Source organism: Brassica napus, chromosome A1, assembly GCF_020379485.1.
Source record: "Brassica napus cultivar Da-Ae chromosome A1, Da-Ae, whole genome shotgun sequence".
Taxonomy (NCBI): domain Eukaryota; kingdom Viridiplantae; phylum Streptophyta; class Magnoliopsida; order Brassicales; family Brassicaceae; genus Brassica; species Brassica napus.
Window position 1 is genome coordinate 9,243,115 of NC_063434.1, and position 122,849 is coordinate 9,365,963.

The window sequence follows — 122,849 nt, forward strand, 5'->3', positions numbered from 1 at the left end:
TACAAAAGAAAATTAAGTTTTGCGGCTCACACAAATCACCAAAACCATATAAGCAACATCGATTGTAAAATGACGAAAAGAGTAGGTTTCTGCTCTCAATTTGTTTACTATTGACTCTTCATAAGCGATTTCATTTATATAATACTTAAGAGTTTACCGATAAAAAATTATATAATACTTTACCATTTTAGTATATGTAAACTATGTACAAACTATGAATTGCTTGATTTATTAAATGATAAACCAGAAAACTTATAACAAATAGTTCAAATATCTTATTTTTATAATTATAATAGCTAGATATGATATTAGAGAGAAACAAATATTAGATAGTGATCAAATCTCTCATTCTTCGAACAAACTCAAAAGTAGGTAATTGAAGTCTTATCATGATATTTCACTAAAATAGTTTTTAGGAATATAAATCCAAACTAAATTATTTAATCTGAATGAATATATATATATACTTCCAATATTAAAATTCACTTCGATTTGAAGAAGTTTATTTATGTGATTGTCAGGATTAAATAACATATTAGAAATCACCTATTTAAAAAATAATTTATATTCATAAAAGTATATACATTAGAATAAGCACATAACTCAATATCAATACTTTTTGTTTATTTACAGTCATGTTTTTGGTAAATAAATCAAAACAATAATTTTTCAACTTTATATGGTAGATAATTAAACTTTAGTGATATTGTCATAGATATATACAATATATTTTAATATAAATATTTATTATTCAAATTTCCTACTCATATGATTTTATTAACATTTGTGTTGTAACAAAAATTTAAACCGTTAATCACAAAAGTTTTAATGTGAAATGTTTTCAATACAAATTTCAAAATTAAAATATTAAGATCTCAGTAATTTTTCAATGCAAATTTTGAAATTAACATATTTATATATTTGTATACAGTATATAATTTAGTTTAAATGAAATATATATATATATATATATGAATAATTATTAACGAGAGTTCATATTTATACATTTTATGATTATTTGTATCTTGCTTGAACAAAAAAAAAGTTAAACCAATGATCACAAAATTTTCAATGTGGGATTTTTACTATTTTTAGTAATTTATAATCATTTTAAAAAATTCAAAAATACAACATATAAGAAAAATCTAAATTTTTTATTATATGCTTAATGTGATTATTAAATTTGTTTTGATAATATAAAATTAAAAAAGAGAAATGATACAAAAAATTATTATCAAATATGTATTTTTCATAATCATTAATTTTCATATATATATATATATTAATTATATTAGATAATTCCTTAGCTTTTATTTAAAGAAATAATTGATAATATTCTTTGGTACACTACTAATCAATTTGATATTTAATTTAATAAAAAGTGTAATATATACTTAATACGGATCAACTTATTTTTATGAAGATTCTAAGGATTATCATAGTGATGACACATGTTTACGAAAACATGTTGTAATGCTCAAAGATTAATATATACTAGATATTGACCCACGCTTTGCAAACGCAGAATATTTTATGACAAAAATTTTTACTAATAATTTAACAAATATTTTGTTAATTTATAGGAATTTTGTGTATTTAAAATATTTGTATTTAAATCAATGCTTTTAAATTCGAACCCTAAAACCCTAGACTAACCGATTGAACCAATGGATGATAGATATGTAGTCAAATTTATTTAAATTGTTATATTTCTTAATTTGTCACATTTTAATCTAAATTTTATAATTATTTTGTAATTTTATGAAATTATGACGTTTCTACAAAATTTTGATACAGAAAATGATAGATATAAAATAATTAAGAACTATAAATATTTCTTGGTCATATTACTCATTTTATATAGCTTAATTAATTTTATTATAATTGTTTTGTGTAATTTATTTTGTTAATAATTTGGTTTATATTATAATCAGTTTAAATTTGTTGTTAAAAATTATTTTTAGGCATTTTTCAGATAGCATATATTTTGGAATTTTTTATAATTATTTTTGTTATTATATTTATTGTACAATGTATAACATATATATATATATATATATTTATGTAATGGCTATTTTTGAATTATTGTGTTACTTAAATAAATTATATAAACATTATTTAAGAAATATAAATAAAATAATTCATTAATTTAATTGATTTATTATTAATTGAAATGTTTTTCTAGTATTTAAACGTGTAAAAAAATAAGTGCTTTTTTATTTTTTTCTTGTCTTATAAATTATTTAAATTTTCAATTATTTAATTTATCTATTTTTTTAAAAGAAAATTGTTAGAGATTACTAAAAAATGAGATCTATATTTTATATCGCTTGGACACAAAATTAATTATAATGTTGTTTGAAAACATGGATAATAATATAATGAAATGAGTACGTAGTTTCGAAACATGGATAATAATATAATAAAATGAGTATATAGTTTGAAAATATGAATAATAGTATAAAGAAATTAATATTGGTAATTTAATGTAGATTTAACTATAAAGTAAAAATGTGTATTTAATTTAAAACCTTACAAAATAAATGCTAGGTCTAACATAATATTTTTATTTTAATAAGATAGATGAGATTACGGTATATTAGCAAATCAACAAAAACCAAATGCAACTACAACATGGTTGTTTCTTACAACTGACATGTGTATTATTAGTGGGAAAATAAATTAATGAGATCAATATCTGTGTGGGAAAAAACAAATTTAAAAACGAAAGGATATCATCTGCCTTCTCTAAAAGATGATTCTTACATTTACATACCAAAAGAGAGATGCAAATCTTAAATCTTCCCCGCTATTATAATATGTGACTGTTGTTTCCTCTATCTTTTACCATCTTTGGCCTGAAGAATTCGAAGTAAATAAAATTAAGAAAGCATTACAGAAAATTAAAGAAATCTTTTTTAATAAAATAAACTTGAGAGAGAGAGAGGGAGGCCATCTTGATAAGAGAAGGAAGCCATTAGACAGAAAGAGTGGGATGTCTTGTAGAATGAACAAAACATCCTCTGTTTCTCTTGTCCTTGTCCCCTTTTCCAGATCTTAAGGTTTTCCACATTTTTTGCTATCATCATCTGGGTCCTCTCCAAAATGGTGAATTTCAACACCCACAAGTTTGATTTTGAATATTTCTTTTCTTATCTGTCATTGTCCATTTGCCGTTTTTTTTCATCCTATTGAATGTCTGTTTCATTCCTTTGTAGTTATTTATTTTTTCTTTTGTCTCAAGATTATATAATCTTTGTTTTCATTGGATGCGTTGTTGATCCATTTGTCAGATTTGAAAAATACTCAATTCCGATTTGATCGGGGACTTGGATTCTGTTTTCAGATCAAAAAAAAGAAGTAGATTTTCATGTTTCTCTTACCGTTTGTATTTCAGTTTTCCATATGTCTCAATCTCTGTAGATGATTATCTTACGATTAAATGAAATGAAACTCATCATAAATCTTGAGCTCTTTAAAAAATAAAAAAACGTCATTAAGATTTGCACAACATCTTCTACTGATCCCTGTTTTTATATTGCAGGAGCAAAAGATGGAATCTGTATCGGATCTGGGGAAGCTCTTCATTGGCGGCATCTCATGGGACACAGACGAAGAACGGCTCCGAGAGTATTTTAGCAAGTATGGAGATTTAGTCGAATCCGTGATCATGAGAGACCGTACGACAGGACGTGCACGTGGGTTTGGTTTCATCGTATTCGCAGATCCTTCTGTCGCAGAGAGAGTCATCATGGAGAAACACATCATCGATGGCCGTACGGTTAGTCATCTCAAAAGATCCTTCATTGATGTGCCTTGACCAATGGCCCAATGGGCTTGCTCTAATATTTCTATGTTGATGCAGGTCGAGGCGAAGAAAGCTGTACCACGGGATGATCATCAGCAAGTGCTGAAACGGCACGCTAGTCCAATGCACCTTATCTCATCACCTAACCATGGTGGTAATGGTGGGAGAACAAAGAAGATCTTTGTAGGTGGTTTACCATCGAGTATCACCGAGGCCGAGTTCAAAAACTACTTTGATCAGTTTGGTAAAGTTTCTGACGTTGTGGTGATGTATGATCACAACACACAGAGGCGACGTGGATTTGGCTTCATCACTTTTGATTCAGAAGAGTCTGTGGATATAGTTCTTCACAAGACCTTCCACGAGCTTAACGGCAAAATGGTTGAGGTTAAAAGAGCAGTGCCAAAGGAGCCTTCCCAAGCGTCTATTAACCGAAGCAGCCCGGTTCTTGGGTTCGGTAATAACTATGGAGTAGTCTCTAATAATAGCTACTTCAATAGTTTTGCTCCTGGTTATATTAGTAACAACCCTGGTGGACGGTTTAGTCCCATTGGTAGCGGTAGAAATGCTTTCTCTAACTTTGGTCTTGGCTTGAATCAAGAACTGAGTTTGAATGGAAACACACTTGGCTTTAACCGGGTCCCTGGGGACCAATACTTCAACAATGCTTCACCAAACCGGTTCAACAGAGGCGACTCTGCTTACAATCCCAGCAATAGAGATTTGTGGGGAAACAGTCCAGGCTTGAACTTGGGTGTCTCTGTTGGTAACAACAGAGGAAACTGGGGCCTTTCTGATACTAATGGCTATGGGAGAAGCGTTGGGACAGGTTCTGGACTTTCTGCGTTATCATTCTCTGGTAACAACAACAACACAAACGGTTTTGATGGCTCTATAGGGGAGTTGTACAGAGGGAGCTCGGTTTATAGCGACTCAACGTGGCAGCAGATGTTGCCTCATCAGTCTTCTAATGAGTTAGAGGGTTTGTCTCGCTCTTATGGGTTTGGTATTGGCAATGTAGGCTCAGACCCATCTGCTAATGCCTCTGAAGGTTACCCTCGAAGCTACAGTGTTGGAGGATATAGACAAACAAATAGAGGTACGTATCTTAAAGGCTTTACCGTTGTTTATCTCTTATGATATTTTTGGTTCTCTAATTGAGTATAATTGAGTTTAACGTTTTTAGGTATTGAAGCATAGAGAAAAAGACAGATGAAGAAAGTGATACTTGTAGATCAAGAAAGAACAATGTCCCTTGCAGAGTTGTAATTTAATATCGTGAAAAGTAGAGAAAGAGATACCTTCTTCACAGTGAGTTTATGTGTTTTTTTTTTTTTGCTTCTGTATCTAATTCTTACATAAAGATAAGATCAGATGAGTAGCTGCAAAGATGCAAGTTTGGGATGATCAAAGATTTGGTTTCTGCGTTTGTCTCCATATCAATAACTAGAGATCGTTGATTCTCGATCACTATTCTTTAGGTTTTCACTTCTTCCTTCAAGATTCTTCATGTTGTGTGCTGTGTTTGTAACTCTAATTGTTAACTTATGTTTCTTACATATTTTTTATTTGGTTTAAACATTCGATTTGAATTGTTAGTTTGAGAGAAAACATTGGTCCAAAATCATTATATTTGTTGCATTTGATATTATCTTTTTTATTTTATTTTTGTTGATTGAATTTGTTATTTCCAGGTACCACGCATATCAATACTATTAAATGGGAAGGAGTCCCACAAAAATCTACCTATAAAAATTATTTGGACTTTTTTTATTTATTATATTTGGGTCTTCCCCTATATATTATAATAACACTAGGGGAGGTCCGCGCTACGCGCGGAATTGGATCGATTTTTTATAAGAGATATAATTTTGTGAAAATTTTCTTTTATGTTAAGTTGAGTGTGAAGATGATTATGTTGTCTACACTATATTTCAATTATATAACTAAAAATGATCAGATTCTTAGTATTTTTGTGTTTTAATCATGAATTGTAATTTTTTAGTGTTTTAAGTTTTATAACACTATAAAATACATAAATCAATCGAATTCAATCTCTACATAAATCAATCGGATTCAATCAAAAGAGAGTTATTTGGTTGATTATGTTAAGTTGGGTGTGAGTGATTGTTGATTAAGTTTCGTGTTTTAATTCAATATTTGTTCTTTGGTTCTCATCTCATATATTTTTAAATTATATTTTTGCATTTGTTTGTTTCAAGATTATTATTTTTTACATTTTATGTAATTTTATGCAAGTTATTTTAAAATTCAAGAGGTATTTTAAATACCAAAATATCTCAATGCATATTTTTTTTCCTTTTAACATGTTCTTTTTATTACTACATAATATAATTTCATAATCTATAACCACTTTAAGATTTTTTAAAATGTTAAGATATGAATTTTATCCCTTTTTTCTCTCTTAAAAAATCATCTTTGTTTTGGAATATGAAAAAATTCTATAAATATTAAATTAATTATTATATTTATATGCAATAAATCTAAACAGCCTAATTTTATTTGTTTTCAGCAAAACTTGTCCAATTTGCTTTTGAAAATATATATTTTTTGTTTCCACATTTTTATTCAGTTTTCTGATTTTTTGTAGTTTATTTATTAATTAAGTTGTATATTCAACATCTAGTCTTTCACCATTATGTTTGTGTCTAGTCGCTATTTTCTAATCATAATCAACAAACTATACCATGTGTTCATCTTCCGAGATCCACAATCTATCCTATATATCATTTAATCACAATTGGCCTTTGTATACACCAAACTGTATGTGCAACTATCTAGCCATTTATCTCTTTAACAACACAATTGTTTATCTGACTTCAATTTTATCTCGTTCCATTCGTTGCTCACTCAAATCCAAACAACTTAGACCTACTCGATCCTTTATATGTTATATTAGTCTGTGGAATACATTACAAACTATGTAGACATTAACCATCCACTCGTGTCTTTCATGTTTTCTCTTCCAAACATTTGCTTAATGTTTGGTTCTTTTTTTTGTTCCGTTTAAAAATAAGTAATTTAAACTTTAAATTTGAGATATTTCATATGACAAAACTGTTTTATTAGAATAATGGTTAGTTCTATCGACAGGAAAATATTATCAAGTTTTCTATTTTCTTTTCTTCTTGATTAAATTAATTTGGAAAATAATCAAGCTTTCCTACATCAATTTTATATTTTAAACTTATTTTATTTAAGATATTTATTTATAAGTCAAAGATGACGATAACTGACATATCATCAGTTTAGTGTCCCTTGTTTTGTGTTTGGTCTAAGCATGATTTTTTTCAAACAAATCCCCTTCATTTTGTTAAATTCTAAATGGTTTTCTTATTAATTTGTCAGAGAACAAACTACTAAACTTACAAAAACATAATCACTGATCTGATATGTACGATTAGTTTTCGTCACTATGGCCAGTGATTAATCCAAAAACTTTGTAAGATCCTACTGATCGAATTCTTCAAAAAAAAAAAGTATATGATTTCTAGTAATGTAAAAGCTTATGTAGGCTACATGTTTTTCATATACTGGAAAGTTGGAACTTGTCGAAGCTTTATTCTTCTAGTAAAGTAAACCATGGATCACCTCAAACCTAATAATAATTGTGTCTCCCGTGAACAGATTCTTTTTGTTGGTTGAGTGATATAGAAAATTTATACATGAGCAAAATTTGCAGCTGCTCATTCACATTTTACACCGTTGAACAAAATGATCCAAAATCATTGATTCTACACTTTGGTCCTCCGTGTATTGTCAAAAGCTTCTTTCATCAACTCTCCAATACCACATAAATTTGGTGACCAGAACAATTATTTGCAATGGTGTACATAGAATTGGAAAACCATAACTTCCAACCAAATCAACCACTTCCCATTATTCCTCTTCCACCTTATTCTAGTCGCCACACAATTCCACTGATGGTGTTCTTCTGTTATCTTTCACATATTATATCCTCACTGATACTCTCACTGTAATATGCAACTGGAATTATCATGATGAAACACCATGTTTGTGGACATGTGTCACGTGTATAGAGTTTGGGAAGCCCAACAGCCCCATACATGATCAGAGTCAGAAGATTGGTACTTCGCAACAAACATCTTGGTTATGTTACTTCGGACTTGTTCTTGAGTCCACATCTAAGGATTTTGGATTTGTCAAGTAAATTCTTCAACGGGGTACTCCCGCACTCTGTTTTCAACGCCACTGAGCTTCAGACAATCTCGTTTGGAATCAAGAATCTCTCTGGTCAATTGCCTCAGATTATCAACATTTTCATTAGTCCAGGTTCTGAATCTGCTAACGCTTTTACAGGAGAATCATCCATTCTCAACGGAGCCAGCTTACACAAATCATTTATTCTTGTCATTCTTTCTCTGCAGAGACTGCTAGAAAATTAGCAACCAAAAGACCATTGCTTATCAGAAAGATAATATTTGTATTATGAGCTGCCATGATGACGCTTTGTTAAAAAAGAAACGAATCAAAGATATCACCAGAACAAATAACTGCCAGAAACATTGATCTTCTTCGTAAATAATCTAAGGGTAAACACAATTGTATATCTTGAGTTGCCAGTTACAACACAAAACATAAAATATAAAATTTATATAAACAGAATCCCGCAGGCTGATCATAGGGAAGCTAACGCAAGTATGGAAAGATCATATACAGATTTTCATTCTTCACAAATAGTTACGTTCCGTATATATGCTAACATTCTAACGCAGCGAAGGTCACATTAATAAAGAAAAAGAACACATAAGAGAGACTCTTGCAGCGGTTGAAGTGAGAACATATCTGTAATTATAGCATCATTAACAGGTTGTATTTTGAAATCATGGACACCAATAGGCTTGCATATTCCAAACTTTAATGAGTTTGAATCCCTTTGATATCTGGTACGGACGACAATTTCCGGATTAGAAACTATCTCCAAAAGAGGTTAAATAAGATATTGAAACTAAAGATTGATAAATCTGAGTTTATAGGCCGTCATATGTTACAAAACTACAATGATCATGAGTTTAAAGAACAGAATAAACCCAGTGTCGAGGAGAAGCACGTCTACACACATCAACTTGCCACCGCGTAAGCTTCTTGCTTCCCAGAACCTGAGAAGACACACCTCCAGCCTTCAAATCAGAGAGCAAGACAGATGAGGCAGCCATTATACTCATAAAATAATTTTCTTTCAATATTAGGAACTGTTAAGAGGATGATCATAGGGATGAATACTAACCTTTTTATAGGTGAGAATCACCGCCTGATAGATGGGTAAGATTCATTGAATTTGAAATGGTAGTGGCCTAGTGGGCAGGGGAGTTAGGTTCTAGTTAATGCTCAATGAATGCGGCTTGTAACGTTTCAGAAGGTGACTAATCGAATCTGAAACGACTTGAACAGACTATGACGGGGAGATTACTGACGAAACGTCGAGTCACATGCCATCTCAGATCCACCATTTTTGGTATACAGAATCAGAACTTTGAAGACCCGATGAACCCTAAAAATGTTAATTAGGAAGAAGACTAAGGCGAGACAGGCTTGCTTCTTGTCGGGATTTCGGTCCAAAAATCAGTATCTATATAATAAGATTCGCCAAGCCCATTAACGATACGTAAAGCAATTAGTTTTTAAATGACCATGCCACGTGTCACCTCCATATTTCTCTATTTGATGACGTGTTTCTCTGAGAAGAGAGTCACCCTCTTCTTTATAGTATTAGATGTGACCAGCATTAAAATTTTAAAATAAAAAATAAACACATGTCCATAGAAAATATACGGAGAATATGCTAATGACTTATCTTACCAAATAAAGGAGAATTTAGATGTTTAAAATTTTAATGGTCTTTAGCATATAACCAAAGGGAATAAAAGTCCATTAAAGTTTATTTATCCATTAACTGTATTTGTAGCTCTCAAACCAATTTAACCAATAAAACACGTTTCATCTTTCGGCAACATTACCAATCTCTGCATAATTTGGTCTATATAAAAATGTCAACCAAGAGTGTAAAATCAAGTGCCAAAATTTCCACTATCTATTTTACAATTATTAACATTAGAAATTCACTGCCAAATAACTGTAATAGTGTAATCGAGAAGAACACCACTAAACCGGATTATATGTGTAATGTGACACATACAATTTTGAAATTTTAACCGGTTTAGTTGTATATGATTTTGAAATTTATTATTATAAAAATAGAAAAACCATTTGTAATACAAAATAAGAATTTCAGATTTACTTAAATCATTTTGAAGCTGTTAATAGATCCATTAAATATTCCAAAAAACTTTGAATAACTAGCCCCTAAATTAAAGCTATCACATTAATAACAAAAATATCTACTTGCAAATCACGAATTGACAAGTCTAATAGGTTATTTAATTTTATTTATTGTTATAAAATACAGGAGAAGTTTATCAATTTTATAAAAAGTGTTATCAGAGTTTTCTGGATTTTACCGAGACAAATTAAATAGTTTATTTAGTTTTTTGTATTATTATAAAATACATGAAAACTCTAAACAATTTTTTTTTAAGTGTTATCATGTTTTACTGGGTTTTTACTGGGGTAACCAGTACCAATTCAAATGTTAATGGTGGATTTGTGGATTTTATCCAGGTCCAATTATGTTTCAGTTCAATTCTGGGGTTTTCGGTTAATTTCATAATGATAGATAAAACATATTGGATAATTTTGGGTTTTCAATTTAAATATCAAAAAATTAAATTTGTTCGAATAAAAATATTAAATTATTTGGATAATTTAAAATAAAAAATATCTGATATTTTGGGTATTTCAATGGTGGGTAATATCGAATAAAAATATCTGATATTTTGAATAAAAATATTAGGGTAACTCAATTTTGGGTAATTTGGTTTATAAACAGTAGTTTTTAGATATTTGGTTATTTAGAAATCAAATATAATTATTATTTATTGGTATATAATTTGTATTTTAAAACTCAGGTACCCATTTGGTTCTACGTTCGGTTTCAATTTTCGGCTTCAGAGATATCATATCTGATGGGTTATTTATGAAATTAATTTCAATTTTGGTTTTGTGTTTTTTCTGTTTGATATGGTTCGGTTCACGGTTCCATGTAAATGTACGTAGACCTATACACTATTTTATATTGAAATTCATTAAAAAAATTATTTAACTTCAAAAACAAATCCGCGCTTTCTAAGCGCGGGTCAAAATCTAGTAAATCATATTATATGTGAAAAATGTAAAGCTGGTCAGTGTAAGAAAACGCATTTTTTCACATCTGGTATTATATGAATGAAATACTATAGTTTGCCGGCCAAACTTGTCAAACACGTAAGGTCTAAGAAAGGTTCATTCCCATATGTTTAGTAGTGATATCTTTTACCTTGTGCCATGTTTCTATCATGTTGTAAAGGTTGGAAACATTCTTTTCATGTATTGATTGATTACTTTGTTTTGTGCCTTAAAATGCGGATTAACGACCAGCATAGAACAATTTGGACTAAGTTACCAACAGAAAATAGTTTAGGGTCACATTTAGAAATTCAGAAAAATATAGTTCTTTTTTGTCACTTAATTAGTGGGCTTTACTTGACCTTTAAACATGACAGCCCAAGCCCAATTCTCAGTTCTCAGTCACTGAGAAACAAAACGCAGTCGTTTACTGTGCAAGCAAAGCAGTTGTCGTCTTCTGTGTAAGAAATATCTTATCTTAGGTGTGCAGACCGAAGTCTAGAGTATCTTCAAGCTTCAACTTCTTAGCTATGTCGGCCGATGATTCTTCAAATGCTACAGATATCGACGCGAAGCTCGGCTCCGATTCAAACCTTAAATCTGACGGCGACGATGCGGCGGATAATGATTCATCAAAGGCATTGACTATTCCTGCTCCCGCCGTTTGTCTTGTCCGGTTCGCCGGAGATGCAGCTGGTGGTGCCGTCATGGGCTCTATCTTTGGATATGGTGATGTTCTTCTTTACTCTTCGTGTCTTGTATGACTGGTTTTATCTGCTGTTGCTTTACTCAGTGTGGCAATCTCTCGTTTTCTCTGATAGGGAACTGAGATTTTACTCTGCTCTTCGTAAGTTTTATTCAAAACATGACTCTTGTAGAGCAGAGTTAGTTTGGTTTTAGTTTTAAGAGTGTGTTAATGTATTAAGATTGGCTGTTGAGATTATTGAACTATCAATCATTTGTCTCAATATAGAAGTTTTGGTTCAGGTTCAGGATTGTTCAAGAAGAAAGGCTTTAAAGGATCATTTGCAGACGCAGGGCAGTCTGCAAAGGTAGTACCTTATCTTATAAATGAATGTTGCATATATGCTTTATTGTTGCAGTGAAACTGAGTCATTTGCAACTTTCTTGTTTCAAGACTTTTGCTGTTTTATCCGGAGTACACAGTTTGGTTGTTTGCCTTCTGAAACAACTCAGAGGGAAAGATGATGGTGCGACTCATTCAAATCTCTTCCTCCTTTATAAGCATGCCTAGTTTTACATCAACTTGTAATGTCTCTCTTACTTTTCAGCCATTAATGTTGGAGTTGCTGGATGCTGCACCGGTCTTGCTCTTAGTTTCCCTGGTAATTCGAACCCATTATCGTGTTTCTCCTTTGGTTAGCATTATAAAGACAGATTAGTCAAATATAAGAGCTAGCTAACCAGATATCCTTATATGGTCAGGTGCTCCACAGGCTCTTCTACAGAGTTGCCTCACTTTTGGGGCTTTCTCTTTTATCCTTGAGGGACTAAACAAAAGACAAACAGCCTTGGCTCACTCTGTCTCCTTAAGACACCAAACCGGAAACTTTGGAGATCATCACCGTCCTTTACAACTCTCCCTGGCTCTCCCAATCCATGAAGAAATCAAAGGAGCCTTCTCTTCTTTCTGCAAGTCCTTAACTAAACCCAAGAAGATCTAAATTGCCCATGATTCTACTTTTCTCGTTCCTTAGGTTCTCTCTGTAGATTCTTAATGATTCCCTGCTTTTGCTGTACTTTGTGAGAGAATATTTTATGAAAGATCTTTTGATATACTTTTTGTACCGTTTGCTCTAATAATACGATCTTTTGTTCTAAAGTTGGAGATGGTGAAAGTAAGAAGACAACAAAAGCTACTCAAAAAGAAATGGCTCTGTTGTTATGCTGACATAATCTGAATCTTGAAAGTCACTTGCCTTGTTTCTGCCTGAGGCGTTCTTTGACGAAATCATTACGGGCTTTAGTACGAGCTTGCTGAGGAGCAACGTTGAGATACGAAAGATGGATGCCAACGGCGAAAGAGCTGCCCCTGAGGCAAAAAACGCCACCGTCATAGCCAGTTTTCTTGGTGATGATGGATAGCAAAACGACATTCTCAAATGCAGCTAATCCAGATTAGATGGAGTAATCAACTCTTCGTTTTTTTTTACTACAAATGGGTCAAAGTTTATGCGTTAAGAGTCAAGGAATATATAATATGAATTGAGATGGAAAATGATCGTGAAGGGAACATTCAAAACAATTGAGAAACTTTCTAAGAGACATTTGATCGAGCAGTTTGTGTGCAATGTCTATGTTTCGCTAAAGCACAAATAATGAAACATGATAGGTATTGGTGTATTACTGACCGAACTAATATCACAGATATAACTTAAACTGGTGGTACCTGTTTCTGATTTTTACCATATGGAAGTGGGTACACCTTGAGCTTCTGCAATACAAAGATCGGAAAATCTTCAGAGAGAGCGATGGTCATATTTGACCATATCACGATTAATTCTGGGAAAAATACATTACGATATACATAAAGATAAATTTTAATAATAATCAATAAAGGGGATGTAGCTCAGATGGTAGAGCGCTCGCTTAGCATGCGAGAGGCACGGGGATCGATACCCCGCATCTCCAACTTTTTTTATTTTTTCTCTCGCTCATGGGCTACATGAAAAGGCTTCCTCTAAATTTTTGTCAGGGTCCAATGGGCTTTAATAGAAAGGCACCTTCAGTTTTACTAAGTTTAGACTTCCTTCGTCACCTCCTTCTCCGGCGCCGTCTCCGATCAAAAGTGAAACCTGCTTTTCCTGCTACTTAATTCTCCAGAAGCTTACCGTGGGATGATGATCCGAATAAGCACCGGTGTTCATCGCCGTCTGTGTTTTCGATTCTCAACTCTCGCTACCTACGTTGAGCTAGATCGAGCATCTGCAAACCCTACCGTCTCCAAACCTCTCGTCTCGAGAAACAGGAACACAATCCCGATCCCCCACAGGAGCAACCCCGAACCCAAGGGCCAAGATCTTGACTTCGTCAACGTAGCTCATAGCCACCTGATTCAATCCGACTGGGACAAGCTCGAGAAGCTATCGCACCACTTGGATTCATTCAGAGTCAAGAACGTACTACTCAAGATCCAGAAAGATTACGTTCTCTCTCTCGAGTTCTTCACCTGGGTGAAACACCAGAGCCCAGGCTCCCACTCTCTCGAGACCAACGCCATCGTCCTCCACACTCTCACCAAGAACCGCAAGTTCAAATCAGCAGAGTCCATCTTGAGAGAGATACTCTCAACCGGTGGAATAGATTTGCCTGCGAAGCTGTTCGATGCGTTGCTGTATTCGTACAGGGAGTGTGACTCCACGCCTCGAGTGTTTGATTCGCTCTTCAAAGCTTTCGCTCATTTGAATAAGTTCAGAAACGCTACGGATGCGTTTGTGAAGATGAAGGAGTACGGTTTCTTTCCGAATGTAGAGTCTTGCAATGCGTACATGAGCTCGCTGATTGGTCAAGGGAGGGTTGACATCGCTCTGAGGTTTTACCGAGAGATGAGGCGGTGTAAGATATCTCCCAACACCTACACTCTCAACATGGTTATCTCCTGTTACTGCAGGTCTGGGAAATTGGACAAGGGTGTTGAGTTGTTGCAAGACATGGAGAGGTTGGGTTTTAAGGCTAATAGCGTGTCGTATAATACGTTGATAGCTGGTCATTGTGAGAAGGGTCTTTTGAGTTCGGCTTGGAAGCTTAAGAACGCGATGGGGAAGAGCGGGTTGCAGCCTGATGTGGTTACTTTCAACACTCTTATTCACGGGTTTTGTAGAGATGTGAAGTTGAAAGAAGCTAGTAAGGTTTTCGGGGAGATGAAGGCGGTGAACGTGGCTCCAAACACTGTTACTTATAACACTTTGATTAATGGGTACGGTCAGCAGGGTGATCACGAGATGGCGTACCGGTTTTATGAAGATATGGTCTTCAAAGGGATTAAGCGTGATATTTTGACGTATAACGGGTTGATTTTGGGACTGTGCAAGCAAGCTAAGACGAAGAAAGCTGCACATTTTGTTAAGGAGTTGGATAAAGAGAGTTTGGTGCCAAACTCGTCGACCTTCTCTGCGTTGATAATGGGACAGTGCGTGAGGAGAAACGCAGACCGTGGTTTTGAACTGTACAGAAGCATGATTAGGAGCGGTTGCCATCCGAATGAACAAACATTTGATGTCTTGATGTCCGCCTTCTGTAAAAATGAGGATTATGATGGAGCAGCTCAGGTGTTGAGGGAAATGGTCAGAAGATCAGTTCCTCTTGATTCAAGGACTGTTCATCAGGTCTGCAATGGACTAGAGCATCAAGGGAAAGACCAACTTGCGCAAGAGTTGGTAAAGGAGCTGGAAGCCAAAAAGAGTCTTCAAGAACCTTTATGTAACTGAAAAGTAGAATGTATTTATTGTTAACCAAAAAAACTTTGTATGTTCAGTGGAATTAGAAGTTGATTACGTTTTTAGAATGGATACAATCTCATAAATATTACAAAACAGAATGCAAGAGTATATGTTATAACAACAAATGAATATCTCAAATGAATTTGAGGGAAAATTACACTCCAAGAATTTCCTGTTCTTTTTGACAGAACTAGAATATAAACAGGAAAAGAATTTACGGTTCCGGCAGTTAAGATTTGACTTGAGTAACGCAGGAAAGACACTATCAACAGCAAGGAGATGTGATCACATAAGTAGAAGAGAGGTGCACTGGTTGATGGGGTTCCAAGGGTTGAGGTTGGGGCTTTTTCTGTAACCGGAGGTAGTGGTGGCTCAGTGACATCATCAGCATCTGTGAATACCGGGTTTGGAGCAGGTGGATTGGGGTCTTAAGATTTGACTTGAGTCACGCAGGAAAGACATTATCAACAGCAAGAAGACAAGGAATGAACATCCAAAAAGAAGAAAGGAGGTGATCATGTAGAGGCTAATAGCTTGAATTGGGCGCAGAGGTTGAATATTGCGGTCGGTGCAGCTCAAGGACTTTGCTATATGCATCATGATTGTACTCCTGCGATCATACATAGAGATGTGAAATCAAGCAACATCTTGCTTGATTATGAATTCAACGCCAAGATTGCTGATTTCGGGTTGGCTAAATTGTTGGTTAAGCAAAATCAACAACCTCATACCATGTCAGCTGTTGCTGGATCCTTCGGTTACATTGCTCCAGGTAATTGGCTCTATCTGAAGTACGTTCAGGTGCTCAAGCCTTAGTCTATAGGTCTATGCTGATATTTTTTGAGAAACTATGAATAAAAATCGAGAAGCTTAACATTTGTCAAAAAAAACTTTTTTAAAAAATTTAACTATATGTCAGTTACTTTTAAATATTAATCACAAAAACATATTTTGGAAAACTTATGGTTGGTGTTTCAAAAAAAAAAAAGGAAAACTTATGGTTGATGATGCTCTAAGAGTAACTTGATTGGCAAGTTTCTCAAATATATGTTTTTCCTTGCTTTTTTTTTTGTAAAAATTACGTATAAAAACCCTAAGAGCAGGTCTTTGGGTTAATAAGCTTTGCTAAGAAGATGGAAGAGATCAAACTCACTTTCCCAGCCGACTCTCCACCGCTTTCGGTCATCGTTGCTCTCTCCCTCTCATCCTCTCCGGTAACCATCGACTCCTCCTCCTCCTCCTCCTCCGCCGTCCCTTCATTCGTCTTCTCCGACGGGTACTCTCTCACTTTTCTTCAGTCTGATTCCTTCCTCTCCCTCTGAAACTAAAACCCCTTTTGTCTGAATCTAGGCGAAAGCTGACTGGGACATCAGTTCTTCTCCGATACGTCGGTCGATCAGCTAAGTCTCTTCCTGGTTTCTACGGCCACGATGCTTTCGAATATTCCCAGGTCTCAAACAAGATTCTCCTCACTGTAGATTTTGTTAATAGTGGACAAAGTCTCAACCTTTACTCTGTTTCTTCTTCTTATTGTTTTTAAAGTCTCAACCTTTGACTTTGTTTCTTCTTGATTTTGTTTTTAAAGTCTCAACCTTTTTACTTTGGCTTCTTCTTGATTTTGTGTTTAAAGTCTTTAACCTTTTTACTTTGGTTTCTTCTTGATTTTGTGTTCAAAGTCTTAACCTTTGTTTTGTTTCTTCTTGCAGATTGATGAGTGGATAGACTACGCACCTGTCTTCTCCTCCTCTGGCTCAGAGTTTAAGAATGCTTGTACAAGTGTCGATAACTACCTTCAAAGTGGCACCTTCCTTGTTGGTCATTCTCTTTCCATCGCCGATGTTGCTGTTTGGTCAGCTCTTGCTGGTATGTATCCATCATCTTGCTGTTGCAATGTTGCGCCTGTCTAGCAAATTTGTATATCGGTTATAGTCTCTTACACACTGTTATCATCATCATCAGGATCCGGTCCGAGGTGGGAGAGTTTGAGGAAATCGAAAAAGTATCAGAACTTGGTTAGATGGTTCAACTCGATATTGCTTGAGTACGCCGAGCCACTCAACAAGGTGGCTGCGTATACTGCGGCGAAGAAGGGCTCAGGGAAGCCTGCATCTGTTGCACCAAGATCCAAAGACCAACAAGCATCAGACAAAGGGAAGCCTGAAGTGGACTTGCCCGGTGCTGAAGTTGGAAAAGTCAAGCTCCGGTTCGCTCCAGAGCCAAGCGGTTACCTCCACATCGGACACGCCAAAGCCGCCTTGCTGAACAAGTACTTCGCCGAGCGTTACCAAGGGGAAGTGATCATCCGTTTCGACGACACCAACCCCGCCAAAGAGAGCAACGAGTTTGTTGAGAATCTAGTCAAAGACATCGGTACCTTGGGTATCAAGTATGAGCGTGTGACCTACACTTCCGATTACTTCCCCGACCTGATGAGCATGGCGGAGAAGCTGATGCGCGAGGGAAAGGCTTACGTGGACGACACGCCGAGGGAGCAGATGCACAAGGAGAGGAAGGGTGGGATTGATTCGAAATGCAGGAACCATACCGTCGAGGAGAATCTGAATCTGTGGCGAGAGATGATCGCTGGAAGCAAGAGAGGGTTACAGTGCTGTGTCCGAGGGAAGCTAGACATGCAAGATCCTAACAAAGCTATGCGTGACCCGGTTTATTACCGTTGCAACCCTATGTCTCATCACCGTATAGGGGATAAGTACAAGATCTATCCAACGTATGACTTCGCTTGCCCGTTTGTGGACTCCATTCAAGGCATTACGCATGCTCTTCGGTCTAGTGAGTATCACGACAGGAATGCTCAGTACTACAAAGTTCTGGAGGACATGGGATTGCGGAGAGTTGAGATTTATGAGTTTAGTAGGTTGAATCTAGTGTACACTCTTCTCAGCAAGAGGAAGCTTCTCTGGTTTGTTCAGCAAGGGAAGGTTGGTGGGTGGGATGATCCACGCTTCCCTACGGTGCAAGGCATTGTCCGTAGAGGTTTGAAAATCGAGGCACTGATTCAGTTCATTCTTGAGCAAGTAAGCCTTTTTTTACTTACTTCTCGTTGTTGTTCTGTTATAACAATTATGTGTTGAATCAATGTTCAAAAAAATAGTTAGGCGGTGATTAGTAGAGGACTAGAAATCGGATTATTAGGAGATAGATGAGCTTACTGGTTAACAAATTATTGATTTATTTTTCATATATTTTACATTTATAGTTTTATAAAATTATTTTGATGAATTATAAAAATTAGATATACAAAAAAAGAAAGAATTGAACAAATTTGTGGATTTGAACTAACTGTATTGCTTGGTTTATGATACTTAGACCGATTTAGATTGTTTTAAACCAATTTAGAACGGTTTTAAAATCTGCCAATGCGTCTAGACCGATGGTTTTGATTAACATTTCCAGGGTGCTTCCAAGAATCTAAACTTGATGGAATGGGACAAGCTGTGGACTATCAACAAGAAGATAGTTGATCCTGTGTGTCCTAGACATACGGCTGTGGTTGAAGAGTGGCGTGTACTGTTGACATTAACCGATGGTCCTGACGAGCCGTTTGTCCGCTTGATACCAAAGCACAAGAAGTATGAAGGTGCTGGAGAGAAGGAGACCACTTTCACCAAGAGGATATGGATCGAGGGAGCTGATGCGAGTGCCATCTCTGTTAACGAGGAAGTGACTCTGATGGATTGGGGAAACGCCATTGTGAAGGAAGTTACAAAGGACGAGGAGGGTCGTGTCACTGCGTTATCAGGCCTTCTGAATCTCAAAGGGTCTGTGAAGACTACAAAGCTGAAGCTCACGTGGCTTCCGGAGACTAATGAGTTGGTTAAGCTCACGTTAACAGACTTTGGTTACTTAATCACCAAGAAGAAGGTAAGAATGCTTATTTCTACTTTGTTTCCTCTCTCAGAATCTTTGATTATCGTTTTTTTTCTTTTACACAGCTGGAGGAAAATGATGAGTTGGTTTTTGCTAAGTTTGTGAATATGGACACGAAGAAGGAAACATCAGCACTTGGTGATTCGAATATGAGGAAGGTAAGAATGCTTATTTCTACTTTGTTTCCTCTCTCAGAATCTTTGATTATCGTTTTTTTCTTTTACACAGCTGGAGGATTTTCCTGAGTTTGTGAATCCTGACACGAAGAAGGAAACATCAGCACTTGGTGATTCGAATATGAGGAACCTGCAGCGTGGTGATGTGATTCAGCTGGAGAGGAAAGGCTACTACAGATGTGATGTGCCTTTTGTCAAGTCTTCAAAACCCATTGTCTTGTTCTCAATCCCAGATGGAAGGCAACACCAGCCATTGTCTGCTAATTGAAGAGAGAACTCTTATTGTTCTTTTCTTCCTATTTTATGAAAGCTGTATTAATAAATTACTAAAAAGAATCTCTGTTAAGACAAGAATCTATTTTGCTTTTTTTGTTTAAAAGTTGCAAACTTAATCTTATCTTCTTTGATTAGTGTATTATAAGGGAACAACAAAACAAGAAGAAAAAGATTGTGTTGTTAGTTTGCTGTTCTTGTCTCATTTCTTGGGTTGGTATCTGGACTTGATATTCTTAACCTGTTTGGGTTTGAACTGGAAAGACTTAACAAGAATGTCTTCAGGAAGAGCACTAAAGAGGGAAGACTGTGTTCATCTGCTCCCTCGGCCACATTTGAGATTGTATCAGTCTTCAAGAACCTTTAGGTAACTGAAAAGTAGAATGTATGATTATTAACCAAAAAAACTTCTGTTTGTTCAATGGAATAAGAAGTTGATTACGTCTTTAAGAATGGATACAATCTCATAAATATTACAAGACACAGTGCAAGAGTATATGTTATAACAACAAATGAATATCTCAAATGAATTTGAGGGAAAATTACACTCCAAGAATAATTTCCTGATCTTTTTGACAGAACTAGAATATAAACAGGAAAAGAATTTACGGTTCCGGCTGTTAAGATTTGACTCGAGTCACGCAGGGAAAGACATTATCAACAGCAAGGAGATGTGATCACATAAGTAGAAGAGAGGCAAGAACCATTGCAAAAACAGAAAGGAGAAGAGATAGAGTGAGTTGGGTTTGTCCACTAGGTGCTGGTGCAGTGGTTGACGGGGTTCCAGGGGTTGGGGTTGGGGCTTTTGCTGTAACCGGAGGTAGTGGTGGCTCAGTGACATCAGCATCTGTGAAAACCGGGTTCGGAGCTTCAGCTGGAGGTAAGGACCCGGGACTCACAACTTCTAAGAGGCCACCGGGTTGCACAGGGGCCATGTAAGATAGAGTTTCTTTGCTGGCCAAACATCGATTTCCTGCAGAAGATTATAAACAAAGTTAGGCATTGATGTTAACAATTTTGTGTTGCGAAACCTTTGGTAGGGACACTTACTTCTGTATCTTGCAGCTGTGAATGGGAACTCGGTGATGGTTCCATTTATACCAGGTCCAGTAACATACGAGTTAATCTCAACAGTTGCGTCAGAGAAGAAGTCAAATGGTTGAGATACAAACTCGTTCTGAAACAGCTCCACGTATACTGGGAGCTGAGACTTCTGCAGCCTCTCCACAACATTGGTTTGCCCAGTGACGAACCCATCAACGACCGGAAAGACTGATGATTTGCCGATGACAACAGCGCTAGCGAACGTCTTTATGTCTTCGATAGCAGAGTCGAGAATATCACGGATGGTTTCTTCAACTTTGTACACAGTCTCGTACTGGCTCTGCTTCTTGAAGTCAACTAGAACTGAGCTGTTTGTTGACTGAATCATGACCTTTGTGGTTGTTCTATTGCTGTATCCAGTCTCTGTGAGTGCATCAAGAACCGCTTTGACCACGTCGAGCCCTTGCTTCTCTCTCAGGTATGCTGCATTCTGAGGGAGGCCAAAAAAGACATAGCCATGAGAAGATTGTCATGGTCCTATCGGTGAAATGTAAAGACATAAAGAGAAACACGAGAGAACTCACTTCAACACTGATCAAAACACCGGAGAGAGTGGTGGAGTTCTTTGCCAAGTTTAGGAACTCAGAGAGCGAAAGAAGCTTCCCAGAATTTCTCTCGTTTGGATTCCTAAACATATTGAATCGTCTGCTGTAGGGGTTTGAAATAGCAGCTGCACAAGACGTTTGGAGAATAGTTATTGTAACTTCTAGAGTAGCTAGGAGCAGAGAGAAAATATCCCAAACTAGTTACTATAAATAGTAAGAAGAAGAGTGTACAAAACAAGAACAGCATATAACTGAAAATTAGTAGAGAGACATACGAGTCAAGGTCTGGATCTCAGGCCATGTGAGAGTAAAGGTGTAGATTCCATTAACTGAGCTAATCTCAGGAACACTTGTTGAACGGTTTCTCAAAGGAGATTGGGCGACCATTGTGGTGTTCCCGAGATCGATCGAACTTGAGCAAAAAGGTTTACCGTCGCTGGACATTTGGACCGAGCAGTCGATAACATCAGCACCATCATTGATTGCCTTCTCATATGCCAAATTTGTGCATCCTGGATAGTCTCCACTCGCACCGTTTTTGGATATCACAAGAAAATCCACTGAAACATTGAACCATTTAGTCAACTACTGAAAGTCATAACAAGAAACAAAGACAAGTTGTTACTCTCATACCTTGTTTTGTTGCGTTTCTGGCCACGTGGGAGAAGCACTCTGAGGAAAAATATGAAAAAGAATGTTTTAATTTCGAGTATTTTCATCAACATATCAATGACAAAGTGCTTGTATGTCTTAAGAGTCTTTAGCTTACCAACGGATGCAGATGCAGTAATGGGAAAATCAGAGAGCACACCATCGACAGAGAAGTTGCCATTATCCATAAAAGACAGATACTCAGACACTGGATCGAAACTATAGTCATGTGCAATATCAACATCATTTGCAAACCCCGACACAAACACTTCCAACCCTGCCTTGTGAGCATCTTGAACCAAGGAAGTGGAGGGAAGCAAGTACTGCTTGTCATCGAGTGGCAACACGTAAGACTTGGGAACAAGAATCCCTGAAGCAAACGTCTTGACAAAAGTCAAGTTACTCAAGATAGAACCGTATGTTCTGTTCGTCGTCGGCTCGAACTGTTCTTTCTCGAGGAACCTGAACACAAAGCTCGGTCCTTCACGCCCGAAACGTCCAGCGATCTTCCTGAAGAAGTTGACTTCAGGGGAAGAGATGAAGTCAACGATAACAGTTTTCGTAACTGAGACCAGAAAGTTGCTCATGCTCAGATTATGCTGAGCGTAGAAGGCGTCGTGCTGAACGTTAAGCCAAAAGCCTTGAGGTTTCATCTCCTTGTTTACAGTTTGAACGGTTGAGATCGTGTATCCATTACCATCGAACTTGTCTGAACGAGATAATATACCTCTGATGACTGCAAAACAAAGACGAATGAGAAGTTGCACGAAGCAAGTCACTAGTTGGGTTGGGGCGATGAAGAAGACTTACGAGAAACATTAGTGAGAGCTCTCAAGGAGAGATCAATGGTGAACCAACCGGGAGTAGGGACACCATTAACCGGGTAAGTGGATTGACCCTTTGGGTAAACAGATTCAACGTTTGAAGCATTGCTCATGGTTAGATCAGGGAAGCAAATCCCAGCTCCGTCTTTGGTGAGCTGAAGATCACACCATAGAACAGCATCTAATACACTTGTCTGCATTGCGAAGTTGTAAGCATCGAGGCTCGAATCTGGGAACAGTCCAGAGAACCCTCCACGAGCAATCACGCGAGGTGAAAAGCCTACCAAAGCAAAAAAAGGTTTGATTTTTATGAAACATATGTCCTCAAATAGTGTTCTTGTGGAATCAAAGTAAACGAGAAAGTGAGGGGACTTACCAGAGAGCGTCTTCCATTGAGTTTTAGGTCTTTGAGCATCGATTTGAACAGCAAGAAGCTGAATCAGAACAACACCACAGAGTAACAGCGAAGAAGCTCGTAACCCTCGCATTGTCGGGATTATTCTCTTTACGCCGGCGACTTCACCGGCTTCTTTTTACAGAGAGGTTGAGGTGGAGAGAGAGGGAGAGAGAGAGTCTTGTTTAGTTTCTAGCTGTTTCGTTGTGTGGGATTCTTGTTTATATGAACGTTTTATTAAATTAAATCAACGAAAAAGTCTGATGATTTGATTTATTCTTACAAGTTCACCAAAGTGTATCCATCATTGAAATGATTTTTCTAATAAAATAGTTGTAGCCTACCACAATTACGCGTAATCACGTATTTGTTTTTGTTTTTTTTGGGACAGTCAAGGAGCCGAGATTTTGGTTGGTCGGCTTAAGCTGATGTTGCTGCGGTCTTTGTTTCTCGGACTCTTTCAAGTTTCGACAGACCTTTACCAATATCCACGAAGCCATCCACGCCACCAATTACAAGCCATCCACGCCACCAATTACGACATCCGAATTAAAAAGTCATATTTTTGTAAAAAGATTTGTTAGTATTTATAAACATGCAGATTTTTTTTAGATAAATAGTATTATTTATTGGGTAATAATAGTTAAAAAATGTTTATTGGACTTTTCCAATAATTTCTAAATTTATTAAAGTTAAATATATTATTAATAAATGAAGTCTCATATATATATATATATATATATATATATATATATATTAATATCGTTTAAATTAAATTATATACTACATAAAATATAAAAATATTTTAATTTCAAAATTTTCATTGAAAAATTATTGAGATTTTAATATTTTAATTTTAAAATTTGTATAGAAAAATCTCACACGATTTTTCCATAGAGCTTCTGGTCTTTATTTACAAGAAATTTTTTTTCTATCCATGAGGATCTCACCAAAGCGCATTGCACTTCTAATAGGCTATTCAATTGACGAGATAAAATATAACCAAAGTATATTTTTTTGATTAGAGGTTAATTCGATCATCATTAGAGGTTAATTTAACGGTTTAAATTTTTGTTACAATAAATATACAAATGTTAATAAAATCTTATGAGTAGAAAGTGTCAATAATAGTATGATTTATATTAAAATATATATATATATGTAAATATCACTAAATTTTAATTATATATCATATAAATTAAAAAAAAAAATTATTTTGATTTATGTACCAAAAATATAATTGTAAATAACAAAAAATATTGGTTTTGATTTATGTGTTTACTCTAATGTATACATATTATTTTTTAAATATGTGGTTTCTAATAAGTTATTTGATTTTGACAATCCCAGAAATACACTTCTTTAAATCGAAGTAATTTTTAATATTGGAAGCACTATATATATTATTTCATTCAGATTAAATAATATAGTCTTGATTTTTATTCCTAAAAGCTTTAATGAAATATCATGACAAGATTCCAATCACCTTTTTTTAAATTTGTTTAAAAAATGAAATATTTGATCATTCGTCTAATGTTTGTTTCTCCCTAATATCATATCTAGCTATTATAATTGTAAGAATGATATATTTGAACTATTTATAATAAGTTTTCTGGTTTTCATTTAATAAATCAAACAGTTTTTAGTTTATATATAACTTACATATACTAGAATGATAAATTATTATATATTTTTTCATTGGTATACTTCTTAAGTAACTAAACTGTAGGTTAATAAAATAAATAATTTATTTTGTTGTTCTAGGATTAGATGATATTTAGACCAAACTTGTGAATATATACTAGATATATATTTATATTTCGAGTCTGCACTTATATTCTATAATAGCTTGATATAGTAAATTTGAACACTAACTTGTGAATAGAGTTTGCGAGTGATTTTCTTCAAAGATTTAATTTTTAGATATGTATCTGAAATGAAACTAATTTTTACAGATGCTCATTTTTTTAAATTGATACTTATGCAATTTACCAAATTCACATAAGAAGTTAAAAAAGAAACAAAACTAATATTATTGAAAAGGAAACGAGAACGAAAGAGGACTAATTTATAGAGGTAGAAAATGAAATCACTTATGGAGAGCCATAGTAAACAAATCGAGAGCAAACCCAACTCTCTTTCGTTATTTTACAATCGATGTTGCATATCTAGTTTTGGTGATTTGTGTCAGCCACAAAACTTAATTTATTGTATGCATATAAAGTATTAAAAATAATTAAAATGAATTATAACATGTTAACTCTTTAATAACGATGATACATTTAATAGATTAACATTTGTATTCATCTTCTCACAGTTGATAAAGATTGTTGTATTGCAAAATGTTAAAATCATTTAATAAATAAATATTAATACAAAAAATTTACTCTGCGCAAAAGCAGATTATCGTCTGGTCCACGTAATAATTCGGCCAATGTAAGGAAAGAAAATAATAATATACTTCTCCATTTTTTAATATAAGTCGTTTTAGAGAAATTTTTATGTTTCAAATTATATGATGTTTTCGGTTTTCTATGTAAAATTTAATAACACTTAATGTTATATGACCAATGATAATATACTTTCTATTTTATTATTGGTTGATTTATGGTTAGATAAATAATTAATGATGTTTTTGTTTTGAAAATATAAAAATTTTATAATTTTTTAATTTATGTGTAAAAGTCTAAAGCAATTTATATTAAAAAAAACCGAAGGAGTACTATAATGTTGTAGTTATTTATTTGGTTTACATCAAAACATCATTGGTCGGCGGCTCAGCGCGAGCCAAAATGAACCAAGTGGTGAATGAGTAATCAACAGCTAATGCGGGTCCCGTTAACGTGGCCGTCATGACTTATCTGTATTTGTACACGTGGCGAATATCTATTGGTAGTTACTCATGAAATCAGCAAAGACGCGCAAACCTGTACGATATACGTGAGGCCGATGTTTGCTGTATTAAACCACCACTTTTGAAAATCTTGTAACACATCTTTTATTTGTTGTCGCAAATAAAATAAATTTCGAAGGAAAGTTTCTAACCAGGATGTTGATGTTGTTGTGTATACATTGGAATTTATCTTTTATCGGATTAAAATATATATTTATTTACGCCGTCAACCTGCAATACTTAATTATTTCAGGCTCATAAATTAATTAAATAAAGCTCTCATGTGATGTTGACCTCAATCTTGTGCTTACTATGGTGTAGGGCGGTTTAATCGACGACCAACATACAGAGCCGGGCTTGTACAGAGTCCTACGAAACATCGGTATGGGGCCCCCACTCTATGGGGCCCCCATTTTCAGTTTATTTTTATATGTACGTATAGGAATGTAAATATTGTGTAGGTTATTGTCTACAGCTCAAAAGTAACTTTGGTAATTAACTTATTTGACTATTTGTATTTCATTTTTTTTATATAATAAAACTAAAGAAAGTGAAAGGCATTTCTCTTTAAAATTGCAAGACAAAACTTGATACAATGTCTTTTCAGCTTCTTCTCCTCAGAATCAATTGTTTTGTTTATAATTATTTTAGATGTTGTTTAAACAATTAAACTACGATTATTAAAATTTTATTTTTGAATAGGGCCCCTAGATTCACAGGTCCGGCTCTGCCAACATACCTGGCAGTCTACAGTATTACGAGAATTAATTTGTTTTTCCCTTCAAATGATTGGACCCGTTAGGCCGTTACATGGACTCTTAACGGAACACACATTTATTAGTATTTTGTAAAAATTTACAGATATTTTGTTATTAGAATAGTTGTTTAATTTTACGAAATTTTATTTTTCCAAACAAAAATCCTAATATACAACTGGTTTTGACATTGAACTGTCACACTTTGCGAATATGTTTGAGCATGGAGCTTGAGATCCGTACACTACGCCTCGAGTAACCCAAGTTAATCCAAGACCGCCTCTCTTTGTTACTAGAATGCCGATCAAGATATCAGTCTGTTGATCATTCCAATAACTTTTGAAGTTTCAGAGCGAAAAATGACACGCTTCAGTTCAAGGCTGATCATGTTCTCGTATCAAACCTATATTGGCTGCGTTTAGCTTAAGCCTCATCAAGATTGTCAATGAAAGTGAACGTGCTTATCAGCTTATGCTGTGAGATAAAACATGCACATTGTGATCTAGTAGGACTCAAACAACCTCTCCCAAACTCTTTTTCTTTGACCATGATGACTGATGATGAGACCCAATGTTACATTTATTGTTTTAACCCAATGCATCAGAGACTCTCATATCTAAATTTTCATTACAATTATCTTTCACTTACCTTTGTACCTTTGTATCTTTTCTTATTGTCAAACTTTAAAGTAGCTAAGATATTTACTTTCTGTTAAAAGTGCTCAACATATCCTGTACTGTACTGACTCATGACTACTCTTCATTAGCTAGTACACATTAATACTTCGCTACTTTTAGATAATTATAAAAAAAACAAACAACAAATGACACACACTGGTCATTTAATTCATCTTTTCTTATAACAATAGCGAACAAATCAGTTTCTAAATTATATAGTTTGGAAGTTTGCTTCGAAACAAACACAAGTTGGGAAATAACCACCAAACAAAAAGACGTTAAAGAAACACCAAACGAATAAAAAAAACATCATAGACAAGTTGGCATGTGAATGTAGTGCTTACATGTGAATGATGTTAATCCTTTTATAGATATTTTGGTCTATCATTTATAATAATAGCTAGATACTATTACAGAGTGAGATTTGCCAACATGTTTACATATACATTTTGGTCGTCAATATACTTGTTAAAAATCTTTGATGATATAAAAATATTTAGATACTTGTTCCCATCAAATTACACTTATAAAATTACATATCTTAATTAGTACTTTTCGTAATAAAGATCCCCGTAAAGAAAGTTTCTATACTAAATAATGCTGCTTGAAAACTTGTGACCATTGTATACCTATTAGGCTATTACCTCTCTGCACACAGCATCCTATTACAGTAATAGGATGGAACCAAGGGCGGATCCAGAAATTTATTTAGACTGGGGCACATAACTATATTTATTATAATTAATATGATAATTTATTCAAAATATAACATAGTCATATAAAATCTCAAAATTAAACTGAAAGTTTACAATAAACTAAAAACATTAAAAAAAGAAATAAGAAACTTATATTATACTATAGACATTGGTTTCAATGTAAATTGACAATGTTTCTAAAAGTATTGTTCTATAAGCACCTAATAAAACCAACTATAGTAGTATTTCATATACATAAACAATGAAATGAAGTGAATAATTTAGCTGAAATCAAATATATGATAAATTATTAGAAATGATAAATAATTTTACTTACTAGAGACTCTAAAGAAGTAATCTTGATGGATTCAACAATGTTCAATTTTTAAATTAATACCTAAAATTAATGTCAACAACATATTCCGTGTACAAAGGTTTGTGCTATTTAGTAAAATTAGGAAATCTTCTTTTGTCTTTTATAAAGAAAATAGACATAGGACTTGTAACATTCAACTTCAACAAAAAATATTAGGATTTTTAACATTTTGATTAATAATTATATGGGCTGGAACACATTAATTTTATTTGTAATTGGACTGAAACATTTTTGTTTTGTTTTGATTGGGTGGGACACTTTTTTGTTTAATTTGGGTGGGGCAATTTTGTTATTTTTCTCCCTGATTTAACTAAAACCAAATTTTATTTTACTATTAAGAAAAGAAAAAAAGAAGAGTGTGGGGGCAAGTGCCACACCCATTCTTCTCCTCCGTCCGCCCCTGGATGGAACTAAGTAACGAACTCAGTGATGGGAATTAAGTAACGAACTCTTGACATAACTAAGATTATTACAGTTAAAAAAAAGATTATTACAGTAACTATTTGTAAATAGCTTGGCCACAAAAGGTGGAGTGTGAAATCACTCTTTAAAATGGGCTTAAGACCAGTGTTGACGTCAGCAGACCCATTAAGCCGTATTGTAATTTTGTTAAGTAGAGATCTGATGGATGATTTATGTTTTACCTTTAAGTATATTTTGCACCCATTTTTGAACATCTACCAGTTTCGGACATGAACACCATTGCGAAGTTTCGAAGCTAGTAAAAAAATGGTTAGGCAGACATTAATTGAAACCCATTTAATCTAGTAAATGGTGTAAATGCAGACAAATATGAGATGTCAAGAGAAGTGACACGTAGACAAGTCGTTACATTGTGAGGTCAGCGTCCCTTGTCGAGCTGGACGCACATCCCATCCACATGTCTCCCTCACCGAGCGAGTTTCGTAATCCAATAATATACTCGCGCGCGTAAGAAATAGTAACAAGCATTCGCATTAACAGCACCTCGCACGAAACATAAAACTCGTTTTATTTTCCCTCCTCTATTCACGCACGGCTTAGTTAATTGCTCACACGTATAGTAGCAAAAAAAGATCGTACCTTTTCTCTATGTTCCTTCATCTTCTTGAGGTTGCTTCACGTGACAAAAGTTTGCACATTGCGGTTTAGTTCCTCCCTCTCGGTTCATTCGCCACATCGATATCGATGTCATCGTAGTGATGAATTCAACGCCGAATGTTCCTTCACCCGAGGTAAGATAATTAGGACAATATCTTCCATCTCTCGAGATTTAGTCGATTTTGTAGGTTGCGTGATGGAGTCGTCTTTGTTCTTATCTTTACCAAAAGAATGGTCGGTTAACACAGTTTTGTTTTGTCTTTGCTATATTAAGGACAAATTTTCGAATTGTTTCTTTTTTTTTTCTTAGCCACAAAGATCAATCCCTTCAATTACTCCAGCGAAGCTTACGATGATCTGTTTCCAGGGAGATTCGAAAAAGAGGATTCTATCGTGATCAAGTGTTTTCAGGGAGATGTCAGGGTTCGTGGGTGTTGTGGTTTCGGATCCATGGTTACAGAGCCAGTTCACACAAGTCGAACTTCGTACTCTCAACTCCAAGGTTTCTTTTCTCTCTCTCTCTTTCATTGTTCCTCTTTTTTACCTTTACATGGATGAAACTAATCAATCTTGATTTCTTGTGTTAGTTTGTGTCGTTGAAGAACTCAAGTGGAAACATCGCAATAGAAGATCTCCCTCCTCTATTGTCAAAGTTCAAGGCCATTAGTGCAACATTTAAGGAAGACGAGATCAAAGAGATACTTCAAGAGTTAGCTTCTGATACAAGCAGTGATGTGGAGTTTGAAGAGTTTCTCAAGGTACTGTGGTGTTTCTTGTTGGTGAACCACTATGAATGTGATATTGATTGATCCTATGATGTGCAGATATATCTCAACTTACAAGGCAAAGCAGCTGAGAAATCTGGTGGACACTCATCCTCATTCCTGAAAGCCAGCACCACCACACTTCTCCACACTATAAACCAGTCGGAGAAAGGCTCTTTTGTTCAACACATCAACAGATACCTTGGTGATGACCCCTTTTTGAAGCAGTTCCTTCCTCTTGATCCTGATTCTAATCAGTTGTATGAACTTGTGAAAGATGGTGTACTTTTATGGTAAGCTGCACGTTTCCACATGTTTAGAGTTATTCATCTCGAGCATCTGAGGTTTCTAACTTTTGACTTGTTTCTCTCCTAGTGCAGTAAGCTCATAAATGTAGCAGTTCCAGGGACAATAGACGAACGAGCCATCAACACGAAGAGGGTGCTTAATCCCTGGGAGAGGAATGAGAATCACACGCTTTGTCTCAACTCTGCCAAAGCTGTGGGATGCACTGTTGTTAATATTGGGACACAGGACCTGGCCGAAGGACGGGTATGTTTTGTCTCCTCAGTGACCTATTAGCTAAGAAGTGTTCTGACCATGGAGGTTGTATGATGTTTTGCAGCCTCACCTAGTGCTAGGATTGATTTCACAACTCATAAAGGTATACACTCATCCACATATATTACTTTTGCTTCTAAAACATTCAAACTTTACTAGATCACAGTTGCATTAGTTTGTACAAAGGTCTTTTTTAATCGAATAAATTTAACATTCTTTCAGAAAAAAATATATATATATGTATATTACTTTTGCTTTCTGTTCTCAGTTATTTAACTAAACAATGTTGGTAAGTGCAGATTCAACTGCTGGCTGATCTCAACATAAAGAAGACACCTCAGCTTGTTGAGTTGCTTGAGGACAGCGATGTAAAATGAGCTACCAATCACGTTATCTCACCAGGTGTTGTGAGTTATAAGTGTGTAACAAGTTTCTTATCTGTTGCAGGATGTTGAGGAGTTGCTGAGATTGCCCCCTGAGAAAGTCTTACAGAAATGGATGAACTTCCATCTTAAGAAAGGTGGTTACAAGAAAACCGTCTCAAACTTTTCTTCTGATCTAAAGGTATTACTATTTGGCTTCTCAAAGTATAACTTGAAAAGGCAACCTCTCTCTTTTGCTTATCCAACCAAACTCTTTACATTCAAGATTGTACTTATGTGCTACTGTTCCTTAACTTTTTGGATGAGAGAAATAATATGAATTATAAATGTCATAATATAAACATACACTCTTTTTCACTTAAGTTTTGGTACTTTCATTTCATGGATGCAATTTGTTGAATCATAAAAAGCAATTTTATGAATGAAATTTCTTGAACCTCATCAAACTAATCTTTAGGATGCACAAGCCTATGCTTACCTACTCAATGTTCTTGCGCCTGAACACTGTGACCCGGCTACACTAGATGCAAAGGATCCACTTGAAAGGGCTGAACTAGTTCTCTGTCATGCGGAGAGAATGAACTGCAAGCGCTACTTGACGGCTGAAGAGATTGTTGAAGGATCTCCAAATTTGAATCTCGCATTTGTGGCACAAATATTCCATGAAAGGTTTGTATTCTCTTAAACTTTCATCTGTCAAGCAAACTTTTAAGTTTAATTGTTTTGTTCTCTATACACTTAGCTTCACTCTTAACTCTATGTACCTGTTGCAGGAATGGTCTAAGTACGGATGGTAAGTATTCATTTGCGGAGATGATGACCGAAGATGTACAGACTTGTAGAGATGAAAGATGCTATCGGCTATGGATCAACAGCCTGGGGATTGAAAGTTATGTCAACAATGTGTTTGAAGATGTTAGAAATGGGTAAAGCTTTTATTTATATTTCCTTTTAGTAACGCAACCAATCTTTAGAAGTTGTACTAAAACGGGTTTGGTGCCAGATGGATTCTTCTGGAAGTTCTTGACAAGATCTCTCCTGGATCAGTCAACTGGAAACACGCTTCAAAACCTCCCATTAAGATGCCATTTAGAAAAGTGGAAAACTGCAATCAAGTGGTAAAGATTGGGAAAGAGCTAAACTTCTCACTCGTAAATGTAGCTGGAAACGACATAGTCCAAGGGAATAAGAAGCTCATTCTTGGTAATCATCATTACCCTAGAGAGAGCCCATGTTTTGAGTTTCTTCTTCTAGCTTTATGCAAGAAGGTTATGTTTGTCTGTCTCTCTCAGGTCTCTTATGGCAGTTGATGAGGTTCCATATGCTACAACTTCTCAAGAGTCTGAGGTCGAGGACACGTGGTAAAGATATGACTGATGCAGATATCCTCAGCTGGGCTAACCGGAAAGTAAGAACCATGGGGAGAAAATCTCAGATAGAGAGCTTCAAGGTAACCTTTCTTTAATATCAACTTCAAAAACATTTATCTTAGTACTATTGTCTCAAATAAATAAAAAAATGCTTCAGGACAAGAGTCTATCGAACGGGTTATTCTTCCTAGACCTTCTATGGGCGGTTGAGCCAAGAGTTGTTAACTGGAATCTTGTCACCAAGGGTGAAACAGGTTCACTATTTTCCCACTCTATTCATTCTTACTAGATTCTACTTTCTATTTCTATGTATCATTTTAAATGGTGTTTAAGGTTTCTTCACAAAGATTAAAAAAATACAGAATTTTATGCAACTTATCTCGGTTACATCAAATGAAAGAATTTCAACCAATAAAAAAAATATGCAGTATTTTTTTTGTAATTGGTTGCAAATTTCAAATGACATTGAACAGTAAGAAGATCACTTATTGTGAAACAAAATCAAAATCCTTAAACACCCCTTAAAATGATACGGAGGGAGTATCTACTTTCTCTGTTTAACCAGAATCAAAGCTTATTTGGTTATCTTGATTGTTGAAATATTACAGATGAGGAGAAGAGGTTGAATGCTACGTACATAGTCAGCGTTGCAAGAAAGCTTGGATGTTCTGTTTTCTTGTTGCCTGAAGATATCGTTGAGGTAAAGAACCACGATCTATAATGTATTCTCTGGTACTTGGTTAGTAGAGTTAATGATGGACAGATGGTGTCGTGTCTGGGATGATGTTGTGACAGGTGAATCAGAAGATGATCTTAATCTTAACGGCGAGTATAATGTACTGGAGTCTTCAGAAACGCTCAACGGAGAGTTCGGATTCGTCGTCGAGTCAGAGCACCACCACAACGTGCACCACCACCAGCACAGACGCGTCTCCTGCTCCGTCTGTCACGGGAGAGGACGAAGTTTCCTCGTTGAGCGGCGAAGTCTCAAGCTTGGCTGTTGATGACAACGAGGCTGATGCGGTTTCAGACATTACCATTGTCTCCGAGGAGACACCCAACGAATAGAAAGAGAGAGAGTGTGTGAGAGAGACAACAATATCTCTTGCGAGAGCAAATTAGCCTTTGTAATAACATCATCTACTCTGTAATCTGTATGTGTTTTGTATATTTGTTGTCTTTACAAATAAATGAGAAACGATGTCTATAATAATGTTAGGTTCCGGCTACGTGATATGTGGCATGAGGAGCTCTAGCCGGCGGATAAGTTCCCAAGGAAAGCAAGTCGTGTTGTAACAATTGAAGACGTATATACCAAAAAGATAAAAAGGTTCTGACCAACGAAGCAACCAAAAGGTTCAAAATATGGTTAAGAGCGGTTGTATACATCTACATCATTTTGGGTAATTATACGGTTTAATTGTTTCTTTCCTGGTTTAACATAACTCTGGTTTATTATGTGAACGCATCTCGATTAGGGCGGTATGGTAAAAATACTAAAAAAACGCGCCGCTCGATACGACGTCGTGGGGAGTGAAACTGCCAAAACTAAACCCTCTTGACGAAATAGAGTCTCTCTATGCCTTAGGCTCTCCAGCCTCCTCGGCATAGGAAGCGTAACATATATAAGAAGAAAGAAAACTTACAGAGAGACAAAGGTTAGGCTTCATCCAGAATTTCAACGCTGCTTCTTAAATAAGGTTGATTATTTTGTTTGATTTGATTTGATTCAGCAGCACAAATCTTTTCATTGTAACACAAGTTAGGGTTTCAGGTACGAGTTTGTGGGATTTTCTCTATCTCAGTTGCACACTATTATTCTTCTTCTTATCAAGATTCTAGTAAATTATGTATATCCCTAAGATTGGGTTGATATGTTTTTTTCCAGTGGAGGGGACACGTAAGTTGAATAAGACGTAAACTAGGTACTCTTATAGAGATTGCTCAAAAAAAAAAAAGGGTACTCTTATAGAGAACTACTAAAAGCTATCTTTGTGCTTCCTTGATGCGTACGTTTGCGTAAAGCATTGTGATACATGAGCACATAGACCAGAAGTATGATGATGTCTTCTCTCTATTTCTTGATTTCATGAATTTTTCTAGGATTTTCCTTTTTCCTTATTGCCTTTTTCCTAGAGAGTTCTCACATATAAATAAGGTTTAGGTCTCTGTAGATAAATTTTTACTCAGTTTCAGTTTCGATTATTATATCTCAGAGAATACTTGTTAACATATATTTTCATCAGGTATGGACTCTGAGGCTGTTTCAAAACCAGTGATGCACAACGATGTTGATGATAATAAGCCTTTAGTGTTCAAGAAAAGTGTTGTTATACCCTCAACTGTTAAGGATGGAGATTCTGAGGATGATACACCTTTACGTTCCATAATCTCCATTGCGCCAGAACAAAAGATCAACGGAAACAAAGGTTTGGATAGGTCAAGTAGAATCATTAGACATGAAGAGTCAGATGATGATGAAGCTCCAATATCGTCAAGGTTACAAAAGAAGAATGGAAATAAACTTCTGGTTAATAAGTTACAGAATGATTCCAAGCTTCAAAGTAAAGGGACAAAGGTGTCTGGCAAGAGACTTCTGGAGAAGGACAGTTCTACACATCAATCTTCCATGAAAAAGCACAAGGCATCATCTTCATCTGCAAAACAAGATTCTGCGAAAACCGAAAATTTAGATAGAAAGAGAAAGGCTGTGGTATCACCTAATGAAACTGATGATGATGATGATGATGTTCCAATTGCCAAGAGAATCAAGTCAGATTCCTCTAACAGTAAAACACCATCTGCAAAGCTTAACGTAACAAAACAGAGTTCTACTTCATCATCTAAGAAGCCGGAAGTGACAAGAGGAGCTTCTCCTCCGCCCAAGAAAAGGAGCAAAAGATCCAAGAAAAACTCTGATTATGCAAAGTCTTCAAAATCTTTACGTTCTGGAGATGGGAAAAAGAAATGGACTACATTGGTGCACAATGGTGTCACCTTTCCACCACCTTATCAACCTCATGGGACTAAGATTTTATACAAGGGAAAGCCAGTCAACTTATCTCCTGAGCAAGAAGAGGTCATCCCTCTCTCCCTTTCCCTCAGTGTCATATATATTCTTAAATATCCTCCAATGAATCAGCTTCATTAATCATTCTGCTGATGATTTGCTACTTTTGTAGGTTGCAACCATGTTTGCTGTGATGAGGGAGACAGACTATTATAACAACCCTTTATTTAGAAAGAATTTCTGGAGTGACTGGAGAAAACTACTTGGAAAGAAACATGTGATACAGACGCTAGATGATTGTGACTTTACCCCAATATATGAGTGGCATTTGGAAAAGAAGCAGGTAACAAGTCAACAAGACTCTCTAATTTTTCAGTTTATACGACTGCATTGATGTTAATTACAGCTATATTTTCTTTCATTTGATAATGTGCAGAAGAATAAAGAGAAAAAAGAGAAAAAACAGGAGCAGGAAGAGAAGTATATGTGGGCTATTATAGACGGTGTCAAAGAGAAAGTAAGTTCATGTAAATGCTCTCCATCTTTTGGGTTAAGGCTTACTTACTGTGATGGTTGTCTCTCTCTTTCAGATTGGGAACTATAAGGTTGAACCTCCTGGGTTATTCAGAGGCCGGGGAGAACATCCTAAGGTTCTTTTCTTCATGAATGTTTCATAAATAACATGCATTTTTGGGTTTAGGTGGCCTTTGATAAAACCAGTTTATGACCTGATTTTTTGCAGATGGGAAAGTTTAAGAGGCGTATACATCCTCATGACATCACTCTAAACATAGGGAAAGATGCTCCTATCCCTGAATGCCCCATACCTGGTGAAAGGTGGTATTTTAACTTTAGTCTCTGGAAATGCTGTAGTCTGTGTAATAACAATGTGACTTGGTTTTGCAGATGGAAAGAAATAAAGCATGATAACACAGTCTCATGGCTAGCAATGTGGAATGATCCTGTTATCTTAAGAAAGGAAAAGTATGTTGGTCTGTCAGCTAGCAGTTCTCAGAAAGGACAAAGCGACAAGGATAAGTACGAGAATGCCAGGAAGCTTAAGGTATATATGTAGTCCAGATTTATTCTACAGAGACATAACCTATTCTTAGCTACTTAAATTTTTTTGTTCAGGACCACATAGAAAGTATAAGAGAAGCTTACACCAAGAACTTTACTTCTAAAGATGTTCTAAAGCGTCAGATAGCTGTGGCTACCTATCTCATTGATAAATTGGCACTTAGAGCTGGTACTGATAAGGTAATACGTAAATGATATGCGAGTAATGACTAACTAGTATGCAGAACAACTCTCATTATTAAAAAAAAAAAAATTCTCATTATTTGTTCACTTGTTCTGGACAGGATGATGATGAGGCAGACACTGTTGGTTGCTGTACGCTAAAAGTAGACCATGTGGTGTGCATTCATCCAAATCAGTTAAAGGTATTAATTGGATCTTGAAAGTGTTGACGCTAACTTCATATGGCTTGATCTTGACAGACTTTTTTTCTCTTTCTAATGTGTGTTTTAGTTTGATTTCCTTGGTAAAGATTCAATAAGATATGAGAATACTGTTGAAGTTGAGCCTCCTGTTTACAAAGCCATTGGACAGTTCAAAGCTGGTGAGTTATACATGGATTTGAGTTTGTGTTACAACATTTAAATCGTTTCACATGAGTTTTATTAATAAATTGGTTTAACTTTTCTATAATCATCCATCCAGGTAAATCCAATTCAGACGATCTTTTTGATGAGATAGACGCAAACAAACTAAACGCTCATCTTAAGGAGCTTATGCCTGGACTCACAGCTAAAGTATTCCGTACATACAATGCATCCATCACCCTGGATAAAACGGTATGATTGAAACCTTGGCCCTCTCAGTTTTGTTGCTGTTTAACTTCCAAAAAAGTATGAATCTGATTGTTCTATAACAATATATGTTCGGATGCTGTGACAGTTGCGTCGAGAAACCAAAGATGGTGTTGATGTCAACCAGAAAAAAATAGTTTATGATCAAGCCAACAAGGAGGTGAGATTGCCCAAGTTATAGTGGTTTTCTTTACTTCCTTGAAAGCAAAAGAATGATGAGTATATCTTTTTTAATTCTTGCAGGTGGCCATAATTTGTAATCACCAGCGTGCTGTTACAAAGTCTCACGGTGCACAAGTCAAGAAACTGAAAGATAAGATAGATGAACTCAAGGTAAAATCTCCTTATACAAGATTCTGAATAACCAATAATATGTTAACTTTAGGAAGTTGTCTTAATCTTCCAATGGATTTTTATAATTTGCATTGTGTTATTTATATTGTCACAGGAGGGTCTAAAACAACTTAAAACCAACCTAAAGAGGGCTAAAAAGGGAGAAGCTCCATTAGAGAGTTCAGATGGAAAGAAAACGAGAAACATAACTCCAGAAGCGTAAATATAACAAAACCTTCCTATCACTTACACAAGAGACTTTTAAAACTAGAATATCTATCTGAAATTGTGATGTTAAAATGGCAGGTGGGAGAAGAAGATAACTCAACAGAAGATGAAGGCTGAGAAGATGGAACGGGACATGCAGACAAAGGAGGATTTGAAAACTGTGGCCTTGGGAACGTCTAAAATTAATTACATGGATCCTAGGATCACAGTAGCGTGGTGCAAACGTAATGAAGTACCCATTGAAAAGGTAAAAATAAAAATATTGGTGTTACTTGTGGGGGGTAAAGTGAAAAAGAAACGACTGAGTGGTCTAAATAGCGTTAATGGAAATATGCAGATGTTCACCAAGACTCTCCAGGAGAAATTTACGTGGGCAATGGACGTGGAACCTGACTTCAGATTCTAGCATGCAGTAGCCGCAGCTTTGAAAATTTCTGATACTCTACGCTGTATTCATTACGAATGTTAATTAAATAGTTGAGTAAGAATGTTTTATGTTTCTATATATAACTTAGAGCATCCACATTAGTGAACCCCATGAAAGGGGTTCACAAAACATTTTTTTATTATTTTTTTTTTTGGATTGATTTTTGTTTTTTAAAAAAAAAAAAAAAAAATTATTTTTTCGGACCAGTCGCGGGCCGCCACGTGCCGTGGGGCCCGCGCTACAGTGATGAACCAGGTTCATGGGGAAGGGGTGGAGAGAGACAGGTTCATCACTATTCCTTATTTTAATATTTTTTTTTTTGGGAATGTGTGTGAACCCCCCATAAGTTCACTAATGGGGGTGCTCTTAACCAAGAAAATTCTCTATATTAAATGAGAACTCACTGAAGTGACTTTTGCTTAGATGTCAACGGGAGTTTAAAAAAAATTGTTATAACTTGATTGTTTGAATGATATTTAATTTTTAATTATTTTAAGTAGATCTAAAATAAATGGTTAGTCTAAATCTAATTAATATCACTTACCAAATAGTTTAAATGATAATATAAATAATAATTTATGGTAACTGATTGTCAAAATTATAGAAAGTGTTATAATGTTTGATTATTTATTTTATATTTATATACTACTCAAAATAATTAGTAGAACACAATTTATAGAAATCGATATAATGATTTTATATTTTTATATTAAACATTATATATGTATATAATCTAAACTATACTAAAAGCCAAATATAAAGCCCTCTGAGGGGGTCCACATCAGCATGTAAATTCATCCAGTAATAATGCAGCAAATCGCCACGTCATCGTGGTTTGGGTTTCTGATGTTTTCTGCCTGTTTTTATCTTGATCTTACGGCCCACAGTCTGCAGATGCTGGCCCGACCCGATGTGTTATGCGTTGTCTTCGTAACCCTAATTCGATCTTCACTCACCTTTCGACTTCCATCTCTTCCTTCGATCTTCTCTCGCCTTTCGACCTCCATCTCTTCCATCTCTATTTTCTCCAAAACCGTTTTGCCGAGTAATATCTCCATTAACTCCTCTAACCAAAACTATACTAAAATCATTCAATGGATCCTTTCCACCTTCCTCACCAATTTTCTGTTTATAAATATGTTTTCCTATCTTATGCGTCCTTCAAAGTTGATAATGTTCTCTCTAAAATTCATTGCGATGGAACCCACCGGCAAATCTTTGATCTCCACCGACCGCAAGATCAGCGATAAGACCGCCGTCTCCTCCGCGTATGTGAAACCAAACGGATCTTCGATCTCCACCGACTGCAAGATCAGCGAGAAGACCGTCGTCTCCTCCGCGTCTGTGAAACCAAACGGATCTTCGATCTCCACCGACCGCAAAGGAAGCTCTGGAGATACTGCAGGTGATAAGGCTAGAAAAGCCACTGAGATCCTTGAGGCAGATGAGGAAAAACGTCCTAAGAGTGGCTAATGGGTTTTCTACTTATCTTCTTATGCAGTGATTGTTTTTTTTTTTTGCTGCATTCCAAGTCTTTTTTTTTATGTTTCTCTTTTGGCTTTGTGTTCTTTTCCTTTCAGACTTCTGGCTTTTTACTTTTATGTTTAAGTTTTTTTAATACAATTTCGATATATGGTTTCTTCTTATCCTTCTGAGCAATTTACATATTGTATTATGATCTTTTATGTATTGTATTTACCTATGCTGCAATTTGGTGTGATGAGGACAGAGTGCTACGAGTCTTTAAGTTTGTGAATATTCATAGACATAAAGGGGGACAGCTCTATCTTCTCAGGTTCGTTTCTTGGAGCAGAAGGTAGTAGTAGTAAAGATAAAACTCCACTTTTGATATTTTTTGTTTACGATACTTCTAAAATTTAGGAAAATTTTGATTTGATTGTTCCAATTGTCTCAAATGATGCAGTGTGCAGATGCTTGAAGAGGAGGTGAGAATCAGAAGAAACTAAACGCTCACAGGATTGACTTTGCGCTCCATCTATATGCACCACTCTCTTTGCATTATTTTTTTTCTTTGTTGTTGATGTTTTTGGATTGAAGTTTCCTTTAGTCATAAAGAATGACTCCCTCTTTTGAAACAAAGTGGAAGAAGAAATGATTTTCATCATTCATTTTTTTTTGCTTGAATTGCCTACGTTAATGATTTGAAACTGTGATTTACTATTACGCAATCAAAGCAAACATATTAATACCTCTCAATGTCTACTCTACAAACGTATTTTTTTTTTGAAATCATTACAGAATACCATATTTATATCAATCTGCGTATGAAAAGGAAAGTTAATATTCTTAACAATGCTTCTTTGAACTGAATAGTGGAACTCTTGCCTAATACCCTGTTGTAAACGATTCTCTCATAAACCTACCTCTTTCTTGCCTAAACCAACAGCTCCTCTCTCCCACCTTCTCACGACTATTCTCCAGAAGCTCTGTAAGCTAAATAGAATCAATATTAACTCAACATATTAGTAAGCAGGTATCTGTATTGACATATCTGATCTGCAGCGAGTTGGTTGCAACAGTCGCTGTTCAAGACTAGAATGGATAACACACCCTCCAACCAAGCCACATCGCTTGCAGATAAACAAGTCATCTCCTGCTTCATTCTCTGCAGTGTTTAATCGGAAATAAGCCATGGCTAAATCTCAGAACTGATTCGAATTGTTCAGCGTAGAAGCTTTTATACTTTTCGTTGCTTTTAAGCTAGGCTCTACCCTTAAGGTTTATAATTGTTTGAGGCCATTTGTTGCGTTTATTATCCTTGCTCCAACACGTTATCCAACCCCTTTATTTATCAAAGATTGGATTGACAATTACATAGAGAAGAATTATAGACTAAATATAAAAAAATTCTGAGAAAGACTTGCAAAAACAGACTCCAAACCAATGTTCTAAATGTATAATTTATATTTTAGTGTTATATATTGTGTAACTCTATGATATTATCGTTTATATTTTTTATTCCATATTATTAATATATAGTGATTTTTATTTATTTATTTTTTGTTACTGGATAGTGATTTTTTAATACATTTAACTTTTTATTAGTTTTTTACTTACTGCTATATTTCAAGTTAAGTACAATAAAATATATTATTATTTGATTTATATATTTTGTATATAACACATTTTAAATTAATTTATATTATACTTTTGACATCTATCCTTGTAGTATTTTACAGAATTTAGAAATAAAAATTCTGTTCTGTTTAAATAATGCAGCTCTATTATTTTAGTAAATTTTTATGCATAGTAGCATATATCATATTATTTAAGAAAATTTATAATTTAAATTTGATTTTTCTTTAATATTCTAAATTAATTACCAAAACTTCAAAGTTTACTAATAACATGTTTTTAAATAGTATATGAACTAAAGTTTATTATATACTATTATATTTTTTATATAAACATTTTTAAACAATATACTGTTGATAGTTTTAAAACAATTTTACGTCAATCCATTCGATCTGGTGATTAGAAAATATATTACATAGTTTACGAATAAATTTATTTTTAGATAATATATAGTTATAGATATAAGAGTTTAGCCTATGTTAATAAATTTATTTTTGTAAACAATATTATATACTTTACAAATTATAACCCATTTTAATGATGAGTGCTAATTTATTAAAATTAAACATTTAAAAAAAATATATATATTTTACTTATTTATTACAATTTGTAGACCAAAAAGACAAGCCAAATTACATATTAGAAGACGCCGAAAATATATTAATTATAATGTTCATACTACAAAATACAACTCTATTATATCGTATTGGACATTCTTGTGTAATTCCAATAGCAATTACAATTTTGCAGGAAGTTATGTATTTCAGATAAAAACGTGGTAAGCAATGTAAGAATATCTATCTATATAGTCAATGATATAAAATTTGTATTAAGAAGTTAGCTAACTATACTATTAGAAGTTTTGTAGGTAAGACAACTGTAATTTCGGATGAATTTCTTATGCTTTGTATGAATGATATTGTTTTGGTTGCACTCGCAGACCTAATAATTTTACAAAAAAGTATGTACATATATTATCAATTCAAACAACATTAGAATAAATTATTTTTATTTTTATGAAATATTTAATAATTAACAGAATATTAATTTAAATATATTATAACTTTGTAATACTGGAGAATGTATATTCTTGCTTAAAATCGCATGTTTTACATTGATATCTCACATGCAACACATTCCTCAAAGAATCCACCAACTTCAGGAAGGAATCTCAGTGCGCCCTATCACGGTTTATATAAGAAGTGTTTGGAACATCAGAAAACACCAAGCGGATAATACTAAAGTTTGCATCGGCTTCATGTGCTACGACCACCACGTAAGCCTTTTATTAAAACTTTAACATATACATATATATGTATTTTCCAATTCAACATATTTGGTTTAAAATACTCACTATTTACTCAATTGGTTCGGCACATCAAAATTTGTTCACATTCAGGGACAACTATTTAGAAGGTCGGTTCACCGGAAACATTCAGCCAAATAATCCAAAAAATATTTGAATTTTCAGGATTTTCTGTCATACATAATTCACGACATCGAAAACTCACCCAACTGCCGTATTACATTCAGATCGATCAAAAGACAATAACATCGAAAGTTACAGACATTGGTCCAATATTTCCAGTTCACAATTTCTCTCCCCAGAATTACAAAAATCTATTGTGCTTAGCCACTACACCCACCTACTTACCAGGTAAGTAAGTCAGCCCAATATCAATTAAACAAATATGGATGTTTATTCTAACTCATAATCATTGTGCAGATGTCGTCGGGCAGATACTCATAATACAAAAAATAAATCCGTACCACCCAGAATTCAATATTGATGCCCCAATTGGTCTACGACTAAACATGTAAGTCTAACACAGTAGGTAAAACGAAATCATAATTCTCTTCATACATATACCTCTATCTCAGGTCGACAATTGTTAAATTCATACTGCGCGACAAGTAAACGGCAGATTTTAGCATCCTACAAAACAAGAAGAATACGAAATTTAAAGTTGTCATCATCACAAGCATAATTCCTAAACTTTTCCAAGGTAAATAATTTTGTTAAACACATCAAAACATAATACATATCTATTTTTTTTTATCAACAGAACAATAATATTCAATATTTTCCATGCAAACTACTACTCAGTTCATCACCAGCAACAAAATTTCTACTTCAACAAATCAATTGATTACATAAAGCATTTCAAAAGGCGAATAAAAAATCATGCACAAGCATGCAGCAAAGAGTGACTTTAATTCATGCATCATCCGGATTATTATTCTCTTTCCCACATAGCTTGATACCTTGATTTATTTGCATTTTAAACAATTTTTTCATTGCTTTTTTTTTTAAAATCTTACTTCTTTATAAAATCTTAAACTCAACTTATGTCTTTCAAACTTTACTAAGCAATTTAAATATATAGAGAATAAGAGTTTACATGAGATTGTTCGCAGACTTATGCTAAAAGACATGATTTATATCTATCGTCTAAATTTTCAATCTCAAACTTATTAAAACTCAACATTTTCCGCGCGTAGCGCGGCCGAAGTCTCTAGTAATTATAATAATTATTAATGTCTTATGATGTCCATATATGTCTTATAAGTCATTTATAAAAAAATATAACATTTATTAAACTATCTATCATGGCTTACAAAATTATTTCATCTTTATTTTAAATTATTTATATGAGTTTATAAAATATTTATAAAAATAAAAATTCTCCTATATATTAAAAGAAAAGTCACTTAAGTGATTTTCGCTTACATGTCAATCATTTGTGAAGTCTTAAGAAAATTGTTATGATTTGCTTGGTCGATAAATTTCAAATTTTTTTTAAGATTTAAATAAAACAATAAATCTAGAACCAATTAATATCACTTGCCAAATAATCTGAATTATATTATAAATAATGATTTATGGAACTAATTGTTAAAATTATATAAAGAATAATAATGTTTGATAACTCTCTTTTATATTTATAAACTAAATAATATAATGAAAGAAACTTTTTAAAATTTTAAATTATTTTAATTAGATCTAAGATAAAAGATAAGTCTAAAACTAATTGCTATCACTTGCCAAATAACCTAAATGATATTACAAATAATAATTAGTGGTAGCTAATTTTCAAAGTTATAGAAAATGTAATAATGTTTGATCAATTCTTTTTATATTTATATATCTAATAACTTAAAAAAGAAACTCTCTTCTTTTATAGTGAGCCACGTCACTAAATGGGTTCGTCATGAGTTGACACGTGTCTAAACGCATCTTCTATCCGCGTTTCATTTATATGTTGTTTCGTGGGTTTTAATAACTGTGTTTTGTTGGTGGACCGTTTTATTGTGAAGCTCATGGCTTGCTGGTATCAACATCTGTTTATTATTTGTGGGTCCCATGCTGATAAGTCTCCGCAAAGACTTCACGTTTGGTTTGATATATTTAATTTAATTTTAATACATTTTAGTTCAAGTCTCATTGTTTGGTTATATGATCCACTAAAAAATTTGGGTAGATGGCCCGGTAAAAAATGGTCCGATAAAAAACAAGCTCTATCGTTTTATGACAATTAGGTTTTCATTGTTTTCCTTCGTCGACCCTTCAACCTCACCATCACTGCCTGTTTTTCGTAAGTCTGCAGAAACACGATTTCTTTTTCTCTACTCTCCACCTCTCCTATCTCTTCATATTCATCTCTTCCTTTTGGTTCAATTCAATGTATTCCTCTTAGCTTAGACAATAAATACTATTATTCTCATTAAACTCATTGACAATTTCGAACTCTCTGTCTCCCTTCCCATACAATGAGAACCGAATCACCTCAGACCCTATAAATTGTAGGGGGTTGAGAGTAGGATGAATCTTCACAGCCAGTCTCAGTTTTTTTTTCCCCGTGATTACATGTTTGAATGTTGTGGACTTGTATATATCATGCTTCTTAGATAGAAAAACATGATCGTTATATGTTATCCTGAGGTTTTGTTTTTGGAATTTTAATGGAAGAGTTAAAAGTTTTTTTTTTTTTTTTGCAGTTTGATTTCTGAAACAATTCCTTTCCACAGAGATTTCCAGGCATAGCTTACGCAAGCAAGGCTTTGGAGTAGGAAGGTCAGGTATTTTTGTTTTAACCTCTTCAAGTGTTGTTTTAGTTTCGTCACCAGACATAGTCATAGTCTCAAAAGTTATTTCTTTGTACACGAGAGATTGCGCGCTGTAATCGATGAGATTGAGTCTCTGAAACCGGAATTCAGGGAGTGAAAAACTGAATATAGCGAACGATGAATCCTTTTGTGTTGGAAGTGGTTCCCAGTGGTATTGTATAGTTCAGATTCTGTTGAATGTACTCCTGTCCACAGAGCTTCATATTCCAGATCTGCTATTAAAAAGTTTTAAGAATTAGAATTAGCTTCATACTCAGTTAAATACGTATAGATATGTTCCAGCTAATGATTTGCTAGATCACTGGTTCTTGGTGGTCTCCCTGAGAAATATCATGGCTTGAATTGAATTAGTTCTGGGTGGCTGATGGAATCAACTAAGGCCATATCTTTAATTGTGTTTAACTTTTGAAATATCATCTTCTCATACTTGGATTGATTTGCAGTATATTGATGTGGAGGCACTGCGGATATGGAACGTGTGTTACGTCCGTCTCCTTCTTCCCACAGAGAAGTTATAGTTTTTGATCGGCGGCAGATCCTCCGCCAATCTTCTCTTCACTATCTCTGAGTGGCAGATATGATGGAATCCGGCGAAGGTTTCGCGGCGATGGAAGAGAGGATCCTTCCTGGAAGCTTCTCCCAGTTTCCTCTTCCTGCTTCTTTTTCACAACTTATGCCACATTGCTGCAGACTACTAAATCAAGAAATTAGGAGGCTCTCCATTTTCTCCGACCTTGATATATATGAGCCTGGCAGTCCATTTAGATCCCTTGGTCCGGCGCTCACAAATGGAAAGCTTGATTTTGAGATTGCAAGACACTATAGGGTGTTTATTAGAGGACGAGATCTGTGAAAGATACTGTCAAGGAGGAGAAGCTCAAAGGTAAGCAATGTTACAAACATCTCAGCGAGCCACTACATTTACTGATCGAAGCCGAGCTTACAGAGAACATAATAAACTCTAGATTGGAGCATGCAGTGCATTTCCTGGAGTCGCTCCTAAAGCCAGTGGACAAATCAATTGACCACTACAAGAGGGAACAACTGAAGGAGTTAGGGGCTCTGAATGGTACGCTAAGGGAAGAGAGTCCAAGTCTGCGCTTGAGCCCTTGTCTGAGTCCGAGCATGTCCCCTTTCAACAGCAAGCGTGCCAAGACTTGAAAATAAAGATTTCTACAGGATAGATGATTTCTTTTTTTTTTCTCTGCTTCGGACAGAGAAACCATGGCATGGTCGTGTGGACGGAGGCAAATGAGACACTTCAATTCATTTGTTTTTAAGTCATTAAGTTTATTCTTTATTTTTGAAAGTTTGTTGGCTAGCAGAAATTACTATACTATGTAGCCAGTAAGTAATAATCTTATTATTGCACAAAAAAAAAAGTAAGCTAACTAATACTAAAAGAGATATATGAGCATCAGTCAGCCTATCCATGTATGCAAATTAAATTAACCTATCACAAAATGACATGTCAGCACCATTGACAAATGACCTTTAATCTCTGTGCTATTCCTTTCGCAGGAGAAACCTAAGAGCATCTGTATTGGAAGGCCCTTAAGGCATCCCTTAGGGGAAATGGGTGGGAACCGAGGAAGAAAGAGAAGGGAAAAGCCCTTAATTAAGGGCTGTCCCTTACTCTCCTATGACCAAAAAAAAAAAAAAAAAAAAAAAAAAAACAGAACAAGGGACCTCTTCTCCCTCTCTCTTCATCCCACCAATACAGATGCTCTAAAGAATAAAGACACCAGTTACAAATCCTCTTTCTCTTCCCTTTCCCACTTTGTCTTCCAACTATTAAAGCTCCATTAAAGTGAAAAATCATAGAATCTCGCTTTCCGCTGAACTAACAAAAAAAATTGAGACGAGAGGTAGCTCTTTGGCTTCCAAGTGTTTCTGTTCTTCTTCATCATCCCTTGAAACATCATCTCCACGCCCTACCAAGCCATCTAAGGTTAAGATCCGCTATTGAATCTGTACGTCTCGACCGAATCTGAGTTTCTTTTTTTTTTTTTCAAATCTGATTTTTGATTTTTTAATTGCTTAGGCTGTGGCGGTGCCGGCGGGTCTTCCTCGGTGAGCTAGGTTCCGGTTGAGAATCAAGTATCGGAATCTGTAGAGACATAGCTTAGATCCTATGATCCCCAAGCTATGGATGCGGATTTACGCTCTGATCCACAAGCTATCCTCTGACTCAGTGGCTTTCATCTACTCTTCATCGGCCTCCGCCTCTCTCTCTCTCTCCTATTCTTCTCCAGGCCACATCAACCCTCTCCGATCAGGTTCCAGAGCTCCCTTTGTAGCTAATAGCTCTTGAGATCTTCGACTTCACTTTGCTCTTTTTTTAGGTTCAAACTTCTGTTGTTGCCTTCTTTTTTTTCCAGATCTGCTTCCATTGATTGAATAATCCTAATTGCAGAAAACTCTACCCAGGAGCCGATCTAATTGTAGCTACTGAATTGCTTAGACAGAAAGAGAATGTGTAGGCAGAATTGTTGCGCAAAATCGTCACAAGAGGAGGAGGTGATTTCACCACCTGATGAGAATCTCTTGATCTACTGTAAACCTGCTCGTCTCTACAACATTCTTCGCATTCGCTCTCTTTTCAACGTAAATCAATTGTGTCTCTCTCTCTCTCTGCATCATTCTTTTAGCTCAGCTGATACTGATTGTCTTTCTCACTCATGGTCTTTTTGTTTTTCATGCAGCCATCGTTTCTTCCTAGATTATTGAGCTACAAAATTTGAGCAAAGGGCAAAAAAAGTATGATTCTTCTTTTTATCCTTTTCTCGGGTCTAATTATGGAAACTCATGAATGGTTTCTTCTCTGTTGTGTGTGTTTTTTTGGTTTAAGTCCGGATCTGCTGGGATTGTAGTTTTTAATTATAAGGATTGTAATAACAAGAATATCAACTCCTCAATTAACGGTGATTTCCATATCTTGCATACTTTGCAGCTAAACATAATTTGAAGTTTGAAGTTTTTGTCTTGCAGGTCGTGTTGCAGTGATAGGGTTCTTCATGGCTTCACTTTTGTTTCTGTCATGAATCCGGATTTTTTTCGTATTGAAATCTAGAGGTCTGTTTGAAATTTGAAGGTTGAAACAAGGGTTTAAAGATGTTGTCCAAGAGATTGAATCTGAAGTTAGCTGCAAGCTGGAGCAAGGTAAACCTGGGATGCCGTTAGATAAGAGATTCATCACACGTTTATTGAGTTTATACCTTCTGTGCTTTCAGCTTCAACCAGAAGGATAGGGTAAGCAGCAATGAGAATTTTTCTTCCCTGTAGAAGAAGCTTAGCTTATTTATAAATAAGAATAAAGAAATGAGAAGAGATGAATTGGTTTGCGTTTTGCCTCTAACAGAGACGATACACCAGGTTGCAGCATGTGATTTTTGAGTTAGGAGCTTCAGAATTGGTTGGATCAATTAATAGACCACGTGCCTGGCCAGCCTTTCGAGTGTATGGTTTGGAGTTAACTGAAGTGCTGAGTAATCTTACAGATTGGAAGGTGAATATGGTGACAAGAGAGGCTAACTGGGGTGCTTTCTTGATTGCTCAAAGCGTGACAGAGGAGATGAGACTTCAGTCCTATGTGGCCCAGGGTAATCCTTCTTGGTTACATGGTTTGCTTGCAGAGGAAGGTACGAGGAACAGTGTGTAACTGATGATGGTGGAGTTTGAAAGTCTATGGTGAAGCTATGTGTTTTTGGAGAGAAGCTGGAGTTTTAGGCTCTTAGCGTTTCTATTTCGCTTTTTAGTTTTTAGTGTAGTTTCAATTGTTGTTGAGGTTCCTTTTGAATCTTTATGGTATTTTTGACACTTTCCATTTTCTCAAGAGTTAAAAAAAAATTTGTTTTGCGTTTCATGGCCTGATTTGTAAGATTTAAGTATAAGGTTTTGGCCTTTTGGGTGGTGTTTGCTTAAGAATTTGTCATTTAGTTTGATTTTCGTCTAACCTTTCATTTGTAATGGCTTTCCATAAATTGGTTTGGTGGACAAAAGTTTTCAGTTGTTTTGGTCATTTTGACTTGCCTTATAAATAGTAACACTTAAATTATTGGTTAAACTAAAATCATGTTAACCAATTTTTATAGTAACAATCTAGCTAGAGATTTTTTCATGTCTGACCATTAATTTCTTACTTATACCATCATCTCTATAGTGTTATATTATAGAACCCTCAACAAACTATAAGTTCTAAAATTTTCAGATTTATTAGGCAGAAAACAATAAAGTAATAGTTTAAAATTTGTATACTAACTTATTTTAATACATAACTCTAACATATATATATATATATATATATTCAAATAAAAAATTAATTAAGAATTCGACCTAAAAATGGTGTCCAACGGGGATGATCATCTCATACAGAACAAGCTTATGAGGGGACAGAAAATGGCTTCTCATAGGAGTTTGTATTATTTTCAGTTTTGAGCTTTGCGTAGATGCAGTTTGCTCGCATAATCTTTGATTCACAATTGTTATAAAAGTTTGTGGTGTGGTGTGTGATAATTATGATTTAAACTTATGAAATAAGAGAGAAGAGTTTCATCATACCTTACTATCGGCACACATGTGTTTATCTCGATAGGTTTGCAGGTAGTTCGTAGGGATTTCAAAATATGTTCGCATGTTACTCTCTTTTGGCAATATCTATATGGGTCACTTGACCAAACATTTTCTCTTTTTGTTTGAAGAAATTTGAGAAAAGTCAGTGAAGCCTAAGCTTCTGAAGTTAATTGATGAAGCGTTGCAAAATACACATGCAAAATACTAGGAGGAGAAGAGCTGACATAAGTGTTTTGCAGAAAAAGAGAGGGGAGAGAACTAGAGAGAGTTCACCTCATGACGTCTCTAACAAATGCTGCGAGGTCCACAAAAGGACTTCAGAATAGAAAAAATTGTCAAGAGTTAGTAACTTTCTTGGTAGGTTTTTACCATTGCCCTTTCAGTACATCAATTTTAAAAAAAAAACTATTACAATTTAAAACTTTTACATCATAAGAGGGGTTTAGAGAACACCAATTAATGGGTTCGAATTTGTAGACACATCAGCTTTTAGGAGGTTTAACATTATAAAACTTATTTTTAGATAATGAATAATTTAGTATGTATATATTTTCCTAATACTGAAAACATATATTATACCTACTAAAAAGAGTTAATGCAAATTCTGAGAAAATATATTGGTAAATTGTAAGTATTATTTTATGATATTTTTGAGTATTCATTTTCTATTTTCCAAGGACCAACTATATTTGTGGTGGATGTTCAATTTCATCATGTTTGTTCAGTACTTCACCACCTTTAATTATCTGGTTTTAATTTGAGAAGATATATAATTACTACAAAATAAAATAAACTACTCTATTTAATCAAGTAAATAATTTTCTTGGTAATTTTGTTTTCTTGGATTAGACATCCATTTCTTAATTACACATGACACATCAGTGTAAATTTTAAAATTTATAATAAAATTCACATTTTTTTAACATTTGAACTATATTTATTAGCAATACATCAATGCTTCTTAAATTGTCTTTGTAGCTACCAATACTATTTGTATTTTCTATTTTTTATTAGTTTAGCCTAGATTTTGGTGGTAAAAAAAGAAAAACAATTACGGAATTCATTTTTTTCAAATTTTTATTGATGTGAGTTTGAAGAAACTTAAAAAAAAACATTAACATATTTTTAATCAAATATAATAATTCATAAATTATAACCTAACATGTTATTTATAAATATTAAACAGAAACAATTAATATCTTATTTTAAGCTACTTGCTTATTTTTATAAAGAAAAATATAATAAATTGGATTTTCTTCTAATTGTTTAAATTATAAAATTTAAGAAGAATTATATTAAAAATCTATTAAATTTAAAAAAAAAATTTTGAACACAGTGAAATAAATATATTTATTTTCATATAGTAATAAACATATAATTTCTAAAATAAAAAAATAGTCAAATATATAGTAAAAATAGTGAAAATTATAATTAAAAATAAACCAAAAATTTCATGTAAATTTTAAATATAATTTTTCATTTGCTTACCCGCCCGTAGGGTGGATCCAACCCTAGTAATCTTAATAATAGTAAAAAAAGGCCATCAAAATTCAAATTTGTAAATACACTAAGCAATTACATTCATTGACAGTGTCACACATAGATTTCTCTCTCCTAACTGTATATTGTAAACTTGCGCTACATGTCTATTGTTGCTTTGTCATTTCTATTCTGAGCAAACGTTTGTTGCTTGATTTTAAATTAAACGTATCGAAAGGTATGAGATTTTGACGAAGACACATATTACATAAAATGAGACACTGGTCATCACGTGCTCCAGATTGCGTTTGAAAAATTGCATGGACTGAGTCAATATATTTTATGGAAGACAACATCATGTATTTGAGACGGTGACTTTTTTTTTGCTCGAAACTATAGTCTTAACAGCTACTAGAGTTAGGTGTTTGTTTTTAAAACTTTTAATAGATATATATTGCTTTCACGAGATCCTCCCCGGTACGTCCTATAACATTTTTGAAGTATTATAACATATCTAATTGAACATCTCCGCTCCTAGTACTACATAAAATAATGAATAGAAATTTTTTTATAGAAATCTGTATAATGATTTCAAATTCATATAAAAATATAGTAGTTCTATAATACTAACTAATTTCTTATAATGTCCAAATATACTTTATAAATAATTAGGTTTTGAAGATTGGACGGATTATATTTAACGGAACATGCGAGAATTTCGATTTAAAAAATGTTTTTCATTTAAATAATATAGTGAATAAGGTAATGTTATGATTGAAAAGAATAATTTTATGATTGAGTAGAATTCTAAGATGGATTTTGGTTTATTGATTGTATGTTTTTATTACTATTTAAAGAGATAAATAAATATTTTTCAAAAATATGTAAAACATTAGGAAAACATAAGAAAAAATTTAATAAAAAGAGTGAAATGATAATGAGAAAAATAAGAAGACACCGAAGAAGATGCATAATATGTATTGGTGAAGTTAATGTGATAATTACATATATAATTTCACAAGCATTTATTTTTACTAAATATTCATTTGTTATTTTTACATCAAATTTATAGCTATTTTTAATGTTTCAAACTATATGACATTGTATACATAATATATATTTTCATACAATATTTATATCCGTAAATTTCAGGCAACCACCTAGTAGATTTGTTATTTGTTTGATAAAAAACATCATCCAATTAAATATTAAATGGACTTATGTGAAACATTGAGTGTTAGATTTTGAAAAGCAGAGCACATTCTTATGAAACTAGAAAATGAAAACCATGACAATATGAGCTACATCACTCAGTTTTTGCCTTTGAATTGTCTCATTGTTCCTTCTTTTCTGTGACAACTCATTAAATGAGAATAAAGATAAAACACATACATGTATTGTGAAATGATAAATGATACAATGCAACTTAAGAGATGGTGGGATATCTCTGTCATGATGCTTATGAACTCTACCGAAACTCTGTTCAGCATGACAATATCTTCTCCACGTTTTTGATCACTGGTCTATTCTATTAGAACATAAATACAAAATAATATTTGCATAATTTTAACTTTTTAAGTGATTTTTTACATATTTTCTTTTTTTTTAAACTAATTCTGACTACTTCATTAATATTTTTTATAATTAATTTAACTTCATTTATTACAGAATTACAAAACATAACTATTATATCTTTTATACTTTTTTTTCACTTTTCCAACCTATTTCATTAATTATATTTACCGTAATAATTCGATATAATTTATTTTACGTATTGACTATAATAGTTTTATAGGTTTGTTTATTTTTTACATAATTAATTAGACAAAGATATTTAGAATACATATCGATTATTTAAGATTTTAAAATTAAACTCCGTCTGCATATAATAAAATTTCTGGATGGAGTTGGAATCTGAGTCTTACATGTCCATGTAGATTGTTCATAGGAACCTAATATTAGACATATAACGGGCCGGGCCTGTTTATTAAAAAAGAAAAAACTAACACTCAAGTGGAGTTTTATGAAAGTGGCGCGACTTAATTATACACGGGCCGGGCCTTGTAAAACTAAATTAGCCCTGGGTTCGGAGTGTCGATTTCAGGACTTTACGGGCCGAATATACAATTATAGAAAAGAAGTGGGGGTGGTTTTGAATAAAACAAAGAACATTTAGGGAAGGAGAGAGAGAGAGAAAATACCCCAGCGGAGAGAAGCAGCTCTCCCGGGAAGGAAGATGACCTAACCACACTACTCTCTCTACGATAAATTTTGGTTGATTATCATCTCAATTTTTCAGAGTGATTAGAGGAGGTGAAGAGGAAAAGGGGGTAGAAATGTCAGACCTAGACAAGCAGATAGAGCAGCTGAAACGCTGCGAGCCACTGAGCGAATCGGAGGTGAAGTCTCTTTGCCTCAAAGCCATGGAGATCCTCGTTGAAGAGAGCAACGTTCAAAGAGTCGATGCTCCCGTCACTGTAAGAGACTTACCTTCTTTGCTTTTTTTCTCGATCTAGGATTGAAAGTGGAATTTAATTAAATTCTCGTGAATTAATAAATAGGAATGGTTTCGTCAGATCTTTGCCTTTGATTACAGTGAAGTTGCTGAAGTTTTGTTTTTTTTTGCTGTAAAATGGAATAGCTATGTGGGGACATACATGGGCAGTTCTATGATATGATGGAGCTTTTCAAAGTTGGGGGTGATTGCCCTAAGACCAATTACTTGTTTCTTGGTGATTTTGTTGATCGTGGTTACTACTCTGTTGAGACCTTTCTACTTCTGCTCGCTCTCAAGGTAACGGACGGGAGGGTGTTTGTGTTTCATTGTCTTCTAAATAGGTTTTAGAATAACTAAAGTGGGTTGCTTTTGATGTATTCTCAGGTTAGATATCCAGACCGTATAACTCTCATCAGAGGAAACCACGAAAGCAGGCAAATCACACAGGTGGGTGAATGCACTTGTCTCATTGACAGTTTCTTTGGGTTTTTTTTTTATATATGAGTGTTTACAGAGTCTGCTTTTAGTAGGTTTATGGATTTTATGATGAGTGTTTGCGTAAATATGGCTCTGTTAATGTCTGGAGATACTGCACCGACATTTTCGACTACATGAGGTACTTACTCACCTCAATCTCTCTTTCATTTTTTTTTTACTCTTAAACTGATGCGTCTCTTTTTATTATGTACAATTAGTCTTTCAGCTGTTGTTGAGAACAAGATATTCTGTGTTCATGGCGGTCTCTCTCCAGCTATCATTACTCTTGATCAGGTTTGATAGAAACAGCTCTCTATCTATCTACTGATATAATTCACAAGTTTCAACTGACGAAACCCCATATACATTTATTTATGGCAGATCAGGACAATTGACCGGAAGCAAGAAGTGCCACATGATGGTGCCATGTGTGACCTCCTATGGTCTGATCCTGAAGATATTGTTGATGGCTGGGGATTGAGTCCTCGTGGTGCTGGGTTCCTTTTTGGCGGCAGTGTTGTCTCCTCTTTTAACCACACAAACAACATAGACTATATTGCCCGAGCCCATCAGCTTGTTATGGAGGGTTTCAAATGGATGTTCGATAGCCAGATTGTCACAGTCTGGTCAGCCCCAAATTACTGTTACAGGTAAAAAAAAAAGATACTCAGAGTGTGTATCTTCCTCCCTTTTAGCTTGATCTTTTCATTTACTCCTATGTACAATTATAATCCAGGTGCGGTAATGTGGCTTCGATTCTTGAGCTCGATGAGAATCTAAACAAAGAGTTCCGTGTGTTCGAGGCAGCGCAGCAGGTTTGGACCCCCTTTTAGTGAAAATATATCTTACTATGAGCAGTTCAGTAAAGTGACATAACTCTAAATGGCAGGACTCGAGAGGGCCTCCCGCTAAAAAGCCTGCCCCTGATTACTTCCTATAAGGGGCCGAACTTTGACAACCCTACTACTACTTCCGAAGTAGAACTGAGGAAGAGAATCACAACTCGTTCAAGAGTCTGTGTCACAGTGCAAGACAGAAGAAGTTTATACGATACAGGCGAGATCTATTTAAGTCACACTGGGGTTGTTTGAAAAAAAGAATACTGTTGGTTCCGGATTTTACTTGTAATGTTAGTTAAAGAGTGTTGTGTGTGATGGTAGTTAAAATGAGTGTGTTTATGTCAAAATTCAAGTTTTGTAATTTCATAAGAAAAGACCTCAATAACAATTTTGAAGCTCACAGTCATTTCAATAGAGAGTTTCACTTGAACCGTTTGGACCATTTGACAGGGACTGGCTGTTGGAATGAGTTCATGCTTGGATTATTGATGTTGATAGGAACTTGCCAAAAATGTATTAGCAGAATCCCAAAATCCCTGAGAAGAAGATGAAGAAGATAATAATTGGAAGCACTATGATAATATTCTTCCAAATAAAAATTTATTATATCAATAATAATACACTCTCTAGTCTTTAGAGTATAATGTGAAGACTGTTCCAGAAGTGAAAGTGAATGAGACCAAGATTCAAGAGGGGGGGGATGTATTTTTGTACCACATTGCAAAAAAAATATGTTTGAAGAAGAAAAAGAAAGACAGAGCATACACTCAAATAGTTGGTTTGCTCGTGCGAGGAAGACATGGGGGGTTATTGTGTTTTGAGTAGAGATTGGGTATCTACTCAACCTCGCTTAGGATAGGGACAATGAGAGGCTTCATCTGCGCAATGTATACAATTGCCCACCTGCCCCACAGAAAAAAACGATGAGATAATGAATCAAATCGTATTAGTGGTGTGTGCATCCAACTTCACAAACTTACATCAACCAACAGCAGACGGTGGCTGTAATGACCAAAGTAAAATGTAGCCTGTTCCACAAAGCAAGAAACAAAAAAAAAAAAAAAAGACTTGAGAGAGATTTACTCCAACAAGATGAATGGTTATCGAATGTGTGTACAAGCATTCATATTCCAGCAGCACAAGGAGTTAGAATTGTAACAGTAATTGTTTACACTGAAGAAAGTATCACAGCAAGTAGCCAGTCCAAATATTAAAAAAAAGTCCAAAGAAGAAAAGAGATTTAGATTTCGTCTACTAATAATTCTAAAAGGGCAAAGAGATTCAAAAATGATTCGAGGTTATTACTTATGGATCAAGGCGTTAACATTGATGGAACAATGAGATTACTTGAAGATTGCACGACTAAAACCATTATTGATTTTTCAGTCACCCAGTTTACAAGAGTTTTTATACAAGAAATGATTCTCAATACCAAGTAACAACAATGAAAAATTACATTTGAACTGGAAATAACTAAAAAAGGGTTGATACAAACACAAACACAACAACAAAACATACTATTATTCAACATAGAAGTTTTTCTATACCAGCTGCAACTGATCATACTTCTACCTTACAGATTTTGACATAACATAACAAACACATGGACTCTGCTTTAGACACAAGTTACATTCACATCGACGATTATCAGCCTAAAGCTCCTCTACCATTTACTTTTAGTAGTAGGCTGTCTTGTCTTCATTGATACCTGCGTATATCTTGGCACAATACTCGAACAAGCTCCCGTCAAAACACCTCCTAATCGCTTCTTTTGACAGAAACCCTTCTTCATCCCTCGCTAGCAAGTACAACAACCCCCACTCTATTTTGCTTGCGAACCTAATTATACACAAACACATATGTACACCCTAAAGATCATTTTTGTAACAAAACTAACTAAAGGTTGATAAAGGAGGGTTCGTGTACGTACCATCCGAAGATGTCCCATGCGTCACGTTGTCCTTGTGTCATCTCCCATAATTCTCCAAGACTCAACTTGTCTGGCAATGTTTTCGCATATTTGCTAAATATCAACTCAAGATTCACCGGCATAAACCTGCGATTTAACATAAGGTGGGTTATATATAGACCAGTGCATCATGGTTTATGACCAATTTTTACAATATATTCAGCGGTCATTCACCTCCCTTCATTGTCATATGTTCTTGAGTCGCTTCCATGCTTTGACTTGTGTATATTGTGTATGTATATTGGGAAGAACGGCGAAGGAAACCATCCCTGCATTATTATGGTCGAGAGCCTAGAGTAGAACAATCAAATCTACACGATATATATATGTTGGGAGAAGGATGAGAATTCGTGTTACCGGAAGAGTAGCATAGCTAAGGGCCAAGTTGATTACAGCGGCTGCGATAAGCGATACAATGATATTGAAACCAAGCATTCGCAGTCCTAATGACAAGTTGGAATCAAAACTTTCAAATATATACTAATGAAAACACATGTATGTATATATAAAAAATATAATTTGTATGTACCAGAGTAGGTCTCCCAAGGATAGATAATTCCATTATCATCTAAATCGAAGAAGGCCACATGTTGCTGAAGAACACTAAGTCCATAATTCTTATGGCCTGGGGTTCCATACGGATGCTCTCTGTCGGGTGCTTGCAGTGCTCTTGGCATATCTATATGCAAATCATCAATTAACACCAAATGTGTGATATATACATTTGGATGCTATGTATATATAAACTTACAAATTAGACCATATTTTCTTAATTACTATCTATACTATCATGCGCATAAAAATATTCTCACATGCATATATTACACAGAGAGTGAAATAATGAAAATATATGATATTTTCATTATTTTTAAACGGGTTTCTTTAAATCCATCCATACAAAATATCTATATATATAGATACATGCATGATGTATACGCATGTTGACAACAACTAGGATGCAAGAGAAAGGCGTTATTACAAGGTTTAGGAAGTCTATCATCCATGTCAACACGAGCACGGCGGTGAAAGGTGACCGGAGCGTAGGGAGCCACCGTAGCCATTGCGTCTCTCTCCATTATCTCAGTCGCCGTACTCATCTCTCGCTCTTTCTTGCTCTGTGGACCGAGTGCAATGTGTTCATGATTGCGTTTTTAGAGTAAAAAAAGCATGAGCTAGTAAGATGATGATTGAGGTGCGTGGCGAACATGCACGCACCAACGAACACACCGGCTGACATCTCTTTCCTTGTCGTTAACGCACCTCTCCTCTATCTTCCTCCTTACACTTGACATGACAATTACGACACGTTTGCTTCCGTGCTTTACCAAATCTTTTTAGTGATAAATTTTAAATCTAACAAAACCATCTACCTGGCCTTTTATATTATTGTGATATTTAGATATACATTTATACTGTTTGTGGCTATATGAATACTATCGTATAACCATGGAGGCATCATGCAAAAAAACACTAGTTTGAGAAATCAGAAGACTTCACACAATGTGTTTGTTTTGTACACAAAAGTCTGAGCCAGAAGAGTTAATAACAAATCCATAGTGTGATTGTGAGCTCATGCACACATTTCACATACATCAAACCCAAGGTTCATAGATTAAAACATGAAATATCAGTGACCCGCTGATGGATTTGTAAGCAACTCGAGAGACTTCTTCAGATGTTCTACAGCAGTAGAGATTTCATCGAAAGCCAAAGCTCCAACAGCGAATCTAGCAGCCTTGTGTGCCTCTGCGATCTTCTCTGGCCCTGGCTGGTAGCTGCTGTCGTAATGGTACTTCTGAGCTGGAGGATCTAGAGCAGGAGGAACATTGACACGCCCGTTTGATGATGAATAAGGAGAAGGAGGAGGAGCAGAGGCGAAGCTTGAGGAAGAAGGAGCAGGTGCGGAATGTGGAGAGGAATAGTAAGGTTCAGGGTTTTGGTAGTGAGAAGGGAAGTGGGAAGGAGTGGCTGGGAGGCTGCTCTCGCTAAAGCTAGGGTAAGACTGGAAATTAGGGAGAGAGTTTGGAGAAGGCTCATGAGATGGGTAGTTTTGTGGCGGCGGAGGCATGTGTTGTGGCGGGTCTTGGTGGTATGATTGGTGGTTGTAAGGATGAGGGTAAGGGGAGTCTGATGGTCCGGTGGGAGGCGGAAGGAGGTCGTTGGAAGGGTAAGAAGATGGTGGTGGAGGCGGGACATCTGTTTGATAATTGTTGTTAGAATTGTCATGGAACCTGGGAGGAGGTAGATGATGTTGTGGCACTTCAGGGAAATGGTGGTGGCCTGAGTCATCATTCGAGTCGTGGGATGGACCAGGCTCTGTTCTATGTTGACTTGGTACATTGGTATCACTTGCACCAAGATCCTGTATGTAATGAAAATGTGCAAATGATGAGTGGATTAAGTTGATGCAGATGTTCATATCTTAAACATTTGCGCCAACATCTAGATATTCCCAAACCATTAATTGCCAAGTAGAGAAACTTACATAGGAGCCACTAGGACCGCTCGATGGAAGGGATAGATCACTTTCATCATCAACAGGATCACCTGGAGTGGGTTTCCTTCCTTCTTTAATGGCTTTCCTTATGTCAGCAGCTTTCCAAGCAGCATACTTCTGTTTCTGCTCTATCTGTCCATGGTCCATTACATATACATATAGTCAAACATCTAATAAAGCTGCCTCTTAAGGTGCGAGGTTTCTGTTTGAGATGTTAAGGGAACGAAAAAGTAGGAACTCACATCAGGAGGAACGGGGCCAAACTGGCTCAGAATCTCAAAGAAGATGTTTGCAGCATAGAAAGTTTTGGCAGTGCCCCTGTCAAAAGCGCAACAAAGTTAATATGGATAATCCCTCAAAAGCGTCTGTAAAGGAGTCACATAAATGCATGTATTAATGGGCAGTAACTGAATTAATATTAAGGTTAGAGATAGAGACATTTTTCAAAAGTAGAATGGTCAAAGGAAAACAAGAAACGATAAGGCTTGGATGCATCCAACTTATTCCTTAACCCGTTATCTTAATTTCTGTCTACATATTACTACAACTCGAAAGACATCATTAGAGCAAGGTATCACCTAAAAACCTGTGTGCTTATTGTAAATGCATGCATATAAGTTCTTTTCAATATTAGCAATAACAATACTAGACAGGGAATGAATCTGGAGAAACAGGATAGTTCGAACCTATTAAGCTAGTGCTGATGGGGGACATACTAGTGCTGATGCTCAATCGAACTAACAATACTAGAAACTTACTAGTGTCAAATGTCATTCAATATGAGAATCAGATATACGAAAAAAAGAAGAAGAAAAAAGTAGACTTACAAGTCAGCTCTTCCTGCACGATCCTGCTTGTCAGCCTTTGCAAAGACATTCAGTGCAAAGCCCTCAACATGCATATTGTCATCTGGGGACAGAGTCAATGATTTCTTGTCCTGGAGTTGCACAAAAATATAATTCAATATGTTAAATATGGCTAAAACGCACATGACAGCATTGGCAGACAATAAATTCAAGACTGGTCTATTTCACGATCAACATGCAAAAAAAAAATACTAGAGCATAGATAATAGGCCATAGGAACAAGCGAGAGAAACACCTAATCAAACCCCAAGGCTGAGTATATAAGTGTTGTTGCTTCACATGTGTGTTTACCAATCACATGAAGCAACCAAATCTAAGTTAAGATTAAAAGTCTTAACTTCCCAAATATAAGCATAAATACACTATCCAGCCTTGTGACAACACATATATGAATCAAAGCCAAACAGATCATGAAAATTACTAAGAATCAATCAGGTAGCAAAAATCAAGGTAGATAATTAAAGGTGAAACCTTTTCGAGCTGATTAATGAGGGACATGAGGATCGAATTGGTAGTCTTAGTTCTCTCGCTCTGCGGAATCTTCAATCCTTTTTCCATGGCGTACAGCCGACCTAATCAATCAATCATCGGCAACACCATCAATTTTCAAAGATCCATCCATATAGTAAACTCAATCTCTGGACTACGATCATATAAGCTCAGCTAAATAAATAAAATAAAACAATCATCTAGGTTTTTTTTAATTCAAAGAGAAAGAGAGAAGACGAACAACATCAACAAACTTACAGTAATAAGCAACAAGCGGTTCATGTTTCTGCAACTCGTCGGCTCGTTGCAAGTAAGGCAGAAGAGTCTTCGCTGGTTCGTTTGTGTTCGACATCGTTTCTCTAGGCGAGCTTCGTAGCTTCTCTCAGATTGTAATAGACAACAACTAGAAATAAAGAAAGAAGTATTCCTAATTCATACGCGCTTGTAACGATGTCGTTTAACGGACAAAGTCCTGATCCTCTTTGGAAAACACCTCCAAGTTCTTAAATATTTGCACATCTCCCCCTGCCTTTTTTTTAATTATTCAAATTACCCCCAAAAATATCTTTAAGCATATTACGAATTTTACCCACAAAAACAAATAACTCCAATTAAACCGGTCACTTCCTATAGTCATTCTTTCTACCAATGCTTGGGAAAAATATGAGAATCAATGATACAGATACATATAACATTCTACTCTCACTGAGTCACTGTCTTGTCTTGTTTCTAAAGTGTTTGTTTCATAAACATCAGTCCTTCCCTAATATCAACTTAAGGGTCAGAGATATATTGTCATGGTGAAGCTACAACTGGAGATGCAGCATCCTCTTTTGAGACTGCTCCAAGGTTAGATGGTGAAGTCAGCTTGTTGAGACTGTCTCTTTTGGACTTGTTTCCGTTCATGGATAAGCGCTTAATAGGCGTTTCGTTACTCCCTCCTCCGTTAGCTCGTGTTCCCACCGGTTTCTTGGCACTGGCGGGTCTTGCAGGGCTCGGTTTAGACCCAAACGCGGAGGTGTCTTGGTCTGTGTGTGGCTGTTCTTGCTGCTTCTTCTGTTCCTGTCAATAAGAAAAAAAGCAATATTGGTTTATAAGAAGTTATGATGTACAACAACAGTATGAGAAACTAACCTTCTGCCTCCGCTTCTCCTCTTCTCGTTCTTGCCTCAGTATAGTGTACTCATCTAGCATGGCGAGCAAGGGAACACCATCATACTCAAAGGACATACTCTTATCCTCTTCCCACGCCCGAGTTTTAGCAACCAATGTGTCAACCATTGCTTGTACAAACACAACATCATAAACCTGTCAGTCTCAGCTTGACGCATTGTGAAAAGAAAAAAAAAACAAGAGACTCTTGGAAGTTACCGGTAATCTTGCTGACCAGAATCCGAGCTTTCTCAGCTCTCTTGAGATTCAAATGCGCACCACGGCTTGCACTATACCTGTTCTGATCCTGTTTTCAAGAACAACATCACATTAAAGTCTATGTCTTACTAGTAATGAGTTTGATCCTCTCATTGCATTTTACCAGATTGTAGTCTTCGAGCCAGCTCTCTTCCTCACAAGCCGACATCCACTTCTCAACTCGGTCTAATATTTCTTTTCTACTAAAGGCTTCTTCCTTAGCCTTTGCAATCTCACCATCCATTTGAGCTAGTAGCTCAGCAGGTTCAGTGTTTCCTGAATCAACCAACGACATGATCCTCTCACGAACCACCTCTGGTTTAATCTCTATATGAGCACGAGCATAGATCTCCTCGAGCTCGGTTTGCTTCCTGAATGCAATCTCCTTCATTCTGCTAGCTTTCAGCTTGTCAAGCCTATCCACTTCCACCTCAGCCTTTCAAATTTTTTTTTAAGCAAACAGTTACTAACTATAAGCATTGATTGATCGAATGTAATATCAAGTTCAACAATACCTGCTCGATCAGATCAAGTGCGAGAGCACCAGAGACGGTCACTTCATGAACTGAAGCTGAAATGTGACATGTAACATGGTCAAATAGCTCCCTTTCCTCATTAGGAGTGTCCATTAGATTCCATAGATCAGTTAGCTGAGTAGCTAGCTCTTGAAGCTGCACAAAAACACAAGATTCATTACTAACATGAATTATCAAACTGCAAGATTCATTAGATCTAACCTTTTTGAGTCTTTGATTCTTATCCTCTTTTAGAGTCAAGACAGTATTGGCCAACGTTGATAGCGTCTCATTGCTAATGCTTTTGTTTTGAACACCGTTAGCCTCATCTAAGCTCGGATGAACTTCAGTGACCGTGGTCAAGAAATCTAAACCAAGGACGGCGCATAGATCATGCACCGTGCTCACGAACTCGAGCACCTTGTTCAACCTATCACTCTGTCCACACATAAAGCAGTTTTTAGTTCTGGTCTGAAAGCAACCATATCAAGTATATATATACCTTCTCTTTCTGGAGCTCTTGCAGTTTGCTCTTGTAGTCATCTAATCTCTTCAGGGACAAGTCAGATTCATCGACCACAAGAGGCCCATTGCTCAAACCGCCGGCAATCTCTTCGCATATCTTCTGAATCTGTGACTGTACACCAGAGAACTCACGGAGCCTTTCCTCTTTCTGTTGCCAGAGTTGTTCAAGCGCAGGTGCTATTGCAGAGAGTTGCTCTTTGATCGTTCCTGAAGTCTTATCTGGCTGTAATCAAGACACAAACACATCTCAATGACTCTACAACCATCTCAAACATTTCAGTAGCTAAACGTGAGGGCACTTACGATGCCGATATAGCTTTTGTCTCCAAGAGCAGCAATGAGATTGGAGAGTTCAACATTGGCATCCGACAGGGTTTGAAGAAGCTCTGCGCGAGATTTTGCGGCCAGTTCAACTTTCTTCTTGTAAACATTAAGACATTCTTCTTCTATCTGAAGAAGCAGCTTGTCTCGTTCCTCGTCACTCTCCCCAACTTCATCCCATATTTCCTGGAATAAATGTTTGTCCAGTGAGTTCGAGGAACCATGGTTTAGAAGTTAAGTGTGTGTTCTATGAAATTACCTGTAATTTCTGCAGTAAGGTGCCACAAGTGATTTCTCCAAGAAGAGGATTGTCTGCTTCTGTCACTGCCATTCTTGTGGAGTCACAAGGTTCCCTTCAGAAAGAGAAACACAACACATTAGAACAGAACTGAAACTACGGTAAAAGAGAGTAATGTTGCATCTTTGCCAAAAACTAAACACGCAATCACCCTAAATAAACATGAGATGTATGCAAAGATAACTGCAAGACCCATTTTAATCAGAGACACAGAATCTTGAACTTTTACGTAGCTCAAAACCTATTTCTAGCAAGACCCAGAGAAGTAAGCAGAAGAAGCTCAAAAAGAGAGGGAGTTCTCAAGCTCTGCTACAGATACTAGCACTGAACTTTACAGAAAACTAACTGCATTGGTGCTAAAAACAAAGCAAGAATCCAAGAGTTAAACTAATCGAACCAAACAGTAGAAGATGATTTTCTTTACCGAGATTGTTGTCGGATCCTAGTGTTTATCTGAGTCTTTCCTCTTCTTCTTTTGTAGATCTGAAGCTCTCTGACGAATAGTCAGTCAGTGTTAAGTAAGAGAGAGAGAGAGTTCAGTAGCATAGGAAACAGAGAAATCTCAAAAACTTTGGTTATGGAGGTTGGGAACTGGGAAAAGTAGGACCCATTTTCATTTATGTCTGAACGTCAATAATCTATATTATAATAGGACAGTATTCTCTCCCGGAAGAGACACGTGTCCATTTTTTAAATGTGTGGGTTCCGCGTTCAATTCCGAAATGGGTTTGCCGGGAGAGACACGTGTCCATTTTTTAAATGTGTGGGTTCCGCGTTCAATTCCGAAATGGGTTTGCTATTACATTTGGTTTTGGTCGAAGTATCTTTAAAAGCCCGATATTTGGTAAGGTTTCATTATTAACTGCAAATAGGTTTGGTCTTAGTGTCTTTAAAATTAAAATCCCGATATTTGGCAATATGGCCCACACAAAAAATCAGCTCAGATGTTTTATCGATAAAGAAGTGAAACTCTGCGTATCATTGTTATTCTTCTTCCACAGATCAAACTCACCGTCACCGTTTTATGTTGATCTGCAAAACTAATATTTCTCCTCTCATCTCTTCACATCCCCTGACGTTCAATGTATTCTTTAAAGTCGGCAATAATTGTTATTCACATTTAACTCAGTAACGATTTTGCCCTCTCCCTTTAAACGCTGCCAGACCTCTCTGTTTCCTTCACGTCAAACCTATAAATTGGAAAGGGTTGAGAGTCGGATGAACCTTCTATGTGAGCTCTGTGAAATCTAGGGATCGTTGTTTCAGGTCCTATAGGTTTGAGAATAGGTGAATGAATCATTGGTTTAGGAATGTAGCTTGAGCCGAAGCCCCCGACTATTTATTCGGTTACTACCGCTGTTCGAACCAACCCAAGGGTTTCAGCGGCTTGAACATCATGGCGACGCAAATCAGCAAGAAAAGGAAGGTGAGTTTCACTTTGTCCTTTTCTGTCCTCATGGATCTCTTTCGCGGAATCGTAGTTTGAACTGTATCCGTGTTGAGTTTCTGTAGTTTGTAGCCGACAGTGTATGAGGTGCTGACTAGGGAGCTAGCAGAGGATGGTTACTCAGGTGTGGAGGTTAGGGTTACTGCGATGAGGACTGAGATTATCATCAGAGCCACCCGTACTCAAAATGTTCTCGGTGATGTTCAATCTCTAAATGTACAAAGCTAGGGACTTTATGTATAAAGATGATCTCATAAAGATAGCTATTGAATATTTATAGGTGAGAAGGGAAGAAGTATCAGGGAGTTGACATCTCTTGTCAAGACAGTGTTGAGATTTAGGCTGAGAAGGTTGCCAACAGAGGTCTCTGTACCATTCCCAGACGGAGTCTCTCAGTTACAAGCTCCTCGGTGCTCTTGCCATTTGCAGGTATAGTCATGCTTATTTGTAATGCTTACTGCCAAATATTATTCATCAACTGATACTTGATTTTGTTCAAATACTAGAAGAGAGTGTGATTAGTTTAGTTATCAAGCCATTTCCTTCATAGGGACAATGGCAGTTTCTCTACAGTTGTTGTGTAGAATCAATCTGTAAAATTCACCGCACAAAAAAAGAACTCCAACGCAGCAATGGCTACACACAACTCGAAAGCCGGGTTGGTTATCAGACTCTATCTTATACTCATTGAGGAAAAATTATTGGTTCCTATTTATGTCCGTTCTTTGTGGTTTGTAAATTATCTTTTGTTGTTTGAACAGCATCTAGAACATGTGATCAAGTCAATCTTTCCAGGCATCCATATGATTGTTAGCAAAAAAAATATTAGAGCTGGAATATAAACTTAGTTGTCTTGGAAAGCCTCTGAAACTGAGGTAAGATTGTGTACATGGGAAGTTATGGCTTGTCGATCAAATAGTTCAAGAAGCGTATATTGCTGCCAATATTTATAAATTTAAACCATGAGTTATAGTAATTGAGTTCCTATAAAACTTAACCAAAGTGAATCAACAACCAAACAAAACATGCAATAACCGTCTCTTCTATCTTTCTTTGTGTGTTTCTATTACTACCAGGTTTATGCAACCTTGATGGATATGGTTCACAAGTCTGTGAATGAGACGGTGGTACGTTCTGTTCTTCTATTTGTACTATATATACTCTTGAGACTTATTTACTTTGGCTCAGTGTTATAGACGGCTTGAACATGTATAGGGATTGAACCAATACCAAGCTCTGACTGCGGAGATGACAACCACAGCCATAGGGTCAGTGAACAAAAAGTGGGAGGAAAGTAAGAACGCAACACTGTAGCTGGTGTACATGGATTTCAGTCACCTCACTGTTGTTTTCTTCAGGAAGCTTTCCACAGCTCTGAGAATGCCGAGCGTTGTGCTCGGTTGTGGTCGGTTAAGAATCAATAAATGTTTTCTTATTGGATGCTAAAAAAATAAAAACATTTCAGGCCTCTAATCTGATATCAAAGTATTAAATTTGTGGGCAAGAAATGATATTCTTTAGGTCCCTAATTTAAACGCATGAAACCAGCGACAATAGGCTTGTTCTTTTCACGGCCGCAGACGCTGAGTCAGCGTCTCAAAATTAACACATCAAAATCACGAAAATATATGGTGGAGAACAAATGACTTGCCGCTGCGATTACTTTTTGCAAGTGCCGTCGGTGTTTTCCGTGACGCTGGGTAAAACAGCGACAGCTAAACGAGAACTGCGTCTGATTTTAATGGTGGAAAGTACGGCTGCCTGCGGTGTTCTCCACATATTTGGGCAAAAATCAGTTATAATTTTGGTCATTCTGCGCTGCGTCTGCGGCGGTGAAAAGAACAAGCCTAATGTTTTTTATAAAATGGTGTAAACTGCGTTAACGTGTTCCACACGGCAGCCCACTAGCCATGCTGATCCTTATTGAAATTAACGGTGGCGTCTACGTTTATAGTGTAAATAATCTAAACAGCTACCAAACACTTGCACACATAAATCCCACACTATTTTTACGAACACTTATTTAGTTGTTCAAAGTAAATGGAAATGGTTAACATTTTATTATCAACCCCACGAGTACAATCCAATCTTCTACTATTACTCTTGAAGATCAACATACATAAGTTTGAACAAAATTGTTAAAAAAAAATACAATTATATACACAAAACTATACAATGCATCGACAACGTATCAAGCCCCGCGCTTGCGCGGGGGCTAAACCCCTAGTATAAAGAATAAAACCGAACCTAATAAGGCCTTATGGGCTTAAATAGCCCGATCCAGCCAAATAGAATTTAAACACGTGTCGTTTCATTTCCAATGGAAACGTGACTCTCCACCCAAGAGAAGCGGCAATGAATAGTTTATTTGGTTCCTGTCTTCTGATTCGACAAAAGTTTGATGAAACATCTACGGTAAGCGCTCCTTCTCTTCTTCTTCTTCTTCTTCTTCTCTCTCACCTTTGACATTCTTCTCATCCTCCTCTTAATTCAGGGTTCCGCTTCTCAACCACCATCATCCAGACAAAGAAGCCTGATGTTCTGTAAGTTATGCTTGAATCCGATTTGTCAACCTCTCATGTTTCTATCTGAATTTTTGTGTTTTTTTTTTTTTACAATGGTCTTCTCGTTTTGGTTTGATGAATCTTTTAGATGTATATATGCTTACACATTCAAAATTTATATCCTCTGCTTATGCGTGTTATCCAAGTAATCTTGTGTGTATTATATATTAATCCAGGACATTGGCATTGTAAGAAAAATCATTTTCAAAAGGGAAATGGAGAAAGATCTGAATCAGAACTCTCCACGAATCAGAAAGCTAAGGGATAATGGTTATCCTCCTAACACACCAACCTCTCGGATGAACAACAATAACCAAAGAGATAACCATCCAAACTCTCCAAGGGATTACAATCATACTCCTAGCTCTCCAACAGCTCGCCTTCGTTGGAGAAACAGATCAAATGAGGTATTTATATATATACATTTTCATTCGGTCTTAGTTATGTCCTAAGGATTCTTGAATGTCTTAGATTCCAGCTGAGGTGAAAAGAGGCAATGCAAGCAACGTAAGGAACCTCTTACTCGGTGATAAGAACAAGTACAGATCAATGTGGATAAGGACGTGCTCGTCTCTCTGGATGCTCGGAGGAGTTTTCTTTATAATCTACATGGGACATCTCTACATATGGGCTATGGTTGTTGGCATACAGATATTCATGGCGAAAGAGCTCTTCTTTCTTCTCAGAAGAGCTCACGAGGAGCGTCGCTTGCCTGGCTTCAGGCTCTTGAACTGGCACTTCTTCTTCACGGCTATGCTTTTTGTCTATGGACGCATACTTCAGCAGCAGCTGGTCAACACTGTTTCTTCGGATAGGTTTATCTACAAGCTTGTTAGTGGTTTGATCAAGTACCAGATGGTTATCTGCTACTTCTTGTACATTGCTGGTTTCATGTGGTTTATACTTACGTTGAAGAAGAAGATGTATAAGTATCAGTTTGGGCAGTATGCTTGGACGCATATGATCCTTATCGTTGTGTTTACTCAGTCTTCTTTCACTGTGGCTAATATATTCGAAGGGATCTTTTGGTTTCTTCTTCCGGCTGCGCTGATTGCTATGAACGATGTAGCAGCGTACTTCTTTGGTTTCTATTTTGGGAAGACTCCTTTGATAAAGCTGTCTCCGAAGAAGACGTGGGAAGGTTTCATTGGAGCATCGGTGGCAACTACAATCTCTGCGTTTCTTGTAAGTAACCATCTTTTGATCCATTTGTAAAACTTTCTTTTGGGCTCAAGACTGATGCGTTATATGCTTCTTACAACAGTTTGCAAACGTCCTAGGCCAGTTCCAGTGGCTTACTTGTCCAAGGAAGGTAACTAAAAAATGAAATGTCCATCACTATGTTTCATTGCAGTCTTTATTTCATTCCTTATGATGCATCTTTTTGTAGGATTTGTCGACTGGTTGGCTGCATTGTGATCCAGGCCCTCTGTTTAGGCCCGAGTATTACCCACTGCCCACTTGGATTGCTTCATTTGTAAGAAACTTAGTTACCTTCTCTTGTGAACCAACTAATGATGGTGTCTTATACAAGTCTTGGCTTTGAAAACTTTGCTTAACAGTCTCCATGGAAAGAGATATCGATTCTACCGGTGCAGTGGCACGCTTTCTCTCTTGGTCTATTTGCATCTGTTATAGCTCCTTTTGGTGGTTTCTTTGCAAGCGGTTTCAAAAGAGCTTTCAAGATCAAGGTTAGAGATTCTCAAATAGTGAATAAAGTTTTGTACAGATCCAGGAACGAATCCTTACTTGGTTTTGTCGCTTTGACAGGACTTTGGAGACAGCATACCAGGACATGGAGGGTTTACAGACAGAATGGACTGCCAAGTAAGAGCAACTAACTAATACATAATGATTGCAACATGATCTCTTCATTGTTATAACTGAGTCTTATTGCCTGAATTCAGATGGTTATGGCGATTTTCGCATACATCTACATACAATCCTTCATTGTTCACCAGGACTATAGTGTCGAGATGATCCTAGACCATGTAAGAATCATCAGCCCTTACTCTATATCATTATGAAGACATTTGTACGTATGTATCTATAACTTTGATTGTATATACCTGTAGATATCGAGAAGCCTGGGACATGAGGAACAGAAAATGCTTTATGCAAAGCTTGGAGACATTCTCCGACACAAATTGCAAGGCGGGTTTTAAGAAGAAGAGTGCAGGTTTTATCACTCTGTTTTCAGTTTCTGTTCTTTTGGTTAAATTTTGGCTGTAATAGACAATGTAAAACCTTTGTTTGTATCTGATTAATTTATCAAAAGAGACTTGGTAGAGTGTGCGTAAGGACTTCCCCTGCAAGATGCCATGTCCAGTAACTTATGGGGGATCTTGTTCATCCAATGAATAAACCAAACGACCAGAGAAAACTATGACACTGTTAATTGAGTTACTCGAAACAAAGAACAGTAGTAAAACTTATGAAAACCAGCTAACTTCTTTTTTAAGCATCAGACTCTTTCTTGTCTTCTTCGCCCTCTCCTCCTTGAGTAACACCAACCTCAGCTGGTCTTATAACTCTATCAAACAACGTGTAACCAGACTGTGGATATCGACACCCATCGTTAGTTGTTTGTCTGAATACTTTAGAATATGGTACTAAAGAGCAAGTTTCATCTTATTTACCTTGAGGACGTGAGCAACCGTGCCTTCTGGCTTAGAAGCATCCGGGACTTGAAACACTGCGTTATGTCTGTTTGGATCAAACGGCTCGTTGATTGGATCATACTTCTCCATACCAAATTTCTTAAATACCTGCAGCAACACACAGATTTGGACAGTCTCATCTACACTGCTTACTTTACATCTTATACTCTCGACAAAAAAAGAGGTGAGGTGTTTACCTCAGCTAGCTGTTTCTCAGTCATCTCCACACCTTCTAAAAGCGTCTTTAAGAGTGGAGTCGCTCCAGCCAAATCTTCTTTCGTAGTGTCAAGCTTTGAAAAGCTTTCCTTGACAACCGAAGAAGCTCTTCCAAGATTATCCGCCACATCCAAAAGGCTCTTTGCAAAATTCTGCAGATCATACACATTTATACATACGTCCTCAGCGTACTATCATAATGAAAGTTGTGAAACAGATTTCTAGTAGACTAACCTGTATGGCATACTTCTTGGTGTTTTCAGCATCACGTCTTGTTCTGTCCATAACATTCTCCATCTCTGCGTAAGTGCGAAGAACTTTATCCTTCATTTGCTTAATCTCTTCCTCCTTTTCAGACAGTATCTCTTCCTTCTCAGCCACCAGCTTCACCAAATCATCCATTGACAACTCCTCCTCATCATCACTCCCGGAATCTGAATCAGAAACTGCACCTCGTTTAGCACCTTTCCCCCTTCTCTTGGCAGAATCTTTGGTAGATTCTGACTCAAGACCTGATGCGTTTGTCTCAGCTGTAGCTTTATCTCCAGTTGTCTTGGAGGAGGCCTCAGTGTTGCTCTCCTTTTCATCTGATTCAGGCGTGGTGGAGGAAGAAAAAGATAACCTTTGGAGTGGAAACGAATCTAGAGGCACCTGAGCTGCAGCAAGCTGGATGCAAAATGGATGAGTTAGCCAAAACCCCATAGATAATTTATAGCAAGAGAGTGAGTGCCAAGCATCAAATCATTTTAGACATATGAGATCAACGAAAGTAGCATCCTTTCTAAAAGCCTAGCGATTAAAACACTCGATTGAGGTTCAATCCTTAAACCCTAACAAAACCCTGAACTGCAATTCGATACAAATACTGATCAATTTGAGTAAAAATCTAACCTTTTGTGAGAATTCGTGAACGATGGAGTGATACCGTCTCGGTAATATCGGAGTCTGGCTCCTCGCCGGAAGAGCGGCGGCGGCGGAGAGAGAGGAGCGTAAGCCCGCGCTGCGGGAAACTCGCGAGAGAATTCTCGAAGCAAACATCACAGAGAAAACAAGGCAGAGATCAAGACGAAGACGAGATGATAATCGAATCGAATTGTGTTTGGAGGAAGATGCTCAGAGGTCCAGAGGCGGAGGCACACACACACAGACGTGGTTTAGTGTGGAGAAGAGAGTGCTTGTTTACGTAAATACCCCCACCGATGCACGACTGATGCCGTGAACTGATGCCTGAGCTTGTGAGGGTATTATTGTCAATATAGCAACTAGGAGATTTAAGAACCCTCTTCTATGATCAGAGGCGCTCGTCCTAGTATATTTTTTTTGGACAGACAAAGACCAAATCTTTGGATAAGCTGTACGATGTAACTTATGCCCGGACTTCTTCTCTCTCTCATGTTAACTTCCTCTGGATTCTTTTAAGTGTTTACTAATGATGTTTTCTGAAGAATGATTTGTAACTTTTCCTGATGCTGATGATGCTTTTACTTGGCAAAAATTATCAGCATGTTTATATATAATTCAACTACTATTTTAATAAGGTAGAAAATGTCATTGCCTAATAACACATTAAACCATATAAAATAGAAACACATTTTGGTTGCAATATTGTTAGTTAAGATGCTGAATTAATTAGAGTAGTTGAGTAGGTCCTGACTTCTTTTTGAATGGGACTAAGTCAAAATTAATGTTCAACTACTTATTAGGTATTATAACTCAACAGCTAAATAACCTGTTAATGGCTAAACACTCAGCCGAAAAACAGAGTTATTGCTATACATTCTTACTTGCATTCTTTTTTTTTTTTTCGTTCAACGTCTTTCTTAGGCTTGGGCATTTTAACCTGGACTCGAAGACCCGAACCGAAACCAACCCAAAAATATCCGACCCGGAACCGGACCAAAAATTTACAAGTACTTTTTGGGTCAAAAAAATTTTTACCCGAAAGAACCGGAACCGAAAAGGAACCGACCCAATAAGAACCGATTTGTACCCAACTTAAAAAGGGATTTTTGCAAAATTGACCTATAACTTAAAGTCAAACACAAAACTAACCTCCTTTTTTTTTGAAAATTGGTTTTGCCCTATTCACCCCACAAGTTCATATAATTTACGAAAATGCCATCCATTTTTTTTTTATTTTTTTTTTAGAAAATGACATTTTTACTCTCTCACCCTCATCATCTTCAAGTAATTACAAGATTGCCATTGTCATCAATACCACAACCACCATGAACAACCAATTTGAAGCTCTTAATGCTCCTAAAATCGATTTACCCTTCTTCTTTTTCCATTCTTGTGACCTAAACACAACATATCTCTCACTTTCTCTCCACAATGAGCTAAAAAAACTCAAGATTTTGATTCTAAAATTTTTATGGTTCATAGAGTCATAGAAGCTAACGATTATGGGTGGGTGACTTCCGTTTGTGATTCTGTGTGCTTGGAGAAGCCTTATGTATGCTAAGGAACTTATCTCACTAATTTAAGGTATGACATCGAGTTTTTTTCCAGATCTGTTCGTCAGACGACTTACTTGGGAAGTCGTCTGGCTGTAGACGACTTACCTTTCAGTCGTCTGGCTGTAGACGACTTACCTGGAAGTCGTCTGGTCAACGCAGAGGTTATTTTTGCAATTGACTTTGAAATCTGTAACCTGAGACGACTGAAAGTTAAGTCGTTTACTATTGTTTGGTTTCAAAAAAAATTCCAAAGAACCTAGACGACTTACATTTCAGTCGTCATAGGTTAGTTTTGTATTTGACTGGATAATTTCAGAAGTTTGACTTCCCCAGACGACTTACATTTCAGTCGTCTGGCGAAAATTAAAATAATAATATTTTTTTTAAAGTAAACGACTTACAATTAAGTAGTCATAGGTTAGTTTGCAATTGAAAAAAAAAACTTCAAGATTTAATTATACACAGACGACTTATAATTCAGTCGTCCACCAGACGACTTAATTGTAAGTCGTCCAGGATTTTTTTCCGAGATTCTGGTCAAACCTCGTAAATCCTGGACGACTTACATTTCAGTCGTCTCGTGGACGACTGAATTATAAGTCGTCTGTATATAATTAAATCTTGAAGTTTTTTTTTTCAATTGCAAAACTAACCTATGACGACTTAACTTTAAGTCGTCTACTTTTAAAAAAATATTATTATTTTAATTTTCACTAGACGACTGAAACGTAAGTCGTCCAAAAAGTCAAACTTCTGAAATAATCCAGTCAAATGCAAAACTAACCTCTGACGACTGAAATGTAAGTCGTCTAGCTTTTTTGGAGTTTTTTTTTTAACCAAACAATAGTAGACGACTTAACTTTCAGTCGTCCGAAATAACAGATTTCAAAGTCAATTGCAAAAATAACCTCTGCGTTGACCAGACGACATATAGTTTAGTCGTCTAGACAACTTAGATTGAAGTCGTCCGCGTCTTCTCCACTAGTTTTTAAGTCTTCTACGTTAGTTTATGAATAACTTGTATTTTTAAGAGTGATAAGTAACTTCAAGATATGTAAAACTCATATTTACAAAATATGTTCTCTCCCTTAGTTTTACTAAATTTGACTAAGTTTTTCAATGCAAACTTATAAAAAATATGATATGCTTTGACTAGTTACTATTGTTTGTTTCCATCTCTTACCAACATTCTTGTTTATTAAGATGAGAAAAAGGCCATTGGAGTTTATTATTGCATATGAGAGATCCAAAGATAAGAAAAAGGCTACTGAAGTCTATTATTTCATTGATTTGTAAATGTGTAAACACATTGTTAGCACATTTAATACATCTTGGAAAACATTATTACTGATTTTACAAAAAATTCACAACTAAAAGAGTATACATGCAATTCATAAAACAGATCACAAACAAAACTATTATAGATCATTCATCTACAAAGACAAGCTTGGATTCCACTTGAGTAGACAAGACCAGACAACTTTTAAGAAGTTCAGACGACTTCTAAGAAGTCCAGACGACTTCCAGGAAGTTCAGACGACTTTGCCAGAAGACTTTTAGGAAGTTCAGACGACTTCCAGACGACTTTACAGGAAGTCCAGACGACTTTACAGGAAGTCCAGACGACTTTTAGGAAGTCCAGACGACTTCCAGACGACTTCCAGATGACTTCCAGACGACTAACAAGTAAGTCGTCCCAGAAGTTTTCCAGATCTGAAAAACCTGCATATTAAATCCAGATCTGAAAAACCTGCATATTCAAAAACGTTCAAATGGCTTAAAAACAGAAAAAAATGAGTGGAAGATTATATAAATCTACCTTTACAGAACACACAAAAATACATATCTAAAAATAATAGATCTACCTTTAAATTAGTGGAAGATGAGTACCAAATAATTAAAAACCTGCAAAAAAAAAAATAGATTAGTAACAAAGACATGAGACAAAATTGAAAAATTCATATAAAGTTTGGTGTTTTCAAGTCAAAGAGATTAGAGTGGGTTTGGAGAGTTTTAGTTTGGGAAAAAAGTAAGAACTTTATACAACAAGAAGTTACCAAATGAAGAAAAATCAGACATAAGAACTTACCAAAACGCTCAGAAAAATCCAGACGACTTCCTAGAAGTCCAGACGACTTCCTGGAAGTCCAGACGACTTCCAGGAAGTCCAGACGACTTCCTGGAAGTCCAGACGACTTTGTCAGAAGACTTCCAGATGACTTCCAGACGACTTCCAGACGACTAACAGGTAAGTCGTCCCAGAAGTCTTCCAGATCTGAAAAACCTGCACATCAAATCCAGATCTGAAAAACCTGCATATTCAAAAACGTTCAAATGACTTAAAAATAGAGAAAATGAGTGGAAGATTAGATAAATCTACATTTATAGAACACACAAAAATACATATCTAAAATTAATAGATCTACCTCTAAATTAGTGGAAGATGAGTACCATTTGATTAAAAACCTGCAAAAGAGATAGATTAGTAAGAAATACATGAGACAAAACTGAAAAATTCATATAAAGTTTGGTGTTTTCAAGTCAAAGAGATTAGAGAGAGGTTGGAGAGTTTTAGAATGATGAACATTACATTTTTGTTGCAGCCATTTGAGAGGAGGAGAGAGAATGTGTAAATTTTTCTTTATATAGGGAGACAAAAAATCCAATTAGATTAAATATTTTTGACTCAGACGACTTCCTGGACGACTTACATTTCAGTCGTCTGGTGAAGAAATTAAAACAGACGACTTACATGTAAGTCGTCCAGAAGAGTTTAATATTTTTAGCGGGAAATTAAATATTTTTAGCGGGAAACTAAAATAGAAGACTTTCCAGACGACTTACAAGTAAGTCGTCTGGACGACTGAAATATACGTCGTCCGGGTAAATTATTTAACAGACGACTGAAATATAAGTCGTCCACACCCTAAACATAACCCCTAAACTTAATTATCTAATTAAACACTTCATAAAACCAAATCAAACTTGAAAAGTGTTTACTATACACAGAAATAAACACATATAGGTGAAAACTAATTTTTGAAAAAAACATTTTAGTTTTCCAAAATCTAACCCTAACAATACATACAATACTACAACATATGTTTGCCAAACTCCTAAACCAAAGTATTTCATGATTCACTACTTCCACTCATATATCTTCAAAACAAATCAATTTTATCATATCTTAATTTATATCAGTTAAAACTGTTTATAATTACTTGATTTTTATTTTTTACGCATCTAAATATTTTTTTACAAGATTTATAAATTATTTTTAAAATAAACTGGTACCAGACGACTTACACTTCAGTCGTCCAGACGACTTACACTTCAGTCGTCCAGACGACTTACACTTCAGTCGTCCAGACGACTTCCAACATCTCAGACGACTCAGACGATTTACTGGGGCTATATTCGTAAAAATGGCTTCTGTTTTTTTGTTTGGTCACAAGGGGCTGAGCTGTAATTTCACTAGGCTTTTAGGTTAGTTTTGCATTTGATTCAAGTTTGGGTATAGGTTTGGAATTAAAATCAAGTTGTGGGTTAGTTTTGGCAAAAACCCCACTTAAAAATATGTATATCTAAAACAATGATGTTTTTGTGTTCTATTTTATATATATTATTTTATGATTTAGTTGAAATATCTTTTGTGAACAACATTTGTTATTATTTTTAACATTTTTTTAAGTAATATAAAGCTTTAGAATGTAAAATTTAGAGTTTTTAAATGTTTTATTTTAATTATTAATAGTTTCATTTAAGTTGTTTTGTCAAATTTTAGATATATATGACAAATATTCAACTAAAGTTGATGGAACTGAGTATATCATGTCCTTTTCAGATTCTAAATATCCGGACCCGATATGGACCCGAAAAATTACGGGTATTTTATGGGTATTTTAATTATAGACCCGAACCGACTCGGATCCGAGAAGAACCGACCCGAACCCAAACCGAAAATTTCTAAGTACCTATTGGGTCTAAATATTTAGGACTCGAAAAGACCCGGATCCGAAAAGAACCGACCCGAACCCGACCCAAACGCCCATGCCTCTTTCTAATAAGACCAACTACTGGTAAAAAAAATCTATGAAATCGTGTTTGAAAACACCTCTCCGCCCATTACCAATCAGAACCCAACCACATCTAAACAAAAGAAGAGGTTATACAAAATCAAGAAAAATGAACTTACTTTAGTTGAACTAAAAGAAACAAAGTAACTTTTTAACGCTTATTGTCACATTTGACACATGAGCTACACTTTTCTTGCAGTTACTTGTTGTTGTCGCTGCACCAACCAAACTATATGGGTGAACCAAAAATCCCCAAAACGTGCAAACATAGATTACAAAAGCATCCGAGCGTTAAGAATAAACCAAACTTCATTGGATACCTTAAAGCTTTCTTTGTCATGTGAACACAATTCTTAGTTTGAAGACCCTGTACGAAAACAAATGTGACGACAAGACGTAGTCACGTAGAACTCAGTGCGTGAAACTGGTCAGAAGAAGATGCGTTACTATACACCTGAAGCTTGTAAGACTACGAATCCTTCTACTTCAAGTTATTCTTACCTGTCTCTCTTTTTAAGTAGATATTTAATACCGTTTCTTTGGTGCATACTATTAATGAGTCTTATTATTTTCGGCTCATTACTCACCTCAACTAACTCCAGACCAGTCTCTGTGGCCAAAATTAAACATAGGCTAAGGAGTATTAAATAAGCATTATCTAACAAAGGGACCAAGCTATTCAGTACAAAAAGAAGGCAAAGGTTGTCAGGTTTGGTATTAAGTACCTCTCCTTCCTCCAGTTATATGCTTGCGTTGGTTGTTCTTCCCAATCACTTGTGAGAGTCTTGTTTGCAGAATTTGAAAAACTTAACGTAAAAAACATGCTGCGAAACAGAGTTATTGCGTTCTTGTTGCTTGCAACTCAGCTCTTGGTGGAGATACCTGGAACGAGTGCGAAAGTAGCAGCACTTATAGTATTCGGGGACTCAACAGTGGACTCAGGGAACAACAACCAGATCTCTACGGTTCTAAAGAGTAACTTCCAGCCGTATGGCCGGGACTACTTTGACGGCAAAGCAACTGGGAGATTCTCAAACGGTCGGATAGCTCCAGATTTCATTTCTGAAGGTTTAGGACTCAAGAACGCAGTCCCTGCTTACCTAGATCCATCATATGACATTAAAGACTTCGCCACGGGTGTCTGTTTTGCTTCAGCTGGAACAGGCCTAGACAATGCAACCTCTGATGTGTTAGTAAGTCAACCATAGCTCCATGTCTTCAACTTCATACATTTTCAGAATCTCAGTTCCAAAATATAATTTTTAAAGGTAAAATACTCATAAGAAAGTTATCTTTTATTTAAAAAGTATTATCAAATTATAAATTAAAAATTGCTCAATCAATTATAAAATAGGCTATAAAATATAACTGGTTACTCACTTACTCAGCTTTTGATAAAAAATAATATTGACCTAGAAATTTAAAAACATCTAAGATATTAGAACATAAAAATGATTTTTAACCATGTTAAAAATTATTATAATGTAATGTAAGTATGTAACTGACATGGTTTCTTTGAAATATCAAAGTCTGTGATGCCGCTTTGGAAGGAAGTGGAGTACTACAAAGAGTACCAGACCAAGCTAAGAGGCTACTTGGGTGAAGATAAAGCTAATGAAGTTATCAGAGAATCACTTTACCTCATTAGTATCGGAACCAACGATTTTCTTGAGAATTACTATCTTCTTCCTCGCAAGTTGCGTAAGTACTCTGTTGATGAGTACCAAAACTTCCTGATAGGACTCGCTGGAGAGTTCTTGACAGATATTTACAGACTCGGAGCTCGTAAGATGTCTTTCTCTGGACTATCTCCTTTTGGATGCTTGCCACTTGAAAGAACAACACAAATATTTTATGGAAGCAAATGTATTGAAGAGTACAACATTGCTGCTAGAGACTTCAACACCAAGATGGCAGAAAAAGTCTTTAAGCTGAACAAAGAGCTGAGTGGACTCCAGCTTGTGTTTTCAAACCCGTACGACTTGGTTTCAGACATCATACACCATCCTGAAGCATTTGGTTAGTACAAAGTTGTAACACGAGCACTGATAAAGAATTGTTCTGTTAATCTTTCTGATTGTGTCACAGGTTTTAATAATGTAAGGAGTGCATGCTGCGGAACTGGGTACTATGAGATGAGCTACTTGTGTGATAAAATGAACCCTTTCACATGTACTGATGCGAGCACGTATGTGTTTTGGGACTCGTTTCATCCAACAGAGAAGACGAACGAAATCGTAGCAAACCATGTTCTAAAGTATGATTTAGCTCGGTTTCAGTGATAAATAAAAGTGTCATTAATTAATCCAAGCAGAATATTTTTTACCTACTACTACATTCTTTCTCCTACATGGTACCAATGTCTTAGTCAAGGTTCTTGATATCTCGTCAAGCTTCTAGAGTGTTGTAAAAGAACCATTTTAATCGGTGGTCGTGTAATTATCTTAAACATGCTCTATAATGTTATTAAGATGGATCAGATTTTAGTGTGAAGAAATAATAACGCACAAATGGAATTGAATCCTGAAGCCAAAAAGCATAACCGCTAACAGACGTGCCTCTCAATGTATTGTACTATATGAATAACATATTGTGATGATTCTACATCAAAGTTTCGAAAGACTAGCATAAATATACATAAAGAATTTGAGCTAATTAATTTTGAATTAAAAATCTAAAAACTTTAACATGATGGTTAACTCTAATTAGAGAGACCAAAATAGGTTTTTTACTGGTCACAAAATGGAATTCAGTTTTTAATATGTGGATAAAAACCATTATTTCGAAGAAATGTGTTAATACTTTACATTGAAAATTTGATAAAAATAATATACTATTATATGAAAAGCACCATGGAATGCATACCAAGAACCCCCATTGAGGTACCTACATTCATATGTAGGATGGACGGATCGTGGAAAAATGATGAAACCACGAGTGGAGTAGGATGGATCCTACAGCTACAAGACGGCTCAATAGATATCTTGGGGCTCCAAGACTGCCATAGACAAATCTCAAATCTCACCGCTTTATATTGAACTAAAAAGTTTGATATGGGCTCTGAAATGTTTACTTCGCCATCAGCGTTACTGCAATTATTTTGTTACTGACTCTCAAGAGCTAGTCAAAATGATCGTTACACCTGAAGACTGGCTGGCCTTTGCAGCTGAACTTAACGAGTTTACAACTTTATGAGCGTCCTACCACGATGGACAAGTGGTCTACAAGAGCAGATCCAGTAACACCAAAGCAGACTTCCTGATAAGACAAGCTCAAACAAAGAAGTATGTTTTCTCATATGTTAACACGTGTGTGCCACTCTGGATCAATATTCGCAATTCGGCTTTTGCCGATTCGTACTAAGATTTATCTTTGTATCTCATCATGAAAAAAAAAAAAATTATCAGTTGATTTTGAATTAGAAATTTTTTTTTTTTTTTGCTAAAAATTTTGAATCGGAATTTCATAAAAGTTTAATGCATATATCTATTCGATTCCAGAATAAAGAGGAAATGTAATCTCCAAGTAAAAAAATATGTCAGTTTCAATGGTAAACAAGAAGTGACATATAGAGCAAAATATTGAATTCGTGCAAACCGGTTCAATTTTGTAAAACCCGTTTTAAAGCGACTGGTTTATCAATTTATTCGGATCCAATATAAACCAAAACCCTAAAACCTCGATTGCCCGTTAACCGGTTATTTCTCTCTTGCGCCTTCTTCTCTGTCTCAACTCTCACTTCACTTAAACAAAATGTATCCTCCTAGGGTTTAGGGTTTATGGTCGAGCAACTCATTTGGGAGCGAACCCCAATCAAGCCGAAGGCAAGTCGATTGGATGCGGTGGCCGATCCCGACTGCGATTTCGTCGACGGCTAAGGCGCTTCTTCACCGACACTTCCCGAAGAACGGTATCATCGCTCCTTCGTTTCGACTCTGCAAGTTTCGAGCTTTCTCTAGCGCTGTTGACTACCGAGAGATACTGAGAAGCGGGCTTCACGGTATCAAGCCCGATGAAGCTGTGGACTTGTTCGGTTACATGGCTGAGTCTCGTCCCCTGCCTAACATCATCGAGTTCAACAAAGTACTGACTGCTATCGCCAAGATGAAGAGTTACGAAACTGTGATCAGACTCTGGAGTATTGTGGAGGATGATGAGGGTGTAGAGATCTCGCCTGATATCTACACCTGCAACATCTTAGTCAAGTGTTTTATCCGCTGCTGTTGTCATCCTTGTGTTGCTATGTCTTTTCTTGGGAAGATGATGAAGCTTGGTGTTGAGCCGGATGTGGTTACGGGCAGCTTGTTGGTTAATGGGTTTTGCCAGATCAATAGATTCGACGAGGCTTTCTATGTGGCTGAGCAGATGAAGAAGATGGGTGTTACCCTTAATGTTGTAGTCTACACCATACTCATTGATGGTCTATGTAGGAATAGGTTTTTGAATGAAGCCATTAATGTTTTTGGCCTTATGGAGAAGGAAGGAGTTGCTCCGAATGTGTTTACCTACACGTCTCTCATTAGTGGTCTTTGTAACGCATGTAAGTTGAGTGAAGCTTCTCACGTACTTCGGCAGATGATCTCCAGGAAAATCGACCCGAATGTAGTCACTTTCACTACACTTATCAATGCGTATGTGAAAGCTGGGAAGTTTTCGGAATTTTGGGAGTTGTACCAGGAGATGATCAAGATGTCTATAGATCCTAATGTTGTCACTTACACTTCAGTGATCAATGGGTTGTGCATGCACAATCATGTGGACAGGGCCAAGAAAGCTTTTGAAGATATGCAAAGGAATGGGTGTGCCCCAAATGTATTGACTTACTCTACTCTTGCAAATGGACTTTTCAAGTCGAACAGGTTCAACGAAGGGATTGAACTTTTAAAGGAGATGTCTGACAGTGGAGTTGCTGAAAACACAGTCTCTCGCAACACCCTTATCCAAGGGTGTATTCAAGCAGGCAAAATCAGTTCTGCGCAAGAAATTTTTGAAAGGATGCCTTCTGATGGTCTGCCTCCCAATATTAGGAGCTACAACATTGTGTTAGCTGGTCTATTTGTTTATGGAAAGGTAAAGAAAGCATTGAGTACATATGAACTTATGCAAAAGACTAGAAATGATCTTGATATTGTTACATATACTATCATGATTCATTGGATGTGCAAGGATGGTAAGGCGGATGAAGCATTTAAGTTGTTCTTCAGCCTCAGCAGTAAAGGAGTGGAGCCTGATGATAAAGCATACACGGCAATGATCTCAGGGTTGAAGAAGAACGGCATGCTGGCTAGAGCGCATGCATTGACCAGGGCTTACCAGAAATACAAGCGGAACAGAGAAAGTATATAGGGGATTTCTAATGAGACACATTTACGCACTCCTAGCTCCTTAAGGTATCTCTGTCCAAGCTCCATTCTATGGTATGCCTGCTCCTGGAAAGAGCAACACATATCTGTTACCGAAGCAAGTGTATCAATGAAGAGGCCAGAGATTTGAAAAGGCAAGTTGGAGAATGAGCTGAACAGAATCCAGCAGGTTTTTCAAATCCATACGACATTGGTTTTTGAGAACGTAAAGAATCCTGAAGCATTCGGTTAGTTATATAAATCTTGTATCCTCTGCTAAGTTTTCATGAGTGTGCCAGCTACTCTTAAATCAATAACTTTTCTGACCGTATTCTTATTCCTCTCGCAGGTTTCCAAAGTGCAAAGGGATGCCAGGAGTTGCGCTACTTGGCTGATAGAATCGAAGCATTTCACAAACCGACTGTTTTACATCAAAACATTTCAAAGGGATACTAGGAGTTGAGCTACTTGGCTGCTAAATCAAGCCATGCCACAAACTGACTGTTTTACACCATACATTCTTTCTTCTACTAACTAACTTTCATTATGTGTTGTTCTTACAAATTTGTAGCTTGTACCAATGATCAGTCAGGTTGCTTGGTCTAATTTTAACCAAGCTTCCAAAATGTTGTAAAAGAACCATTTTTATCACTATATGTTTGTGAAAGTACTTAAGATGATATTTAGATGTTATAAAAGACGTTAGATCACTACCCGGCAGAGAGCAACCGTTTACAAAATAATACAGAAACGGAATTTGATCCAGAAAAAAGAAACGCTGAGAGACCACTTGTATTTCAAATATAATTCAAACAAGTATCATATCTCTCTATGTACTCCATAATAGAGATGAAAACAAAGAAAGAATCCAATGTTCTTCAGCTAATTTGACTTTGGTGCCTTGGTGAAATGTAACTTGATAAGAGAAGGAAGATCAACTAGCTCCACTCGCTGCTTCCCAAGCAAAATGCTCTTCAGCTTTTCATCACAGTTAACCACATTCTTGTTCTTTGGATCCTTTTTTTTTAAGAAACAACAATAAAACAATCAGGCAATGATACAAACAAAAACAAAGAAACATTATAACTAAATGGTCCCTTGTTTCTGACCTGGAGATTGTTGGTCTTGATGTAAGACCAGACACGCATGAAACAACCCAGACGAGAAATCTGAGATTGACCAAGGAAGTCACGCAGAGTAGATGGAAGGTTCACGAGGTCAATCAAATTCCCAAGCTTCTTGGGATTATCAGTTATCGCCTTCTTCAACCTCTGCGGCTGCATCTTGATTCTAAATTCTACGCCAATACACACAATCAACACTAGAAATTCAACTACTGATTCCTCTTTGGGGAATTTTATCGAGCACTTAGTGTGCAATCAAAAGAAAACGAAACTCGACTCAAACTTACCCAGGAGATGGTAATGTAAGCTAAACGCAACAACAAGTTAACGCAACGTAGCTGAAGCTTTTACACCGCAACAGTCGCAGTTTAAAATGCTTCGACGTTTGAAACGCTGTAAGCTTGCAACTTTGATAAAGGAAGAAAGTTAAAAGACTAGAGGAAGTACGGATCCATACCTTCCGACCCAGAAAGCGGGTTTCGTCGAATACATGTATTGGGCTACTAGTAATATATGGGCCGAGGTACATCCATCCTATACATTCGATTGATTTTTTGGATAAATCATAAAAGGAAGAAGATCTTTCGTAAAGCACTCTCAGCCGTTGGATTAAAAAGTGAACCATCAACCGTCCGATAGATGCCCTACGGTTCTTCCACTTTATGATAAAGAGAGGTATCCGATGCGTCCTTACAAATTCGCGGCGTATCAATTTTGAGAGTTTCGTCAATTTAATTTGTTTATAACCTCTCACGCCTACTCTCACCCATTCCTCACATTGACTATCGTCTCGTTCTCTCTCTCACCGGAAGTAGAAAGCCAACGATGTCTGCAACACAGGAAGAAGACAAGAAGCCCGGTGGTGACGGAGGAGTTCACATCAATCTCAAGGTCAAGGGTCAGGTAACTTCTCTTTCTTTCTTAGCTTTTGTTTTTTTGCTGAGATCTCGTGTTGGGTGCGATTAAGGTTTTTTTTTTTAATTGTTGGTTGGTTTTAGATCCAAAACCTAGTGATGTTTGTGAGACATGAGTAGCGTGTTTTGCTTTCGTTCGCATATTGTTTATCATAATTATGAACATGTAACCCTAGTTTTATGTTAACCTGTTTTGTTTTTGGTTGCTGTTTGTTGCTGCTGTCCGAAGGATAAAGTTGAAACCTTTGTTATTGTTCTGATGATTGTGAATTATTCTGTAAACCTTTTGGTTGCTGTTGTTTGCTGTTGTCCGAATGTTTTACCCTTTCCGAAGGATAAAGGTCTAACCTTTGTTATTGTTCTGATGATTGTGAATTATTTTGTAAAATAGACCTAAAACCTTTTGTAGTCTTTTATAAATAATTTTCCATAGAAAAAAAATCCTCCTTTAATTTTTGTATGTGCTTCACTTTACGACTTTTTAAGGTTACATTAACAGTTTGGTATATTGTTCCTACAACCTCAGTTTATTGATGCGGAAGATCAGAATCATGTTGTTTCCTTTTTCTCCATGGTGTTTTGTTTTTTTACAGGATGGAAATGAGGTGTTCTTCAGGATCAAGAGAAGCACTCAGCTGAAAAAGCTGATGAATGCTTACTGTGACAGGCAATCTGTGGACATGAACGCCATTGCCTTCTTGTTCGATGGGCGTCGTCTTCGTGCTGAGCAGACTCCCGATGAGGTATAAACATTCCTTCTAACTAGTCTATTCTTATTATTCCCTTGGAAGTTTCTACCTATTCTAATGGTTTGGGTTATTCTTTGTTACTACAGCTTGACATGGAGGACGGTGATGAGATCGATGCCATGCTCCATCAGACCGGTGGCTGTGGTGATAGGACTGGCTAAGGAGTAATCGGCATTAGGATTTGCAAACTTGTTTCTTTTTATCGTGCAGACTTTTTTTTTTATCGTGACCGTTGTCGTTAGAGAACTACATGAGGCTAAAAAACCCTTTTGTTGATTTATGGTCTTGTTCGTTTGATATTGGATCTCAATATCCTATGATACTATTTTGGCTTTAAGTTATTATACAACCTGTTTGTTTAAATCTGTGAGAGGAGTCTAACTCGTAACATCTTTTACTTGTCAAATGATAAAAGCAATTAATAGTGATGATGAAACGACTCATGTTTTTTAGAACGGGGAGCCATATGTATCTCCATTCAGCTTAATAATGTCCACTTAGCAGACAAATCTTGTTAAAGTTTTCAGTATTAGTCAATTGAAATGGAGGACCTGGTTTTACCTTGTTGTTAGCAGCATGTGGTGTTCATATGGTTTCATGTTCTTAAATTCTTGTTCTTACAATGTATTGAAATGATCAGTACAATATGTTTTAGTCCAGAAACTAATGTCTTCCTCTACACTTTAGGTCGCTTGGCCAGTATCATTTTTATTAAGCTATTGTATTTTGCACTTCTAAGTATAAAAAGCTCAACTTCCATGACTGCATAATCTAGTTATGGTATCATAGTAGATGCAACAGACAATCCTCCAAGCCGTAATATGATCAGCGATAGCTGTGTCTTGTAAGGAAAGTTGAAGCAGCATCTGACTCTCATTATGTGCATTTGTAATCTAGATGAACCCTGCGTACTGCAATTAGAATTACGTCCTCGCAACTAGTACTGATGATGTGGTATTGTGTTTTATGTGCAGACTTCTATTTCTCACGTCCCCACCTGCAGCAGCATGCCTCTATTGTTGGTCATTTTCTGTCATAAACTTGGTAACAGAAGTATTTTACTGGATTTCATTGAACTTTTAAATATATGATCGATTTTTACGATGGATTCTAATGTAATTCTTGTAATTCAAATCAATTGTTTTTAGAGATATGTTAGTTGTGGAATGTGAAAAAAAAAATGTCAGCTAACGAAGCGTAACCTGACAAGGTAGGAACAGTGGAATATTTCCTTCACGTTCAACCCTTTAAATAAAAATAGGAGGTCAAACATTTTTCGAGTGCCTCAACTCTTGCAGCTTCATTCAATGGCTGCTTAGCAAAATTATGCATGTTATAACAATATCACAGTCTAAAGTACTGTCTGCGTACTCATGTACTCGACTCTCTCCTCATCAACCACCAGTTTTCATATTCCAAGAACTTCTTGAATAAAGCTGAGAATACAAAGCACAAAGGGGTGAAGTAATAAGAGGCTGTGTATGGTGCACCTTCTTCTTCTTTGGAGGTAAGCTCAAGCTAATGGCTATCTCAAACAAAGAACTAATCACATCAAATTCTCCCAACCAACATCTTTGTTATACTGAACATAGTTTAGGCTGTTTAGCGCTTGACCCAAGTTTTTTCTGCTGCTTCATGTTCTTGTTAGGCATGGCCTTCCTGCTGAGCATTCTCTCATCATATTGCAGAGATTATCCAATTGTATCATCACTTGATGCTGTCCAAGCGAGATGGTCAATATCTGGTTGCGCCATAAAGAGAAACTAAGCGTTTCAAAGCAATGTAATAAAATCCAGACTTCATAAACGAGAAGATGTGAGGTGACTTACCTCTTCCAATAACTTATAAACAATAACTTATCGTACTGGTTTGGTTTAAACTAATAAATATCTATAAGAAAATTATACCCACTCAACTATAAAAGTTGTACTCTTCAAATTCTTGGAAGTAACATCCATCTTGAAAAGCAATATTTTTCCCATTAGATCGTTCAGAGTATTTGGCAATACTGAGTCACCATCCTCAGATTTTTAATAATAATCAGAATCTATGTTGAATTTTGTTATCAGTATATATATATATATATATATATATATATATATATATATATATATATATTAACAAAGACAATAACACAATCATTATACCTCAGCCACTTCTTCAGCTAATTCATCTGCTGTCTTATGAAGAAAAGGATAAGCTATATTGTCAAAAATAAGAAACCTAGTTTCTTCAGTGGAATCATCAGTAACCAATAGAAAATAAAATATAAAGTAAATAATATAATTATAAAATTAAACTTAAAATGAAGATGAGTTACTTGGCTAGAACTTCGATTACATTCCAATTACATAGTAGACAATCAAACATGACTGGGCCCTTTTCATCACGAGGGTTTTCTTCAATTGGATGAACCGTCTTTTCGCAAACAGCACACACGACATAATACCATCTTGGATTAGTTTCCACCTACTTAACAGTTGCAGTGGTGACATACTTTCCAATCTGTAAACAAATATATATACACACACATTTCAGCTACAAAGTCTAAAGTCAAGGTAAAAAAAAAAATTCCTCTTCAATAAAAAAATTATATTTTAGAAACATAGCATATTGTTTAACATTTAAGTACTGTACCGCATTAGTTCTTAACAAACATTTAACAAACAGAGGACGGCTTGAACTCCGGCTTCAAATCCACAAACGAAAATCCCTAGCACTGACCGCATATTGCAGGAGGAAGAGCTCCAAGTTTGAGGAACAAGAGCTTTTGGTATGTTTTCTCATTATCTAGTTTTTGACTTCGAGAAGGAGAATTTACTCGCTTTTCAGAATTTGGCTTTAAAGAAAACACATTTAAAGAAAGTCAACAATCCAGACAAGAAGTGTAAGATTTTGTTTAGGGCTATTTTACTTATAAAAGTACATCATACTCCATTAAAACTAGATTCCAATAAAATCTCATGGAAATTGAATAACAGGTAATTTGGAATCTTTTCCAGTAACCATAGATTTCACTTAAGATGTGAATTCCTTTAATTTCCATTGAATTGACTAGTTCAATAACACCCCTCTAGTGTTGTTTTTGTTTTAAAAAAAAGATACATTGAATTCCACTAAAATTCACCAAGTACCTGAATCCAATAACACTGGATTTAGCTCTAAATTTAAATTACATTCAGTTTCTATTAAAGTACCTTGGAATCTAATGGATTGATGAATCCACTATGATGCACTTAAAGATTTTGGGTGTGATTGGTAGTAGCTGTGAGTGCTCTCTACAGCCTAATTTCTTTCTAGAACACTAAATCTATACCAATCTTGATTTTTTTTTTAAAGCTCACAGCTATTTTATAAAATCCACAGCACTTCTTTGAATTTATGTCTTTACAATTTCTCTGCAGAGACAAAAACCTACAGCCCAAATTTAAAGACTTTTAAAAATTATAAATCTAAAACCAAAGCAATAAAAACTACAGCAATATTTCTACAGTCAAAAAATGAAATCACAACACTTACCAATTTGTAATTCAGTGTCATGTATTTCTGCTGTGAAATTTTTGAGGCAGTTAAGATCTTGAATTTTTCTTCTATTAATGCGACAAAGGCTTTTTCATATCGTCATCAATTTATTAACGTTATCTCTTCGTATTATGATCTGCAAAACCTTTCACAAAATAAGTCCTTTTGTGCATGTCTTTGGATTAAAACAAATCAAACTAATGGCTAACACAACTGAATCAAACTGGGACTTGGGCCTCCCTGTATATCAAATTGAGCTTTCTTGCGGAGCAAGGAATAAGTTGTGCATTAACTCTTTTTTTCTTGAACAAAGTTGTACATTAACTCTATTTTTTACAACTGATGCCAAATAAAACAACAGAGGAAGAAGCCATATACAACCGTCCACGAGACCACGACTACAAAATATTCGAATTTATTAAATAACTAGGATAAGACCCGCGCCTTGCGCGGGATTAAGTTATTATTTTTATTATATTTTGGAGAATGAAACAATAGTTTGGCTTCATTTGGATTACGGGTGTTCAATCCGGATATCGGGTTGGTTTCGGTTCGGTTCGGTTTTTTCGGTATTTGGTTAGTAAAATATAACTAATATTCTAAATCCATATTTACTTTGACTTTAGTCTTTCACATACTTTTGAAAGATTTCAACTGGACGACTAAATTGATCAGCCAATCTTGTTGCTTTAAATCATTAGTGTTTATATATATATATATATATTATTTAGTTTGAATATTTATTAAATAAAAATTCATAAATCATTTGTAACTTATTATAACAAAAAAATAATCTATTGATCACAAAATTTTCAGAGTGGGAATATTCAAATTTCTAATAATATATAGACGTTTTGAAAAATTCAAATATAACATATAAGAAAAAATATAAATGTTTTTATTATATATTTAATGTGATTTTTAATATCTTTCAATAATATAAAATTAAAAAAAAAGAACTAAGATACCAAAATTGTTATCAAATATTTATTATTCATAATAATTAATTTTCATATATACGTTAATCATATTAGGTAATTTCGTAGCTTTTAATTAAGGAAAGTGCAAAAAAAATTTGGTAGATTATTTATCAATTCGATAGTTAGTTTAATAAAAAATATAATGTAAGTCAAGATGGACCAACCTATTTTTCTAAGAATAGTATGTTTTATATAGTCATTTATTAAATGAGAATTTATAATCATACAGTTCTATGATCATTCATATCATTTTATAACTGAATATTTAAATCATCGATAACAAAATTTTCAATGTGAAATCTTTAATAAGTTTATAATTTATAAATGTTTTTGAAAATTCATTGAAAGTTTTAATATTAAAATATTTATGTAATCTTATGGTATATAGTATAATATATATATATATATATGTTTTATTATTAAATGATATTTTTTACTCATATGGTTTTAAAATAATGTGTATCTTCTTATAATATTAAATAAAAGTTCATATTAATACAATTTTATGATCATTTGTAACTTATTATGACAAAAAAAATAATCTATTGATCACAAAATTTTCAGAGTGGGGATCTTCAAATTTCTAATAATTTATAGACGTTTTGAAAAATTCAAAATATAACATATAAGAAAAATTAAAAATGTTTTTATTATATATTTAATGTGATTTTTAAATATATTTTAATAATATAAAATTAAAAAAAGAACTAAGATACAAAAATTGTTATCAAATATTTATTATTCATTATAATTAATTTTCACATATACGTTAATCATATTAGGTAATTTCGTAGCTTTTATTTAAGGAAAGTGCAAAACATTTTTTGGTACGTTATTTATCAATTCGATAGTTAGTTTAATAAAAAGTGTAATATAAGTTAAGATGGACCAACCTATTTTTCTAGAAATAGTATATTTTGTATAGTTATTTATTAAATAAGAATTTATAATCATATGGTTCTATGATCGTTCATATCGTTTTATAACAAAATATTTAAATCATCGATAACAAAATTTTCAATCTGAAATCTTTAATAAGTTTATAATTTATAAATGTTCTTGAAAATTCATTGAAAGTTTTAATATTAAAATATTTATGTAATCTTATGGTATATAGTGTTTAATATATATATATATATATTTATTATTAAATGATATTTTTTTACTCATATGGTTTTAAAATCATGTGTATCTTCTTATAATAAAAATGTTAAACCATTGATCATTAATTTTTAACATAATAATTTTAATAGTTTTAGTCATTTATTGTCGTTTTTAAAAATTTAAAATATAACATATACGAAAAAATCTAAATTTTATTTTTATAGCTAATTTGATTGTTTAATTTATTTTAATAATATAAAATTAAACAAAAAATGATGAAGGAGATATACATTGTTATCAAATCTTTATTATTAAACTCATTAATTGTCATATATATATTAGTCATTTATGGTAATTCCGTAGGTTTTATTTAAGGAAAGAAAATATCATATCATATCATTATATCATATAGTTTGACCAATTTATGTATCTAACAACATATACAAATCGAATGTGGACCTACTTATTTTTCAATTGAATGTAATTGACTACCTAATTGAGTGCCACCTATGCATTGGGGCCTCTTTTAATTAATACAAAATTGAGGTTACATCTTTTCAAATGTTCCTCAATTAATATATAAGGGATAATCACCAGCAAGGAGAACATATGCATCATCCAAAACATAAACTTACAACCAGAAAAGGAGCAAGCAAGTCTAGGGCACAACACCCATAACCATCATAAGAAAACACCAACAAGTTTCAAATGCAACTGCCAAGAGAGTTTGCTTATTTATGCATATTATACAAGACTAATTATACATAAAAACCACACTGCCACCGTTGTTCACTGAAGAACAAGGCACTCAGAGGCAGTCCCGTTGGTGATAGGACCTCCATGGGTTCGGTTGCTTTTCTGGTTAACACTGCCACTAGGGTTGTCCTGTTCAACTACGGTTCCTTCAAGCTCCTCCTCTTGGTAACTACAACCTATGGCTTCAAAGATGAGAGCATTAACCTCCTTGAACCTTTCCTCTGACAAAGAAGCTTCTGCTAGCAGCCTCCATGCGTTCTCCTCCGAAGCTCCTTCGTAATCCTCTTTCCTCTTGAGCACCATGTGACCACTTATCTCCCACACAGCTGGGTTCACTTGCGTCTCCAACACCTCCGGGCTTACTTCACCTAGAGCCTGCTTCTCTGCGTAACACTGCAATTTACACATTCAAAATGTTATTTTCATTCGATGGATTCAAAACCCAAGTGTGATCCAACTGTTTGCAAGTTAAAGTGATACCTGTGGCATCAAGAAGATCTGCCTTCCACAATCAGCGATGAGAATGTTGAAAGGAATGTTGTTGTTCTGGAGACAAACGCAAGCATCTGATACAGTATCAGATAGGTCTTGCATAGAGCTTCCACCTTCAAAGAGAAGACTTCTCACAGGGTAACTCAGAAGCTCTGAGATTTTCACACCACTAGCAGTAGTAACCATCTTCTTGGAAGGAGCTTTCTCTAATGGGAAAGGCATGGCCAAGTAATATGCCTGTTTCCAAGATAATCACCACCAAACCAATCAGACAAAACTCATCTGAGAAAACTTGGCGCAAAACATAAACTAAAGAACCAAACTCCAATGGGAAAAGCATGACCATATACCTGAAAGTGAAGATGGTTGATAGTGGCAAAAGCACCCAAGCTGTTGTAACCGAGTCTGAAGTAAGGATTAGCAGCTTCGGCAGCCATGTGAAGTGCAAGCAAAAGGCTTTTGTGATCGATCCTTTGAGGCAAGCAGTCAAGAACACGAGGAATCAGCAGCACGTGACCATACTCGATTGGACTAACCTGTTAAAAAGGCAATAAAGAATTAATCTTTAGATTCATAACAAGTACTATCGAAAAAATAAATCAGTCTCTGCACAGATTCTTTACATTGATGGCAACAACACTGGGAGAATTCTCAGCGTCAAGAGGCATGCACGGGAAAAACTGAACTTCGCCATCTTCACCAGCTTCAAACTGGAAGAGCAGCTCTTCTTGGCCAACTTTAGTGAAGTTGAACTTGTTGCCATCAAAAGACTGCAAAACCTTATCTACACGGAACTCGGTTGGCCTCTTCTTCAGGTGACGACCCTCGTTTAGCTGAGCAACGAAACCATACTTCCCCGGGATCACCTAAAACAACCAGAGAGACAATCTTAAGAACAATGCGAAACACATCTTGGATTCCATAGAAACAAACAAACATCACAACATTGCCTTCAGATATCAACTCTAAAGTTAAGAAAGACATTTACTTTGGTCTCGCAGGCAGTGACATCGTAGCGAAAGAGTCCTCTTTGGAACCTATCCTCCCACTGAAACAAGAAGAAGTGATATTATAATGATTAGCCTCACTCAAACCACATAAATCTACAAACCAAACACCAAGGGACTCATGTTGTTTATGCTCTACCTCTCCGAGGACGAGGGACTCAAGAAAAGCCACCGGCTTCTCTCCGGCGCCAGATTTATCCAGCTTCTTGCATGCGTACAACGGAAGCCTTGCCCCTGAACAAACCCATCAATAGAAATCGTCAAAAAAGATGAATTAAAAACAGGAAACTTTTACCAAAAAGCAACAATTTAGCTTCAAAGCATACCGTTAATACAACAAGCACCGAGGCAGTTCCGTCCACAGCCGACGGATTCATCAGCAGACTCATCCTTCTGGTAATTAGACACAACAGTCGGAACCCTCTTGATTTTCAACATTCTCAGACAGACAGAAAGACTTCCCCCACACGAAACAGCAAAAAAGGAAATAAACAAAAGTCTTATAGAAACCCTAAACCCTAAAACCTAATGGAAAAGGAAAGAGATGATTTTGGAACCGCCTCCGGCTAAAAAGAGGAGATCAGAAGGGCTGCCGCCTTCAGACGGCAGAGCTCCACGTCCTCCGTGCGGCAAAGGATTAGTCTCGATTAAACAACCCTTGCGTACAAGATGGACATGAAAGCTAACACCCCGTGATGTCCCGTGTATAGCCGTGATTGCCGAAGATCAAACGCCAGAGAGAAGATAGACAGGAGAACGAACCCGACCCTCAAAACAGCTGAATCTACGGAATGTAAAACTCGAAAAGGAGAGATCTTTCGATGTGGGTTTTCGATCTTAGAGAGATCAGCTTCTTTTTTTTCGGGGTATTTTGCTGATAGTATGATTCGGGGAGATTGAATGGCTTTAAATAGATAAGGAGATGAGTGAACGGCCATAGACGAGAGACGTCACAAATTTATTTATTTATTTATTTATTTATATGAACTTTTTGTGTGGTTGTGATCCGGACGTCACGTGTCTTATTAGGTCTTTTCTTGGTGAGTTTCCTTTTTTTTTTAACTCAATTTATATAATTCTCTTTCCAAATATTTTGTCAAATTGTATAAAAAAATAGCTGGAAAATATTATACATTTAGTTGACGAAAAAAATAGGTGATACATATATGATAATTTTTAATATATATTACTATATATTAAAACATTAAAATTAGTAATATAAAACAAAAGAATATAAAATTATAAATTAACTAATTTGTTGTAGTTAAACTTGAAACTAGTTTAATGTAAAAACATAAAAATCCTTCATTAACTACATAATCCAATTTTTACAGCAAAAATTTAATTAAGTCGGCTAAAAGTACCATATTAATAAGTATGTTTTATTATCAGTCGTAGGCACAGACGTTGAAGTCCGGATCGACTATTTCAAATTTTCGGTTTTTTTATTCACACTACTAGATCTCATTCTAATATTTTATTAATATGGATCGGGTTCAGAAAATAACACTTCGGACTCAGTTCAAATTTGTATTGTATCCTAAAACCCATAAAGTAATCATATAGTGTTCGGATTCTGATATATTGGTTTGGTTCGGATATATCCAAAGTAAAAAAATAAATTAAAACAAAACATAAATAAAAGTACTTAAATTGAATAGAAATTAATCCAACACAAATTGTATTGATAAAATAACAATAAAATATTAAATCAAACATGAAAACAAATATCATTTGTAAATATACATTACCTTATAGAAAGAGTAGACTTGTTATTTCAACGAACAAATTAATGAAGTAATTATTTATAACTAATTGAGTATTTAAGATATTTATCTAAATTTTTAATATTTATTTTGTATATCATATCAAGATAAACATTAAATTGATTAGTTAAAATACTTATATTTATTTTAATTTTTGTAGTGACTATTAATTTCAGATTTTTTTGGTTATCCATTCGGGTTTGGTTAATAAAAATTTGGGTTCCAATATGTTTCATACCATCCTATAAGATTTTGCAAATAATTTTTCACATCGGATCAGGTTTTCTGGTTCTAGATTTTGTGCCTAACAAGTTGAATTGATAATCTATCTTATTAAAACTCAAGTACAAAATTGGAGTGTTTGGAGACTTGAATAGGACTTTTAAAAATTTGGAGTGTTTGGAAACATGGATTGCAGTCTTTTAAAAAAAATATTTTTGTTTGAAAACAAGGATAGTAGTATTAAGAAAAAAAGTAATGGCTTATGTTTTTTTTAAAAATTGAAAGTTATCTATGCAACTTTTAAAATATACCAAAATGGGTCAATCTAATTCCCTAAAAAAAAATTTTCTAAACTAACCATAAAACAAAATTTAAACTTTATATACATATTTCAAATCAAAATAATAATTCAAATTTGATTTATATCAAAAATTGATTCAAAAATATACATATATTCAAAAATGAATTTTTACTAAACTATTTTTCAATAACCATTATAAAAAAATATTGTCAATATATATAAGAAAAATATAATACAAAGCCCAATTTGAAATACCAACTCAAATTATGGTTTTCATATTTCATATTAAGTTTTAAAAATATAATATATGTAATTATTTATATGATGGTATGTATAAAATACTATTAATTATATGATTACTTATATGATGGTACATATAAAATACGATTAATTATATGATGATAAAACACGATATATAATAATGACTAGAGATGGGCTTTTGGATACCCATACGGGTTTAGTTCTGATCGGTTTGTATTTTGAGTTTTCGAGGTCAAAGATTTCAGCCTTATTAGAATGTTTCTAAATTTTGGTTTGAGTTCGATTTGGATCTTTGCGGGTTTGGTTTGGGTTTGGATAACTAATTTAAATTATTTTTAAAGTCTTAAATCACTATATATTTTAAATTTCTAAAAATGTATAAATAAAATAATATATTACGTATAAATTTGAATAACATATGTCATAATACTTAAACTTAACATATCAATTGGCTTGATTTAAAATTTTGGATACGAAATCAATAATTATTTTAAGTATTTTTGGTGATTTGAGTATACTTTAACTATTTCAGATATTTACTTTTGACTATCTATATATATTTTCAAGTATTTAAACCAATTTAAAAGTATCATTTTTGATGTTTTATATACGTTAAATCTAAAAATAATTAATATATATAAGTATATAAATCTATTTTTAGATAAATTCGGATACCTAAATACTTCGGTTCGGATCAGATTCGGTTCTCTAAATAACAAAATTTTGAATAATTAGAATATTTAATCAATTTATGTTTGGGTTTGGTACTATATCTTTGGATCGGTATCGGTTATGTTCTTCGGATTCATTTTTCCAAATCCTAATAATTACATGAAAAACAAATATCAACATATTTTTTAAAATATACACCCGCGCGCCTGCGCGGGTCAAAATCTAGTATATTCTTATAACTGTAGATATTCCAAATTTCTTAAAGTCCTGAAAACTAATCATACGAATCCTTACATTTAAGTATGCAACCAGGGCCGGGCCTGAAAAATATTGGCCCACAAGCAAAAAATATTTTTGGCCCTTTTGTTTCTAAAAACCAACAAAAATATTTAAAAGATGCAGGTGGGGACGTTTGAACCCTGGTTCATTTCCACTGTTAGAAGAATGTTTCCAGTAGAGCTATATGCTCTTTATGATTTTTATTGGCCCTAAAACAATCTATATTTTCGTCAGGTCCCAAACACATGCTTGATGGGCTTCTATCCTGGTCCGGCCATGTATGCAACTAATCCATCAAAATGGTATGACTAGGTGGGCAAGGTGAATAGAACCAGAACGAAAACTCATGTTAGAGCTTTTTTACCATTAGGCTGACACAACTCGGCTGACTTAACAATGTTTGATCTACAATTAATCTTACAACGCGGAAACATGATTTATTCGAATCAAGGAACTCTGACAAATATCTTCAAAAGAAGAACTCTGACAAATAAAGATCACATATATGAAAATTTAACAACTTGACTATACATTTCCTAACCGTTAAAAGAAATGTTTATTTTATTTTTTTTGCTAAAAATACTTATAGAACATTATTTATTTTTTGTTTGAACATATAAAGATGCTGTTATGTTATGTTGTCTTTATAGATAAAATTACATTTAGATTTTATATGGTCATGCTTTTTTCGTCGGACGTTGTGTGGTCGTAGCAGCTACTGCAAGGCTCAGTATGGGGTATGCGAGGACTGAGGACCATCTTTTGGTCGATATTTTGCGAACCATATCTTTTTGGAAGTTTTCGTTTACGTCATACAAAGTTACAAAATGAACAATAAAAGATGGGAAAAACATAAATGAAGATTCGGTATCTAAGGGAAGGAAATAGCTCTTGAACCACATAATTTGGCACGTGGTCCATTACTTGTTTGACAATCTCTACCATTTGGTACGCCCACCTCCTTACTTTACCATTACCCAAATCGCTTCAGTGCAGGATCTAGATAATCATATCCATATGTGTACAAACAGCAACACGTTACTATAAAGTAATAATAGTCTCAGTTACGCAAATAAACTTGATTACACATCCTGAGAATTAAGCTTCCAGGGATTAGGTTTGCTTTTCTTCATTGGTTTACTAACAGTTATTAGTGCAGAGTAAAATTAGAAACCGTGGCGAAACTAGAAAACAGATAAACATTTGAGAATAGCAGGAAGAAAAAACTAAGGTTAGTTAGTGATTAGTGATGACAAAACAAACTAATATAGCATTCGAATGAAAATAGGTTCAATTGAAGGTTATACAAACTTATGCATCAGTTAGTTAGTAATGACAAAAAACTAGTAAATCATTCACGAAACTTGGTTCAATATGTTGATTTGGTTGATAACAATGTGTTAATTTCTATAAAGTAACTTGTGAATACACATTATTTTAACCACAAAACGAATAAATTATACATAATCTTACAAGTACAATCGTTTTGAACAATGTAGTAACTAAGTTGATTTTTTGGGGTAATCTCTTGGTCCGAAAATAGTGGAACCAACCCTCACGTTGGTGCTTCCCATCTCAATCTGCAGTTCCATGAGTTAAAAAACAAAAACAGTCAAAGATCATCTTCCACATTTATAGTTACTTGGAAGATCAAGAAAGTAAAAAGAAGACATTCAAAATGATTCTACGTCAGCTTGGCTGCATCTCTGGGTGGGTTTTATAAGAGAGACAAAGATATTACCGCTTGTTCGAAGTCACCAGACATGCCCATAGACAGTTCAAATTGATACTCAGACATTCCAAGTGCCTTGCAGACCTCAGCTCGACAGTTTGTAAGTGTCTGGTCCAGATTATAGGGAGAACAGCAAAGAACTTTGGTAAGCAAAATAATCGAGAAAGCCGAGAAGTTTGTATGTTGTGGTAGTTGAACAAGAGCCTTATCTGAAACTGAAAGAAGCATTCAACAGAGTAGATGAAGTAACATACCCTGAAGTTCTCTGGAGTAGAAGTATAGTCAGGCATCCCAATAGTCATTAAACCAGAGAACACCAGATTTGGGCAGTGCATATTCACATGTCTTGCTAGCTCCACAACACTAGAAGGCTCTACCCCAGATTTAGCTGCATCGATTTTCAGGAACAAAGAGTTAGCCACTGTATGAAGCTGGAGAAAAGAAATCAACTTTACAGGAATGAAAGCTCGGTGGGTAATAAAAAAAATACTCACAAGCTTCTCCGCTAGTGTTGACTTGGACCAAAACCTTAAGTGGGTGTCTCCCAAGACTTGAAACAGCTCGATCAAGATGATTTGCTACCTGTGACAATTTGCACCAGAATAACACCCAACGAAAAAACATCTTTAGTGAACCGAACTGGTGCATCTTATAAGCCACATTTGTCAACGTTCCAACCAAAGTAGTTGCAGGAACTAACTCACAGAACACCTAGCAAAACTCGAGTAACTTGAAGAATCTAATCATACAATACAAGAGAGAGTTATCAGGGGATGTAAGATCACCTTTTCTCCATCGACACCATGAACCATTGCCAAGTTTGGGACTCCAGCTGCAAACAGTTGATTAAAAGACTCTCACTTTCACTTAACTCCTGAATAAATGGGGACTCGAATTACAAAAACTTGGAGCTTTATTATTCAAGATGGGGAAATTTAAAGTCACACACCTAGTAAAGTTTTGGCCTTGTTGCTCTGTAGATGTCCCACGAAATGCCACTCTATATCTTCCGGAAGCTGAACAATCAAAGTGAAACGAGAACAATCTCTATTAGATTCAACAAAAAATGAGAAATCTTCGATGATTAGAGGGAGGAACCTGTGGAGCTTTGTCGATGAATTCTTGAACGTAATTCTCGCCGAAGCAGCGGTGGCCGGCGTCGTAGATTTGGCGGATAAGTGAGACTGGTTTAGTCTTGGAGACGGCGACGACTCTTACCCGCTCCGGATCTCTTCCTACGCGCTCCGCCGCCGTACGAGCCCTGAGAATGACAGAGCGCAGCGCGGTTGCGGCGGTTGCTTCCACTGCAGGAGCTGCCATCGCCAATCGCTAGGGGTGTTTTCGGGAATAACCGAATGTTTGACCGGTCACACTTATTTCTCACGTAATTTTATGGGAAAATCAATTCATAACCACATGACATTTTGAATAATTGTTTTATTTGTATTGGTATTTGAATGGTTTCTAATGTTTTTAGGTGGCTTCGTATGTAACATGCGTTACCTTATTTATTCAATATGGTTCTTTGTGTTAACTTTCACAAACTTTGAAATAATATTCTTGCTATCTATACTATTATTTGCAAAGTAAATTTTAACAACGGAGCTCTCACATTGAAAGTTAGAGCAATATACTACCTTTAATGAATTTTATATATAATTTATTATATAATCAAAAACGAATTTCTATTAATAATATTATTATCTTTAAAAAATAATTCTTATACATTTTGTTTTTATCTTAAAATATATTTATCAATTATAAATTTAAAAGTAAGATATAAAACAATTTATAATAAATTAAGTGGTTAAAGTCAATGTTACCCTTAATAAATTTTATATATAATTAATTACATGATTAAAAACGAAATTTTATTTATAATATTTTGTTTTTAACTTAAAACATATTTTTCAATTATAAATTTAAAAGTAAGATATAAAAAAATTTATAATAAATTAAATAGTTAAAGTCAATGTTACCCTTAATGAATTTTATATACAGTTAATTAGATAATTAAAAACGAAATTTTATTTATAATATTATATATTTTTTAAAGAAGATAATTCTTATATATTGTGTTGTTATCTTAAATTTTTACAATTTATAATAAATTAAGTGGTTAAAGTCAATGTTATACCCTTAACGAATTTTATATATAATTGATTACATAATTATAAACGAAATTTTATTTATAATATTTTGTTGTTAACTTAAAACATATTTTTCAATTATAAATTTAAAAGTAAGATATAAAAAAAATTATAATAAATTAAGTGGTTAAAGTCAATGTTACCCTTAATGAATTTTATATATAATTAATTAGATAATTAAAAATGAAATTTTATTTATAATATTATATATTTTTTAAATAAGATAATTCTTATATATTGTGTTTTTATTTTAAATTTTTACAATTTATAATAAATTAAGTGGTTAAAGTCAATGTTATACCCTTAACGAATTTTATATATAATTGATTACATAATTAAAAATGTAATTTTATTTATAATATTAGAATTTTTTTTAAATAAGATAATTCTTATATATTGTGTTGTTATCTTAATTTTTTTTCAATTATAAAAGTTAAGAAAATAACATATAAAAATTCATAATTAAATATTAATCAACTAAATTTGTATAAAGATATTTTTTAAAATATTTCTAATATGTGAATGTTTTCTTTTAAAATTTCTACACAATAATAAACATATATATTTTAATTACATTTTTCGTCATATATATATATATATATATATATATATATAATTTGATGTTTGATTTGCTTTTTGAAAACATAAAAAATAAGTTATTATGCTGGTTTTTGAATTAATAAAAAATAAGCTAATAAATATTTGTAAAAGGATTAAGCCCACATGTGCGGGCAAAACACCTAGTTCTATAGTATATATAAAGTAAGGACAATGAAACAAGATATATGTCTTTTTGCAATACTTGAAAATTGTGCGATGTATATCATCTATAGCTCATTAGTAAATATCTTCCATTATTTTATTATTGTCAAACCATATAATGTGAAGTTTTTACACTTAGCCACACTTTTTCTAGTATGTGTATATAGAATTTAAGCGGCCTACTACTCAGAGCTGGCCTTGAAGTATATATGTTCCACAAAATCGTTTCCTTTTATACCCAAAAATATAATGGGATTCAGTGTGGTACACACCACTTATTTAATTAATTGGACGCACCATCCAATATTGTAAATACATATGCTCACGTATAGATAGACTTTTAATTAGCTTTAGTTTCTTTGTTAGTAGAATACGCCACCGCCCGGTGGATCGATCACGCGTAGTTACAGAGACCGTAGACGCATAACTCGTCCTGCTCACACGGATGGTTACATTGTCCACAATGGCGTTTGTCGTAAGACAAGTAAACGCATTGGCCTCGACAACACGTCTGTGAGAACTTGCACTTGTTCTGACACGCGCCACAGTTCTTGTCGTCACTGGCCACGTCTATGCACTTGTTGTTGCAGCACGTCACCGTCGAGTTGCTTCCTCCGCCTCCGTAGAGGCTACACATCTCAGGATCCTTGTTGCAATGGTCCGCCGCGCTAGGGCTTCGCTCGCCTACTTCCTTCTGAGCCAGGAACCTGCTCGGCCTTATAGTTTGCGTACCCGGTGCATCAAAGCTCGTGCGTTCCACTGTGGGGGTGGTTCTGGTGGTGATGACTGCGATTGTGATTGCGGTTGTTATTGCGATGGTTACAAGTAGCTTCACGAGGGCCATTTTCTTTTGATCTTTTTTGGTTTGTGTGAGGGAAAGAGAGATAGAGAGAGAGTGATCGTTGGGAACTTGGGATTGGTAAGGATAGTATTAGGTTGGCTTAGGGTTTATAGTTGTCGTCGAGTAGAGTTGACGCTGGAAATGCGGTGAGAAACAATTGATTAGATATGTATTTTGCTTTTGGGGTTATAATTTATAAATATTTTATGATTATATAGCCATTAAAGAAAAACAGTTATACGCATTTAGACCATAACCAAAATGGATTTTACCGCAAGAGATGATTAAAGTCTAAAGAATACGAATAAATTACATAGTTCATGAATTCATCCCCCCCCCCCATAGGCTGACCTAATGCAAGTCAAGCGAGTTGAACGGAAAAGCAAAGGCGTACATTCTTTTAATCAGCTTATTTTAATATCGGTTTATTATTTGGTCGTGAGAATGAAGAAACATTGATTTACATTTCTAATAGAGGCAAAATTATACGACAAGATAGCTGTATACTTGTGTATTAAAACTCGTACCTCTTTGTAGTCTACAAACGGTAAAGATGCATGTTCATTGAGGATATAAAACTAATAGAAAATGTTACTGATGCATGCAATTTCACGCTAGGTATTTGAGAAGATTCTACGACAGAAAATTAAGACATGATTAATGAGAGTTTTTAAAGTGGAAGTTTTTAACGGAATATAAGAAACCATCTCTTAATTTTTAATTAAAAAAACTAAGAACCAGTTCTTAAAAATCAAAACAGTTCTTTATATTCCAATAAAAACCCCAAACCCCATATTAATCATGCTCTAACATACGTAGTTACGTACAGGTACCCTCTTCTTGACACGACATGGTTGTTAGCTTTTGACTCAATTTCATCATTCACGTTTTTGTATTGCAATTCACCTCCTATAGGTCGTGTATACGTCGAGTAATGTATAACCTAAACAACAATAATACTTAAAGCTGTTTTAAATAATTATCCATTTAGTTGGTTAGAAAACTAATTAAACTTATTATATATATATATATATACTCATAACATACTTGAACCGAAAAGTACTGGATTTTTCTTTTCTTCATCCAAGTGAGCATGAGAAGTAAGTACAAAAAACAGTAGGACTAGTTAATGAAATAGTATTTGTTTAAAATGTTTTACATTATACAAAAAAAATATTCACTCATCAGTTTAAAATTTATGTTGATTTTTTAAAATGTTACTACGAATTCTTGTACGCCTATCGCCGAAATATATAAATTTCCGAATGTAACATTCTAAATGCCCAAAGTACAAAAGGTCAAGTGGTCAATTATTTTCTCGCATTTGCTACCCTTCAACTTTACTTTTGAAACTCAACATTTAATCTTCTATTGGCTGTACTTTGACCTCTACGAATTATACTGCACGTCTGCATATTTTATTTTCATGTTAAGTATGAACCCACGCGAAAGTTTTATAATACGTACGAGGCATGATTTAAGGTTTTGTCAATCAACAAAGCTGAACAACAAATGGGTCATTATTCATGTAATTGTAAGATATAATTGGGCTTGGGTTTAGAAATCAAATTTATAAATGTAAATTGGTTATGCACCCAACATGTACGATTGAGGTATAGATATGGCATTCTTCTTCTAAAAAGGTTCACAAGGGTTTATGGTTGTTGCCAAGAAAACTTAACTGAATAGTTTATGGTTGTTGCCTCTAAGTTTCAACAATGTTGCAAGAAAACTTAACTGAACCTCTTGTATTCTTCTTGTAGTATACTAGGCTCTAACAGAACTAAAAAGAAGCCTGCATTGTTGCTGAAACATGTTTTTCACATATATGATCGATACAATATACCTTTTTTTGCTTAAAAGATATATTGTATCATATGTGAAAAACATGTTTCAGCAACAATGCATGCTTCGTGAGGAGTAGAAGAATACAAGAGAAGTTATAGTGAGGAGTAGCTAATGTGAGAATATCCTTTATATCTAGCTATACCAAGAATTGAATTCTTCATGTATTCCTTCATGCTTCATAGAATCATAGACTTACTGAGATGATGTAATGATCTAAGACCATACAAACGTTTTTGTCTTTTTTCCGGTAAAAAGATGATGTAATGATCTAAGACCATACAAAATTCAATTGGTAGAAGTCGCCTTCACTACAAACCGTCACCTAAGTAGAAAAAGCCTTGCTTCATAATGTCTTTCATTTTAAAAAGAAGTCAAATCCATATATAACTTCCCCTACCATAACTAATCAGTACGCAATACACGTTGTTTTCTCAACTTTTATAAAATATGTTCATCTTTAGTTTTCTATATATACCCTTAATCTTGCGGTTAAAAATATACGTATTCCCAGTCTGGCACACCTTTGTCCAAATCACATGCATGAATCCGCGTTTCCCATCCAAAACTTACAAAACTATAAACATTTAATAACCGAAAAAATGTAAACTCTGAACTCACAACTGTATCCTCGGAGCAAAAGCAACCCAAATAAATTGTCACAGCTTGCATTCTAATTAAAGACATTATCAATTTATCATCTTCATTCACATTTAGATTCGACCACACAGTTTTCTTCTTTACAGCCCATTAAACAAAAACTTAATAATTAAATTTAAACTTTGATGCGTTAATAAATCTTTTTAAGTAAGTGTGGCTAAATCTCGTTACCACGTTAAATGGTCTGTACTTGATTTGATCCACGCGCTTCCGTCACGTGATTTAAAACTTATGGCGGAGGATCGAAGTAACGGCGTCGTCCACTCTGTCTTCATGCCGTCGAAGCTGTCTTTACACATTCCTCTCTCGCCACGGGCTCGTTTCACACATATAATGCTACCAGAATCTGTACGTTACTATATGTGAGGTTAGTGTGCTAAATGCAACAATTAACTCAAAATAAACTCTGCAATTAAGTAACATTATCAATAATTTAATGCTAATGAACATGCAGCTACTGGCAACATTAAACGGTTCTTCGATCACAGGATGATATTGCATTGAACTCAATACCATGCTGATTTGGGATATTATAAATATTAACTCTCTTAAAAAGATTTAGGCATATTAAAAATATACTCCATAAACATTTACATTTACAATTATTTTCTTATTTATTTTTACTTATGTTTTTCAATATACATTTAATCAATCAGATATACAGTTCATTAATATCAATCAATGAAAGTACTTAAAAATCTAGAAAATCTTATAAAATATAGTATATTTTAACAATGGAGAAAATATATAACAATGAATAAAAAGATACACATCATATGCTTAGATTTTTAGTTGTTTCCTTTTCTAATAAAAGTATTGTTATCATTGGCGAATCATACTCAATATACTCAAAACTCATATTAAGTGACGTCTGTATGTCATAATATTCAGTCATCTTGAGTTTTGAAACTGCTGTAACACAGAACACAAATAGTAATCTAAACATAAATAAAGTGAAAGAAAAGCTTAAAGTAGTGACTCTTAATAATTGGACAAGAAGAAATCAAGAAAAAAATGTATAAAGAATGTCGTCTCCGAGTTTGAACCAGAACCCATGCCAAAGTCGCATACACACACTTCAACATACCCATAACACATACACATATAAATGAATTTGTACACTACTATATAATAAGCTTCTTATGAGCCATTTGCTTAAAACAATTCAAAACCTAAAAGATCATTTCTCCAAACTCTCTAACCTCATACCTACTCTGTTCCAATGGATATTACTTGGACAAGAGGACCAATCATCGGTCGAGGCTCCACCGCCACCGTCTCAACAGCAGTTTCAAACTCCGGTGAGATGTTCGCCGTCAAATCCGCCGACTTCTCTTCCTCGGCGTTCTTGCAAAACGAGCAATCTATTTTGTCTACATTGAGCTCTCCACACATAGTCAAGTACATAGGCTCTGATGTAACGCGTGAGAAGGAAGGATTGGTTTACAATCTCCTGATGGAGTACGTTTCCGGCGGGAGTCTTCACGACTTAATCAAAAACTCCGGCGGGAAGTTGCCGGAGCCGGCGATCAGATCATACACGCGTCAGATTCTCTGGGGTCTGAGTTATCTTCACGAGAGAGGGATTGTTCACTGCGACTTGAAGAGCCAGAACGTGCTCGTCGAAGAAAACGGCGTCGTATGCAAAATCGCTGACTTGGGTTGTGCTAAACCGGTTTTAAAGTCTGGATTTTCCGGTACACCGGCGTTTATGGCGCCAGAGGTTGCTCGCGGCGAAGAACAGAGGTTTCCGGCTGATGTGTGGGCGTTAGGGTGTACGGTGATCGAGATGATGACTGGGTCAAGCCCTTGGCAGGAGCTAAACGACGTCGTTGCTGCAATGTATAAGATTGGATTCTCCGGCGAGTCGCCGGAGATTCCTGAGTTTATATCGGAGAAAGGTAAGGACTTTCTGGTGAGTTGTTTGGAGAATGATCCGAAACAGAGATGGACGGTGGAAGAGTTGCTTAAACATTCTTTCCTCGACGAAGACGAAGAGTCTCATCTGCACAGTACGTGTTCTCCGAGCACTGTGTTGGATCAACGGTTTTGGAACTCATGCGAAGCCTCCGAAAGTCACTCGCTTTCGATGGATCACGAAGACCCTTTTGCTGATTACTTGGAGTCCTGGGATTTACCAGCTGATCGGATCAAGCAACTCGCCGGAGATGAGTTTTCAAGCGTTCCGGATTGGGATACGGTAGGTGACGGCGAGTGGATTCAAGTGAGAGGAGACGTTCTTGAAGAAACAGGGAAACGTGTCGGTTACGGTGACGAAGACGCGGTATGCGTCGAGGAAACGTCGTCGTCGTCGCAAGAGATTGAAGTAGTTGACGAATGGATATCGGATCAAGACAGCTTGTTCTCGGAATATTCTCTTGACGACGTCATTACCAGTTTTTACTATAATGTTGCTATTCGAGGAAATGTTATTGTATTTTATTATTATCGTGTTGGAGATCAAAATGTACCAATAAAGAAAATGTTTCGTTATACCAATGAGAATAAGAAAAACATTTATCCGTCAAATTGCAAGCTCTTTCTAATTCACCAACCAATTCTGAACAACCATGTCCTAATAAGTCATAACAAATAGTTTTTGATTGCTCCATGGAGATAAATATATGATATGCTTTTGAACGTTAAAGCTTGAACATCTTTTATCCGGTCAGGCTCAGCCAAACCTTTGATATCTAGAAGATGGAAACTAAAATCGACTTGAATGGTTCTAAGTAAAGAAAAGTTCTCATAAAACACAAATCAAGCTAATAAGGATTGTCGGTCTATGTTTCTGGTAACATTTGTGATCGTTACTATTTAAAACTTTGTCTTTTTGGGAGGTTAAAATACTATTTTCAAAGCTCGAAACAGAAGTCTTTGCGTTCTTCTTGGATGTCAAGTAACGAAGCAACTTTACAATATGAGATTTGACTAGACAAAAGTATTTGTCCAAAAAAAAAAGACTAGACAAAAGTCAAATATGTAATTGGTCCAAAATTTACCTGCAGACGAAGATCAGAGAAGACCCCGTGTGCGAACACAGACGACTCTTTAGGGGTATATAATGAAGGGGTTTTTGCCAAAACTAACCTACAACTTGATTTTAATCCCAAACCTATACCCAAACTTGAATCAAATGCAAAACTAACCTAAAAGCCTAGTGAAATTACAGCTCAGCCCCTTGTGACCAAACAAAAAAACAGAAGCCATTTTTATGAATATAGCCCCAGTAAATCGTCTGAGTCGTCTGAGATGTTGGAAGTCGTCTGGACGTCTGAAGTGTAAGTCGTCTGGTACCAGTTTATTTTAAAAATAATTTATAAATCTTGTAAAAAAATATTTTGATGCGTGAAAAATAAAAATCAAGTAATTATAAACAGTTTTAAGTGATATAAATTAAGATATGATAAAATTGATTTGTTTTGAAGATATATGAGTGGAAGTAGTGAATCATGAAATACTTTGGTTTAGGAGTTTGGCAAACATATGTTGTAGTATTGTATGTATTGTTAGGGTTAGATTTTGGAAAACTAAAATATTTTTTTCAAAAATTAGTTTTCACCTATATGTGTTAATTTCTGTGTATAGTAAACACTTTTCAAGTTTGATTTGGTTTTATGAAGTGTTTAATTAGATAATTAAGTTTAGGGGTTATGTTTAGGGTGTGGACGACTTATATTTCAGTCGTCTGTTGAATAATTTACTCGGACGACGTATATTTCAGTCGTCCACATCGTACCGAACCTTTAATTTTACCAATGTACGTTTTAACCTAACCGGATCATTTTACTCGGACGACTTACATTTCAGTCGTCTGGTGAAGAAATTAAAACAAACGACTTACATGTAAGTCGTCCAAATATTCCCGCTTAAATTTTTTTAAAAAAATTATTTTCCCGCTTAAATAATTTAAACCAGACGACTTACTTGTAAGTCGTCTGGAAAGTCTTCTATTTTAGTTTCCCGCTAAAAATATTTAGTTTCCCGCTAAAAATATTAAACTCTTCTGGACGACTTACATGTAAGTCGTCTGTTTTAATTTCTTCACCAGACGACTGAAATGTAAGTCGTTCAGGAAGTCGTCTGAGTCAAAAATATTTAACCTAATTGGATTTTTTGTCTCCCTATATAAAGAAAAAATTACACATTCTCTCTCCTCCTCTCAAATGGCTTCAACAAAAATGTAATGTTCATCATTCTAAAACTCTCCAACCTCTCTCTAATCTCTTTGACTTGAAAACACCAAACTTTATATGAATTTTTCAGTTTTGTCTCATGTATTTCTTACTAATCTATCTCTTTTGCAGGTTTTTAATCAAATGGTACTCATCTTCCACTAATTTAAAGGTAGATCTATTAATTTTAGATATGTATTTTTGTGTGTTCTATAAATGTAGATTTATCTAATCTTCCACTCATTTTCTCTATTTTTAAGTCATTTGAACGTTTTTGGATATGCAGGTTTTTCAGATCTGGATTTGATATGCAGGTTTTTCAGATCTGGAAGACTTCTGGGACGACTTACCTGTTAGTCGTCTGGAAGTCGTCTGGAAGTCGTCTGGACTTCTTGGAAGTCTTCTGACAAAGTCGTCTGGACTTCCAGGAAGTCGTCTGGATTTTTCTGAGCGTTTTGGTAAGTTCTTATGTCTGATTTTTCTTCATTTGGTAACTTCTTGTTGTATAAAGTTCTTACTTTTTTCCCAAACTAAAACTCTCCAAACCCACTCTAATCTCTTTGACTTGAAAACACCAAACTTTATATGAATTTTTCAGTTTTGTCTCATGTCTTTCTTACTAATCTCTCTTTTTTGCAGGTTTTTAATTAGATGGTACTTATCTTCCACTAATTTAAAGGTAGATCTATTATTTTTAGATATGTATTTTTGTGTGTTCTGTAAAGGTAGATTTATCTAATATTCCACTCATTTTTTCTGTTTTTAAGCCATTTGAACGTTTTTGAATATGCAGGTTTTTCAGATCTGGATTTAATATGCAGGTTTTTCAGATCTGGAAGACTTCTGAGACGACTTACCTGTTAGTCGTCTGGAAGTCGTTTGGACTTCCTTAAAAGTCGTCTGGACTTCCTGTAAAGTCGTCTGGAAGTCGTCTGAACTTCCTAAAAGTCTTCTGACAAAGTCGTCTGAACTTCCTGGAAGTCGTCTGGACTTCTTAGAAGTCGTCTGGACTTCTTAAAAGTCGTCTGGTCTTGTCTACTCAAGTGGAATCCAAGCTTGTCTTTGTAGAGGAATGATCTATAATAGTTTTGTTTGTGGTCTGTTTTGTGAATTGCATGTCTACTCTTTTAGTTGTGAATTTTTTATAAAATCAGTAATAATGTTTTCCAAGATGTATTAAATGTGCTAACAATGTGTTTACACATTTACAAATCAATGAAATAATAGACTCCAGTAGCCTTTTTCTTATCTTTGGATCTCTCATATGCAATAATAAACTCCAATGGCCTTTTTCTCATCTTAATAAACAAGAATGTTGGTAGCTTCATATTGATACAACATTTTAAGAAGCATTTAACCATTCTTCCAACTCATAACAATAGTCATCATTATTGTCTATAACAATAATACTTAAGAGATGGAAACAAACAATAGTAACTAGTCAAAGCATATCATATTTTTTTATAAGTTTGTGTTGAAAAACTTAGTCAAATTTAGTAAAACTAAGGGAGAGAACATATTTTGTAAATATGAGTTTTACATATCTTGAAGTTACTTATCACTCTTAAAAATACAAGTTATTGAAAAACTAACGTAGAAGACTTAAAAACTAGCGGAGAAGACGCGGACGACTTCAATCTAAGTTGTCTAGACGACAAAACTATACATCGTCTGGTCAACGCAGAGGTTATTTTTGCAATTGACCTCTAAATCTGTTATTTCGGATGACTGAAAGTTAAGTCGTCTACTATTGTTTGGTTAAAAAAAAACTCCAAAAAAGCTGGACGACTTACATTTCAGTCGTCAGAGGTTAGTTTTGCATTTGACTGGATTATTTCAGAAGTTTGACTTTTTGGACGACTTACATTTCAGTCGTCTAGTGAAAATTAAAATAATAATATTTTTTTTAAAAGTAGACGACTTACAGTTAAGTCGTCATAGGTTAGTTTTGCAATTGAAAAAAAAAATTCAAGATTTAATTATATACAGACGATTTATAATTCAGTTGTCCACGAGACGACTGAAATGTAAGTCGTCCAGGATTTACCAGGTTTGACCAGAATCTCGGAAAAAAATCCTGGACGACTTACAATTAAGTCGTCTGGTGGACGACTGAATTATAAGTCGTCTGTGTATAATTAAATTTTGAAGTTTTTTTTTTCAATTGCAAAACTAACCTATGACTACTTAATTGTAAGTCGTTTACTTTTAAAAAAATATTATTATTTTAATTTTCGCCAGACGACTGAAATGTAAGTCGTCTGGGGAAGTCAAACTTCTGAAATTATCCAGTCAATTGCAAAACTAACCTATGACGACTGAAATGTAAGTCGTCTAGGTTCTTTGGAATTTTTTTTGAAACCAAACAATAGTAGACGACTTAACTTTCAGTCGTCTCAGGTTACAGATTTCAAAGTCAATTGCAAAAATAACCTCTGCGTTGACTTCCAGGTAAGTCGTCTACAGCCAGACGACTTCCCAAGTAAGTCGTCTGACGAACAGATCTGGGAAAAAACTCGATGTCATACCTTAAATTGGTGAGATAAGTTCCTTAGCATACATAAGGCTTCTCCAAGCACACAGAATCACAAACGAAAGTTACCCACCCAGAATCGTTAGCTTCTATGACTCTATGAACCATAAAAATTTTAGAATCAAAATCTTGGGTTTTTTTAGTTCATTGTGGAGAGAAAGTGAGAGATATGTTGTGTTTAGTTCACAAGAATGGAAAAGGAAGAAGTGTAAATCGATTTTGGGAGCATTAAGAGCTTCAAATTGGTTGTTCATGGTGGTTGTGGTATTGATAACAATGGCAATCTTGTAATTACTTGAAGATGATGAGGGTGAGAGACAGGGCCGGCTCAATAGTGTTAAGGGCCCTAGGGCGAAAAAAAAAATTTTACGCTCTAAAATTTATATGTAGATAATATTTAAAATGTTTTTAAAATTTAAACAGTAATATTTTGTAATGAAAATAAAACTATCTTCATATCAAATAATTTGGCCCCTTTTCAATTTTATTTATTATATTTATAATTTTTTATATATAAAAATATAAATTTATAAAAAATTGGACCCCTTAATTAGTATTATACGGGGGGACACGGGCTTGGGCCCGGGACGGTCGCACCGCTTGTCCCCCCTAATAAACCGGCACTGGTGAGAGAGTAAAGATGTCATTTTCGAAAAAAAAGGAAAAAATTGATGGTATTTTCGTGAATTATATGAACTTGCGGGTGAATAGGGCAAAACCAATTTTCAAAAAAAAAAAAGGTTAGTTTTGTGTTTGGCTTTAAGTTGTAGGTCAATTTTGCAAAAAGCCTATAATCAAAGACAATGTATGCTTACGACTAAGCCACTCGGTTTCACAAAAGAACCGACTGACAAATCATCATCCCATACGGTCAATTTCCACCATTTAATTTCTAGAACACACACATACACCGACACCGACGATTTCGCCGGTCTTGATAGTTGATAGTTCTACTAATGTGTAAAAGATCATTTGAACATTCCTACTTTGACACCTACACCTAACAAATACATTTTGATATTTTAAGTCAATGCCGTACAATTTATTAGGTAACGTCTCTAGAAATTCGTTAAAACATTATATTCCCCGTACTTATCCAAGTACAACGATTTAAGAATACCACTTTAAATAAAATAAAATTTGGTCGACAGAAACTCTTATGAACAGAATAGAACAGTTAACTTCCCTACTTTTTATCATTCATTATCTATCTATTTTTTTTTAACATAATAATATTACACACAGTTTCTTTCTTTGTGTTTTACTTCCACTAACTCCTCTTGGCTCTTACCACGCGATTGCCATTTGCGACTATCTTTCATCGTTTATGTTGGGGATGGATTTAACCCATCCACAAAGTCCATCGAACAAAGGGCTCAATCCAGCGAACCGAGTCGACGTCGGCTCAGAAGCCGATTCTCGAGGCTTCGGCTTAACCAGGGAATGCTGCTAGTCAAAGCAGAGAGCAAACGAATCGGGATCCATCGACTAAGCGGCTCAGAGCGAGCATCTCCTAGTCAGGCCCGAAAGGCCGACAAGGCCCAATCGGTAAAAGGAGATTAGGTTAAGGTAATCGAACAGAGTATAAAAGGAGAGAAAAGCAAAGGAGAAAGGCATCGACACTTAGCTACACAAACTTAGCGGCGAGATTAGGGTTTATCATCCGTATAATCATCTCTCTGCTATTTGTACTTTTCCGGTTTAAGCTCCCACGAGCTCCGGCTTGCTTTCACTTTCTCCACCTTTGTAACATCATCTCGAAATCTAATAAACGCCTCTGTTCGACCCATTTTTAGTATTGTTTACTTTATCCGAGACCAAACTCACCTTAAACAATTGGCGCCCACCGTGAAGCTCAACAGACCCAGCGTTTCTAGACCGATATGACCACCGGAGGTACGAACCCAGATACCTCAGGAGAGGAGCCAGCGCTCACGCCTCCTCCGCCTCCTCCCCTCCTCTCGTCGGAGTTCATGAGTTCAGTCATAGCCCGACTTGCTCATCAAGAAGAAGTTCAGAAGACGACGAATGATCAGCTCGCCGCCATTGTCGCTGCTCTTAGCGCCTCCACCGGCAACTCACAACCGCTCCGTCGTTACCTCTTCAATACAAACCCCCTACTCCGGCAGAAGGACGAGCGACGAACCCAGTCGATCCTACTCTTCAACTCGCGGAAACCCTCGCCGCCGAGGCTCTTCCTATGACGTCAGATCCATCGACGGTCCGAGAAATCGCTGAGCTTAAACTAAATTTCCAACAAATGAGTTCGAGGATCCACCAAGCAACGAGCGCAGTACCCGAGATTGACAGCGTCATCGCATCAACATCGCGTACTCCTTTCACCGAGGAACTGACGGAGGTTAAACTCCGAAAGATGGACAAGTTGCGTCTCCCGGAATACAAACCAGGAGGAGATCCCGTCGAGCATTTGACAGCTTTTAATATTGCGGTAGCGAGAGCCAGACTTGCCCCCGATGAAAGAGACGCGGGATACTGCCAACTTTTCATTGAAACGCTCAACGAGCAAGCCTTAACCTGGTTCTCGGGACTCGAAGAGAATTCAATTAGAAGCTTCAAAGAGCTCTCCTCGGCGTTTCTCAAGACTTACATCATGTTCACCAAACGTGAAGCAACGGCTTCGACTCTCTGGAACCTCAAGCAAACGAAGGACCAGAATCTTCGTGATTACATGGAACGGTTTAAATCGGTCGTGTCAAGAATCAACATCCCAGACCACATCGCCGTCGATGCCTTGAGGAACAATCTTCTTGTGGAATGTAAGTTCCGAGAAGATCTCTATCGATGCACCGCCACGACGTTGCAAGATGCCGTTGCTCGTTCTCACAACTTCATTCGTATGGAAGAAAACACTAAAGCCATCTTGAGCAAGCACAACTCGGCGAAGCAATCAGCGCCTAAAAACGCTGCCACAGCTCACGTCGAACCTCGTCAACATGCTCCAAGTGACAAAAACAACCGTAAGAACGGCCTCCTTTACGTCGTCGACGAAAACGGGAAGAAGTGGAACACCTTTCATCGGGAAACCGATCCTCCAAGTGAATCCCCCCGAGCAACAGCACCAGCCACGGTCGCCCAGGTCGATTCGGCAGCAGGATCTTCCCGAACCCCACCAGGGCTTACTAAATCATGCAAACTCCACGGTGTAAAAGGTCACGACACTTCAGAGTGCAAAACACTTTTTGCGCAATTCCTCTCCTCACTTGAAAGCGGTGAAATTAAGATCCCTCCTCCGAAGCCAAAAAGCGAGAACAGTTGGAGCAGAAACAAGGACAGGAAGAATCAGCGAAAAAATCAAGCAAAACCGCGTCAAGACGACCAAAAGCCAAAGGTCGCCGAGCAAACCCCACATCAAGACGACGGTGGTGACACCTCAGCTGACGAAGATCCACCATCAGCCAGACAAAGGATTGAAGTTATTCGCGCCCAACCAGAGTCCTCATCAGACGAAGAGAGCGATCTCGAGGAAGCCCTCGACCCGTTGGACTTACGTGTACTCCTCAAACGAAAGACCACGTCGACGAATGACAAGACTCCCGGATCTTCCGATCTCCGAGTCGAGCTCAACGCTAAAAGAACTAAGCATGCGCTGATCCCAGGATCTTCACTGGCAACTACGGACGGTAGTCCTATCGTCGATTTACGAGATCAGCTTAACGCGCGAGTCGGCGATCTGCGTGCAAAGCTGAACGACAAAAAAGCCGGGTCGCCGAAAGAAAGCGAAGACCTCCGAGCTCTCCTCACCAGAAAGAAATCGAGTGTCAGGCCGCGGATCAACGTGATTATGGGAGGATCTCCACCTTGCGGGGATTCCGTACGAGCGGTCAAAGATAACCGACGAATGGTGGACACTTCGCAGCGCTGGCCGCAGAAGTTCCCAACTGATCTTCCAATCTCCTTCTCAACTGAAGACCTCCTCGGAGTAAATTTTCCTCACAACGATCCTCTTCTCGTCGTTTTGGCTATCGATAAGTACGACGTCACCAAAGTGCTGATCGATACTGGCAGCTCGGTCGATATCATTTTTCGTGAAACTCTCGTAAAAATGGGAATCGACCTAAAAGACGTGAAACCGTCTTCCAGGACTCTCACCGGCTTTAACGGCTCTTCCGAAGTAATCATGGGAACAATCCGTCTCTCGGTACAAGCAGAGGGAGTAGCTCGGATGGTCAAGTTCTCGGTAGTCAGCACCAAGGCTCCCTACCACGTGATACTAGGCACCCCATGGTTATACTCCATGCGAGCGATCGCATCAACGTACCATCAGTGCGTCAAATTCCCAGGAATGGACGGTACGATTAAGACAGTGAGAGGAGATCAACGGGCCGCACGAGATCTCTTAATCGCCACGGTCAAACTACAGCGATTTCAGTCGCTGGTCAACTCGATCTCCCCGCCTATAAGCAAGATCTGCCCACAAAAAGAAGAGGTGCTCGAAGTCCCAGTCGACGAATCAGATCCAAGTAAAGTGCTACGAGTAGGCGCTTATCTATCAGACGAGATGCAAAGAGATATCACGAATTTCCTGAAGCAAAACTTGTCTACCTTTGCTTGGTCGATGACTGACATGCAGGGAATCGACCCGTCCATTACGACTCACGAGTTAAACGTAGACCCAAATATTAAGCCCATCCGACAAAAGAGACGAAAGTTGGGTCCCGAAAGATCCAAAGCAGTTGTTGAGGAAGTCGAGCGCTTACTAAGCGCGGGCTCGATAGCAGAAGTTCGTTACCCGGAATGGCTCGCTAACCCGGTGGTTGTCAAGAAGAAAAACGGCAAGTGGCGCATGTGCGTCGATTTTACCGACCTCAACAAAGCTTGCCCAAAAGACAGCTACCCGCTTCCAAACATCGACAGGCTTGTCGAATCAACTGCCGGCAATGAAATGCTCACGTTTATGGACGCTTTCTCGGGATACAACCAGATCATGATGCATCCTGATGATCGAGAGAAGACGTCGTTCATAACCGATCGAGGAACTTACTGCTACAAAGTAATGCCCTTCGGGCTGAAGAACGCCGGTGCGACGTACCAGCGACTTGTCAACCGCATGTTCGCTAAACAGCTCGGTACAACGATGGAAGTCTACATCGATGACATGCTCGTCAAATCAGTCCGAGCAGACGACCACCTGGCACATTTAAGGGAGTGTTTCGACATCCTAAACGCGTACAAGATGAAGCTAAACCCGGCCAAGTGCACCTTCGGCGTATCGTCCGGAGAATTCCTTGGCTACATAGTGACGCAGCGGGGAATCGAAGCGAACCCGAAGCAAATATCAGCCGTCCTTGATCACCCCAGTCCGAGAAACTGCCGAGAAGTCCAGCGACTAATAGGCCGAATCGCAGCACTTAATCGTTTCATCTCCCGATCCACCGATAAATGTCTCCCATTCTACGATCTCCTCCGAGGAAACAAAAAATTCATTTGGGACGATAAATGTGAGGAGGCTTTTAATCAGCTCAAACATTACCTGACGACGCCTCCTAACCTGGCTAAGCCAGACATAGGCGACGTTTTATCTCTCTACATTGCGGTCTCGTCTGCCGCAGTCAGCAGCGTACTAATCAAGGAAGACCGAGGAGAACAACGATCTGTTTTCTACATGAGCAGAAGGATGACCGGACCAGAGACCCGGTACCCGACACTTGAAAAGATGGCCCTGACCGTCGTCGAATCAGCGAGGAAACTCCGCCCCTATTTTCAGTCACACTCGGTAGAAGTTCTCACCGACCAGCCCGTCAGAACTGTCTTGCAGAACACTAACAGAGCTGGCCGCCTTACCGCCGCTAAGGCCCAAGTCCTCGCCGATTTCCTCGTGGAGTTATCTCCGGAACTTTCTCAGGATTTGGAAACTTCGGATTCAACCTGGATCCTGCATGTCGACGGTTCCTCGACAAACAAAGGCTCTGGAGCAGGAGTTCAACTTCAATCTCCGTCAGGAGAACTCATTCGACAGTCGTTCAGTTTTGGTTTCCCAGCGTCAAACAACGAGGCGGAGTATGAGTCACTCATCGCCGGCCTTCGCCTCGCCAAAGCAGTCAAGGCTAAGCGGCTCAGTGCATACTGCGACTCGTAGCTCGTCGCCAGTCAGTTCAGCGGTGATTACGATGCGCGCAACGATAGAATGGACGCTTACCTCCGAGTCGTACAATCGTTAGCTAAAGAGTTCAAATTCTTCGAGCTCACAAAAGTTCCCCGCGGAGAAAACGTATGTGCCGATGCATTAGCAGCACTCGGAAGCAAGCTCCGCGACCAAGTCAAAAGGACTATTCCAATCCATCGAATCGAGAAACCAAGTATCGACATCTCAACGGAGTCGGCTAACTTCGTCACCACGGAATCCGAAACAACGTCCTTACCTGAGACCAACGATGACTCCGAGATGACAGACCAAGATCAACTGATACCAGACTGGAGGACTGAATTCATCCAGTATATCACCAAGGGCACGCTTCCCACTGATAAATGGGCCGCAAGACGATTAAAGCGACGCAGCGCGCACTACGTCGTCATGGAAGAAGAACTCCACCGAGTAACAGCTAACAAGGTTCTCCTCAAATGCATTTTCGCCGAGCAAACGCAGTTAGTAATGGCAGAAACTCACGAAGGAGCAGGTGGAAACCACTCTGGAGGTCGGTCACTAGCTTTGAAAATTCGGAACTTGGGATTCTTCTGGCCAACTATGAATACCGACTGCGAAGCATATGCCCGGCGATGCGACAAATGCCAACGACACGCTCCGAGTATCCACAGCCCAACCGAGCTACCGCGAACTTCCGCAGCCCCTTACCCATTTATGCGATGGGGGATGGATATCATCGGACCAATGCCGAATTCTCGCCAACGTCGCTTCGTCCTGGTATTGACCGACTACTTCACCAAATGGATTGAAGCAGAAGCCTTCTCGCAGGTTACAGAGAAGGAAGTTCGCGGTTTTGTTTGGAAGAACATTATTTGTCGCCACGGCCTGCCATACGAGATCGTGACGGATAACGGATCACAGTTTATGGCCGGAAATTTTAAAGATTTCTGCAACAAGTGGAACATCCGACTAAGCCCTTCAACGCCGAGGTACCCTCAAGGAAACGGACAAGCAGAATCCTCGAATAAGATTATCATCGACGGAATCAAGAAGCGCCTTGATCTCAAAAAGGGACATTGGGCCGACGAACTCGACGGCGTGCTCTGGTCGCATCGGACAACCCCCCGAGGAGCAAAAAAATCTACTCCCTTCTCACTCGCTTACGGGATGGAGGCGATGGCTCCGGCCGAGGTTAATGTAACAAGTCTCCGCCGGTCCAAGATGCCTCAGCACGTCGAGCTTAACCAAGAGATGCTGCTAGATGCCCTCGATGGGCTAGAGGAGAAGCGCGACCAAGCCTTACTTCGGATCCAGAATTACCAAAACCAAATCGAGAGCTACTACAACAAGAAGGTCCGCTCACGTCCTCTCGAGCTCGGTGATCTGGTTATGAGAAAAGTCTTCGAGAACACCAAAGAACCCAACGCTGGAAAACTCGGCGCGAATTGGGAAGGACCATATAAGATCACTCGAGTCGTCAAACCAGGAGTATACCGCGGAGAAGCAGTCCCACGAGCTTGGAACTCCATGCATCTTCGTCGTTTTTACTCATAAAACGAGTAACCTTTAAAAGCGAGAAAAATGATCTACATCACCTTTTTACTCGCGCCAAAAAAAAAAAAAAAAAAAAAAAAAATGAGTAGATGCACCCTACGGTCACTCCTACTCGTCCAAGTAAATGACTACCAAGTCACTTTTACTTGGACAAAAACGAATTACGAAAGGCTTGATCCTCCTCGGAGGTACGTAGGCATCCCCTCTACGGGGTCCAGCCCCAACCTAACAAAAAATACATCTCGTCTCGCTCTCTCGAGTAAAATGACGAGAGTAGAGGTCCCAGCAAATGATGCTAGCCCCTTAATTCGAAAGCGGCGCACGAGCACTCATCCCAGTTAATCGAAGATATCCTGATCAGATATCAAGCGAAGGGAAAAACAGAGTCCCGCGTCACCGATGCTCAGCGCATTGACTGACTCACGAGCGAAATTTCTGGATCTTATTGCAAATCGAAGAATAATGAGTTGGCCGACCAAATTTCTCTCGATTACTGCGAAGCATCCGGATACCTTTTCCTCGGAAACTCGTTAAATTCCTTGCCTTGTTTTTCTTTGTTAATTAAGTACAGACAAGATTAGCAGGAATAAGTTAACGAGCAACGAATTACGATTCAAAGCAAACAAACACTCGATAAAAGCCTTAAGGAAAAGAGAAGTATCCCGAGTATCGAACAACAAGACCCATATGGGCCAATAGTACATAAAAGTTTAAAGGCTTCAAACGAGCCGAGACCGAGATAAAACGCAAGGAGAAAAGGAGTTTTTCTAAGAGCAAAATGAAGAAAAATACAACAGATAGCAGATTTTATTCATCATCAACTGGAGGATTCTTGCCGCCGTCACCGTCTTCCTCCCCAGGACCCGAGACACGTCCGAACTGTGTTTGAGCCGGCAGATCAACACTCGCCATAGTCGCATCTATCGAACGATCCGCCGGAGCGCCATCCTTCTTCACGGGATCTTCGGAAGAAGACGTGGATGAACTCACATTCTTAGACGCCTTCGCTGAGGAGTCGGTCAGGACAATGGTCGGCACGTTTCCATCCTTAGGAATGGCAGCGTCAGCCGACTTCTGCTCCGCAAGGTTGACATTCTCATCGGCATTCCGCGTGGCAGAGACGGCAGTCGTAGAAGGCTCCCTCATAAGATCTTCAGATCGGGAAGCTCGATCAACGAAGGGAGTACGGAGAGCAGCGGCGGCTTCAGAGTCAATTAAATCAACGTTCGATCCGAACGGGTCGATTTGCCGCCAAATTTCATCGATTAAAAACTGAGACTCAAGCACCAACGGCGAAAGGCGAAGATCTTCCCTTGGAATCTCTTTCACCTCTAGGCGAGCTGCCTCCCCCTCGTAATATTTTTCTTGCCCGGCGAAGAAATCGATAGTCTCTTGGGGAATTTCGACGCCCGACTCTTTAATCTGCTCAAGACACTTCCTCGTCCCGAAGGCTTGACTATACAAACACCGCGCATCGTTGTACTTGTCCTTCTGATCCTCGCGAAGAGAAATCCGATGAAAGCGCTTCTCCGCTTTGGCGATCATAGCAATCATCACACGGATCCTCTCATGCGTGACTTCGTATCTACGAGACTTACGAAGTCTGTTCATCTCTTCCGTATACTTGATCGACTCTGAGGCTCTCTTCTTTTCAAGAAGAGCTTTATCCCTCTGAAGCTTGTCCACTGCATTCTCGAGGTCCGTCATCATTTGCTTGCATAAATGCAATTCTGCCGCGTCAGCTGTCCTCGTCTCGTCGAACGCCTTTCTAAGCGCCTTCTCCCGAGCAATCGCGTCACTCTTGTCCCGCAGTGCAACTCGGAGAGCTTCCTCGGATTTCTTCTTTGCTTCTTCGCCCGCGCGAATCTGTTCTTTGGAACGCTTCAGAGCTGTGTCGTACTTCTCCACGAGCACGTTCCAATCGCCTTGATTCTGTTTGGATATAACAAGAGAAAGTTAGAAAAATATCCATGACGCAACAGAGAAAGATGAACGCACATGTACCTTTATAGACGAGGAAGCAGCATGCTCGTACTCGTCTTTGAAAACAAGATCTTTCACGGGGGGAAGCTGGTCGGGACCGCCTTTGATTAATTGCAACAGACGGCCACAGTCTCCGGGATGAAAGGCCAGCGGAAGATCGCGTTTGAATTCGAACTTGAACCCATCTTCCGGGGTTTCCTTTGGGCGACCAACCACGCGAGTCTCGGATCCCTCTACAATAAGGGTAGGAGATTCGCCGAGCACAGGGCCTCGTTGACCTTCAGAATCTGAAGGTTCTCTCGGATTTCCTGAGACACCTTGATCATCTACGGAGACCTTCCGGGAGCCTCCATCAACAGATCGTTTCTCTCGCCTCCGCTGACGCAGAGCAATAGTCTCATCTTCGTCGTCAGAAGTCCCGACCTCCGGAGCAACTGTGGGGACCAATTCATGAAGCTCTTCTTCGCAGACAGAAGATGGGCGAGGCACAGCAGAATCTTTCTTCTTCATTTTCTTCTTCTCGGGAATATCACCGGAAGACAGATCCCCGGCCTTCCTCTTCTTGCTTCCTTTCTTGGAGGAACCCTCTGCACCAGCGCGCTCGATGTTCCTCTCTTCTTTGGCTTCCCTCCAAGTATCAACTTCCCTCTTCTTCTTCTGGAAATTCTTCTGTTGAGAGGAGACGCCAGCAAGCGTTTGTTCGGAGGCAATAGGAGTAGTAGCAGCAACTCCTGGCTCGGAGGGGGCTGCCTTGCTCCCCGCGGTTCCCTTTTTGGCACCTATCTTCCCCGCCACAATAAGGCTCAGA

The 122,849-nt window shown here is 36.3% G+C and overlaps 22 protein-coding genes, 1 long non-coding RNA gene and 1 other non-coding gene across 33 annotated transcripts; 15 read left to right on the forward strand and 9 right to left on the reverse strand.

Moving 5' to 3' along the window:
• The first annotated feature begins 2,748 nt into the window (after positions 1-2,748).
• Positions 2,749-5,473, forward strand: LOC106445005 (heterogeneous nuclear ribonucleoprotein 1-like). 2 transcript variants are annotated; one of them, XM_013886485.3, is made up of 4 exons: positions 2,749-3,108; positions 3,545-3,781; positions 3,866-4,907; positions 4,995-5,473. In XM_013886485.3, the coding sequence occupies exons 1-4, from the start codon at positions 3,106-3,108 to the stop codon at positions 5,006-5,008; spliced, it is 1,296 nt and encodes a 431-aa protein (XP_013741939.2). In that variant the 5' UTR covers positions 2,749-3,105; the 3' UTR covers positions 5,009-5,473. The 2 variants fall into 2 exon arrangements, with proteins under 2 accessions (XP_013741939.2, XP_013741946.2); XM_013886492.3 differs by lacking the exon at positions 2,749-3,108 and adding an exon at positions 3,194-3,360.
• A 6,043-nt stretch (positions 5,474-11,516) lies between these two features.
• Positions 11,517-12,914, forward strand: LOC106445098 (chloroplastic import inner membrane translocase subunit TIM22-2-like). The gene is made up of 5 exons (XM_013886599.3): positions 11,517-11,800; positions 12,059-12,123; positions 12,210-12,282; positions 12,364-12,417; positions 12,518-12,914. Exons 1-5 carry the CDS (start codon positions 11,602-11,604, stop codon positions 12,754-12,756), a joined length of 630 nt encoding a protein of 209 aa, XP_013742053.1. The 5' UTR covers positions 11,517-11,601; the 3' UTR covers positions 12,757-12,914.
• A 736-nt stretch (positions 12,915-13,650) lies between these two features.
• On the forward strand, positions 13,651-13,723 carry TRNAA-AGC. Its single transcript has one exon. It is a non-coding gene; the product is annotated as a tRNA-Ala (tRNA).
• On the forward strand, positions 13,707-16,025 carry LOC106444953 (pentatricopeptide repeat-containing protein At4g26680, mitochondrial-like). Of its 2 annotated transcripts, XM_048742532.1 has the most exons (2): positions 13,707-15,511; positions 15,786-16,025. In XM_048742532.1, coding segments are annotated over exons 1-2 (1,584 nt in total). In that variant the 5' UTR covers positions 13,707-13,929; the 3' UTR covers positions 15,788-16,025. The 2 variants fall into 2 exon arrangements, with proteins under 2 accessions (XP_048598489.1, XP_022573134.2); XM_022717413.2 differs by lacking the exon at positions 15,786-16,025 and having other exon boundaries at positions 13,708-15,596.
• Positions 16,026-16,104: 79 nt separating this feature from the next.
• On the forward strand, positions 16,105-20,595 carry LOC106444913 (glutamate--tRNA ligase, cytoplasmic). Its single transcript, XM_013886360.3, has 8 exons — positions 16,105-16,303; positions 16,652-16,807; positions 16,882-16,981; positions 17,238-17,394; positions 17,491-18,566; positions 18,946-19,413; positions 19,485-19,577; positions 19,648-20,595. The coding sequence occupies exons 2-8, from the start codon at positions 16,665-16,667 to the stop codon at positions 19,861-19,863; spliced, it is 2,253 nt and encodes a 750-aa protein (XP_013741814.2). The 5' UTR covers positions 16,105-16,303; positions 16,652-16,664; the 3' UTR covers positions 19,864-20,595.
• LOC106444899 (glycerophosphodiester phosphodiesterase GDPDL3) lies at positions 20,307-23,678 on the reverse strand. Its single transcript, XM_013886328.3, has 8 exons — positions 23,369-23,678; positions 22,979-23,272; positions 22,287-22,904; positions 22,151-22,189; positions 21,793-22,077; positions 21,497-21,642; positions 20,919-21,402; positions 20,307-20,841 (listed from the first exon to the last, which is right to left on the reverse strand). The coding sequence occupies exons 1-8, from the start codon at positions 23,478-23,480 to the stop codon at positions 20,546-20,548; spliced, it is 2,274 nt and encodes a 757-aa protein (XP_013741782.2). The 5' UTR covers positions 23,481-23,678; the 3' UTR covers positions 20,307-20,545.
• Positions 23,679-29,732: 6,054 nt separating this feature from the next.
• Positions 29,733-34,153, forward strand: LOC106444927 (fimbrin-1). 3 transcript variants are annotated; one of them, XM_048742543.1, is made up of 15 exons: positions 29,733-29,996; positions 30,230-30,364; positions 30,450-30,620; positions 30,687-30,919; positions 31,007-31,178; positions 31,252-31,290; positions 31,487-31,555; positions 31,635-31,751; positions 32,028-32,239; positions 32,344-32,496; positions 32,574-32,773; positions 32,863-33,020; positions 33,098-33,194; positions 33,549-33,640; positions 33,736-34,153. In XM_048742543.1, exons 2-15 carry the CDS (start codon positions 30,278-30,280, stop codon positions 34,006-34,008), a joined length of 2,073 nt encoding a protein of 690 aa, XP_048598500.1. In that variant the 5' UTR covers positions 29,733-29,996; positions 30,230-30,277; the 3' UTR covers positions 34,009-34,153. The 3 variants fall into 3 exon arrangements, with proteins under 3 accessions (XP_048598500.1, XP_048598499.1, XP_048598501.1); XM_048742542.1 differs by having other exon boundaries at positions 29,777-29,996; positions 30,173-30,364; XM_048742544.1 differs by lacking the exons at positions 29,733-29,996; positions 30,230-30,364; positions 30,450-30,620 and having other exon boundaries at positions 30,685-30,919; positions 31,002-31,178.
• Positions 34,154-34,314: 161 nt separating this feature from the next.
• Positions 34,315-39,119, forward strand: LOC106444890 (DNA topoisomerase 1 alpha). Its single transcript, XM_013886316.3, has 15 exons — positions 34,315-36,019; positions 36,123-36,293; positions 36,387-36,467; positions 36,541-36,600; positions 36,693-36,787; positions 36,857-37,013; positions 37,085-37,210; positions 37,315-37,395; positions 37,484-37,574; positions 37,676-37,809; positions 37,913-37,984; positions 38,068-38,157; positions 38,273-38,376; positions 38,464-38,632; positions 38,723-39,119. The coding sequence occupies exons 1-15, from the start codon at positions 35,189-35,191 to the stop codon at positions 38,789-38,791; spliced, it is 2,331 nt and encodes a 776-aa protein (XP_013741770.1). The 5' UTR covers positions 34,315-35,188; the 3' UTR covers positions 38,792-39,119.
• A 6,228-nt stretch (positions 39,120-45,347) lies between these two features.
• Positions 45,348-50,977, forward strand: LOC106393511. Of its 3 annotated transcripts, none has more exons than XR_007317045.1 (7): positions 45,348-45,504; positions 45,908-45,988; positions 46,480-47,987; positions 48,081-48,315; positions 48,453-48,643; positions 48,742-49,288; positions 49,398-50,977. It is a non-coding gene; the product is annotated as an uncharacterized LOC106393511 (long non-coding RNA). The 3 variants fall into 3 exon arrangements; XR_007317043.1 differs by having other exon boundaries at positions 46,480-48,009; positions 49,398-50,976; XR_007317044.1 differs by having other exon boundaries at positions 45,380-45,504; positions 45,908-45,983; positions 46,480-48,009; positions 49,398-50,976.
• Positions 50,978-54,199: 3,222 nt separating this feature from the next.
• LOC106445066 (serine/threonine-protein phosphatase PP-X isozyme 1-like) lies at positions 54,200-56,330 on the forward strand. The gene is made up of 8 exons (XM_013886555.3): positions 54,200-54,564; positions 54,729-54,881; positions 54,969-55,031; positions 55,115-55,200; positions 55,280-55,355; positions 55,443-55,711; positions 55,798-55,876; positions 55,951-56,330. The coding sequence occupies exons 1-8, from the start codon at positions 54,424-54,426 to the stop codon at positions 55,999-56,001; spliced, it is 918 nt and encodes a 305-aa protein (XP_013742009.1). The 5' UTR covers positions 54,200-54,423; the 3' UTR covers positions 56,002-56,330.
• Positions 56,331-57,377: 1,047 nt separating this feature from the next.
• LOC106445076 (peroxygenase 1-like) lies at positions 57,378-58,993 on the reverse strand (the record flags this gene model as incomplete). The annotated part of the gene is given in 6 exon segments (NM_001315621.1): positions 57,378-57,739; positions 57,831-57,956; positions 58,044-58,138; positions 58,227-58,312; positions 58,399-58,548; positions 58,849-58,993. Coding segments are annotated over 6 exon segments (738 nt in total). The 5' UTR covers positions 58,967-58,993.
• A 334-nt stretch (positions 58,994-59,327) lies between these two features.
• On the reverse strand, positions 59,328-62,163 carry LOC106445031 (protein HOMOLOG OF MAMMALIAN LYST-INTERACTING PROTEIN 5). The gene is made up of 6 exons (XM_013886514.3): positions 61,980-62,163; positions 61,704-61,804; positions 61,194-61,303; positions 60,609-60,684; positions 60,355-60,498; positions 59,328-60,231 (listed from the first exon to the last, which is right to left on the reverse strand). The coding sequence occupies exons 1-6, from the start codon at positions 62,071-62,073 to the stop codon at positions 59,497-59,499; spliced, it is 1,260 nt and encodes a 419-aa protein (XP_013741968.2). The 5' UTR covers positions 62,074-62,163; the 3' UTR covers positions 59,328-59,496.
• A 151-nt stretch (positions 62,164-62,314) lies between these two features.
• LOC106444944 (65-kDa microtubule-associated protein 2) lies at positions 62,315-65,416 on the reverse strand. The gene is made up of 10 exons (XM_013886391.3): positions 65,215-65,416; positions 64,752-64,845; positions 64,475-64,678; positions 64,149-64,394; positions 63,869-64,084; positions 63,647-63,802; positions 63,256-63,567; positions 63,093-63,180; positions 62,856-63,004; positions 62,315-62,783 (listed from the first exon to the last, which is right to left on the reverse strand). Exons 2-10 carry the CDS (start codon positions 64,821-64,823, stop codon positions 62,517-62,519), a joined length of 1,710 nt encoding a protein of 569 aa, XP_013741845.2. The 5' UTR covers positions 64,824-64,845; positions 65,215-65,416; the 3' UTR covers positions 62,315-62,516.
• Positions 65,417-65,646: 230 nt separating this feature from the next.
• Positions 65,647-67,784, forward strand: LOC106445120. Its single transcript, XM_022717449.2, has 5 exons — positions 65,647-66,216; positions 66,303-66,433; positions 66,518-66,666; positions 67,314-67,364; positions 67,453-67,784. The coding sequence occupies exons 2-5, from the start codon at positions 66,385-66,387 to the stop codon at positions 67,549-67,551; spliced, it is 348 nt and encodes a 115-aa protein (XP_022573170.1). The 5' UTR covers positions 65,647-66,216; positions 66,303-66,384; the 3' UTR covers positions 67,552-67,784.
• Positions 67,785-68,358: 574 nt separating this feature from the next.
• Positions 68,359-71,078, forward strand: LOC106444990 (phosphatidate cytidylyltransferase 3). Its single transcript, XM_022717455.2, has 9 exons — positions 68,359-68,780; positions 68,978-69,208; positions 69,273-69,986; positions 70,066-70,113; positions 70,192-70,278; positions 70,364-70,492; positions 70,572-70,628; positions 70,709-70,792; positions 70,877-71,078. Exons 2-9 carry the CDS (start codon positions 69,017-69,019, stop codon positions 70,964-70,966), a joined length of 1,401 nt encoding a protein of 466 aa, XP_022573176.1. The 5' UTR covers positions 68,359-68,780; positions 68,978-69,016; the 3' UTR covers positions 70,967-71,078.
• Positions 71,036-72,991, reverse strand: LOC106445058 (grpE protein homolog 2, mitochondrial). The gene is made up of 5 exons (XM_013886544.3): positions 72,569-72,991; positions 71,912-72,343; positions 71,659-71,829; positions 71,441-71,569; positions 71,036-71,357 (listed from the first exon to the last, which is right to left on the reverse strand). Exons 1-5 carry the CDS (start codon positions 72,713-72,715, stop codon positions 71,259-71,261), a joined length of 978 nt encoding a protein of 325 aa, XP_013741998.1. The 5' UTR covers positions 72,716-72,991; the 3' UTR covers positions 71,036-71,258.
• A 5,786-nt stretch (positions 72,992-78,777) lies between these two features.
• LOC106445021 (GDSL esterase/lipase At4g26790) lies at positions 78,778-80,691 on the forward strand. 2 transcript variants are annotated; one of them, XM_022717458.2, is made up of 4 exons: positions 78,778-78,921; positions 79,008-79,405; positions 79,742-80,231; positions 80,301-80,691. In XM_022717458.2, the coding sequence occupies exons 2-4, from the start codon at positions 79,034-79,036 to the stop codon at positions 80,492-80,494; spliced, it is 1,056 nt and encodes a 351-aa protein (XP_022573179.2). In that variant the 5' UTR covers positions 78,778-78,921; positions 79,008-79,033; the 3' UTR covers positions 80,495-80,691. The 2 variants fall into 2 exon arrangements, with proteins under 2 accessions (XP_022573179.2, XP_013741957.2); XM_013886503.3 differs by having other exon boundaries at positions 78,890-79,405.
• Positions 80,692-81,613: 922 nt separating this feature from the next.
• LOC106444978 (pentatricopeptide repeat-containing protein At4g26800) lies at positions 81,614-84,234 on the forward strand. Of its 2 annotated transcripts, XM_013886446.3 has the most exons (3): positions 81,614-83,282; positions 83,379-83,802; positions 83,904-84,234. In XM_013886446.3, exons 1-2 carry the CDS (start codon positions 82,050-82,052, stop codon positions 83,556-83,558), a joined length of 1,413 nt encoding a protein of 470 aa, XP_013741900.2. In that variant the 5' UTR covers positions 81,614-82,049; the 3' UTR covers positions 83,559-83,802; positions 83,904-84,234. The 2 variants fall into 2 exon arrangements, with proteins under 2 accessions (XP_013741900.2, XP_013741893.2); XM_013886439.3 differs by having other exon boundaries at positions 81,618-83,802.
• Positions 84,235-84,236: 2 nt separating this feature from the next.
• LOC106445107 (upstream activation factor subunit UAF30) lies at positions 84,237-85,157 on the reverse strand. Of its 2 annotated transcripts, none has more exons than XM_013886621.3 (3): positions 84,966-85,157; positions 84,664-84,844; positions 84,237-84,571 (listed from the first exon to the last, which is right to left on the reverse strand). In XM_013886621.3, the coding sequence occupies exons 2-3, from the start codon at positions 84,835-84,837 to the stop codon at positions 84,437-84,439; spliced, it is 309 nt and encodes a 102-aa protein (XP_013742075.1). In that variant the 5' UTR covers positions 84,838-84,844; positions 84,966-85,157; the 3' UTR covers positions 84,237-84,436. The 2 variants fall into 2 exon arrangements, with proteins under 2 accessions (XP_013742075.1, XP_013742066.1); XM_013886612.3 differs by having other exon boundaries at positions 84,664-84,851; positions 84,966-85,154.
• Positions 85,158-85,324: 167 nt separating this feature from the next.
• On the forward strand, positions 85,325-86,706 carry LOC106444878 (small ubiquitin-related modifier 1). The gene is made up of 3 exons (XM_013886302.3): positions 85,325-85,581; positions 86,186-86,335; positions 86,428-86,706. The coding sequence occupies exons 1-3, from the start codon at positions 85,504-85,506 to the stop codon at positions 86,500-86,502; spliced, it is 303 nt and encodes a 100-aa protein (XP_013741756.2). The 5' UTR covers positions 85,325-85,503; the 3' UTR covers positions 86,503-86,706.
• Positions 86,707-92,534: 5,828 nt separating this feature from the next.
• Positions 92,535-95,143, reverse strand: LOC106444877 (GDP-L-galactose phosphorylase 1). The gene is made up of 7 exons (XM_013886300.3): positions 94,529-95,143; positions 94,342-94,436; positions 94,184-94,243; positions 93,819-94,061; positions 93,546-93,731; positions 93,184-93,432; positions 92,535-93,096 (listed from the first exon to the last, which is right to left on the reverse strand). Exons 1-7 carry the CDS (start codon positions 94,638-94,640, stop codon positions 92,737-92,739), a joined length of 1,305 nt encoding a protein of 434 aa, XP_013741754.1. The 5' UTR covers positions 94,641-95,143; the 3' UTR covers positions 92,535-92,736.
• Positions 95,144-99,054: 3,911 nt separating this feature from the next.
• LOC106375688 (pyridoxal phosphate homeostasis protein-like) lies at positions 99,055-100,858 on the reverse strand. The gene is made up of 7 exons (XM_013815667.3): positions 100,534-100,858; positions 100,385-100,451; positions 100,221-100,267; positions 99,930-100,017; positions 99,690-99,823; positions 99,445-99,543; positions 99,055-99,283 (listed from the first exon to the last, which is right to left on the reverse strand). Exons 1-7 carry the CDS (start codon positions 100,753-100,755, stop codon positions 99,206-99,208), a joined length of 735 nt encoding a protein of 244 aa, XP_013671121.2. The 5' UTR covers positions 100,756-100,858; the 3' UTR covers positions 99,055-99,205.
• A 1,637-nt stretch (positions 100,859-102,495) lies between these two features.
• LOC106375674 (stigma-specific STIG1-like protein 1) lies at positions 102,496-103,911 on the reverse strand. Its single transcript, XM_048742603.1, has one exon. It carries the CDS (start codon positions 103,189-103,191, stop codon positions 102,742-102,744), a length of 450 nt encoding a protein of 149 aa, XP_048598560.1. The 5' UTR covers positions 103,192-103,911; the 3' UTR covers positions 102,496-102,741.
• Positions 103,912-106,187: 2,276 nt separating this feature from the next.
• On the forward strand, positions 106,188-108,620 carry LOC106375665 (mitogen-activated protein kinase kinase kinase 18). Its single transcript, XM_022717481.2, has one exon. The coding sequence runs from the start codon at positions 106,916-106,918 to the stop codon at positions 108,287-108,289; it is 1,374 nt and encodes a 457-aa protein (XP_022573202.2). The 5' UTR covers positions 106,188-106,915; the 3' UTR covers positions 108,290-108,620.
• Positions 108,621-122,849: the final 14,229 nt, after the last annotated feature.

What these genes read in the sequence shown, in the direction of transcription:
- LOC106445005 (XM_013886485.3), top strand. An exon ending in ACATCATCGATGGCCGTACG is followed by an intron (nt 3,782 to 3,865) that starts GTTAGTCATCTC and finishes ATGTTGATGCAG; the next exon opens with GTCGAGGCGAAGAAAGCTGT.
- LOC106445098 (XM_013886599.3), top strand. Translation starts at nt 11,602, where the DNA reads ATGTCGGCCGATGATTCTTCAAATGCTACAGATATCGACGCGAAGCTC. An exon ending in ACGCAGGGCAGTCTGCAAAG is followed by an intron (nt 12,124 to 12,209) that starts GTAGTACCTTAT and finishes TCTTGTTTCAAG; the next exon opens with ACTTTTGCTGTTTTATCCGG. An exon ending in ACTCAGAGGGAAAGATGATG is followed by an intron (nt 12,283 to 12,363) that starts GTGCGACTCATT and finishes CTTACTTTTCAG; the next exon opens with CCATTAATGTTGGAGTTGCT.
- LOC106444953 (XM_022717413.2), top strand. Translation starts at nt 13,930, where the DNA reads ATGATGATCCGAATAAGCACCGGTGTTCATCGCCGTCTGTGTTTTCGA.
- LOC106444913 (XM_013886360.3), top strand. Translation starts at nt 16,665, where the DNA reads ATGGAAGAGATCAAACTCACTTTCCCAGCCGACTCTCCACCGCTTTCG. An exon ending in TGTTTGGTCAGCTCTTGCTG is followed by an intron (nt 17,395 to 17,490) that starts GTATGTATCCAT and finishes CATCATCATCAG; the next exon opens with GATCCGGTCCGAGGTGGGAG. An exon ending in TTCAGTTCATTCTTGAGCAA is followed by an intron (nt 18,567 to 18,945) that starts GTAAGCCTTTTT and finishes TAACATTTCCAG; the next exon opens with GGTGCTTCCAAGAATCTAAA.
- LOC106444899 (XM_013886328.3), bottom strand. Translation starts at nt 23,480, where the DNA reads ATGCGAGGGTTACGAGCTTCTTCGCTGTTACTCTGTGGTGTTGTTCTG. An exon ending in AGCTCTCACTAATGTTTCTC is followed by an intron (nt 22,905 to 22,978) that starts GTAAGTCTTCTT and finishes TTTGTTTTGCAG; the next exon opens with TCATCAGAGGTATATTATCT. An exon ending in GTGTTTTGATCAGTGTTGAA is followed by an intron (nt 21,403 to 21,496) that starts GTGAGTTCTCTC and finishes GGCCTCCCTCAG; the next exon opens with AATGCAGCATACCTGAGAGA.
- LOC106444927 (XM_048742543.1), top strand. Translation starts at nt 30,278, where the DNA reads ATGTCAGGGTTCGTGGGTGTTGTGGTTTCGGATCCATGGTTACAGAGC. An exon ending in TTCGTACTCTCAACTCCAAG is followed by an intron (nt 30,365 to 30,449) that starts GTTTCTTTTCTC and finishes TTCTTGTGTTAG; the next exon opens with TTTGTGTCGTTGAAGAACTC. An exon ending in AAAGATGGTGTACTTTTATG is followed by an intron (nt 30,920 to 31,006) that starts GTAAGCTGCACG and finishes CTCCTAGTGCAG; the next exon opens with TAAGCTCATAAATGTAGCAG.
- LOC106444890 (XM_013886316.3), top strand. Translation starts at nt 35,189, where the DNA reads ATGGACTCTGAGGCTGTTTCAAAACCAGTGATGCACAACGATGTTGAT. An exon ending in AGAATGCCAGGAAGCTTAAG is followed by an intron (nt 37,014 to 37,084) that starts GTATATATGTAG and finishes TTTTTTGTTCAG; the next exon opens with GACCACATAGAAAGTATAAG. An exon ending in TTAGAGCTGGTACTGATAAG is followed by an intron (nt 37,211 to 37,314) that starts GTAATACGTAAA and finishes TGTTCTGGACAG; the next exon opens with GATGATGATGAGGCAGACAC.
- LOC106445066 (XM_013886555.3), top strand. Translation starts at nt 54,424, where the DNA reads ATGTCAGACCTAGACAAGCAGATAGAGCAGCTGAAACGCTGCGAGCCA. An exon ending in TACTTCTGCTCGCTCTCAAG is followed by an intron (nt 54,882 to 54,968) that starts GTAACGGACGGG and finishes ATGTATTCTCAG; the next exon opens with GTTAGATATCCAGACCGTAT. An exon ending in TGTTCGAGGCAGCGCAGCAG is followed by an intron (nt 55,877 to 55,950) that starts GTTTGGACCCCC and finishes TCTAAATGGCAG; the next exon opens with GACTCGAGAGGGCCTCCCGC.
- LOC106445031 (XM_013886514.3), bottom strand. Translation starts at nt 62,073, where the DNA reads ATGTCGAACACAAACGAACCAGCGAAGACTCTTCTGCCTTACTTGCAA. An exon ending in TTGGCCCCGTTCCTCCTGAT is followed by an intron (nt 60,499 to 60,608) that starts GTGAGTTCCTAC and finishes GACCATGGACAG; the next exon opens with ATAGAGCAGAAACAGAAGTA. An exon ending in GCGGTCCTAGTGGCTCCTAT is followed by an intron (nt 60,232 to 60,354) that starts GTAAGTTTCTCT and finishes CATTACATACAG; the next exon opens with GATCTTGGTGCAAGTGATAC.
- LOC106444944 (XM_013886391.3), bottom strand. Translation starts at nt 64,823, where the DNA reads ATGGCAGTGACAGAAGCAGACAATCCTCTTCTTGGAGAAATCACTTGT. An exon ending in CACTTGATCTGATCGAGCAG is followed by an intron (nt 63,568 to 63,646) that starts GTATTGTTGAAC and finishes AAAATTTGAAAG; the next exon opens with GCTGAGGTGGAAGTGGATAG. An exon ending in GGCTCGAAGACTACAATCTG is followed by an intron (nt 63,181 to 63,255) that starts GTAAAATGCAAT and finishes TCTTGAAAACAG; the next exon opens with GATCAGAACAGGTATAGTGC.
- LOC106445120 (XM_022717449.2), top strand. Translation starts at nt 66,385, where the DNA reads ATGAGGACTGAGATTATCATCAGAGCCACCCGTACTCAAAATGTTCTC. An exon ending in CCGTACTCAAAATGTTCTCG is followed by an intron (nt 66,434 to 66,517) that starts GTGATGTTCAAT and finishes GAATATTTATAG; the next exon opens with GTGAGAAGGGAAGAAGTATC. An exon ending in GGTGCTCTTGCCATTTGCAG is followed by an intron (nt 66,667 to 67,313) that starts GTATAGTCATGC and finishes TATTACTACCAG; the next exon opens with GTTTATGCAACCTTGATGGA.
- LOC106444990 (XM_022717455.2), top strand. Translation starts at nt 69,017, where the DNA reads ATGGAGAAAGATCTGAATCAGAACTCTCCACGAATCAGAAAGCTAAGG. An exon ending in GGAGAAACAGATCAAATGAG is followed by an intron (nt 69,209 to 69,272) that starts GTATTTATATAT and finishes TGAATGTCTTAG; the next exon opens with ATTCCAGCTGAGGTGAAAAG. An exon ending in AAAGAGCTTTCAAGATCAAG is followed by an intron (nt 70,493 to 70,571) that starts GTTAGAGATTCT and finishes TCGCTTTGACAG; the next exon opens with GACTTTGGAGACAGCATACC.
- LOC106445058 (XM_013886544.3), bottom strand. Translation starts at nt 72,715, where the DNA reads ATGTTTGCTTCGAGAATTCTCTCGCGAGTTTCCCGCAGCGCGGGCTTA. An exon ending in CCAAGAAGTATGCCATACAG is followed by an intron (nt 71,830 to 71,911) that starts GTTAGTCTACTA and finishes TATGATCTGCAG; the next exon opens with AATTTTGCAAAGAGCCTTTT. An exon ending in CTGAGAAACAGCTAGCTGAG is followed by an intron (nt 71,570 to 71,658) that starts GTAAACACCTCA and finishes GTGTTGCTGCAG; the next exon opens with GTATTTAAGAAATTTGGTAT.
- LOC106445021 (XM_022717458.2), top strand. Translation starts at nt 79,034, where the DNA reads ATGCTGCGAAACAGAGTTATTGCGTTCTTGTTGCTTGCAACTCAGCTC. An exon ending in ATGCAACCTCTGATGTGTTA is followed by an intron (nt 79,406 to 79,741) that starts GTAAGTCAACCA and finishes GAAATATCAAAG; the next exon opens with TCTGTGATGCCGCTTTGGAA. An exon ending in ACACCATCCTGAAGCATTTG is followed by an intron (nt 80,232 to 80,300) that starts GTTAGTACAAAG and finishes ATTGTGTCACAG; the next exon opens with GTTTTAATAATGTAAGGAGT.
- LOC106444978 (XM_013886439.3), top strand. Translation starts at nt 82,050, where the DNA reads ATGCGGTGGCCGATCCCGACTGCGATTTCGTCGACGGCTAAGGCGCTT.
- LOC106445107 (XM_013886621.3), bottom strand. Translation starts at nt 84,837, where the DNA reads ATGCAGCCGCAGAGGTTGAAGAAGGCGATAACTGATAATCCCAAGAAG. An exon ending in TCAAGACCAACAATCTCCAG is followed by an intron (nt 84,572 to 84,663) that starts GTCAGAAACAAG and finishes TTAAAAAAAAAG; the next exon opens with GATCCAAAGAACAAGAATGT.
- LOC106444878 (XM_013886302.3), top strand. Translation starts at nt 85,504, where the DNA reads ATGTCTGCAACACAGGAAGAAGACAAGAAGCCCGGTGGTGACGGAGGA. An exon ending in ATCTCAAGGTCAAGGGTCAG is followed by an intron (nt 85,582 to 86,185) that starts GTAACTTCTCTT and finishes GTTTTTTTACAG; the next exon opens with GATGGAAATGAGGTGTTCTT. An exon ending in CTGAGCAGACTCCCGATGAG is followed by an intron (nt 86,336 to 86,427) that starts GTATAAACATTC and finishes TTGTTACTACAG; the next exon opens with CTTGACATGGAGGACGGTGA.
- LOC106444877 (XM_013886300.3), bottom strand. Translation starts at nt 94,640, where the DNA reads ATGTTGAAAATCAAGAGGGTTCCGACTGTTGTGTCTAATTACCAGAAG. An exon ending in CGGTGCTTGTTGTATTAACG is followed by an intron (nt 94,437 to 94,528) that starts GTATGCTTTGAA and finishes GGGTTTGTTCAG; the next exon opens with GGGCAAGGCTTCCGTTGTAC. An exon ending in CCAGTGTTGTTGCCATCAAT is followed by an intron (nt 93,732 to 93,818) that starts GTAAAGAATCTG and finishes CCTTTTTAACAG; the next exon opens with GTTAGTCCAATCGAGTATGG.
- LOC106375688 (XM_013815667.3), bottom strand. Translation starts at nt 100,755, where the DNA reads ATGGCAGCTCCTGCAGTGGAAGCAACCGCCGCAACCGCGCTGCGCTCT. An exon ending in TCATCGACAAAGCTCCACAG is followed by an intron (nt 100,452 to 100,533) that starts GTTCCTCCCTCT and finishes TTGATTGTTCAG; the next exon opens with CTTCCGGAAGATATAGAGTG. An exon ending in CTACTCCAGAGAACTTCAGG is followed by an intron (nt 99,544 to 99,689) that starts GTATGTTACTTC and finishes AATCTGGACCAG; the next exon opens with ACACTTACAAACTGTCGAGC.
- LOC106375674 (XM_048742603.1), bottom strand. Translation starts at nt 103,191, where the DNA reads ATGGCCCTCGTGAAGCTACTTGTAACCATCGCAATAACAACCGCAATC.
- LOC106375665 (XM_022717481.2), top strand. Translation starts at nt 106,916, where the DNA reads ATGGATATTACTTGGACAAGAGGACCAATCATCGGTCGAGGCTCCACC.